Here is a 144,179-nt window from a genome sequence, read left to right as displayed (position 1 = left end):
CTGCGCTGACCTGCAGAGGCAATACAGACAGGAGAACACCATTAGACAAACAGTCCAGCCAGTAACATGAATTGCCCACCATACCCGTTTCCATCACTATTGGCACACACATAACCCAGCACACAATGTGTACCCAGCCAAGAGGACATCCCTCTCCCCTTACACGAGGCCTTCACACACACCTCCATGCATTCATGCCACATGCATCGTGCCCACAGTATACTCACCTGTTGGTCTGGAGGACCATACAGCAGTCCGTACTGGGGTAGGACCCCATCCACTAGTCTCTCCATTCCTCAGAAGTGAAGGCTAGGGCCCTTTCCCCGGTCACACGGGCCATGGTAGGTTCCAGATACAGGTCACAGCAGCACATGCAGTGTAGGTCCTCTCCTATGGAAGGTCAGGAAACAAGGGAGTAATCAGATAGAAAATGGTGGTCACGTCCGCGGCGGTGCATACTGTCACTGCCGGCGTAGATCACCAGTGGCCACTGTACCCCATATGGCCCAATTATAACCAATGAGGAATTGCATGGTGGTTCCTGACCACCTCCAGCCACGGCGCACAACGTCAGAGCTATTACCGCACTTCCACCTGTCCCTCCACACAGGACAAGCGGATGCCATTTCAAGGGGCGGGGGCAGGCCTATGGAATAATGCTGCGTCACAGGAGAAATAGGCACATACTTGACAAATTACACTTTCCCATGACATGTCTTCACATTGTAGACTACTACTGCTGTGGCTCCATTGTTCAATTTGTGACAACCTCCTAACTCTTTTGTTCGTTAGATACCTACCGCTACGAATGAATAGGAGATGGAGACACCCCCGTGTACAGACCCTTGGTGGACTTGGCTACACTGGAGGACAGGCACATTATCCTCACCTATAGACTGGACAGGGCCACAATCACAGAGCTGTGTGCCCAATTGGAGCCTCACCTGATATCTGCTTCTGGGATCCCCCAACTTGTGCAAGTGCTATCAGTGCTCCATTTTCTGGCAACTGGTTCTTTCCAAGTGACAGTGGGCTTGGCAGCAGGAATGTCACAGTCAAGGTTCTCAATAGTGCTGACAAGAGTGTTGTCTGCCCTCATAAAACATATGTGCAGCTACATAGCATTCCCCCAGGTTGAGGATTTGGCCACTGTGAAGGCTGGGTTTTATGCAATGGGACATATCCCCAATATAATTGTGGCGATTGACGGAACCATATTGCATTTGTCGCCCCCCGCCAGAATGAACAGGTGTTCAGGAATCGTAAGAGTCTCCACTCTATGAATGTGCAGATGGTGTGCTTGGCGGACTAGTATATCTCCCACGTCAATGCTAAGTATCCTGGGTCGGTGCATGATGCCTTTGTCCTGAGGAATAGTAGCATACCAAATGTGATGGGCCAACTACAGAGGCACAGGGTGTGGCTAAGAGGTGAGCCATGGTTCCCATTCAGTATATGTTGGTGTATGCTTATGCTGTTGGCCCTATAGGTTAGTGTATGGCTAAATGTTGTCCCTCAATATTTACAGGTGACTCTGGTTACCCAAACCTATCATGGCTGCAGACCCCTGTGAGGAATGCCAGGACAAGGATGGAAGAAAATTATAGTGAGGCACATGGGCGAACCAGAAGGATCATTGAAAGGATCTTTGGCCTCCTGAAGGCCAGGTTCAGGTTCCTCCATCTGACAAGTAGATCCCTGTGCTACTCACCCAAGAAGGTCTGCCAGATAGTGGTGGAGTGCTGTATGTTGCGCCCTCAGACGCCATGTCCCTTTTCTGCACGAGGAGGAGACTGGAGATGCCCCTTTGGCAGCAGTGGACCGTGTGGACAGTGAGGATGAGGATGTGGACAACAGAACATCTGTAATCCGTCAGTACTTCCAATGACACACAGGTGAGACAGGGCAAATTTACATTTCAATGACTTTGGTTGTACTCTCTGTGGCTTTGGCATGCTGGTATTTCCCATTTCTATGCCCACTTACTGTTACCTCTGGCTATTCATTTTGCAGATGTTGGTGATTTGACAAATACTCCTGGTGTGATCACAAAAGCCAGCTACAGGTCATTGATTCTATGCTCATTCTATGTACAGTTCATTTACACTGCTTGTACCTGTTTCAATCAATACATATTTGAAATACATGACATACTCGAAATCGATTTATATCAAAGGGTGTTTATTGTAGTGCTATTATATAGAGGGGGAAGTGCAATGGGATAGGGTGATGATGAAGGAAAAGTCCAGGGTATTGTTCCAGTCTGTTCGTAGCACATGTGCATTATCCAAGGGGACATAGGAAGGGGAGCAATGGCAGTTCAAGGAGGACAGGGTGACTGAGTGGGACACAATGACACAATGGGGACAATCAGGAGAATCTCATTTCCTGGTGGGGGTATTGGCAAGTGTCTCTGGCTTCTGTCTGGATCGCAGGGAACGTTTGCGGGATGGTTCACCTTCTGCAGAGGGAGGGGTGCTGGGGGCCTGTGAGTCCTGTGGCGGGCCCTCCTGGCCACTAGCGGCAGTGGAAGTGGATGGCTGTTCAGATGACAGTCCAGTGGCAGGGGCCTGCTGGTGTGACACTGCCTCCCTCATGATGTTGGCCATGTCTGCCAGCACCCCTGCTACGGAGATCAGGGTGTTGTTGATGGCCTGCAAGTGCTCCCTGATCCCCTGATACTGTCCCTCCTGCAGCCGCCTGTTCTCCTGCACGTTGTCTAGGATCTGGCTCATTGTGTCCTGGAAATGTTGATAGGCTCCCAGGATCTTAGAGAGCACCCCCTGGAGAGTCAGTTCCCTGGTCCTGTCCTCCCCCTGGCACACAGCATTCCTCCCAGTTTCCCTGTTGGCCTGTGCCTCTGTCCCCTGAACCATGTGCCCACTGCCACCGACCCAGGTCCCTGATTGTCTTGGGTGCGATGCGTGGACTGGGGCCCCTGTACAGGTGGGCACACTGCTGATTGACGTGTCCTGGGAACAGAGGTTTGGGTACACTGGGTGGGTGCTGTGGTGTTGTTTCCTGATGGGCGAAGCTCTGTGGTGGTCTGTGGGTAACCGGCTAACCAGGTAGATTGTCCAGATCCTGAAGACCAGAGTTACTTTCATCACTGTGGGCCTCTTCAGTTGGGGACTGGAGAGTGCTGGCACCTCCTCTCCAGTGACATTGACTGGGGTACCTGTGGGGATGTAAATGATATATTATGCTTCATTTGTATGGCATATTGTACATCCCTGGCTTTCCCTCTATGGTTGATGTTGCCCTTCCAGCTTTTACTTGTGTATGTTGGTGTATGGTGGGATTGTCAGTTTCCCTATGCTGTGCATGCTTTAGTGATGAGTGTCCATACAGGGCTGTGAGGGGTGTCCATGCATTGGTATACCATGCAGGGCTTGGCATTGGGATTAATGAGATGTGTTGGGGGAGTGTGCGGAATATAGTGGAGTGATGGGAGTGAGGGTGAGGGTATATGATGGTATACAAGTAGGGGGGTGATAATTGTTGAAAGTTGACTTACCAGAGTCCAATCCTCCTCCGACTCCGGCCAGGCCCTCAGGATGCAGTATTTCCAAGACTTGCTCCCCCCATGCTGTGAGTTGCAGGGGAGGAGGTGGGTGTCCGCCACCAGTCCTCTGGATAGCGAGCTGGTATCTTGTTGCTATAGAACGTACCTTCCCCGGTAGGTAGTTCCACCTCTTCCTTACGTCATCCCTTGTTCTGGAGTGATTTCCCACAATGTTGACACTGTCCACGATGCTCCGCCAAAGCTCCATCTTCCTAGCTATTGATATTTGCTGCACCTATGCTCCAAATAGCTGTGGCTCTACCCTGATGATTTCCTTCACATGACCCTTAACTACTCCTCAGTGAAACGGCGGTGCCTTTGTGGTGCCATGAGTGTTATGTGATGTGTGTTGGTGAGGGTGTGTTTGGTAATGTGTTGGGATGTTTGAAGTGGGGTGCGCGAGGGATGTATGGGTGTATGTGGTGTGTGTATGTAGTTGGGGCAGTGGTCTTGGTGTCAGTCTCGTGCCAATTATTTTTATTTGTAAAGGGTTGTGGGTAATGTGGGTGTGTGTTTTATAGTGGTGTGGGTGTGTATGGGTGTCTGGTGTGTGTTGTTTGAATTGCCCAATGTGGTGTTGTTTTGTATGTGGGTGTCCATTCAGAGCGCAGCAGTATGTACCGCCAATGGTTTACCACCGTTGAATGTCTGCCGCTGTGATTCGTGGGTCATAATGTGGTGGGCGTTGTTTTGTTGGCATAATGGTGTGGGTTTTGATACTGCCACTTTATCACTGACCTTTGGGCTGGCGGATTTGTGTCTGTGGCTGTATTCTGTCAGATTGGTGTGAGTATTTGTCGTAATATGGTGAGCGGATATCTGCCACTGCGTCGGTAAGGTGGCAGCCGTCAGCGTGGCGGTAAATGGGATTTACCGCCAATGTCATAATGAAGGCCATATTGTATCTCATAAAGTGTAGCTTTACGGGTGTTAGTACATCATCAGTAGTATTTTTGTTTCGTCATTTGCACGCCTTAACTTGAGGTATGGCTGCTGTAATCTGGCCTGGGTGGTACTTGGGCCTCACTTAGAGTAGTCCTTGTTATTTAAGGGTTTCCCTGCATCACACACCACAAATTATTTGTACAGATGAGAATTACACAATGCATGCACACACTCCAGACATGCATTGCCTAAATCATGTTGTGAGGGGAGGAAAGCAGCCTTGGGAAAACGTGTGTACAAGCATTTGTATATGTGAAGGACAGCATGGTATTGCTGCAGCTGTGTACCAGAAGCTTTATGTTCGATTTCCACGGAATATGCCTGAGTCTACATTGATGAAATGGACAACAGTATTGTCTTACAGGAGGTAGCTACCCACACTCCATCTATGTTTTGACTCCCTGGCACTGAGTCAGGTGAGACAGCAATGTGTGTTGTCTTGTGTATTTCCAGATGAGTAATGCAATGCAGAGGTGCACTAACTTGACTTGCTCAACTTAACACATTTTACATATGTAAATGAGGAAGTGAAATACCTAGTTGCATGATGCAACACCAAAGTATCAGTATCTGAACCACGTGTCCTGTTCTGTATGGAAACATTACCATGCTTGCGACTAAGTATTAGGAATGATGTGCTTATAAGTACATTTTTGACTACACTTCCATGTCTTATGTCTACTTTGCAAGCACTTGAGTCAGTTTCCCTTGTTTGATTACGAGATATATTTGTACAGAAGATATTGTTCATATCTCTTTCTCAATATAGTCCTGTGCTGGCCTGCCACATGTAATAGTGTGACGATGTAAGCCTATTATTGTAGACATCATGTACATTTCCAACGTTAGCTAATACGTTATTTCCTTCTCTCCTTAGATATCATGACAGATTAAGAAGCCAAACAATTTAAAAACATTTTTGGAGTGCTACCACCACATACGTCATGTCACCAAGGCCTACGAGAAGATGGGGGTCTTGTATGAAGAAAGGATGGCTACAGGAACCTTGGATGCAGGCAGACCGGCACAAGAAGGATGGTGTAAGGTCAAGTTGATAAACCTTTATTGCATAATTAATAAAAATCATTGCAATCAGCAATTCACAGAAATGGTGAAATTGGTAGGCCGGAAACAACCAACGGTATTTCAAGCTCAAAGTGTAAAACAACGTACACTAGCCAAGGGGTAGAAGCCCAATTAAAAGGATGGCTGTTTCATCAGGGGTGATGGTTACTTAAAAACTGCCTCTCGCATTCCGTGCTGACCGTGATGTTCTGTATCTAGGCTGAACGAGAGGGTACAGTGAAGGAGGTTGTTTACTCATGAGATGAATGTCTCCCTCAATTTCTAAAGTTTTTGATGCACGTTTTAAAATGAGTTCTGCTTTTAATATACATTTTGCTGCACATGCCATGTGCTGAGGAGTCAATCGTTTGAAACAAAATAAGATGGCTTGTCTGCATGATCGAATGTTATTTGCGTTAAACATGTTTTTGTGGAACTGTTTGTGCCAGGGTGACAGTGCAGGGCATATGAATAGAAGGTGTAGAAAGTCTTCCTGATTATATGCACATAGCCTGCATCTCCCATTTTGTCAGGGAATACGCCATTTTGGGGCCATGTCTAGCGAGGGGAGAAGACCCAACCTGGGGTCCAGCACCTTTATTTTTAGGAATTTGTTTAGAGTTTCTCCCAGGTATGCCAATGCGGTCGGTGCCTTGTACGTGTTTATAGTCATCCATGAGTGGGACCATGATCTGAACTTGTCTTTGTCCTTGATCCACGATAGATGTTTGATTTGCTTATTTATTAGCTTCTTAAATGTTTTATGTGGTAAGGACTTTTGCCACAGCCAAAACAAAGGCTGGAGGGTACCCAAAAAAAGGCAGGAGGGTACCCAACAGCAGCCAGAAATTCCTCGAGCCATTCCAAGCCCAAGCCCATCAGGTGCCAGCCACACAGGCCATACAACCAACCTTTGCATAGGTTGTTATTTGAAGCCCAGGCCCTGAAAGACCCTCAGGAACTGAAAATCTCGGTTGCAGGCCTTGAGGGTGAGCTGGCAAGCCTCTGTGCCATCATGTTCACGCTACAGAAGGCCATGGAGCACATCAGTGTGCAAATTTGACTCTCCCTTGAACATTTTCCTTTCTTCATTATGTTACAGGTTGAATAATAGCTATAGTTATTTAGGCATAGTGTGGGTTAGTATTTAGTATAGGAATAGTGTTAGTTTTTTACATGTTTAATTAGGTAGTAGTTTTTAAGAGTGTTTTTAGACTGGTAGATTTTTAAGTGGGTGAGAGATGATGTTTAGTGTGTATATATATATATATATATATATATATATATATATATATATATATATAAAATATTAATATGCGTTTGTTTTCTGTATTGTGCTGGTGTATGTGTATTAACGGAGTGGGCTAGATGTTTAGCTTGTCAGTTGTGTATAGAAGGTGAAATAGTTTAGAGTTTAGGGTAAGTTAAGACAGTGTAGGCCAAAGGTAGGTAGGTTAGGCTATGTAGGTGTAGGTAGCTAAGGATAAGTTAGGATAGTGTAAGGTAGTGGTCAGGTTAGTTAGTTTAGGCTAGATAGGTGTAAGTAGGTTAGATAGTTTTCATTAATTAATTATTTTTATACTTCACTACTTCATCATCATTTGAGATTTCTGAGTTGCTAGCATGGTGTAAGTTGAGTTGAGTACATGATGTGGCTCTTGACCTGCAGGCTTTGTGGGTAAATGTTGTTTTGTCAGAGGTCTATGGCGAACTGATAGTCTACCTGACAATTGACTCAAGTGTGGAGCCTTTTTAAAATCTCACAAAGGTAAGTAGGCCTCTTTTGGTAACTTTACTCACAACACAATACGTGCAGTATACTACTGATACACTCTGGGTAACAATGATAGTGCAAGTATAGTTGGTGTAGTTTTGGGAAAACTGATTACAGATTACAGGCAGCACTGGGTTACATTGGTGCCTGCTAGTACCACACACACCATTGTGCAAGTGGATCATTGCTGTTGGCTGGATGCAAATCAAGAATTTATCCACATCCGCTTGAAGTACCTCCATCGTCCATGACATTGACTACTTGCTAAGTGTGACACTTCATGCATGTCACTTTATTTGATTACTTGATAAGTTTCCTTCACAGGAGTCTCCTATATCCTCTTCCCCTGGGGAGGAGGTCCTTTGTTCCTGGTTCTGTGGTCTGGCCACTATGCAGTAATGTGTGTATTTTGCACACTAGATATCATGTGTGCTTACATTCACCCGCAAAACATGTGAGGCCTCTCAGGGGCAGAGGAACACATTTACCCTATGTCTCCCGGTGTGACATTTTACCCATTTATCAGTTTACACAGACCTCCAACAATAATCCCTAGCATTTCTTGCATACCGACATCCAAGGTATAGGACTGCCCTAGAACATCCTAGTGTGCACAGGTATGATGCAAATGTAGGAGTGTGGGCATGAGTATCTACATATTGAGAGCATGAAAATGTATGTACTTTAGGAAATCTTCAGTGTGAGCATTGAGGCTATCATATATGTTTTATCACATTGTCATGTTCACTGAGCTACATATTTGTGGATGAGTGAAACAATGTTATTGGCTCATGTGCCTCACAGCCCCCATTTTCAGCAGGATAGGCGTTTTTATGTTTAGTAAGGGCTATTTCAATGTGTGCCAGTCATGTAACAGCACCTTATTGTTATACCCTGACTTTTCATTGGGAGGCAACACATTCCCCATTATTCCATTGCAGTGTATATACTTGTGGTCAGTGCATATCCAAAGAGAGCAGGTGCTAGTGACTTGCTCAATCTTCTTGAGATGCTTAGAAGTGGGCTCTGAAAATACCCATACACCATGGTATAGTTAGTCCTTCCTGCAACAGACATACAACACTCTGCTTTAAAGGAGTTCTTTTTTTTTTTTACAAATGTTAATGCCTCAACATGAGAGTGTTAAAAGTGTTTGGGGCGACAACACCATCATTGATAGTGAGCAAAGGATGTTTAGAGAGAGTCCATTTTTGAGACATGCCATGTGACATATAGAAGTGAGGAGAATTTCAATGAGGAGGAACACATTGCTATTAGGGAAGGTAGGGCTCTTCGACAGTCCTCAAGTGGATAAGATTAACAGATGCACAAACAAAAAGGTGCAGTACTGGGTGACAAGGGAGGTGGCTTGATAACCACAGGACCATTAGTGAATAGGCCAGGTGGCACAGACAAACGTTATCTGGCAGTTCTCCAATGGAAATTGGAGAAGTCCACATCTTCCTCCTCTGATGGGTGTTGTGGCGCCCCTGCAGTTGGTGGTGTCTGTGAGGCTGGCCTCTGAGGCACACATACATCGGGGACCGAAGATGTGTGTCCCCTGTCCCCGTCAACATTTGTCTGTGCCAGCAAGAAAGGCAGAAAAGCGCTGACAAAGGTCTGGTTGCTGCTCAGCAATGCAACAACATCTCTACAGAGGGCACCCATTATTGCTATGTAGGAGTACAACTTGCGCTCCATAGATGCCATGATGTTAATGATGCTCCCCGCTTGGTGGCAACCTCACTGATGTCAAATGTTGAGGCCTGTTGTTCTTTCCACTGCCTTATGACACCAGCAATGTCAGCTAGGGACTCAATCATATTATAGAGGTAAGTGTAGGTGTCTTTAATTGCCTCAGACGCATCCTTATTGGTATTGAGGCACCTACAGACTCCTTCTAGGGTGCCCGCTATAGTCTCCATCCCCACCAGCACCTCATCAACCATCCGCTGCTAGACTCCTACCACTGGCAATTGGAAGACAACTTGGGGATCCTCGGAGTCCGCAGCTGGGCTTGGACTGGCAGATGGAGCATGTCCTGTGGGTAACGGTTCCTTTGGAGACCCTGCGATGCTATTGTCATTTGGCGTGTTAAAAGAAGGAGATTCGATGGAGCCGGGAGTTGCTGGAAGGTGTCATCGTCCATCGGGGGCAGGCTGTCATCACAACAGGTTGGTCATCAAAGACAGGCTGCGGGACAGGAGGTATTGTTTGGCTCTCTGCATTGAAACTGTAATGTGCTAATGAAGATCTATGATAGATGTTGGGATTGGTAATTTTGGTGACAGGCATTTTTTCATTCACATTATGGTACACATGGATATGTTGAACATGTGTTACTAATAGTAAATGAGAGCAAGTTGCACTGTTGTTGCCTTGCACATGGCAAAATCTGTACATTATTTACATAACCACTGTGTGACAAGGGAGCCATTTTTGTGTCATACCATACATTGCAAGGCAGTTATGCAGCTTGATAGCCTGCTTGGCTTAAAAAGTGAGTGCAGGTAAGGGTCCCACTTACCATGTTGCTTGGCTTATTTTCATATCATGGTTATAATCAGGTAGGGTTCACTTATTGACACTGCTACTGAGAAATTAGACCATGACATCAGGATGCCTGTGTTCCCTCTTGCCACTACTTACCCCACAGCTCCTTAAAAAGTGATGTTAATTTGGTCATGTATTAGTTTTGGCCCAGAACTCTGCCTTTCACACAGCCCGCCACGCTAATTTGACTTGCAGTGCTGTACTGCATGCAATTTGTACATTTGTGTGACAAAGGGCCCATACTTGACACATATCCACATTACTCTACACAGCAAGCAGCCTTGCTACACTGTGGGAATGGGTCATGGCATTTACTTGCCACGATTTCTTTATTTGTGTGTACTCCTGTGATTTCCTCACACACACACAGTCAGTCGGCTCCAGAGTCCAGAAAAGTATGCACTGTGAACCATCTCTGAAGGGGATAAGTACTGTCACACTTGGAAATATGCAACCACTGAAGCTCACCGCATTTTTATTACCCAAGTTGGTCATCTGCAGAGTATCACAAATCTTCTCACTCAGCCGCACTCACTTATACCTGTACTTGACTCCTCATGCAATCATCATGTGAACCCAGAGCTAGAACTTACTCTCACACACTGATGACACCTAGATCATACATTGACTCTCAGTAGACACCTACACCATCCAACGTGTTACAATATACAATTGACCAACATGCATACCTGTGTGTGAGATCTACGGTTCATACTGAACCTCAAAATATAGTACCCTGGTTGCCAACACAACTAGACCCAAACACCTCACCCTTCAACCATCCCCAAAACCTTCTCATCATCCTGGACACCAAGCACATCCTGTCACTTCACAATTCCTAGGTTCACATCCTCCTGCTTTGACATATGGAGCCTGGTCATACTTTTCTTTTTTTTGCCTCCCTACTGACATCTGCTACACCTTCAGCCAGGTCCAAATCTTGTGTTGAGTCTAGTGCACTAATGCTTTTTTTCTACACCATCCCTTCCCAGCTGCTACACAAGAGTGACACTATCAAGCATAGCAGTGCATGACTATCATTCAGGCTACCTTGCAGCACACACAACACCTCCTTGAGAAACAATGGCTCCCTATTCAGACACACTGCCAGTTCAATGTGCTCAGCAACACCTACATGGCACTACACTACCAGGGGCCCACCAAGCTTACACTCCATATATGCTTCCAATAAACACTCATGGACCTTTGGTGTGTATCACTTGCATTCATTCCAACCCCCAATATTCATTTGTACAAGACAGGAGGTAGTGTGGTCTCTAACAAGGCAGGCAACACCTGTGAGATCTCAGGACATCAGGACAGTAGGGTACAATGTGGTTCCATGCTAGTGACTGTGCACGTGGCTGTTCACAGGATCCTACCTAGAGAAACTCCACATAACACCTGGACCTCCTCTCAAGTGAGAAGTTAATTCTCTGGCAACTCCATTCCATTCCATTACTTTACACTACACTTTTGGTTGTGTAGCCCCAAGATAAGCACATTTGTCTCATGGTGCAAGGGGTCTGAATTGTCAGTCAGATTTTATAAGTTTCTAGGTCCATGCATGATGTGCTGCTCCTGCCCAGTTTTTTTGCTTTGTATTGTGGAACTTGTAGTCCTGGTGACCTATGCTAAACATTAGACTACAGGTTACACTATTCAAACGACAACCTGGACTGGGGTAGAACATCACGCATGGACTTGACAAACTTGGCAGGACTGGGCTGGACAAATTGTCACTGGGCAAAAACCTTACAGTTATGTGATCTATGAGTTAACATGCGAGACAATCCTGCCCTTTCCATTGCACATAGTACAGTGCAGCACAGCAAAGTGGCTTGCTGCAATGCACTGCATGACAGTTTTCAATCATATTGTCCCTTGTTTACACTTACCCTGTAGATCTTCCTGGTTCTCTTCTGCAGCACTGTCTTGTCCTTCCACTCCTGCCACCAACTCCATTGGGATTACTGATGCCACCTGCTCCTCCAAGGCGTCCAGCTCCTCCTGGTCCTCAGGTCCTCCTCTGGTCCGCATGGCTGCCCTTAGGTTCTTGGCCAGTTTCTTTTTGGTCCTGCACCAGTAGTCGTGCCACTTCTTCTTCAATTCCAGCACTGTCCTTTTTGTTTGACCTACACTGTTAATCTTATCCACTATGGACTGCCAAGTGGCTTCCTTCTTCCTTTTTTTTTTAATCTGTTTATTGCGGTTATCAAATAATATACAGTGGTTACAGTATGTTATAAAGTCAATTCTCCATGCAGTAGCTCCTGTGAGGAGCATCTATTCAGTCATCACCATGTATTAACAGTTCTTGTGTTTGACTTTTTAGGACAACAGAACAATATTAACTGCCAATGGAAAAATACAGAGAGGACAGGAAGGGAAAAAAAGGAGTGGTTATCGCTCATTGGTAGCTTCGCATCGGAACTGTGGGCGGTAGGGAGAGACGCGAGGGCAGTGAGGGAGGGGCGAGGACGGCGGGCCACGGGGCCCGCCAGTCAGAGGAAGAGTAGCAGAGAAAGGGGGGGAGGGATGGACTCGCCTAGCATGGTGTAGCATGCCATCTTTATCATCCAAACTGTCTTGCGCTTATTGTGCCCTGATAGGTAGGCGTTCTGGCACGGCCGGCGCGACGTCGTCGACGGGCATGGCTTCCTTCTTCCTTAATGACATTTTGGAGGTGTCAAAGAGGTGTTCATTTTTGTCACCTCAGCTATTAATATATGGTTCTCCTCCTCACTGAAATTGCTCTTCCTCTTCCCTTGGACTTCAGTCTTGACATCTTGGCTGGTGCTGGGGTTGTTGCCCTTACTACCTGTGCTTGTTGCCCTTACTACCTGTGCTTGCTCCTCCCTCCGTTTCTTGCTTTTAATTAATTACAAACCATTTTTTGTTTGTAATGCGTTGCGTTTTTTTAGGCTTTCTGATGTTCGGCGCACTCCTATGTGACGCAAATTAGATTTGCGGCAGATACAAATTGCTTTATGTGCCGCAAATCAGCTTTGCGTCACATTTGAAGCAGATGGGTTATGACACTTTGGCCCATCCTTCCCACCGATGTGTCAAAAGGTATGATGCACCTTGAGACTTTACGACCTAGTGCGCAGTACTGTAAATATGGTGCATCCATGTCGATTCAAACTGTCGTCCCTCAGAACATCTTTTTCTGAGGCATTGCTGCAGTGATGCATTAGTTATCATAAATATGGCCCTAAGTGCACTTAAGCAGCTGATTGCAATGAGGAAGCATGCATCACATCCACCCATAACCTTCTCAGTGAGGATGCTTCATCTATGAAACCTAAACCCATAGAATGCATATTATACTCTCGACAAAACACTATGCTACACAAACAACAAGAGTTGCAAAGTCATTGCCCAGCACACTGTACATATTAGGCATGTTAGGTATTGGTCATAAACTATGGCGAATCCCAAGATTTAATACAGCATGATCCTTAGATGAGTCCTTGCAGTGGTCAATGTCTTCAATTTGAGCCCACTGATCCAAACGACTCATTTTGTATTAATTCCAAACGATTCTGAGTTATGCAAAAGGCCACCCACTTATGACTGTGTGCCCAGCCAAATAAGGGCATTGCCCATGCCTTTAGGGAATGAACTGACTCTCTTCAATGCCAGTGCATGAAACACTGTGGCCTGTTTCTCACAAGCAGACTCGAGAATGCTGCTATGCTGAAAAACTCCAGACTGCTTCATTCAAATAGCCTCCCCTTCAAAATAAATCAAATAGGTCAGCTGACTTCGTTCCGCAGATTATGGACGATATGTATCGAAACATTCTTCTTCTTTTGAGTTTTTTTTTTCTTTAATATTATAGCTGAAAGGCTTTTTACCAGCTTGAAAAACACAAGTGTGTGGAAAAATCTGCGTTTGGTCTGTTTGGGCTGCCCTTGAGAACCACTTCCAGAGCGGAGCGTGAATGGGAAAGGGAACCTTTAGGGCCCGCTCTTTTTAACATCGCCCACCGTTGACCAACCTGTAGCAAGCGTCCCATGATCTTACTTGAGGAAACAAATATATGTGTGTTTGGGAGGGGGTATTTTGGACAAGCCTAAAAGTCGCTTTTCCTATCCTGAAAGGAAATCTTCACTCTAGACTCACTAACACTGTGTAAAATGGTTGTTATGGTAGCTACAGTTTATACAACGCAAAACATACGTACTTTGTCTTTTTAAGATCAACAATGTTTTTAACTAAGTAAATAATGCATCATTTCTTGGAATTATGAAATTGCGGGTCAGCCACGCCAGTATTCGAAACTGAGTTTACAGGGAGCATGACAGTGTCTCCGAGGAGCTCCTCCCACTGAGCTGCCTTACTACCGTAGGTGAGCATTAGTGTCTTAATCGGACCCTAGTGACATTGGCTTCTCGGTGCAACTGTCAAGCTGAGAATTTATTTTCCATCATGGGCCGGTCCATGTCTGTAAACTGATTTTTGTTGGCCAAGATGACTTTTTTTAATCCACCTGTGCAGAGTGAGCTATTCAGTTAGGCACCACTCTTCGTGTTTTCTGGTTTGAGGGGAGTGAAATAATTTCCTAAAGGTTTCTGAAGTTTTGGCTTATCTGGGAGCGAGGTCAGCCAGAGAGATAAAATGGACCTACAGGTCAGCGGAGAGCCAATAATTTTAGCTAACACCCTTCCCAGTGTGGAAATCAAGGTGGGAGCTCAGGCTCGGGCAGGTGTGTGCGTGAGAGAGCTTGCACTGCTACAGCTGGCTGGACGTCCTCCAGGCGTGAGATAACCTTTCAGTGCTGCTGTGGGCGCTGCAAGTATTTTCTATGACAGTGGAGCTTGTATTATATTGCAGCTGTGTATAATTAGAGCCACTGGAATTATGTGGCAAAGGAGGACAAAATTATGGGCAGAGTTGAATAAATGATGCAGGAAGAAAATGCAAATTATCTGGTACAAGGCAGCAAGTTCTCTGGCACTGTTGTTTTGCCATTTTGTCACTTTAGCACACATTAATACTGTCTGGCAAAAGAGTCACATCGGCAGTACCAACTGAACACCTGAATACAACAATCAACAATTGAAGGTTGACCAGATAATCCGTGCCAGGGGTCTGCCACTGTGCGGCACATGTGGCATGTTTGTTAGTAACTTTTGTTCTGTGTGAAGTAGTGACACTACTTTTTCAAAACAGTCCGCAACATATATGACAGATAGTGGAGTATCTGCAAGTGTTCACAATATGCAGAAAATGCAGTGACTGCAGAATCACATAATCCAGTGGTCCTGCCTACACCATACCCATTCTCTGTGTGTGTTGGAATGTTGCTCTGGTTCCTCCAGATGGTGATCTGTTGTGTGTGTGTGCGCTCTGGTTCCTCCAGATGGTGATCTGTTGTGTGTGTGTGCGCGCATGTGTGTGTGTGTGTGTACGTAGAACAGTTGCACTGTTGTTGGCTGTGCTGTACCTGTTGTGAAGTGGTGTCATGTCATGCAATGTAGGATGGTCAACAGGTTCACTGATTACATCGTTTATTAGTGCTTTTGAATGGGGTTTGTTTGCAGTTTGTTTGAGTGGGGATTGTTTGCAGTTTTGGGTATGCCCACGTGGCAGGGATCTAATTAGGGAACCCCTGGCCCAATGAATAAGTGTGATGTGTAAGTGTAGTTTTTTTCTGCAAGTGCGGTCAATGGTGGGGGGTCATGTTACCTGCCATCCAAATCTGTGTGGAATTAGTAAATGCTTGGCTGGTCTCTGCGGGTGTTCACAGTTGGGGTGGGTGTCTTCTGACCTTTCTCCTGACCTGAATCAGCTGTAAATGTACCCCACCTCTTGTGGTTTCACAGGACCCCCTAATGAAGGGACTGGTTACTTCCCTTCCAGGTGTTGGGGTGGAGGGCTGTGCTGGGGATGGAGGGCCTGTGCCAGCTGCTGTTAGCCATTATGTGGTTGTTCTTTGGCTTAGTCAAGAACTGGTGTATTCGTAGATCCAACCCTTACCTTCCCTCGAGGTATGGAATTATATGGATCACCAAACTTGGTTGGGGCATGAAATCCTTTTTGGGCTCTGAACAGTATTCCCCCTTACTTTTTGTAGCCCAGTTCTCGTGTTCACCTGTATCCTTGTTACCACCCAGGTTATCACTCACCCATCACTGTTACAGTGTGTTAGGTCCAAACAGGTCTCTCCTTGAAGGTTCTCCCTGGTGCATCTTTTGATATTCGCCTTAATGAGCGCCACCTCCCTCTCAGGAGAAGCCAGTTAGGTCTATTTAGTTCTGCAATGGTTTGAATCATTGCTAGCCGTGGGTGCTGGTTGGGGTTCACTTGTGGTAAGAGGCGGGAGTAATGAGTCATCTAGGAATGAACAAAAATTAACAAGGCACGCACACAGAGTGTAAACTGGCAGTTTTGGAAGACTCATCACCACCCGCCTAGAAGAGACAAAGCAAATGGTTTTGCTCGATTATGAATTAGGAACGACATTGCGTTGTGTAAAGAATACTATTGTACCGAGGCCCCTTGCAAAAAGCATAAGAAGAGGCAATGAGACCCTCCTTCCAAATATACAAAACATTCAACTGTAGGTATTATTTCGATCCTTCTCATCCCACTCATTCCATGTACAATGTCCTGGGAAGGTAGCAGGCAAAGTACAGAGAGGGAAACCTGTACATGGAGTATACATGGGGTCTTATTCCATCCAAAACCTCACAGAGCTAGATAGGAGCACTCTCAGACTTTTACTCACTACTCACAGAGCTCCTCACACCCTCATTCCTGTCAGGTCCATTTCCTTCCACGCTCATTTCCTTCAATGCTCATTCATAGCACCTCATTTCCTTCCACACACATTTTCTTTCACACTCGTTCTTTTCACGCTTGTTAGACCTGACAGCCTTAGGGTAGTCACCCCTAACTTTTTGCCTGCCTCCCTCCACTTTTTGGACACTGTTTTTGCTGGTTTATAGACTCTGCGCACTTTACCCCTGCTAACCAGGGCTAAAGTGCATATGCTCTCTCCCCTAAAACATGGTAACCTGGAATCATACCTGATTGGACTATTAATTTACTTATAAGTCCCTAGTAAGGTGCACTCTATGTGCATAGGGCTGGTAAATTAAATGCTACTAGTGGGCCAGCAGCACTGGTTGTGTCACCCACTTAAGTAGCCCCTTCTCCAGGTCTCAGGCCTGCCATTGCAAGGCCTGTGTGTGCAGTTTCACTGCCACATCGACTTGGCATTTAAAAGTTCTTGCCAAGCCTAGAACTCCCCTTTTTTGACATATAAGTCACCCTTAATATGTGCCCTAGGTAACCCCTAGGGCAGGGTGCTGTGTAGGTAAAAGGCAGGACATGTACATGGGTAGTTACATGTCCTGGTAGTGTAAAACACCTAAATTCGTTTTCACACTACTGTGAGGCCTGCTCCCTTCATAGGCTAACATTGGGGCTGCCCTCCTACACTGTTGAAGTGGCAGCTGCTGATCTGAAAGGAGCAGGAAGGTCATATTTAGTATGGCCAGAATGGTAATACAAAATCCTACTGACTGGTGAAGTCGGATTTAATATTACTATTCTAGAAATGCCACTTTTAGAAAGTGAGCATTTCTTTGCACTTAAATCCTTCTGTGCCTTACAATCCACGTCTGGCTGGGCTTGGTTGACAGCTCCTTGTGCATTCACTCAGACACACCCCAAACACAGGGTACTCAGCCTCACTTGCATACATCTGCATTTTGAATGGGTCTTCCTGGGCTGGGAGGGTGGAGGGCCTGCTCTCACACAAAGGACTGCCACAACCCCTACTGGGACCCTGGCAGACAGGATTGAACTGAAAGGGGACCTGGTGCACTTCTTAGCCACTCTTTGAAGTCTCCCCCACTTCAAAGGCACATTTGGGTATAAAGCAGGGCCTCTGCCCTACCTCATCAGACACTTGCTGGAGAAGAAACCTGAACCAGAAACTACATCCTGCCAAGAAGAACTGCCTGGCTGCTCAAAAGACTCACCTGTCTGCTTTCTACAAAGGACTGCTGCCTTGCTGTTTCCCTGCTGCCTTGCTGAACTCTTGTCTGGCTGTGAAAGTGCTCTCCAAGGGCTTGGATAGAGCTTGCCTCCTGTTCCTTGAAGTCTCAGGACCAAAAAGACTTCTCTCTTTTACTTGGACGCTCCGTGCGCCGAAAATTTCGACGCACAGCTTGTTTCGCGGCGAGAAAAACGCCGCACTCCGACGCTGATCGACGCAACGCTCTTGGGACGATCGAAGATCCGACGCACGGCCTCGCAAGGACAACGCCGCCCGACCTCTAGAGGAGAAATCGACGCAACGCCTGCCGTGAGATCGTAATTTCAACGCGCAGCCCCGCAGATCGAAGTCTAGAGGAGAAATCGTCGCGACGCCTGCCGTGAGATCGTAATTTCGACGCGCAGCCCCGCAGACCCGCAGACCGACGTGCAGCCGGAGAACAAGCAGGAAAATCCACGCACAGACCCGGGACATCTGGTAATCCCCGCGATCCACAGAAAGAGACTGTCCACGCGCCGGAAAACGACGCCGACTTCCCCGCGTGGAAAATAACGACGCAAGTCCGTGTTTGCTGGGGAGAAATCGACGCACACACCCTTTTTCCACGCACCTCTTTTCTTGTGGCCCTGTGGGGAGATTTTTCCACTCCCAACCAGGTAATTGTGCTTGAAAGAGACTTTGTTTATATTCTAAAGACTTAAGACACTTTATATCACTTCTCTGTGATATTCCTACAATTTTCCATTGCAACTTTATTCTTTTTGACCTACAATTATCCTGATAAATATTATATATTTTTCTAAACACTGTGTGGTGTATTTTTGTGGTGCTATATGGTGGTATTGTATGATTTATTGCACAAATACTTTACAGATTGCCTTCTAAGTTAAGCCTGACTGCTCGTGCCAAGCTACCAGAGGGTGGGCACAGGATAATCTTGGATAATGTGTGACTTACCCTGACTAGAGTGAGGGCTTTTGCTTGGACAGAGGGTAACCTGACTGCCAACCAAAAACCCCATTTCTAACAACGCTCAATTCCTTTTACAACCATTTTCTTTCACAATCATTTCCTTTCAGTCATCTGTTCACACTCATTTTCTTTCACACTCTTTCTTTTCACGCTCATTTCCCTCTTCACTCATTTTCAATCACAGTCTTCTATTCACCCTCATTTTTCCTCACGCTCATTCCCTTCACCCTCATTTGCACTTACATTCACTTCCTCTAGCAATCATCTCCTCGGATTAATTTCCTTTGAGCTGCTGCAGCTCTATTGTCCGTCGTGTGTGAATGCGAGAAGCTCGCTCTGCTGCTGTTCCTCATGTAAGTGCTATACCTATCTTGTGGGTAAGGAATCGTGCACTGCAGTCCGTGAGGGACGTTTGCTGCGTGTGCTAGGGATGCTTGCGCTGCTGCTGCCCGTGGTGCCTGTGCCTACAATGCATCTACATTGAATGTACCATAATACTCCACGACTGCTGCACCCAGGGGCTCTTCCTGCTCCTTGTGTAAGAGAGGCTTGCATGGCTGGTCTCCTTTCTATTCAGCAGGATAGCTCACACTCCAAGATCAATGTGAGACTAAAATGTGCTTCCAAGTTCTTTAGCTGATATTCAACTCCCGGGGTCTCTGTCCAGATAAACATAAACATGTAACCAGTGTGAAAAGGAAAAACCCCAACGAGCCGCGCGGATCAACACTGTCCGTATTGCTGGACTGGGTTTGCTCTGGGGTGTAGATATCTACAGTGCAGCAGGTGCACTGGTGCCGCGGCCCATACTTTGTTATGAAACCGTGGCTGGGTGGGGGCATTATACCTGCTTGCACGAGGGCCTATCCCACCCTTGCAATGCCCCTGGTTTTGCAACAGTGCCATCTTTGGCAGGGAAGCATGCACTTCGTGCTGTACCTTTTGTGTCAGGGACGCCTCCACTGTTGCTGCTCGTGCACTGCCTTACCTGTGGGTCAGTAAGGCTTGCATAACTAGTGCCTGACTTAATTGGATGACTTCTAGCACTAAACTTGCAAACTCCCAGCTTCAAGGCACTCTGAAGCACCCGCTCCACTATCCCTAAAGTGAAGAAATGAGGCCCTTGCTAAAAATATACTGCATTTTGTTGATCCTTGGACCACCCATCGCTGGTTTCTCAGTTATTTCTGAAAAATGAGTTTCTGTTTCTCCTTGTGTTCATAAATAAGTGTCTGGGTGGTCTTATGGGATAGCCTGTCCTACTTCAGCACATCCCAGGCCTTGTTTGTAAAAGTTGGAAAAATTGAAGCCCCAGATCTCTGTTCAGAGTCAGACAAAACCATGAAGAGGCTTCCGGCAGACAGACTGGTGCCAGTAAAGGGCAACGGAGCTGGGGCTGTGGCTGTGTCAGTCATGGAGTAAGGAAGAGGTTTTGGGTTAGGCATGTGCACACGAATAGCAGGTAAGAGGGAGGCGGGGTAATCAGGCTCCTGTAACTGTGTAGTACCGTTGAATCCATGAGTCCTCTACTGCAGATTAGTGTAGCGCCACAGGCTGCCTAATGTCATTTTAGACTGCTCGAAGAAAAGGACATAAAAGAAGAAAGTGGAGAGAGGAGTGAAAAGCGGCAAGGGAGTGAGAAAGAACAGCATTAGACAGAATGCTGTCGCAAAAGTGCTGTTCAGGCCAACGAAATGCGACCACTACTGTCCGTCCCAAAAAGGAGTCAAATTCCAATGTTTTGTTTGCATTTAGTGATTTAGGCCCCGCCTTCCTGATATGTAAATGCCAAATTTAGAGGAAGTTGGTTAATAGGCATTTGACAAAAATTGGCGTTTGACCACCTCTTTGTTACCCCACCTCAATCAGTGTGCAGAAGTGTGGTTTTCGCGACATCGGCGCAGCTGTCAGCTTTGCCATCAGAGCACTCTTGTGGCATTGTAAATGGCGGTCCTGATTGCAGTGCTTAATCTGTGAAAGAAAGAGGGCTGGTGCTTGAAGCTCTGCTCCAAAACCGCGGCCAGTGCAATTAAACGTCGGTGCGCCGAATACATATTTGCTGCCACTGTTTTTTCCTATTGAAGTGCTCCATCAAGGGCTACCCAGGCGCGATAAAGGAGCATTCTATAGGATTAAACTGCTTGCAGACAACCAGTGAATAGGGTCTGTATACTTCCTCCATCATCAAGTGGGGATTGGTCCATGGACATGGTCCAGGGGTCGACAGCTCGTCTAAATGCCCTGTGCGGTCCAACTTTCAGCGACAGAAAAGCCAGCACAGCATACTCTGATTAAAGGCAACCTGCATAAATTCCCATTAGCAGTGGTTCTTTACCTTTTGACTTCTGTGGACCGCTGATAAATCATTATCTGAATCCAGGAACCTCCAATAAATAATTAATGGAAATCACAGACTCCCAACTCAGTCATTATTAGAATCAGAGACCCCTACCTAAGCAATTTCAATAATTTGAACGTCAAAACAATAAACAAAAGTACAGAAATAGGCATTCACCCAACAAATACTACAATTATGAACTATTTTATTTAGTTAAAAAATATAAACAAATCAACATTTTGATGGGAAGGTTGGAGCTTTTCTAAATCTAGTTGAGGCCACCCATAGTCCGTACTGCATTCTGTTTGATGCACTTGCACTGCTCCCATGAATCAGTCCGAAGACCACAATTTAATTTTAAGCTTCCAAATTCAAATTCCTACAGAATGTTTTAGCATTTTCAAATTAATATTTTGCTTCTTTATATTTATACACATTATTAATTTGTTAATATTATTTAATATTCCAAGCAGTCACAGACCCTCTGCGCAGCTATTTCATAACTCAAGGGCAAGAGTTTAAGAACTGGTGCCCCACTGTATTCATATAGGAGTAAAACATAGATGCAGGTAATAATATGTGCTGAATACAGGCCGTCACTGTAAATAATCTTTTTTTTTAAATTATATTTTTACTTTTTATCAGATTTATGATAACCAATGTTAATTATAACCATTAATCTAATATTAACAACATAAACCCTATCACTACCCCTCCCATCCCGGCATCTCCACCTGGTTCCTGTTCCCCATTATGGTCCATTGTACAGCTGCGGCTCGCAACAATGAGGGGTGGCACGTGGGCGGGGAGGGACGTAAATAAAAATTAAATAAAAAAAAGAAAAACACTTACCTCCTCTGCCGCACGCTGCTCCTCTGTCTCTCGCCGCTCAAGGCTGCTCAAAGCAGCGTCAGGATTGGCTGGGAACATCCAGCAAGGGCGGTCCCAGGGAGACTGAGATCCTGTGCAGGCTATCTCAAGCCCGGGAACTGTGTTGCCGGGCTTGAGAGAGCCTACTGCGCAAGTGTGTTTGGCCGGCCCGAGACCGCCTGCCAAAAATATATGTGCAGTGAGGGAGAGTGCTGAGCACTCCTCCTCGCTACTCTTCACCCAGTTGCCCCGCCTCTTTAAAAGAAAAGGTTAATAAACAGAGTTTATTATCCTTTTCTTTTAAAGGTTTTGCAGCTGATGCTGCTGGTGGGGGGAGGTGATGCTCCTCCGCCCTTATGGAGGAGCCGCCCCTGCCATTGTATCATCAGGTCTTCCCTTAGCTATAAAGCTCGGGTATTCGTATTGGTAGCCCCATCAGGGGGAAGTGGTTCTTACTTGTAGTTCATATCACTGAGGCCTTCTGCTTATCCATCTATGTTTCCCAGTTGCTCCATATTTTCTCAAATGTGTTCACACACCCATGTTCCTTATAGACCTCCTTTACCAGCACCCTACGGTATTCCATTTCCATTTCCTGCTCTCTGTGGGTGAATGGATTGCCCGACCCCCATCTCTGCGCGATATCTCGTTTCGCTACAATGCACCCCAGGTTAATCAAGTGTTTATGATATTGTGTGTGATCTGTGTTGGCCCACACTCCCAGGAGTGCTAGCTTTGGTGTCAAGTCCAGCGTATTGCCTGTGGCTTCTTCTAGAGATCTTCTCACTCCCTCCCAGAAGGGACAGATGCATGAGCAACTCCACATTGTATGCAGGAAGGTGCTCTCCATGCCACAGCCTCTAAGACAATGTGCGTCCACAATTTTGCCAATATTATAGAACAGGGGATTGGTATAATATACCCTATGTAGAACTTTAAGTTGAATAAATTGGAAGCTAGCCTTAATGGCCACCCCTATAGGGCGCACCAGTGCTTCTTGCCAGTCTTCTTCATCTAATTCCTTCAGGTCCTGCTGTGATTTAGCCTGTAGGGGTAGAAGAGATGTCTGTATGTTCCTCATGAGGGTGCCATATGTCAGTGAGATAAGTTTCTCCTTTACTTTACCATTAAGGAGCCTAGCTTATAGTGGGGATTCTTCCTGTGTTTCAGTGTCTAAGCGCACAATGTAGTGTAGCGTATTGTAACCACTGTGTTTCTGGCATTTCGTAATTTTGTCTTAAATTGTGCGAAAGACATGACTTAATTTGCATCCCACATGTTTGCCAAACTGGATAGACTTATGGCATTCCAGCCTAAAATCCCTGTAATGTCACAACGATGGTGGCTCTCCCGTATTTCTGTACATCCCATAAAACAGTCCATATCAGATACCAGAGTACTTCTTTATTAGGGTGGACTCCCTGCTTTGCACCCTTCTCTGGGTGGGGGGGAAACCCTGTAGCCCGTACATACTTTTGGGTTCTTTATAGGTTAATGAGTAGGTGACTTGCTACTTGCAGGAGGTAATAGAATTAGCAGGGGGTGATGCTGAGGAAGGAAAACAACGAATAGGCTAGGTGCATTTAAGAGGACAACGTTTTTAGAGGTGGATTATGGAAGAGGAAAGCAAAGAAGGATGCTTTTTGGCCTAATTCCTGAATAGGCCTGAAAAGATGACCACTGTAATGTAGGTAAGTGTTAATTCTTTCATTTATTAGAGTATCCTTATAACAGGCCTGGTTGGTACGCAGGCTAACATCAACAGCCTCAGCCTTTTTAAATGCTTACATTTTACTCCTTACATCACAATGCTTCCCACATTCCACAACATCACCCACCAACTCACACTATACAAAGCTAGATCCCAACACATCTCTCTATACAAACATTTGAATATCATAAACACATATACATTTAATTATTTTTCTTAACTTTTATATACAGTCCGAAAAGAGCAAAGATTTTAACAAAAAGACAATTCAAATTGCAAAGATGGAGCCAATTTCCTCATCTCATAGTCCTCATACTTGATGGGGATGGTCCTTATTCTGGACAATTCTTCCTGATTATTTGCTGATACTTCCACTACGTTTTTTATTCCACACAGGATTTTCAGATCTCAAAACAGGCACACTGTACTTATTCCAGCATTTGCCATCTTCTAATGTCAACACTTGTGTTCCCACCTTCCTTACTCCTATGGGACTGGAAAAGCAACTTTTACCCTTTCCACTCACAGGCCTTCTGATTCTCAACATAGCCCCTTCTTTCACCACCACCTCATGCCGTCTCACATTGTAATATTTCTCCTGAACCTCTCTCCTCCTTCCACCTACATCCTTCAACACTTCATCAGATGGCTCCTTCTTTTCCTTCCAGAATCTGTTCTTTTTGGAGCCCAGCACTCTTCCTTTCAACAACACAAAAGGCAACACTTTTGTATACGTATACGTTGTGGTGAGTATGGGCCACAGCAGATTCTTGATCTCCTGCTTCCAATCTAACCAGTTGACAGCAGACAATTGCAAATTTTCCTTTATTTTGCGACTAAACTGTTCCACGAGGCCATTGCTCCTGGGGTGATATAATGAAATAGTAACATGTTTAATCACAAATTCACACATGCACTCTTCAAATTTACAGATCACAAACTGTAGACTATTGTCTGACATAATCTCATCAGGAACTCCTTCCCTAAAAACATATTTTTCAATGTGCTTATAACTGATGATGAAATGCTCCCCACGAACTCCACCTCTGGCCACCGTGAGCAATAAATACTTCATTACCCCAATTCCATGTTTAACTTGCTCACCACATACACTTATGTACAACAGCCAATTTTGACCAAGCTTTTTTTGGAATAAGTACAGCATTTACTAAATATGGCACAGTCATCTGAACTTTATTACTGGTAATACAATACATGCATTGCCTTATCAAACTCTCTGCCTCCCTATCCATGACTGGTCACCATATGCATCTCTTACACTCCTCTTCAGCGCACCATCCCTATGTGGCTCTCAAGCGCTAACTCCACAACCTTCATACTCAGATATGCAGGGACTATTAATACATCAGACCTATAAAGCACACCCTTTAAAACTGATAATTCAGGGCTCACGTAGCTGTATGCATTCAGAATGGCACCGGATAGTTTACCCTTTGGCCATCCTTTTTTAACATTGACCATCACTTCACTTAAGACTACATCACATTCCAATGCCTCCAACCATTCAGATTCTGAAATAGTATTTTTGGTGGCATTTTCAAATTAATTTATCACTACCTCCTCGTCCTCTTTTTCCAACTCCTCGATTGTGATACCATACTTGACAGGCAACCTCAACAAATAATCAGCCACAACATTCTTGATATATTCCAAATTATAGTGATATTCTTGCAACCTGTACTGCATTTTGCTATCTTCGGTGTGACTCTGCTTGCCCCCTTTGTGGTGGACATATTGATCAAGAGTCAGAACCCCACAAATATTGGCAGAACTGATCCACTCCCCTCCAACACACCAAGGCTTCACACTCCACCACGAGATAAGATGCCTCAGCACCTCTTAAGCCATGACTCATAGAATCCACCACTTCATCTTTACCATTCGTTCTTTGCAGGAAGACTGCTCCTAGCCTATACATACTGGTATCCATGATTACAATAGTCTCCAATCTCATCCTTAGTATCAAAAGGTTTAAGGGGAATGGCTTTGGCTACACTCATCTTAACATCCCTGAACTCTCAATCACACACCTCATCCCAGACAAATTTCTCTCCTTTCTTCAGAAGAGAGCGTAACTTGTGCATCCTCTCAGCACATCTGGGAAAAAACCATGAATAAAATTAAATTAGCCCCATGAAATATCACAACTGGTCTTTTCCTAAAGGCACCTGGGCATCTGCTATGGCTCTCAATAGATTCTCCTAGTTCTACACCATGAGCAGATAGCTTGTGCCCCAAATAATCCACACTCTCAACTGCAAATTTACATTTATCAGCCTTCAAGGACACATCTTTGTTCCTCCAGAACAGACAGAACAAAAGCTAGCTTTTTGTCATGACTTGCTTTAACACTTGCATAAAATAGCAAGTCGTCTTTGAAACAAATGATTCCTTCCACATCCTGAAACAGCATGTCCTTCAGCCACTGAAAAATGGCAAATGCAGATGTCAATCAAAATGCCAGTCTTTTTAAATGAAATGCTCCCTCTGGAGTGATAAATGAAGTCAAATGGGGAAAATCACAGTCTAGAGACCTACCTGATGATATGCCGATACCATGTCTAATGAGGATAATATTTTAGCCCCCTTGATTAATAAAAGCACTTGTGTGATGGTTGGCAAGGGGTCCCTATCCACCCAAATCCTGTTATTTAGGTCCCCTAAGTCCACACACATGAGTATGGAACCCTTTGGTTTATGTGCAAGTGCTACTGGGGACAACCATTCTGAACTTTCAATGGGCTTGATGATGTCTTGATCGCACAGTCTCTCTAATTCCTTTCCCAAATCCTACCTGATCATTAACAGAACTCTCCTCATTTTATGCATCACTTGCTCTGCCTCTTCTTTAAGTTGTATTTTATGTTTGAATCCCTTGAGCCTTCCCAAACTAATTGTGAAACCTTATGAATTTTTAATTCCCACTCAGATACATGCATTGCCCAAATACACATGCATTTTTTTCCTTAACAGAAGCTGATCAGACTTGTTGGGATCTAAAATTATTTCCAGGTTTCCCCGCTGCAACCAGCTCAACAATGACAAGCCAGATTTAGCAACAGGTACTGTGGCAGGAGAGAAATTTTCTTTAAAAGATATCATGGTATCAAATTTACGGAAAAACCTCTATAGGCTTTCCCCCATATGCCACAGGTATGACAACCAATTGCTTCAATTCAATGTTTTTGTTTTTGCAACTCATCCAGTTGTTCTCACCAATACGTGTGAATAGAGACCCAAAACCTGCCCTTATGTTCACCACCACATCACTCACACTTAATTTACAGTGTTGTCCTAATTCCTGGCATATCCACCAAGAACACACCATTGTTTAAGTTCTGTGCCTCAAAGATGGAATCTTGAAACATAAACTCTACACTCAAAATACAACTTTCATCGCTCGACTCAGACGGTCTTGCGTTGTCATCATGCTTGTTCACGACACAGACAATTTTTTTCTTCTTTCCTTTTGATCTGCACACTTTGGCAAAATACCCTTTCTTATAACAACATACACGTGCTGTATCTATGGCAGAGCAAAAACGTGAGTTACCCAAATGAACGGTACTCCTGCACCTGTAACATGCTAATCCTTTCTTATTTGATATAATCTGACTAATTTCCTTTACTAGGACCCACTACTGGAACTAACTCTTCAGAACCAAGCAAAATAACAACATTTGGGCCATGTGTGATGCAGTATTTTCAGTGCTTGTTGCTAGCTCCACCACCTTATTCAAAGTTAAATTTAGAGTAATAAGCTAGACCTCCTGCACACTGTTGTTGTTGGTATGTTCGAAAAGCTGATCAGGGATCAACTCATCCTCAAATTCCTTGTATTTGCATGTGGAAGCTAATGTCCCTAATGCTCCACAAGTTCCCCTGATTATTGGTGCCTTCTGTAGAATTTGTGTCTTTACAATATGACGTTTTTATGGGGTTTAAATCTTACATCAAGCATTTTACTTGCTGATTCATACTCATCCTGCACATCACTCTCTCCCATTAAAGTATGTCATATGTGCTTCAAAAATGTCCCTCCTTCTGAACCTAAACAAAGCCTCAACAAGGAATATTTCTTCTTATGTGTAAAATGTTCCCCATCTATGGCATCCATATATGCCTCAAAACCTTTCTTCAATAGTCCCCAATCATTGTTAGGATGATCAAGACTAGGATTGAATGAGTGCGGAGGTGCAATGTCTTGCTACATATTTGTTTGCTCTTATATCTGCTACTGTAAACTATTCTTTAGTAGAGTTATAAGTTATCTTGAAAGTTGTTTACTATTTCCCACACCACTACACAATAATGACACTGTATTTTAAACATGAGCACTCAAAACAACATTAACTGTAATTGTGCGTATACAGTGTCGCTACCACATTTCATGCCATGAAGGACTGGTTTTATGTAAAGTATGGTGTGTGATGAAGCACGTCCATTAACTGTACGGATTGGTGTGTGCGTCACTGATGCCATTATATGCAGTGTGCACACCTCATTTCATGCAAACGAATAGCAAGTTTTATTGAAAGTATGTTGTACGGATCACCAATGAAGCATGCACATTGAAATTGTAGGAATATCTTCAAGTGTGCATGTCACCAATATCATGTTTTACCCATTGCATATTTTGTGTGCATAACCGATGTTAAACGCACCCGAAAAATTTAAACATTACTGACAAATGTGCATGTTACATTCTATTCCTTACATAACAATTTGTCCCACATTCCACAACACCACCTATCCGCTCACACTATGCTAAAGCTGCACACCAGCAATGCCCAAAATGGGAACCTGCCATAGAAAAATACCCTCAACCTCAACAGCCTTTTCCTGGGTGCCTGGGCTGGAGGCCCTGAGATAGGACTTGAACTAGGCAATACGTGTATACACTGATGCAAAGGGAATGGTCTAGCTGGGGTGTTAGACCTGACAGCATTAGGGTGGTCAACCCCCAACTTTTTGCCTGCCTCCTCCACTCTTCTGACACAGTTTTTGCTGGTTTTAGGACCTGTGCACTTTACCACTGCTAACCAGTGCTAAAGTGAATATGCTCTCTCCCATAAACACTGTAACATTGGTTCATCCCCAACTGGCATATTTGATTTACTTGTCCCTAGTAAGTGCACCACATGTGCCTAGGGTCTGTAAACTGAATGCTATTAGTGGGCCTGCAGCATTGGTTCTGCCACCCACATAAGTAGCTCCTTAACCATGTCTTAGGCCTACCATTGCAAGGCCTGTGTGTGCAGTTTCATTGCCGTCTACAGTTCCAACTGGGAGGAACACCTGTTCCACCTCCAAGAGGTGCTCCAGGTGCCGCAACAGTCAGGCCTGACAATCAAGGCCAGTAACTGTCAGATTGGGCATGGGTCCGTGGTGTATTTGGGAAACCTAGTAGGTGGTGGCAAGGTGCAGCCCCTCCAGGCCAAGATTGAGACAATCACGGCCTGACAACCACATAGAACCCAAACAGAAGTGAGAGCCTTTTTAGGCCTCACTGGATACTACCATAGGTTTGTTAAGGGCTATGACACCATAGTGGTTACCTTAACAGAACTTACTTCCAAAAAGCAACCTAGGTTGGTGAATTGGACAGATGCTTGTCAGAAAGCCTTTGACTCTGTAAAGGAAGCCATGTGCACAGCACTCGTGCTCAGGGCCCCTGACTACTCCAAGAAGTTTATCGTGCAGACAGATACTTCAGAGCATGGCATGGGGTGGTTCTAGCACAGCTGAATGAGGAGGGCCTAGACCAACCAGTAGCCTTTATTAGCAGAAGGCTATACCATGGGAACAAAGGTGGAGTGCCATAGAAACAGAAGCATTTGCTGTGGTCTGAGCAGTGAAGAAGCTGAGACACTACCTGTTTGGGACTCACTTCCGGATTCAGACAGACCACAGGCCCCTCGGATGGCTCATGCAGATGAGGGGTGAAAGTCCTAAACTCTTGAGTGGTCCATTTCCCTACAGGGGATGGACTTTACGGTGGAACATCACCCAGGGACTGACCACACCAATGCCGATGGTCTCTCCAGATACTTCCGCCTTAGCGATGAGAGTTCCCAAGGGGTTGGGTAGCTCTCCCCACTTTCAGCTGCGAGGGACACATGTTAGACCTTACAGCCTTAGGGTGGTCATCCCCCAACTTTTTGCCTGTCTCCCTCCACATTTCTGACACTGTTTTTGCTGGTTTTAGGACTCTGCACACTTTACCACTGCTAACCAGTGCTAAAGTGCATATGCTCTCTCCCTTAAACATGGTAACCTTGGTTCATCCCCAACTGGCATATTTGATTTACCTGTAAGTCCCTAGTAAAGTGCACTACATGTGCCCAGGGCCTGTAAATTGAATGCTATTATTGGGCCTGCAGCACTGGTTGTGCCACCCACATAAGTAGCCCCTTAACCATGTCTCAGGCCTGCCATTGCAAGGCCTGTGTGTGCAGTTTCACCGCCAATTCGACTTGGCATTTAAAAGTACTTGCAAGCCTTAAACTCCCCTTTTTCTACATGTAAGTCACCCCTAGGGTAGGCCCTGGGTAACCCATAGGGCAGGGTGCTATGTAGGTAAAAGGCAGGACATGTACATGTGTGTTTTATATGATCTTGAGCACACTACCTGGAAGGAGGTAGAGCTACGGTCTCACTGGCAAATGTTGGGATTGTCTGAGTGGGTCTGCAGGACCACAAAGTCCATGGCTGCCTGGGAGGGGAGTCAAGGGTGTCTGGAGCCTGAAAGAATGCCCTGGACAGCTGCCAAGGAGAGGGGAAAGTGGGGTGGAAAACTGGTCCCAGAAGTTCCTGCAGTGGTTGACAGGGTCCCTGAGGAGGAGGCCCCTGAGCCAACTGGGGAAGACATTGCTGCCCTAGGTAACCTGCCTGAACTTGCTGGCTGGCAAGTTGAGGGTGGGCCTACCAGGGAAGAATTCTGCAAGGCGCAGAAAGAGTGCCCCACTCCTGAGGGTTTGAGACAACAGGCTTCAGCTCAAGCAGCAGGTGAGACCTCTGGTGATCACCTTTTATGTTGGGAGAATGATCTCCTTTAAGTGAGCCTAAGGTACCGGAGGCTGGGGCCGAACGTGTGCTGGTGGTCCACCAGTGTTACCAGGCCTTTCTAGTGGGCCTGGCTCACGACATTCCCCTGGCAGGACATTTAGAGCAAGACAAGACCTTTGCCAGGCTTGTCACCCACTTTTATTGGCCCCGAATGCGTACGGCCTCAGATGCATTCTATAGGTCCTGTCCCACCTGCCAGGCCAGTGGGAAGACAGGGAAAAGGCTCAAGGCCCCCTGATCCCACTCCCTGTCGTTGGCACCCCATTTGAAAGGGTGAGCATCAATGTCATTGGTCCATTCGACCCCAAAATTGCCCTTGGCAACAGGTTTATTCTGGTTTTGGTGGATCATGCTGCCCAGAGGCAATCCCTCTGAGGACAGTGACTGCACCGGTGGTGACCAGAACTCTGATTGGGATATTTACCCGTTTGGCATTCCCAAAGGTGATTGTGTCTGACAGAGGCACAAACTTCATGTCTGCATATATGAAGTCCATGTGGGATGCATGTGGGGTGACCTACAAGTTCACCACCCCCTATCATCTTCAATCAAATGGTCTTGTGGAGAGAATAAACAAGACCTTGAAGGGTATGATCACAGGCCTCCCTGAGGCCATGGGGCATAAGTGGGACATCCTCCTGCCATGCCTTCTCTTTGCTTACAGAGAGGTACCCCAGAAGGGGGTAGGGTTCAGTCCATTTGAGCTTCTCTATGGGTACCCTGTCAGGGGAGCCTTAAGCATTGTAAAAGAGGGGTGGGAAAAAGCTCCCAAGGCACCCCCTCAGGATGTGGTCAGCTACATGCTAGCTTTCCGTAACCAGATGCAATGCTTCTGGGAGAAGGCCAAGAGCAACCTCGAGGCCAGTTAAGAGGTCATGAAATGCTTCGATGACCAGAAGGCCACCCTGGTGGAGTTTCAGAATGGTGACCAAGTTTGGGTAATAGAGCCGGTAGAGCCTAGGACTCTCCAGGACTGCTGGACTGGCCAATTTGAGATCAAGGAGCGCAAAGAGGAGGCCCCTTAGAGGACCTCCAGTCCCCTAGGAACTCCCCCAAGGGTGCTCCTTGTAAACAGACTGAAGCCACATTTTGAGAGGCCTGGGTTAATATGCTTATGGTGACAGATGAGGGTGTAAAGGAGGAGAGTGAACCTCTACCTGACCTCCTCTCTGCCACAGAAGGTGATGGGTCAGTGGAGAGTGTCAATCTCTCTGACTCCCTGACCCTGGCCCAGCGAGGGGACTACTATCAGTTACTGGAGCAGTACTCCTTCCTGTTTTCCCTCACCCCTGGACTCACACACTTGTGTCCATTATATCGACACGGGAGACAGTCCCCCTGTAAAGAACATTTACAGGTTGTCAGACAGGGTGAAGGTCAGCATCAAGGAGGAAGTTGCCAAGATGCTGGCTCTTGGGGTGATTGAGAAGTCCAGCAGTCCCTGGTCCAGCCCTGTGGTGCTGGTTCCCAAGGCTGACACAACCGGTGCTAAGCCAGAACGTAGGTTCTGCGTGTACACCCGGGGTCTCTGTTCTGTCTTAAAGACAATACTTACCCCATTCCCTGAGCTGATGAGCTCATAGACAGGCTAGTCGCTGCCAAATTCCTAAGTACTTTTGATCTCACATCAGGGTACTGGCAGATCGCCTTGACTGAGGGGGCTAAAGAGAGATCTGCTTTTTTGACTCCTGAGGGACATTACCAGTTCAGAGTGATGCCCTTTGGATAAAAAATGCTACCTTCCAACGGTTGTATAACAGGGTCCTAGCTGGTAAGCATGCGTTCTGAGCTGCCTACCTAGATGACATCGCCGTCTACAGTTCCAGCTGGGAGGAACACCTGCTCCACCTTCAAGAGATGCTCCAGGCCCTGCAACAGGCAGGCCTGACAATCAAGGCCAGTAAGTGCCAGATTGGGCAGGGTTCTGTGGTGTACCTGGGACACCTAGTAGGTGGTAGCAAGGTGCAGCCCACCCAGGCCAAGATAGAGACAATCACGGCCTGGCAATCACCTAGAACCCAAACAGAAGTGAGAGCGTTTTTAGGCCTTACTGGATACTACTGTAGGTTTGTTAAGTGTTATGGTACCATAGTGGCCCCCTTAACAGAACTTACTTCCAAAAAAAAACCTAGGTTGCTTAATTAGACAGAGGCTTGTCAGAAAGCCTTTGACTCTTTAAAGAAAGCAATGTGCACGGCACCCTGACTATTCCAGGGAGTAAATTGTGAAGACAGATGCTTCAGAGCATGGCACGGGGCAGTTCTAGCACAGCTGAATGAGGAGGGCCTGGACCAACCAGTAGCCTTTATTAGCAGAAGGCTTTTTACCAAGAGAACAGAGGTGAAGTGCCATAGAAAGAGAAGCATTTGCTGCGGTCTGGGCAGTGAAGAAGCTGAGACCCTACCTGTTTGGGACTCACTTCCGGATTCAGACAGACCACGGGCCCCTCAGATTGGTCATGCAGATGAGGGGTGAAAATCCTAAACTCTTGAGGTAGTCAATTTTCCTAGAGGGGATGGACTTTATGGTGGAGCATCGACCGGGGACTGACTACGCTAATGCTGATGGTCTCTCCAGATACTTCCATCTCCAGATACTTCCACCTTAGCGACGAGAGTTCCCAAGGGGTTGGGTAGCTCTCCCAACTTTCAGCTGGGGGGACACGTGTTAGACCTGACAGCCTTAAGGTGGCCATGCCCCAACATTTTTCCTGCCTCCCTCCACATTTCTGACACTGTTTTTGCTGGTTTTAGGACTCTGCACATTTACCACTGCCAACAGTGCTAACGTGCATATGCTCTCTCCCTTAAAAATGGTACCATAGGTTCATCCCCAACTGGCATATTTGATTTACCTGTAAGTCCCTAGTAAAGTGCACTTCATGTGCCCAGGGCCTGTAAATTGAATGCTACTAGTGGGCCTGCAGTACTGGTTGTGCCACCCACCTAAGTAGCCCCTAAACCATGTCTCAGGCCTGCCATTGCAAGGCCTATGTGTGCAGTTTCATTGCCAATTCGACTTGGCATTTAAAAGTACTTGCCAAGCCTTAAGCTCCCCTTTTCCTACATGTAAGTCACCCCTAGGGAAGGCCCTGGGTAACCCATAGGGCAGGGTGCTATGTAAGTAAAAGGAAGGACATGTACATGTGTGTTTTATATGTCCTGGTAGTAGAAAACTCCTAAATTTGTTTTCCAATACTGTGAGGTCTGCTCCTTTCATAGGATAGCATTAGGGCTTCCCTTACCTACTGTTTGAGTGGTAGCTTCTGATCAGAAAGGGGTAACCAGGTCATGTTTAGTACGGCCAGAATGGTAATTGAAAATCCTGCTTATTGGTGAGGTTGGATTTTATTACTATTTTAAAAATGCCACTGTTGGAAAGTGAGCATTTCTCTGCACTTCTACCATCTGTGCCTTACAGCCTGTTTCCAATCAACGTCTGGGCTGGGCTGGTTGACAGTCTCCTTGTGAATTTCACCCAAACAACCACAAACACAGGACACTCAGTCACACCTGCATTCATCTGCATACTTAATGGGTCTTCCTGGGCTGGACGGGTGGAGAGCCTGATACTTACATTTCAAAGACTAGTGACCTTTCCTCATACAATGGACTGCCAAACCTCCTACTGGGAGCATGGCAGACAGAACTGTGCTCAAAGGAAAACTTGTGCACTTCAAAACCACTCTTTGAATTCTCCCCCACTTCAAAGGCATTTTTTGGGTATATAAACTGGGTCCTGGACCCCACCAACTCAGACACTTCTGGACCTGAACCTGCAACCTGTCAAGAGGAACTGCCTGGCTGCCCAAAGGACTCATCTGGAATGTTTTGCTGAGAAGGACTGCTGCCCTGCTGCCCTTTTACTTTGCTGAGAAGTGTTCTCCAAGGGCCATGGATTGAGCTTGACTCCTGTTTTCTGAAATCTCAGGGCCAAAAAGACTTAGGGCCTGATTACAACTTTGGAGGAAGGTGTTAATCTGTCCCAAATGTGACGGATATACCACCAGCCGTATTACGAGTCCATTATATCCTATGGAACTCGTAATACGGCTGGTGGTATATCCGTCACATTTGGGACGGATTAACACCTCCTCCAAAGTTGTAATCAGGCCCTTAATCTCTTCAGTAAATTCCATGTGCCCGAAAATCGACGCACAGCCTGCCAGAATCAACGCACAGCCATTTTGCGGCTGAGAAATTGCTGCACAGCCTAGCCAGAATGACGCAGCCCGACTTCCAGAGTGAAGAATCGACGCAGCATCTGCCTTGCGACTGGAAATTTGATGCACAGCCTACTGGATCGACGCAGAGCCGAACCGGAAAGACGCAGCCCAACTTCCCATGTGAAGAATTGGAGCAGCACCTGCCATGCTATGGAAAATTAGACACATCACCATACCGGATCCAGGCAATGCCTGTGACCTCTTCCCTCATGCATAGGATTTCCCAGCATCGTCCCTGGGCGTCAAACAGATCCCGGCATTGCAGTGAGGAACCAGGACTGAGCACCGGAAATCCACACAAAGCCCCTTGCAGCATGGAGAGAAACGGCGCATCGTCTGTGCCACGTCGGAAAATCGGACGCACACCCTATTTTTCCACGCATCTCCTCCTCTGCGGTCTCCGTGTGTGTTACTTTTGACGTATACCAGGTACTTTGTGTGAACATGAGACAACTGTTGATATCTAAGATTTAAGACTCTTTAATCTTGCAAAAGTGATATCTCAACTTGTGCTTATTGAATCTATTGTTTTTTTACCTTAATTTAACCAGATAAATATCATATATTTTTCTAAACCTGCATGGTGTATTTTTGTGGTGTTTTCACTGTTACTGTAAGTTTTACTGCACAAATACTTTACACTTTGCCTTCTAAGTTAAGCCTGACTGCTCAGTGCCAAGCTACCAGAGGGCGGGCACAGGATAAATTAGATTGTGTGTGACTTACCCTTACTAGGATTGTGGTCCCTACTTGGACAAGGGTGTTTACCTTGGCCAACTAGAGACCCCATTTCTTACATGGGGTATTCCTAGGAATCGGGGCAACCCTAGGTCATTTTCAGAGTAAGGAACCAGCAGCAATGCTGATAGAAAAGAAATCCAAGAAAAGTGGACAAAACCTAGAATGCACGGAGAAATGAAGGAGAAATGACGTGTGAGTCAGAAAAAGGATCTTCCCACGTCACAAATATGTCCTGTGCACAGTAAACCTTCTATACATTAATTTACATAAAATCATCCCTGCTGGTGTGTCTTTTACTGTACTTTGAGCAACCCTAGGTGCTACTACAAACCTGGCCTGTGGAGTTGGAAACAACAAATTAATTTTCACAAGCACTAAAGTATTCGTAAGCTAGCAAAAAAAATGCATCATGTAGACAAGTAAAGGCACATATTTCAATCTATCGCCAAATGCATTTTTGCTATTAACCCCTTCACTGCCAGGCCTTTTCCCCCTCCTGTGCCAGGCCTTTTTTTTGCCTATTTGGGGCAGTTCGCGCTTAGGCCCTCATAACTTTTTGTTCACATAAGCTAACCAAGCCAAATCTGCGTCCTTTTTTTCCAACATCCTAGGGATTCTAGAGGTACCCAGACTTTGTGGGTTCCCTTGAAGGAGGCCAAGAAAGTGGCCAAAATACAGTGAAATTTTCGTTTTTTTTAAAAAAAATTGAAAAAGTGGCTGCAGAAGAAGGCTTGTGGATTTCCCCCCGAAAATGGCATCAACAAAGGGTTTGTAGTGCTAAACTCAGCAGCTTCCTAGCTTTCAGGAACAGGCAGACTTGAATCAGAAAACCCAATTTTTCAACACAATTTTGGCATTTTACTGGGGCATACCCCATTTTTGCAAATTTTTGTGCTTTCAGCCTCCTTCCAGTCAGTGACAGGAATGGGCCTGAAACCAATGCTGGATCCCAGAAACCTAACCATTTCTAATAAAGTAGACAAAATTCTGAATTCAGCAAGGGGTCATTTGTGTAGATCCTACAAGGGTTTCCTACAGAAAATAACAGCTGAAAAAGAAAAATATTGAAATTGAGGTGAAAAAAACATCAATTTTTCTCTATGTTTTACTCTGTAACTTTTCCCTGCAATGTCAGATTATGGAAAGCAATATACCGTTACGTCTGCTGGACTCCTCTGGTTGCGGGGATATATAGGGCTTGTAGGTTCATCAAGAACCCGAGGAACCCAGAGCCAATAAATGAGCTGCACCCTGCAGTGCGTTTTCATTCTATACCGGGTATACAGCAATTCATTTGCTGAAATATAAAGAGTAAAAAATTGCTATCAAGAAAACCTTTGCATTTCCAAAAAGGGCACAAGATAAGGTGCTGAGGAGCAGTGGTTATTTGCACATCTCTGAATTCCGGGGTGACCATACAAGCATGTGAATTATAGGGAATTTCTCAAATAGATGTCTTTTTTACACACTCTCCTATATTTGGAAGGAAAAAATGTAGAGAAAGACAAGGGGCAATAGCACTTGTTTTGCTAATCTATGTTCCCCCAAGTCTCCCGATAAAAATGATACCTCACTTGCGTGGGTAGGCCTAGCGCCCGCGACAGGAAACGCCCCAAAGCGCAACGTGGACACATCGACAATTTTGGGAGAAAACAGAGGTGTTTTTTGCGAAGTGCCTACCTGTAGATTTTGGCCTCTAGCTCAGCCGGCACCTAGGGAAACCTACCAAACCTGTGCATTTCTGAAAACTAGAGACCTAGGGGAATCCAAGGAGGGGTGACTTGCGGGGCTCGGACCAGGTTCTGTTACCCAGAATCCTTTGCAAACCTCAACATTTGGCTAAAAAAACACATGTCCCTCACATTTCTGTGGCAGAAAGTTCTGGAATCTGAGAGGAGCTACAAATTTCCTTCCACCCAGCGTTCCCCCAAGTCTCCCGATAAAAATGATACCTCACTTGTGTGGGTAGGCCTAGCGCCGGCGACAGGAAACACCCCAAAGCGCAACGTGGACACATCCTAAATTTTGGGAAAAAACAGAGGTGTTTTTTGCGAAGTGCCTACCTGTAGATTTTGGCCTCTAGCTCAGCCGGCACCTAGGGAAACCTACCAAACCTGTGCATTTCTGAAAACTAGAGACCTAGGGGAATCCAAGGAGGGGTGACTTGCGGGGCTCGGACCAGGTTCTGTTACCCAGAATCCTTTGCAAACCTCAACATTTGGCTAAAAAAACACATGTCCCTCACATTTCTGTGGCAGAAAGTTCTGGAATCTGAGAGGAGCTACAAATTTCCTTCCACCCAGCGTTCCCCCAAGTCTCCCGATAAAAATGATACCTCACTTGCATGGGTAGGCCTAGCGCCAGCGACAGGAAACACCCCAAAGCGAAACGTGGACACATCCTAAATTTTGGAAAAAAACAGAGGTGTTTTTTGCGAAGTGCCTACCTGTAGATTTTGGCCTCTAGCTCAGCCGGCACCTAGGGAAACTTACCAAACCTGTGCATTTCTGAAAACTAGAGACCTAGGGGAATCCAAGGAGGGGTGACTTGCGGGGCTCGGACCAGGTTCTGTTACCCAGAATCCTTTGCAAACCTCAAAATTTGGCTAAAAAAACACATGTCCCTCACATTTCTGTGGCAGAAAGTTCTGGAATCTGAGAGGAGCTACAAATTTCCTTCCACCCAGCGTTCCCCCAAGTCTCCCGATAAAAATGATACCTCACTTGCGTGGGTAGGCCTAGCGCCGGCGACAGGAAACACCCCAAAGCGCAACGTGGACACATCCTAAATTTTGGAAAAAAACAGAGGTGTTTTTTGCGAAGTGCCTACCTGTAGATTTTGGCCTCTAGCTCAGCCGGCACCTAGGGAAACCTACCAAACCTGTGCATTTCTGACAACTAGAGACCTAGAGGAATCCAAGGAGGGGTGACTTGCGGGGCTCAGACCAGGTTCTGTTACCCAGAATCCTTTGCAAACCTCAAAATTTGGCTAAAAATACACATGTTACTCACATTTCTGTGGCAGAAAGTTCTGGAATCTGAGAGGAGCCACAAATTTCCTTCTACCCAGCGTTCCCCCAAGTCTCCCGATAAAAATGATACCTCACTTGTGTGGGTAGGACTAGCGCCCACGAAAGGAAAGGGCCCAAAACACAACGTGGACACATCACATTTTTTTATAAAAAGCAGTGCCTACCTGTGGATTTTGGCCTGTAGCTCAGCCGACACCTGAGGAAACCTAGCAAACCAGTGCATTTTTGAAAACTAGAAACCCTGGGGAATCCAAGATGGGGTGACTTGCGGGGCTCTGACCAGGTTATGTTACCCAGAATCCTTTGCAAACATCAAAATTTGGCCCAAAAAACACTTTTTCCTCTCATTTCGGTGACAGAAAGTTCTGGAATCTGAGAGGAGCCACAAATTTCCTTCCACCCAGCGTTCCCCTAAGTCTCTCGATAAAAATGGTACATCACTTCTGTGGGTAGGCCTAGCGCCCACAAAAGGAAATGGCCCAAAACACAACGTGGACACAACATATTTTTTCACAGAAAACAGAGGTGTTTTTTGCAAGGTGCTTACCTGTGGTGTTTGGCCTGTAGCTCAGCCGGCCCCAGCGGGGGGGGCAGAAATGCCCTAAAATAAATTTGCCCCCCCAACCCCCACCCTCCCCCGCCGGGAGCGACCCTTGCCTACGGGGTCGCTCCCCCTGCGTGACATTGGCACCAAAAAACAAATCCCCGGTGCCTAGTGGTTTCTGCCCCCTTGGGGGCAGATTGACCTAAAATTGGCCAATCTGCCCCCAGGGGGGCAGAAATGGTCTACATACAATTTGTCCCCCAGGGGAGCGACTTTTGCCTGATGGGTCGCTCCCCATCTCTAAAAAAAAAAAACAAAGAAAAATTCCCCTGGCGCCTACAGTGTTCTGCCCCCCCCCCGGGGGCAGTTCGGCCTAATAATAGGCCGATCTGTCCCCCGGGGGGGCAGAAATGGTCTAAAATAAATTTGCACCCCCAACCCCCACCCCCCCCCCGGGAGCGACCCTTGCCTACGGGGTCGCTCCCCCTGCGTGACATTGGCGCCAAAAAACAAATCCCCGGTGCCTAGTGGTTTCTGCCCCCTTGGGGGCAGATTGACCTAAAATTGGCCAATCTGCCCCCAGGGGGGCAGAAATGGTCTAAATACAATTTGCCCCCCCAGGGGAGCGACCCTTGCCTGATGGGTCGCTCCCAATCTCTAAAAAAAGAAACAACAAAAAAAAAAAACACAAAAAAAAAATTGCCCTGGCGCCTAGAGTGTTCTGCCCCCCCCCCCCCGGGGGCAGTTCGGCCTAATAATAGGCCGATCTGTCCCCCGGGGGGGCAGAAATGGCCTAAAATAAATTTGCCCCCCCAACCCCCCCCCCCCCCGGGAGCGACCCTTGCCTACGGGGTCGCTCCCCCTGCGTGACATTGGCGCCAAAAAACAAATCCCCGGTGCCTAGTGGTTTCTGCCCCCTTGGGGGCAGATTGACCTAAAATTGGCCAATCTGCCCCCAGGGGGGCAGAAATGGTCGAAATACAATTTGCCCCCCCCAGGGGAGCGACCCTTGCCTAATGGGTCGCTCCCCATCTCTAAAAAAAGAAACAACAAAAAAAAAAAAACACAAAAAAAAAAATTGTCCTGGCGTCTATAGGGTTCTTCCCCCCCTGGGGGCAGTTCGGCCTAATAATAGGCCGATCTGTCCCCCGGGGGGGGGCAGAAATGGCCTAAAATAAATTTGCCCCCCCAACCCCCACCCCCCCCCCCGGGAGCGATCCTTGCCTACGGGGTCGCTCCCCCTGCGTGACATTGGCGCCAAAAAACAAATCCCCGGTGCCTAGTGGTTTCTGCCCCCTTGGGGGCAGATTGACCTAAAATCGGCCAATCTGCCCCCAGGGGGGCAGAAATGGTCTAAATACAATTTGCCCCCCAGGGGAGCGACCCTTGCCTGATGGGTCGCTCTCCATCTCTAAAAAAAAAGAAAGAACAAAAAAAAAAACACAAAAAAAAAAATTGCCCTGGCGCCTAGAGGTTTCTTCCCCCCCTGGCGGCAGATCGGCCTAATAATAGGCCGATCTGCCCCCAGGGGGGGCAGAAATGGCCTAAAATAAATTGCCCTCCCCCCCAGGGAGCGACCCTTGCCTAAGGGGTCGCTCCCTTTGCATGAAATTCACGCAAAGAAAAAACTCCCTGGTGTCTAGTGGTTTCTACCCCCCTTGGGGGCAGATTGGCCTCATCAAAATAGGCCAATCTGCCCCCAAGGGGGGCAGAAATGGGCAAAATATCATTTTCCCCCAAGGGGAGCGACCCTTGCCTAAGGGGTCGCTCCCCACCAAAAAAAAAAAAAATGAACAAAAAAAAAAAAAAGGTCCCTGGTGCCTAGAGGTTTCTGCCCCCCCTGGGGGCAGATCGGCCTAATAGTAGGCCGATCTGCCCCCAGGGGGGGCAGAAAAGGCCTTCCTGAAAATATGCCCCCCCTGGGAGCGACCCTTGCCCAAGGGGTCGCTCCCTTTTGTCAATAACAATAAAAATTAAAAAAATCCCTGGTGTCTAGTGGTTTCTACCCCCCTTGGGGGCAGATTGGCCTCATCAAAATAGGCCAATCTGCCCCCAAGGGGGGCAGAAATGGCCAAAATATAATTTTCCCCCAAGGGGGGGCAGAAAAGGCCTTTTCAAAAAAATGCCCCCCCTGGGAGCGACCCTTGCCCAAGGGGTCGCTCCCTTTTGTCAATTTCAAAGAAAGAAAAAAAAATCCCTGGTGTCTAGTGGGGTTTCAAAAGCCGGATTGCAAGCAATCCGGCTTTTGAAACCCTCGGAGGGACTTCAAAGGGAAGGAAATACTTTTCCTTCCCTTTGAAGCCCCTCCGGGCCTCCCAAGTGATTGAAAAAGAAATGCTTTTGCATTTCTTTTTCAATCGCGCTGGAAGCAGAGCTTCCAGCGCGACGAGGGAGGCCCCTGTGACACATCAGCACGCGCGCGCGCGCTGACGTCACAGGGGGGGTGGGGGGGGTCGGGGGTGGAAGGGGAAGGTCTTCCCCTTCCATCCCCGACTTGGGGGGGAAGGGGGGTGCACGGGGGGGCGCGCTAGCGCGCCCCCAAGTTCCCCTGTGCCATGGACGAGATGATCTCGTCCAAGGCACAGGGGAACTGTAGCCTTGGACGAGATCATCTCGTCCAAGGCACAGAAGCGGTTAAGGTCCTGAGCCTAATCTCTAAGGGTCCAATGTACTAAAAGACAGGGAGCAAAAAGTGGTCACAAATCGTAGACTTGCTTTTTACCTCTGTCTGATTTTTCAATGCTACCTTATGTACGAATTGGTCACATCGTAAAATCTCCAGTTGTAGGTGGCATCAGAATTACTTCCATAAAGAATATTAGTCAGTCGCTATTTGTGACAACATTGATTGCCCCAAAACATAAGGATGGTAGCCTGCAAGAAACCATCATTCCTGAGTTTGCACTTTTCTAAAAAAGCAGCTCATGTTCCCTGAATAGAAAAGCGCTGTTTAAAAAAAGTTTCCTGTTTACAAATATACTGGGGATGACTAGGCAGTGGACCTGCTCTCCTGAGGTCACCTGACATGATTCACAAATGGGAACAAGTTGCAAGAGAACACCTTCCCTTTGCAAATCAGTTACCACTTTCTTTGAGTTGCTGATAAGTGGTTAATGCTTTACAAACTCAATTGCAGTTATTAACTGTAAAGAAATGGCTCCCTGTTGCAGTTACCCCCCACTTTTTGCCTGATACCGATGCTTACGTGACTGAGAAGTGTGCTGGGACCCTGCTAACCAGGCCCCAGCACCAGTGTTCTTTCACCTAAAATGTACCATTGTTTCCACAATTGTCACAACCCTGGCACCTAGGTAAGTCCCTTGTAACTGGTACCCCTGGTACCAAGGGCCCTGATGCCAGGGAAGGTCTCTAAGGGCTGCAGCATGTCTTAAGGCACCCTAGGGACCCCTCACTCAGCACAGACACACTGCTTACCAGCTTGTGTGCTGGTGGGGAGAAAATGACTAAGTCGACATGGCACTCCCCTCACGGTGCCATGCCAACCTCACACTGCCTATGGCATAGGTCAGTCACCCCTCTAACAGGCCTTACAGCCCTAAGGCAGGGTGCACTATACCACAGGTGAGGGCATAGGTGATGAGCACTATGCCCCTACAGTGTCTAAGCAAAACCTTAGACATTGTAAGTGCAGGGTAGCCATAAGAGTATATGGGCTGGGAGTCTGTCAAAAACGAACCCCACAGCTCCATAATGGCTACACTGAATACTGGGAAGTTTGGTATCAAACTTCTCAGAATAATAAACCCACACTGATGCCAGTGTTGGATTTATTAATAAATACACACAGAGGGCATCATAGAGATGCCCCCTGTATTTTACCCAATTGTTCAGTGCAGGACTGACTGGTCTGTGCCAGCCTGCTGCTGAGAGACGAGTTTCTGACCCCATGCGGTGAGAGCCTTTGTGCTCTCTGAGGACAGAAACAAAGCCTGCTCTGGGTGGAGGTGCTTCACACCTCCCCCTGCAGGAACTGTAACACCTAGCAGTGAGCTTCAAAGGCTCAAGCTTTGTGTTACAATGCCCCAGGGCACTCCAGCTAGTGGAGATGCCCGCCCCCTGGACACAGCCCCCACTTTTGGCGGCAAGTCCAGGAGAGATAATGAGAAAAACAAGGAGGAGTCACTGACCAGTCAGGACAGCCCCTGAGGTGTCCTGAGCTGAGGTGACTCTGACTTTTAGAAATCCTTCATCTTGCAGATGGAGGATTCCCCCAATAGGAATAGGGATGTGCCCCCCTCCCCTCAGGAGGAGGCACAAAGAGGGTGTACCCACCCTCAGGGCTAGTAGCCATTGGCTACTAACCCCCCAGACCTAAACACGCCCTTAAATTTAGTATTTAAGGGCTCCCCAGAACCTAGGAAATCAGATTCCTGCAACCTAAGAAGAAGAGGACTGCTGAGCTGAAAAACCCTGCAGAGAAGACGGAGACACCAACTGCTTTGGCCCCAGCCCTACCGGCCTGTCTCCCCCCCTTCTGAAGAAACTGCTCCAGCGACGCTTTCCCCAGGACCAGCGACCTCTGAATCCTCAGAGGACTGCCCTGCTCTAAAAGGACCAAGAAACTCCCGAGAACAGCGGCCCTGTTCACCCAAGACTGCAACTTTGTTTCCAAAGGAGCAACTTAAAGACAAACTGCGTTTCCCGCCAGAAGCGTGAGACTTGCAACTCTGCACCCGACGCCCCCGGCTCGACTTGTGGAGAAACAACACTTCAGGGAGGACTCCCTGGCGACTACGAGACCGTGAGTAGCCAGAGTTGCCCCCCCTGAGCCCCCACAGCGACGCCTGCAGAGGGAATCCCGAGGCTCCCCCTGACCGCGACTGCCTGACTCCCAGATCCCGACGCCTGGAAAAGACCCTGCACCCGCAGCCCCCAGGACCTGAAAGATCGGAACTCCAGTGCAGGAGTGACCCCCAGGAGGCCCTCTCCCTTGCCCAGGTGGTGGCTACCCCGAGGAGCCCCCCCCTTGCTTGCCTGCATCGCTGAAGAGACCCCTTGGTCTCCCATTGATTCCAATTGAAAACCCAACGTGTGTTTGCACACTGCACCCGGCCGCCCCCGTGCTGCTGAGGGTGTACTTTCTGTGCTAACTTGTGTCCCCCCGGTGCCCTACAAAACCCCCCTGGTCTGCCCTCCGAGGACACGGGTACTTACCTGCTGGCAGACTGGAACCGGGGCACCCCCTTCTCCATTGAAGCCTATGCGTTTTGGGCACCACTTTGAACTCTGCACCTGACCGGCCCTGAGCTGCTGGTGTGGTAACTTTGGGGTTGCTCTGAACCCCCAACGGTGGGCTACCTTGGACCCAAACTTGAACCCCGTAGGTGGTTTACATACCTGCAAGAACTAACAATTACTTACCTCCCCTAGGAACTGTGAAAATTGCAGTGTCTAGTTTTAAAATAGCTATATGTGTTTTATTTGAAAAGTATATATGCTATTGTGATTATTCAAAGTTCCTAAAGTACTTACCTGCAATACCTTTCATGCAAAGTATTACATGTAGAATTTGAACCTGTGGTTCTTAAAATAAACTAAGAAAATATATTTTTCTATACAAAAACCTATAGGCCTGGAATTGTCTCTGAGTGTGTGTTCCTCATTTATTGCCTGTGTGTATGTACAACAAATGCTTAACACTACTCCTTTGATAAGCCTACTGCTCGACCACACTACCACAAAATAGAGCATTAGTATTATCTCTTTTTGCCACTATCTTACCTCTAAGGGGAACCCTTGGACTCTGTGCATACTATTCCTTACTTTGAAATAGAGCATACAGAGCCAACTTCCTACATTAACCATTGTTAGTAACCATTGAGACTCACAATTAGAAGGAGACTCCCTTTTCATGGCCCCTCCCAACTGAAATTCGCAATAGATCCCAAGTCCCATTTTACGAGGTGAAAGACTTTTTCCGACTCACAAAATGGGGTTAGTAAATAGGGAAAAGCCATTTTGTGATACCAAACCATGTGATTTTTCTAATCGCAGGGTTTGCAATTTCAAAGCGTCTTTGTACACGTGGCACTAAACGAATTCTGAACTGTTGTAAGTGGGTGCTCTGAACGGCCAAAGTGTAGCCATACAAATCAGATTGCACAAATGTGTATAAGTCAAAAATATTGCACAGGTGCCCTTTGAAAGGCTTGTGCACACAAAAGAGAGATTTTAATAAACCACAAAGTGAATTTTCCATTGGTACCTAAGTTTTAAGTGTTTTTTTGTAAGCTAGATGGTAACCATTTTATTGAACTGAAAAGAAGGAAAGGCTGATTCTACTCTTCTGTGATTCAAACGTGACTTGAAGACGGCCGACATGTATCATGTAGGCGCTAAACTCACTGATCTCACTGTGCAGGAAATGAAATAACTCACTCTATTAAGAGCTTTCGTTCGTATGTATGATTGCCAATATTTATCGTTATATATAAGAAATATGACAACCCCTCAACTGTGTCCCTACTGGTGAGTATATCTTACTTTCAGGGTGTAGCTTGGTTCATGCTGTCGCTGATCTCTTCTGGTGCAGGACAAGGCATTTCTTTGGTGGTGGCTGGGAGGCTTGCTTTGCCCAGAAGAACCTCCCAAAGGCAGGTGCTTAGGTGATATAAATGTGTGATTATCAGATCTGTTCTTCTGCAGACAGGTGGAAAGTGATATAAAAAAGCTGAACTTAAACAGTTAAAGTTACTCAATAAGAATTTGGAGCTAAAACGTGATATGAGTCACTGGGTAACATTTTTAGTTCTGTATCACGATAACCTTTCTGGCATAGGTAGTGATGTTGATTCCAGCACTTTGATGTGTTTTTCTGTTTACTTGCTTCACCTAAGTTTATTTAATCACTCTTCTACAGTTTCGCACAGACAAAGGTTTAACTAAATTTAACACATAGATATGACTTAAAGTGACAGCATGTTAAAGCAAACTATAGTCACATATAAAAACAAGCATTGGCAAAGGCAGTAGGTATGTGTGTGTGTCTGTGTGTGTGTCTGTGTGTGTCAGTGTAAGTAAAACACTCATTTTGGAAAATCTATCTTGGGGTAAAAGTAAATTTAGAGAAAGAAGTGCCCCGGTAGCAAATGACAGCTGCTGAGCCTTCTTAAAAAGAAAAAATGAAAAAGTTAAAATTTAGAAAAAAAACGTGAGGGACAAAGAAACAGAGAGGAGGGAGGGCAGCTGAACGGCAGTTAGCCTGGACACACAGGGGTGGAATGGATGAGTGTTTATAAATTAAAAGCTGTGTGAATTGGGGAGCAGTTGATAGGAAATGGACAAAACTTGCGTGGTTGGGAAAGCAACATGAAGATTGGGTTGGAGATGTAAAGGAGGAAGCAGCACATTTGGGAGCAAGCACCAACATACATGCACTCCCAGGGAGTGCTGAAAGCTAAATAAACAGTAGTTCTCAGAATGTTAGCAGTGTAAGGATGCAAGTTATCCAGTCAAATGTATGGTAAATCAGCTATGTGGTAAGCGAGGGACAAACATAAAAATAGGGAGGTATGCCATTGCTTAAGAAGCAAGGGAATGAGATTGAGAAGAAAGCCAACCAATGATAAACAATGAGCCGACCTAAAAACCAGTGTAAGTATTGTTACTGTACCAAGTCAGTCTTTCGACAACAGATGACTAAATGTGTCTTTCGACAAGTCGAACGTCTATTTTCACTGAGTAAATAAAATAAGTTACGTTATGTTATGTATATTTGTACAGCGGGCTAATCACCCATGAGTGTATCAAGACGATTTGCAGGAGGTTTATTCCGCTGTGTTGTTGGCGAGGTTATTCGAAAGGTAGGTCTTTAGCTTCTTGCAGATTTGAGAAGCAAAGTGAAGGCTCTAATGTGGTGTGATAGGAAATTCCATGTTTTGGTGGAGATGTAAGAGAAGCTATGACCTCTGGCTGTGGCTTTGTGGATGTCAGATGTGTGTGCCTGTGGAAGTCCAGCTGAGCAGAGGTACCTGGGAGGTAGGTGGAAATGTATGGGGCTGTTGAGGTAGGCAGGGCTCATCTTGTGTATATGTATGTGCTTTGTATGTGTGTGAGCTGTTGGAACCTGGCGCATTTGTATATTTAGAGCCAGTGGAGTTCTCTGAGACATAGGGTAATGTTGGTGTGGCGAGGTAGGTTGAGGATGAGCCTTGCTGCAGTGTTTTAGATGGTTTGATGATCTTTCTCAGCACCTTCAGGATGTGGAAGCAGGTGGAGGTCACTGTGTTTACGTGGGTGGTCCTGGCCAGTTTGGCATCCAGAATGATTCCCTAATTTAGGTGTAAGTAGTGGGAGTAAGTGTAAGGCCAAGATCACTTATCCACCAGGTGAAGCCCCAACCAGAGACTTTCCTTCCAAAGATCACCACTTCCATTTTTTATGTGTTGAGTTTGATGTATTTTTTAAGAGATAATAATGTGGTGCTAATTCCTGATTGTGCTTCTAGAGCCAAAACTCAAAGGTGCCTTTCTCAATCCAAGTGAGAAATTCACATCTTGTTAAGCCCTGACTTCAGGTAAATGGTGAATAAAACATTTTTTCTCTGCAGATAAAGAGTTCCAAAGATCATAAGCCCTTTACAGAGATGAAGAGGATGCTCTGAGGGGTGTTATGAACATTACAAGTGTATGCTGAAGTATAAATAAGGAATCTGGCAGTAGGGCACAATAAAGGGGCTTCCATCCTCTTTTCCCTTAACCTTTGGCTGACAGCCAGGCTGATAGGCGCTTGAACTGTTAATGGCAAATTTCACACTTTTTCCCACCAGAATGGGCAGTAGGACAATGTCATCTCCTTTGTCTAGCTGTAACTATAAAATGGTCCTGATAGATGCAAATCTGTGCACCACTACTGTGTGCACTGGGTGAGCTGGGCATGGAAGCTTCTGTTCAGGTAGAATTGTCCAGATTATCATGCATGTAATTTCAAATTAAAACTTGTCCTACATAGGAGTCCAATTAAGCACATAGCCAAATGTTAGCACGGAAGAGATCTTAGGGGGCGCCCACACCTCCAGAGTTGATTCTTTTTGGAAATCCAGAGAAGTATAAGGAGTACACAAGCAGGGGTACTCATTGTGCGCATGGGGCTGCTCTCTGCCCTCCTGAACTTTACATGTTGCCCCTGGTGAACTGCAGCACAGGGCTGCTGTTTATTTAGTTGATCACTTGTATTAACAATGATGTTAAACAAATGGGCACGCATTTATTTAGATGTTAACTGAAGTAAAGGAAAAAAAACATAAGGTCTTGTATCATTTTCCTTTAGGAAGATGTGTGTACAGTGTGTCTTTAATTGATGTATTTTTCACAGCATGCCACTTCTACAGTGAGTGTTTCTATTAATGTTTGTGACCTTTAAGATGTATTACAGCTATGTAAGCTGTAATTACTCTCCAACATAATTCTTCTGCCATAATAACATTTTCATACATTCATTACCTGATCAGCAGAGAGTGTTTCTCTGAATTCTCACTGAGAAGGCAGCGCTAATTCCACATAGTACCTTTGTCAGCCCAATTTCTTTTTGTGTGCTGCTGATTTCTTTTATGGGCAGAATTAAGAAAGTAACATTTTCTAATAAGAGTCACACTATTAAAATTTCCAACTCACGCTTATTCTTGGGAGAACTTTTAATAGGGGGTGGGGAGCAAGTTCCGTGCTGGATATGACTCATTCTGGAAATCCTCATGCTGTGGCCCCACCTGTTACTCCTCTGACTGCATATTCAGCTTCTCCTGCTAGTAACAGATTTAAACAGGACCCTCTTTCTCCAGATAAAACATCTACCTCTATTTCTTTACAAACAGTGTTAGAAGAAATTAAAGCCTTGACATCTTTTATAGAAGAAACAAACACACATATTCAAACCCTTGTCGATAAATGGTCTTCTATGGAGTCTAGATTAACGCCAATGGAACAACATGTTAGTGATCTTCATGACAAAACTACTAAAATTGCAGCTCTTGAGAAGAATGTCCTCACGTTGAAAAAGCACTTAGAAGATCTGGAACATAGAAATAGCCATAACAGTTTACAAATTTATGGTCTCCCTGAAGGTATTGAGGGAGAAGATCCAGTAACCTTCTTTAACTTATTCCTGCCAAAACTCCTTGAATTGACATCTTCCTCATCATTAAATATCCTGTGTGCTCATAGCCTAGGTCCTTGTCTATCTTCCTCAATGGCTCCTGTCATGTCTTGTGGAGTGATTATTCTGTTTTTGGAGTTTACAGATCTTATGAAAGTTCTAAATGCTGCCAAGTGTAAGAAGCACTTATTTCGTCAGGTGCAAAGACTTTTCTCTCACAGTCTGTATCCATGATTACAGCTAACAGACAAAAATAATCTCTCAATCTCTGTCTTGTGTTACACACTGTAGGTGCTCGCTATGGGTTGTTTCATCCTTGCACCTTCAAGGTCACTTATCAAAACAAAACTACTTCATTTGACAATTCGGCCAAACTCAAACCCTTTATTCATTTGCACGTTACAGACTCAATGGACACTGCTGGTCCTTCTTTGCATTGAAACATCATGTTGTGTTCCAGAAATGTTCCTAACTTGATTTCTTTTCCAGAGGTTATGATTAGCTTGTTGTTCATTTAATGCTCACTACTATTCTTTTTCTTTTCTATTCATATTTTCTTTACAGGAAATCAAGAACCCTTCTATTTTTATTTCCCATTACACTCATATATCATCCCAGAGTGGTGCATCACCCCTAGCTGGCTGTGCCGTCTTCATTCATGCATCACCACCCCATTTTTCCCATTCTCCCACAATAAGTTGTCTTCTCAGTTGTCAATTTTTGACATGTACTGTCGTCTGTTGTTACATATCATTTTTCTTGTTTTTCGTGTCTTTTTCTCTGTTCTATTCTCTTTTCTTCCCTCATCTTTTTATTTGTGGTATATATCTACTCTTTTATTTGCATATTTTGTGTACTTCCAGTTGCCATTGTAGATCGTATAGTTATATATTTGTTGATGGTTTATAAAATTCAAGGTTGTTTCTTGGAATGTGAAAAGTTAATCCTATAAAAAAGGCAGTTAATTTTTATCTCATTTACCTTCCTACAAGCCTGATCTAGTTCTCCTTCAAGAGACTCATCCTACAGAATCAGAAGCCTTAAAACTCAAATGGAATGTGGTAGGTTCAGTCTTTGTCTCACCTACATTGAATAAGAAGAATGATGTTGTAAATTTATGTCACAAAAAAACTGAAATGTTCTGCTGCTACTCAAGAAACTGATTCAGAATGTTGTTGGATAATTGTTAAGTTACTCATTAATGGTATTTCTCTGACAGTTTTTAATGTTTATGGCCCTACCCAGCCTGAGTATTTGTTCTGACCTACTGTATCTAAAAATGCCTTCAATCTGCTAATGATATTTTCATTCTGGATGGGGACTGTAATCAGTTTGTTCATCTGTTTCTGGATCATCAGTCTCAAGTTAGATTTATTCCCCATAACGCTTGTCTCAACTTAAATTTATTCCCCATAAAGCTCATAAACAATTTAATTCCACTATTTCGCAATGTCACTTAATGGATGCATGGAGACTATGTAATCCTTCCATAAAAGAGTTCTCATTTTACTCCCCTCTGCATGGCACTCTCACACATTTAGATTACATTTTTGTCAGTGAATCATTATCTCAAAACTTCATTAATTCCACTATTGAACGTATTGTTATTTCTGACCATGCCTCAGTAGTTGCAGATATGGACCTACTCCCAGCACATTGCAAACCCTGCAAATTGAGATTTAATAATTCTCTTTTACTTGATTCAGTTTTCTCTTCCTCCTTCACCTCTTTTGGGAATGAATTCCTTGCACTTAACGTGGGCTCAAATTCATTTCCCCAACTAGTATGGGACACTTTAAAGATGCAGCTCACAGTTATATCATTGATTTTGTCTCAAAAAAGAAGAACATTTTTGCCTTACAACATAAGTCCTTATTATCCAATACTAAGCATTTAGAACACCAAACTTATTCTTTGGCTACAGATACTACCCTTAAAGAACTTGTCTGTGCAAAATTTCATTTCAATAAAATAACCACAAATAATGCATCTTCTATATTACTCTGTAGTTCTACTCGCTATTTTGGTGGTCATAATAAGGTCGGAAAACTTCTAGCTAAATATTTAAAAGTTCATAAACAATGCACTACTTTAGAACATATTCATTCTTCTACTGAGAAACAGTTGTCAAAGGATCATAATTTTCTAAAAGAATTTACTTCATTTTATCATAACGTATATACTCCAGAATCTCCTGCACAATCCTGTCCTATAGAGGGTCATTTACAAGTCATTCCTCATCCAATCCAGGATAATATTAATTTTGCTACCCTTGAAGTGAGCTATCTCTTTCAGAAATTCTCAATTCTCTTACTTCACTCAAAAAAGGTGAATCTCCAGAACCAAATAGTTTCACTGCTGAGTTTTGTTTGCACTTTTCTAACATGCTTCTCCCTAAACTCTTGCAGCATTTTCATATTCTTTTATACCTCTGGTTCAACTGGAGGCACTTTTCAAGAAGCTACAGTATGCCTCATTCATAAAGATGGTTGTAACCCTACCCAGTGCAAGAATTATAGACCTATTTTCCTTGTAAATGTGGACTATAAAATATTTGCTAAATTACTTGCTTTGTGATTAGATCCTATGTTAACCAAATTAATTGGTAAGAAACAGGCTGGACTTGTCAATGGTTACTTGGCCTCAGATAATTCTATGTTATTTTTTTAAATGTTTTGAATAAAGCATTCTCTCTTTCTTATTCCTGCTGTTTCTATTGATGCAGAAAAGACTTTTGACAGAATTGACTGGTGCTTTTTACTTAAATCTCTTACTTGCCGTGGGTTTGGATCCAATATCATCTCACATATATCTCTTCTTTATAAAGCTCCCATGGACTCTCTATTAGTTAATAGTCGAAGTTCTCATTATTGTCCTTACAAAGAGATGTTTGGCAAGGTTGCCCCTCGTCTCCCCTCTTATTTATCTTAGCCCTTGAACCTTTTCTTTCCAAAATATGTAACAATAGCGTCATATCAGGTTTTCAGTATGACGATAAACATTTGACATTTTTGGCTTATGCAGATGGCATTCTGTTTTTTTCTTTCCAACCCGGATAGCATGATCCCTGCCCTACAACATGAGATGTCTCAATTCTCTTTAGTTTCAGGATATAACATCAATTCAGACACAATAGACATCTTGACTATTACTAAAGGTTGTCTAAAGCATTCTTTTCCATCTACTTGTTTCCATTGGAATACTTTTAAGAATAAATACTTGGGCATTTGGTTAATCAATTCTATAAAAGAATTGGTCAACATAAACATGAGAGAAGGAATAAATAAAATTGATAAACTATTTTCTTCCTGGAATCCTTTATTCCTTTCTTGGTGGGGTCATCTTGATTCCATAAAAATGACGATCACTCCTGTTCCATTATATATTTTGTCCATAATCCCAGTTTACATTTAAAAAAGTGAATTCACTTCACTCTAAATTTCTTTGCATAACAAAAAGATCTAGACTATCACTATTACATCTTAAGAAATCCAAGCTGGAAGGTGGAGCTAACTTTCCAGACTTTTGGTCTTATCATAAAGCTTTTTATCTCAGGCAAGCTTTTAAATGGCTTTATACTCGACCTTCTCCTTCACTCCTTTATGACTTGATATTGAGCACTCTTTGTTCAAGCCATTTTCCCCTATAGAGGTTCTCTCATTCACCTCAAAAAATATTATCTTCTCTTCTCCTTTGTTCAAGTACACTTATTCCCTTTTTAAACCTCTTTCTCATCCTCATGCTATTTCTTGCAATTCCCTTTTGCAATTTCCCTTATGGTACGATCATCTTATTACTATAAAAAATAAACCCCTATACTGGAAATCTTGGAGACAAAATGGTATGTTAGGGGTTCAGGATTTATTTGATGGGTCTAATCCTCATTCTTTTCCTCAGTTCTAGGCAGCATTGAAATGCCCTTGCTCATTTTGGAATGCATTTACCATACTTATGGATACCATCTTGGGAATGTTTCACTCCTTACCTTTAATCTCTGAAGTTCCTCCGCCAAAATCACCTTTAATCAAAATATTGCTCTCTATTCCTAAAGCGTATCTTATTTATAAGTCATTTTTACTTCAGATTTATGCTGAGCTAAAACCAAGATAGAACTCAGTTGGGAGGCAGATTCGGGATGTGCTTGGCCAAAAGCTTTTTGGAATACAATTTGGTCCAGACTACACAAGATTCCCAGAACTGCCACCGTGACTCAATGCTTATTCTTTTCATACCATAGATTATATCATACCCCTTCATCTATCGCCAAATTCTCTAACACTAATGACGGTTCCTGTTGGCCTTGTGATCATACCAATGGAGACCCTATGCAGGTTATTTTCCTATGTCCCCCACTGCATCCTTTTGGGTGAAGATCTGGTTGCAACTTTTCAACATTTTTCATTCACACCGCACTATGACCCCCTCATTACTCTTTCTTGGCAGTTTAAATTAGTTTGTTCCCTAATCTGTTCATGAAAAAAGATTGCTTGATCTTGTGTTGGCTTTACCTTTCAACAGTTTACAATTATTTGGAAATGTCCCTCTAAGATTTCATTTAAAGCACGGTAGTATAACGTTTGTCACTATCATAGGTTAGATACTGCTTTTGCCTTTTCCTGATTACCAAATGTGCATAGAGATTTATCCTGGTTACCATTAACAAAGCTTTCAGACCAAATCGCTATGCAAAACACTAACCATACATTTTCAGAGAATTTTAAGCCACCATCAAATATTTCATTCTCGGCTTAATTCCTATTTTTAATTTTTATTTCTATCTTTCAAACTGTATTTCATCTTACTAACCACTCTTCTATATTATTCAATTTCTTTATTGTTATCGGTTTATTGTGATTATTTTATGCTTTACTTACCCTCCTCATTTTTCTTCTCCCTTTTTCTTTGAAACTCAAAAACTCAGAAATCAACTTTGATTTATTTTACTTTGTATAATATTGTTATTGGCTTGGTGATTATTTATCCTGTAATTGTATTACTTGTAAATGCTGTGCTCCTTAATAATGCTGACTAAACACAAAAAAAGAAGTAACCATGAACTTTAAAACATTCATGCCCTTCTCCAACTCAGATCATAAGCCATTAGTAAACCAAGTGGGATGTCAGTTGTCAAGTGCACCACCTGTGTGGCCTAGAATCTTATTGTAGATGTGACAACATCATAGTCTGTTTAATCAAACACAGAATATGTTTGTGTACAGTGCACATCCTGACCGCATTTATTTCAAGGTGCTCTCATAAGTAATAAAGAAGACAAAAGAGGCAATGTGGAATAAAGCAATGCCTCGGATCACACAATTTGGTCATGGGGCAAGCCAGGATGGATTCCAGGTTTTCTTGTTTCACATTGTCCAATTTAACCACTAAATGGGTATCTCTTTCTTTCTCTCGTTTGACATCAAAAGTGTATACTTTATCTTTAATTCTTGGCACAGAAACCACACAAAGGCTCAGCTTATCCTATACTCGAAGATCCAAGAGGACCTCCAGTTGAGCCAGAGACAGGCATCTGAGTTGAGCTTCACTCAAACCTTCAGTGGCTCACCTACCTCTTTCAGATAATGGTGTTTAAGGGGACAAAAGCATAGGAAAGGCATGATCTGACCATGAGCAAACAGTTTGGTGAAGCAGGAGTATCCCTAGTAGGTTCTCAGATGATCATTGCCACTCAGGTAGGACTTGACTGTGTACCTCTTATTTGTTTCCACCCCTAAATAGGTTAGGTGAGATTCCATTAAGACATAGATATGGATCCATAGCCCTGATGAATGTCCCAGACCAACACAGGCTACGAGTGCGGGCAGAAACATGTTGACTGTTTTAATGACGAGCTGAGCCATTACACTCATGCTTACCTTCTACTTTTGTTTTTACCCATACCAGTGGACACCCCTATTAAAGGTAAAATTACCGGTAGAGCACTAGGTATTTTTATTGACATAGATCCCAGCATTATCCAGAAAACTTTATCTAAGAACTCCCTCTGATAGTCCCAAACCATGAGGTTGAGTCTGCCCTGGTGACATTTTCCTACCGGGGTGAGGAGACGTGACTTATGATGAAGCATGACACTGTTAGGTAAGCGAGACCACCATTTTGGAAAAGGAGGAATTTCTGATATTCCTATCAATATAAAATTGCCTGTGGAACTAGTAATAGTGTTTGGGTCAAGTTTCAAGTGAGCGTACCCGCAACGACGTTGTTTTCCCCTGCACATCTTTTGTGTGTATTAGTTATTCTTTGAGAGGACGTGTGGAGGGATCTATACCTCTCACCTCTCTTTGTGTTTAATGAAACAGGAGTACCAACAATATAGTGCAGGCCTCCTTGTTTCAAAATCCAGAACTTTCTCATTACACCACATTTTAGTGAGTAGAGTACGAGACTGGATATTCTTTCCTTTGGTAAAGGCAAATGATTGTTGTGATTACAATCCAGTTTCTTCATCACATACTTACTACCAGTGTTTAGTTTGATTTAAGTTATTTCTTTCTCTGTAAAAGACAGAGCAGAGTGGTATGTTTAAAAAAGATTGGCCAGGAGCACCAAAGTTGTCACAATGACATGCCGGGATTAATAAAAAAGCTTGTCTTCTGGTTTCATAGTTTCAGCTTGCTCGTTACACATCAGCTGGGATATTAGTGGTTTCAATAGTGAGTCTCAGGGACCGCTCCCACTAAAGAAATGCCACTGTGTTGTGGAACATGCCCACACTTTTAATGCAGAGTTCACAGCCAGCATATTTTGGCAATATGGTAAGACAAAGATTAAGCACCAAGGCCCAGATTTAAGAGGTCCTAGTGCCTCCTTGCGCCACATTAGTGTCATTTTCTTTTACGTTAATGTGGCCCAGCGAGGCAAAAATTGCAGCACCAGATTTACAAAATGGCACAATGCATGCTTTGCACCACTTTGTAACCCCTTGTGCTAATTATGCCTGCAGCAGGCATAATTTATGCAGGGGGTGCCTTTCCCCATTAGGGCATCAGATAAAATGACATAAAGAAATCTAAGATTTCTTTGCTCCATTTTTTTCGCCATTTTTAATGCCTGCTCAGAACAGGTGTTAAAAGGGGGCACACCATTGGTGACAATGGGCCCCTATGTACTGTGCAGGGTTAGCACCAAAACTCAATACCGTCAAATATTTTGATGGTATTGCCCTTTACCCTGCGCCATGGTGCACCGTATTTTAAATATGGCACACACATAGTGGTGGTAGGAGGCACTGAGGGGTGCAAGAAAAGTGGGGCTGCACCCAGTGCAGCGCCACTTTTCTTAAATCGGCCCCCAACTCTCGTAGTGCCATGGCTAAACCCTTCCTATTGTAGCACACCAGAGGTGGAAATTGGGTGTTTGTGTCTTCCTACCTCAGTGAATTGCACACCTTATTGGAAGGTCTTAGGCAATAATTTTTGTAGCATTCACTACCTTAACGCAGCATGTTTCTAAGCACTCCAAAAGTTTACAGATAAGATACAAATGTATAAGGAGATTGCAAGGCCTAAGGTTCTATTTATGCAATTAAATAATCAGGATACTTCCTTTATACACGTAGCTTTCCAAAGGTAGTGATAGCAAGCAGAGAATGTTTATTTTAGGGTGTGGTAGAAGGAATATGAATCATATAACATAACAAACGATTGTCAAATCTGTGTCTCTTCTAGAATCTAGGGGCTTAATTTAAAGGACGGCAGTATGAAATGAAAGCCTCAAAACAACCTCATAGCTCACAGTCCATACCATGTTACGTGCTTTGCTTCCCCTATGCCCACATTATGTCCCGCTTCCTCCAGTCCCCATCCTATTGGCATCAGTGCGGCTCTCAGTCAAACCAGAGACCATACTTTTGGCCCCAGGGAAAATGCTAGCAAGCACCAGTAGGAAATGTGCACTTTCTGCAGGGTTACCCCAGATGGTTCACCTTTTACTAGATGTTATATTTTTGCTGGCTGTAGAACTCTGGGCACTTTACCCCAGCTAAAAAGTGATAAAGTGCCCGTGCTTCCCTTTTCAACATGGTGAAAGTGGCTTTCCTCTAATTGCCATATATAATTTCTGTATAAGTCCCTAGTGCATGATACAAAATGTACCCATGGCCAGTAACTGGTGGACTGCAGACCCACTGAGCCACCCAGTACAGTGACAGTGCAAACATGACTGCAGACCTATAATTTTTAACTTGGCTGTTGCAGTTTTCAAATTCGACCTGTCAAAATAACCCCTTTTGGCAGGTCAAAACCTTCCTTTAAAATATTTATTTCACCCTTATGTAGGTGGTATTGCCCATAAAGCTAGGTACATGGTATTTGAAAGTCAGGCATGCAGGAAATTATTGTTCAACATGTCCCCACAGTGAAAAGTCCCAAATGCTATTTTCATGGTAGCATGGTATCATAGGAAAACACTGGGTTACATTATTACATTTAATATTGATAATTTCATTTAGAAAAACAACTGGGAAGATAGGTAAACAAATATTTTGAATAATTAATAAAATACAATTCAACTGTGAAGTTAGATTTTTGATTATTATTAAGGAAAAGGTACTTTTGGAAAGTTATATTTTGACTTCCTATAGGCTCTGGAGGTCAATGCATTTGCATTTGTTGCCCTAATTCTGCCTGCCAGTAATTAGCATTTGAATAGGTGTGAATGGGTGTTAAATGCTTCCCAGGAGCAAATAGTATGCTGGCCTGAACTGGTAGAAATGAGCCCTCTGAACCTGACAGAATATGCAGGGTGGGGCTGCGAGCATCATGTTAGACCTGGCATCCTTGGCGTGGTCTCCCATGTTATTTTGCCTCTGCTTCTCATGTTTTGTTTGTGTGCTGGACTCTGTTTTGCTGTTTTTGGTATTCTGGCCACTTTACCACTGCTGACCAGTGCTAAAGTGGAGGCGCTCCTGTGTAAAATGTATTGGTTATTGGTTTTTCATGATTGGCATATTTGATTTACTAGTAAGTCCCTAGTAAAGTGCACTAGAGGTGCCCTGGGCCTGTAAATCAAATGCTACTAGTGTGCCTGCAGCACTGGTTGTGCCACCCACATTAGAAGCCCTGTAAACATAGTCCATACCTGCCACTGCAGTGTTTTAGAAAGTAGGCATTTTCTTGCTTTAACCATTCTGTGACTCTGCCTGTTTTTGGATTCCCTGTCTGGGTTAGTCTGACAGTTGGGCTGTTTGTGAATCTCCTCTAGGCAATGACACAAGGGGACTGGGGTGTAGCCTGCAAATCCTTATGAGCTATCTGGGCTTGAGTGGAGGGAGGAGTGGTCACTTTCACCTGAATGGGCTGTGACTGCCCTCTCACAATGCAGTCTCCAACCCCCTGGTGTGTGTCTGGGACCTGGCCTGGGCAAGACAGGTTCTGGTAAACAACAGAGACTTTCCTTTGAAGTTTGCCTACTTCAAAGTCAGAAAGGGGTATAAGTATTGGACCCAAAATCCCAGACTTTTAGATCACTTCTGGAACCAAGAGGAACCTTTGCCAAGGAAAAGTGCTGAGGAGAAGTGCTGCCCCTGTCTGTGACTATGCTTTGTTGGGCTATCCTGCAGTTGCTGCTTCTGCATGTGAAAGGGGACAAAGGGGGTTATTACAACTTTGGAGGAGGAGTTAATCCGTCCCAAAAGTGACGGTAAAGTGACGGATATACCACCAGCCGTATTACGAGTCCATTATATCCTATGGAACTCGGAATACGGCTGGTGGTATATCCGTCACATTTGGGACGGATTAACACTTCCTCCAAAGTTGTAATAACCCCCAAAGACTGGACTTTGTTGTGCATTCCTGCTTGAGAGGAATCTCCAGGGGCTTGGACTGAGTTTGCCTCCTGTTTTGAAGTCTCAGGCCCATCAAAGACTTCCTCTGCCAGCACCTGGACTCTCTGCTGAGTCTCCTGCCCTGCCAAGTGGAGCCGTATCGAGTCCCTGGGCCCTTGAAAGGTGAAGTTGGCAGAACAAGGCCTGAAATCCACATATAGAACTCTGTGCGGGAACATTTTTGACGCACCATCTGCAACAAGGCTGATAAACGACGCACTGCCGGCTTTGTGGCTAAAATCAATGCTCCACCTGCATCGGGCCGAGAGATCGGCGCATCGCGGCTGGTGAAACTATGCACAACACCCGCTTACAGCTGCTGATAACGATGCAAACCCCACACAGTGCGGTTTTCTAACACCGTGCGACTGGATTTCTCACACATCGTCCCTGGGTGTCAAAGTCATCCCGACCCTGCGTGGATCCGAGGTGCCCTGTCTGGAAATCGGCACATCGCTCTTTTGCATGGGAGAAAAATGATGCATCGCCGACCCGACCGGAGAAGAAACAACTCATATCCTTCCTTGCGAAGAAGGAATCGATGCAATGCTGCCTTTTCTGACGCATGCTCGCCCATGCGGTTTTATTTTTTATGCTAACCAGGTGCTTTGTGCAAAATCATTGTTTCTGTTGTTTAAGGAATAAGACTCTTATTCTTTTGAAAATTCATATCTTGATCATGTATGTTGGATTTTTGTCGTTTTGGTCTATTTGATTTAGATAAATATTTCCTATTTTTCTAAACTGGTGTGGTGTCCATTTTGTAGGGTTATCACTGTGTTACTGTGTGTGTTGGTACAAATACTTTACACATTGCTTCTGGGATAAGCCTGCCTGCTCGTGCCAAGCTACCAAGGGGGTGGGTGTGTTTCTCCTTTGCCCTGACTAGAGTGAGGGTCCTTGCTTGGACGTGGGTAACCTGACGGCCAACCAAAGACCCCATTTCTAACACATCCTCTTTGGCATTACAGTGTCAAATCCTGCTTGAATGGCAGATCTATTGGAGTGTTACAAATAACACTTTGGATGCACTTCAAAGAGGCCTACACTATCACAGGAAAATGGTAGCTGATACATGGGCAGGGCCCTTTCTATGTCCCCCTCAACCAATCATTTCAAAGAGGCCTCCCCTATCACAGTCAATTGGTAGCTGCCACCTGGGTAGGGCCCTTGCTTTGCCCCCAGCCAATCGCATTGCTGCTCTTTTTGACATTACAGTGTCAGATCCTGCTGCAGTGTCAAATCCTCCTTCACAAGTCTACTTAGGTTTTACATACAACAATTGGGACACACTTCAAGGTGTGGGAACAGGATGCCTAAATAACTCTGTCTAGTTGCTGGAGAGCCCAGATTTTACTACCAGACTTCTGTCAATTGGTTCATTGGGGGTACAGTAACTGCTTCAAACTGGATTTTATTTGTAGATGCAGGAGGACACTAGGATTTCCATAGTACACATCCCACTCACACTCCAACCCTCACAGCCCTACTTTAGAGTGGCTGAAAATGGCTGCTATCTTGTAAATACCCAAAGGGATTAGGGTTTCCCCTAGGAACATTTACCCGTGTGGTTAGGGCATGCCCAGGTGTCATTCCCAACCACTAGCTCGTGTCAGGCATAAATGTGGCATCTCCAGGCACCAACAAAGGACTGAGGGGGTCATTCCGACCCTGGTGGTCCATGACCGCCAGGGCCGGGGACCACGGAAGCACCGCCAACAGGCTGGCGGTGCTTCCAGGGCCATTCTGACCGCGGCGGTAAAGCCGCGGTCAGAAAAGGGGAACCTGCGGTTTCCCGCCGGTTTTCCCCTGGCCCAGGGAATCCTCTGGGGATTCCGACCCCCTTCCCGCCAGCCTGTTTCTGGCGGTTTACACCGCCAGAACCAGGATGGTGGGAACGGGTGTCGTGGGGCCCCTGGGGCCCCCTGCACTGCCCCACCCGTCGCACCCCTGCAACACCGCCGGCTCCATTCGGAGCAGGCTTCTATGTTGCAGGGGCTTTCCCGCTGGGCCGGCGGGCGCCCTTTTGGCGGTCGCCCGCCGGCCCAGCGGGAAAGCCAGAATGGCATCCGCGGTCTCCTGACCGCGGAGCGGCCATTTGGCAGTGACCGCATGGCGGGCGGCGACCGCCGCCCGCCGCGGTCAGAATGACCGCCTGAATCTGCTATCTGAGACCTTAGAAATGCCTAGAAGACTGGGCCTGCTCTCCCTCTTGAATCCAGGACCAAGAAATGGAGCTACCGTAGCACAACAAGCTACAAGATGCCTTTTCCTGCAACTGCCCAGCAGACCAGTGACAGCTTGACCTGAACTGGACTCGGTTGTTAGCCTCTGTCTGACATCCTGTGAGCCTCCAAGTGCCTCCTCTGAGGTCCAGGCTTTAGAAATGTACTTCAGTGGTGGATTGGACTAAAGTCAGAAAATAAAATCTTTGACTATTCTTAATCTGGTTGGTGTATCCGATCCGTGTTCCATCATGGTCAGGGTCAAATTGCACCTAGGTCCTGGACTACCACGACCATTGATTATCCTCTGTACTTTGTTTCTTGGTGGTATTCCTACCTCCGGTTCCCCTATTGCATTTTTGTCATTTGTTTTGTTTTGTTTATTAACTTTAACTCTGTAGTTCTAATTTATTTTGGGAGTTTTATGGGTTTGTATTTTGACTTTGGCCCTATTTTGGTACTGCATAAATTCTTTATATCTCACCATAAATTATGCCTGTCTGATCTGTGCCATAGCTTCTAAGAGAAGGAACTCAGACTAATTTAGTGACTTTGAGAGTTCAACCTGTCAAGAGTTTGATTAATCATTGAGGTGGGTAGTCATCCACCCTAAATCATAATTCAATTTCCAGCAGTACCCATGCACTAAAGCATGTGTTTTCTGAGATGCCTTAAACACTGGAATTCATTGACATTGTCTATTTTGAAAGTATAAGGGAGTACACAGAAAAATCAGGTACCCACCATGTTGACCCGTATCCTGAATGAGACACAGCATGCAAAGTGAGCAAGCCTAATCCTGTCTAAGAAGATTTTAGATGGGAGTACTCTCTCAAGTACATTTTGAAATAAATTGAGCTAAATTGTGCTTTTTACAGGATAATATTTAAAGAATTTAGCACAAAAGTTAGATGCTTATAGGAAGAATTGAATGGATACTCTTAAACAGGATTGTTCCATAAAATAATCCACGAAATCAAAGACTACTTACTAATGTTGACCGGCCTTTGGGCTTGGTGGTGGTTCATTAGGGGGGTCCTTTGTGTTGTTTCAAATAAAATGGGACTAATTAATTTTACAACACAGATTTCAAATACACTGTCACAAAAGCCATGAGATTTATTGTCACTTCAAAAGGGATACTCGTGAAACATTGCAGACTTCATGTCTAATCCTCTTCTGGGTGTGTTGAAGGGTTCCTCTCGCGAAAAAACTAGGTAAACATGCATCAAAACCAGGCACTTTTCATTGCATGGTATCTAAAATCACATACCAAGTGAAAGGATTTAGAGACAATGCGAGAACTCACGGTATGAAATTGTATAGTTTTAAGATGCACCTACCATCTGTCTTTAATTCTACCTTTCGACTCCATAAAATATTCCAACATTTCCTTTCCAACTATATTCACTGACATACTACTACAATTAGAGGAGCAAGAGCTTTTAGTACCGAGAAAATAGCATGAGTAATAACTGCCCACAAAGTCGTCATGAATCATCACTGAAATGTAAATTTTAATTATATTACGAAAGGAGAAGTATTGTTCTCCAAAATATCGGCCCTATGCTTCCTGAAAAACACACATTTTGTTCGTGAAGTCCAGCTTTTCATTATATGTAACTCAACAAAATGCTTTCAGATAAAAGGGTGTACATTTTAAAGCATCTTTCTGCCACACAAATATCGGATTACCGTTTTCAGAAAACCTACAGCTTTGCCCTCCTTGTACCAAATGTTCATTTTTAGCCACTGTTTACAGGCTCTACTGTACCACATCAATAGAGTCCGACTTACATCCCATGTTCTGCATACTCATGCCAGGGATGCACATCATAGGTCTATGTACCCATTGAAGGCAAAGAGTTTGCACCTTATGCAAGGATGCTCAACAGAAACCATGTGGGGACACCCAATATCAGAGTTTGCCATCACTTTGCTCTGGTTGCCACGTCACATTTTATAAGGGATAACTAATACAGTTCGTCTTACTCTGCCTTTTCTTTCTTGTTACTCTTTTATTTACTTAGTCTTAAACACTCGTTCTTCATGCTATTTCATAGTTTTTCTTCAAACTTATTATTCTTCCCTGATTCTCACTTTCATTGTTCTTGCTTGTCACTTGTTCTTACTCTACACGTTTTCATTCTTCTGGTTTAGTTTGTTTGTTTCTTAATTTTATGTTCTCTTGTGTGTCTTTTCTTTATTTCTTTCTTTGAATCTTTCTATTTTATTTCTCCCTGTATGTATTGCAGCGTTTTCATATGATAACAGAGCCTCCAACATGTAAGACAGGGCAGATGACATGAACTTAACTAGGGTTGCCCACAATTCGTGTGGGTTGCTTTTGTATAATTATGTGAAATCTCAGCAAAATTATATGAAATTATGCACAATTGCACAAAATGCCAAACTGCCATTTGGATATGTATTTTAGTGTGAAATGCGAATGGATGTGAATATCCATTCTGGGCTCAAAAATTATGCAGAAAAACAAAGGCACCCCGAATGGCAGAAGCTCACGCTCTGTTTGGTAAATTGTTATCGCGGACAGAGCATACATGATAAATTTTGCACCACAAGCACGTGATTACATGATGTGGCTTCATTGTGTAATTTGGGAAATTTATTGTAAGAAGAGTAATGCGAAATTAACAAAATTATGTTAATTATGCTGCAGTGATACAAATTTCTCTCGTGGGTTCCTTTAAAATCAATGCATATGTGTCTAGGCACAGGCCCCAGAAAAGGCAGACCAGCTCTCTGAATAGTTGTGCTAACGAATGCGTGTTTGTTCGACATGTTTCAGTTTAAAAACCCATGCTTGCTGACACCATTCAAATTAACATGATAAAGAATACTTTCCCTGTTCTAAGGTGCACACTTTGTAATCGTGTCTACCTGGAAGATGACCTCAAAGATCCGTCTTGGAAGAAAGAAGGAAAAGTAGTATCAGCTTTTATATCTTCCATATGCCTCTGTAAATGCCTCTGCAAGGGGGCATTGTTTGCACATTTTTATAGCGAAGCAGGAGCCATTTAGGAGAGATCATAATTCATCATTTGTAATAAAGGTATAAAAAACACTGGAGCAGGGATGGAATTATTCACATGGATGAGTTGCTGAAGGGAGATGTTGAATTCCGACTTCTGAGCCAATGTGAGGAAACTGTACATAGCTTGGCATAATAAATTTATTGAATTATTACAATTGTTTAGGTTGGATTGCTCAAAATACACATCGGGTAGGGAATAGATTGTGATCAAATATGACTGGAACATTATTGTGCTTCAACCTAATTTGCATATTATCTGCTGAACTGTTTGTCATAGTCTTGATTATTCCTAACATTTGTTACATAGACAAGTACTTTATCACTACCTGCAAGTGAGAGATTATCTGACAGGACTGTTGTCTGATTCCTATCATTCGCCACCAAACAAAGCATAATTCAAAAGGCGAGGAGCGAGGGACACCTACCAGGGCACATTTGCCTTTAGGGGCTGAGGGGACTGGTGGGGTGTGACCCCAATATTATTGAATGAACACGGCATCCCCTTCACTCTTTTCTTCTACCCTCATTTGTACTTTTCATTCCCTGCTTTCTTTTGTCTGTTTCTTTTTATCATTTCTTTAATGTTTTTTAAAAACTTTATTTCATTCTTTTGTTGCTTTTGTTCTGTCTTCCCATTCTTCTTTCCATTTTTGTTCTTGCTGCCTTACATCCTGCATGAAATCGAGATAGTCTAGGGCCTTCTTGGGAAGCAGCGGACAGTAAAGTGGTGTAGGGTCTAGCATTGCAACGAAGCAGAATGGGAGCAAAGCGCACCCTGGGGTCAGATGCCCAGTAAACTTCCAGAAGTAGGGATGAGAGCCGCTCGTTTGACACCTAACCTGAGGGAAAAGTGGCTGATTGCAGCAGACCAGGGATGTCGCCTGCCTTTGGATAATTGGATGCCAGTCAATACTTTGTCCTAAACACCGCCCCACTGTCGCTGGGACATTTCCTGCTGCTGTAGAGAGGTGATGAGGGTGCTCCCTCTTTTTTCGAACTTTCCGAGCTTTGTTCTTCTCAAACCTCCCTAAGCTTGAAAAATCAGTAAGTATGATGTCTCGAGTCTAGAGGCTTTGCAGCTTGCCCCGGCAGCCTTAATTTAGGCGCTGCTATTGCTGGTACGGGTCTGAGAGGTGCCATTTCTTTGGAATTCAGGGGTTATTCTATTTCAGGACCGGAAGCTCCGATTATGCTGTCTCCTTCTTTACTTACTCCAAACAGCAGCCAATCATTACACAGAAAAAACAATAACTACAATCCCCATAAGGCACAAGTCCAGCATCACATGGCCCAATCACCACCCACACCCTCTGTCCATAAGTGTCATGACCTACAACATCACTTCCTCTTTCTTTGCTGCTCCGCAGCAGAAAGGTGACTTTTTTCTATACTCTCTTCATAATCGTGTGTTTACATGTTATATGCTGACTTTAATATCTAATTATTGTAGTCGGGTAGCGACGCGATTCCGCTCGCGCTGACCCGTGTGTTTTTACTTTGACAGTTTTTTTTTTTATTGGCTTTATCGCCGACTTTTATTCAGCCCTGTGGAGTGGGAGCGGGAGTGCTACACGGCCGTGTAGTCCTTCTTCTATTGTGACGCTTGCGCTTCACGCATGCGTTTCTAGCCGAGCTCATCACTTTTGATGAGACGGCTCGATTTGCAGACACGCGGAGCGTTCGCCTCTCTAATCTCTTGCCTCATTTAATTTTCTGCTCCCTGACGCCCGGTTCCTGGTAGAACGCGGGTTGTAAAATAAAATAAGGCTTCCGCCTAGAGTGATTTTTCCATTGCAGGCAGCTCCCTCCACGCTGTACTCGGGCTGCTGATTGCCTGTCAGGGGTTCACACTCCCCCTGTTATTAGAAGAACAAACACATATATTTTTTCCATTATGGCACAATGTAGTGAGAATGATACAGGGTATTACCCTGATGATTTGGGCAATCAACTAGAAGTAAACCTAGTTGAAGCCCTGGATAACAGAGTGCAACAATCTGTTAATGACGCCCTGGTAAAAGCTTTGGACCCCTTTTCAGGGCAATTATTTGACTTCGCCAAATCTCAGGGTTGGCATAATGAACATCAATCCTCTTCCCAAGAGAAGAAATCTAAATGCAAAACTAAAACCAAAAACCTGGAAGAAGTTGAAAACACGATCTCTGGTGTTTATGCTGACGTATTTAACAAATTATTTTAAAAACATGCCTCTGAGCATAATTATAGTAACTCTAAGGACCTAGACTCCTCTCAGTCCTCTTCTACTTTCAACTCTGACACCAGCGACTCTGACGCTTCGGACCCTCCCATCCCCAGCAAAAAACCTAGGAAAGAACATACCTCAACTAAAACCCTAGATTTCGACCCCACAAAAATCATGCACCCTAAAGCCTCCAACTGGACCCCATCCCCCGAAGTAGCGTAATACGTACACGACAATGTCAGAAGAAGTTTTGACAAGGAAGTCCGCTCACGCCTTAAGGCCGAATGCCCTAGACCTGATGTAGATGAAAAGGTGACGGACACTCCTGACATTGATGCTACCATGGGCACATTCATGAAAAAATTTGGCAAAGACCCTAAAAAAGGTTTGCTCAGATCATGGCGGATTTGCCAAGACAAACTACTGGACGTCACAGGCCCCTTGACAAAAATCCTAGACATGCCTTCCTTGCCAAACAATCAAATACCCCCGTGGACACCGATGTCCTGATTGGCTGGGCCCAGAGATCGCTTTGCCTTCTGGGCAACGCAAACTGCGCGGTGTCGTTGGAACGTTGCAAGTCCATCCTTATGAGAATCGATCCCAAACTAACAGACTTGGCGACCTCCGAAGCTGGTCCATCAGATGATGGCCTCCTCTTTGGCTCGTCCTTTATCAAGGATTTAGCAATGTTTTGCGCTACCTTCTCCTCCCTCGACAAGGCGTACTTATCGCTTAAGAAGGTCTTCAAACGAAACCTTTTTGCCAGGGCCGGACGTTTTGGAGGGCGTATGCCCGGCCGTGGATCATACCAAAGCTCTCAATATTCCCACCCTAGAGGGAGGAACAGTTGGTACTCCGACCAATCGGATACCACCTTCTACCCCACCCGCAACTGAGGCGGACGCCCCAGATACAGACGAGGACCCCGCAGAGATCAACAGGGTGCAATCCAAGACTCCAGTTATTCAGGTGGGCATTATTCCTCATTCTCAAGTACGTTTTGGGGGCAGAGTGGGCTTATTCCTAAAAAATTGGAAAAGAATTTCAGGAGACCCTTGGATTGTCCAGACAGTTACTGGTTTTCATCTAGAGTTTATAGGAACCCCGATCCAAACCTCTCCCCCAACACAAATGTATTTTTCCCTAACAGATCAGACTTTTATAGATGCAGAGGTACAAGACCTCTTATAACAAAGGAGCGGTAAGCTATGCCTCCCCCATCCAACAGGTTTCTTAAGCCCCATCTTTGTCCTAGACAAAAAGGGAGGAGGTCACCGTCTAGTACTAAATCTCAACAAATTCAACTCCTGGATTTTGTACAGACACTTCAAGATGGAGAGTATCCACTTGTTACGAGACATTCTTCTAGAGGGCCATTGGATGGTGCGTCTCGACCTCAAAGACGCTTACCTGTCAGTGCCCATTTTTCACCCCCACAGGAGATTCCTACAATTCCTTTGGAAAGGACACTGTCTGGAATTCAATGATCTACCCTTCGGTCTCTCATCGGCCCGTGGTGCTTCACAAAATTATTGAGGCTTGTGAAGGAACGACTGAGATCCAAGGAAGTCAGACTCATAGTTTACCTAGACGACATCCTTCTGATGGCTCAGAAACCCCAGACACTCCTGATACATCTGGAATGGACAATCAACCTTCTGCAGGAATTAGGTTTCCTTATCAATGCGCAGAAGTCATTATTGATTCCTTCCCAAGTGATAGACTTTTTGGGATTCAGGATAGATTCCAGCCTTTCCCTTCTTATTCTCCCTCCTCAAAAGATCCGAGGCATCAAGAGAGAACTGAGGGCTGCCTTAGCCAACCAGATGATTTCCCTGAGGAACATTGCCAGAATAGTAGGTCTCCTGGCCTCTTCGATTCAGGCAATCTTCCCAGCCCCTCTCCATTACCGCGCCCTTCAGGGACTCAAAATCAGACACCTCCAACAGGGTCTCAGCTACTCAGAACTGATTCCCCTGACAGACGAAGTGAAAGCAGAACTTCATTGGTGGCTTCAACACATGGAAGCTTGGAACGGCAGGGCAATTTTCGGCTCTCACCCGGAAATGGTGATAGAGTCCGATGCCAGCCGTTGGGGCTGGGGAGCCCGGTGCGGCTCGATAGTAACTGGAGGTTGTTGGACCTGGGAACAGAACCTTCATATCAACTGCTTAGAGCTTCTAGTGGGCTCATTTGCCATCAGGAGTCTTTCCCCTCAAAAGATGGACTGCTGCATTCTGCTACGAATGGACAACATATCTGCAGTGCGGTATGTCAACAAACTGGGAGGCACAAAATCCAGGATACTGGCCAAAATTGCCAAAGACTTCTAGCACTATTGCCTCAGTCACCGCCTGACTATCATGGCAGAATATCACCCAGGTGACCAGAATACAATAGCAGACTGGAACTCCAGATACCTGACAGACTTCAGCGACTGGAGACTGGATCCATTAATATTCCAACAGATCTCCAAACTTTTGGGCCCGTGCGAAGTGGATTTATTTGCATCTCGTCTCAACACTCAGATACCAGCTTTCTTCAGCTGGAGCCCAGACCCTCTGGCTCTAGCGACCAATGCTTTTCTCCAAGATTGGTCGAAGTTTCGGGGATATGCCTTTCCCCCGTTCTTAATGATCCCTAGAGTACTGTCTCCGATAAGACGCCAGAAAGTGGAGATCATATTAGTGACCCCTTGCTGGAGAGCTCAACCTTGGTTCCCACTTGCCCTTCAATTAACCTGCGCTCTACCTCTTCTCATTCCTCCTCGCCCGAATCTCCTTTTGAACCCGGAGAATCATCAAAATCCAATGATTGTTTCACTGAACTAACATTGATGGCTTGGAAGATTTCAGGGCAAGATGGAACTCCCCAGGAATTTCGCAGCAAGCTGCGTCATTCATCAAGCAAGCTTGGTCAGCAGGTACCCACAAGAGATATACATCTGCCTGGCGAAGATGGACTAGTAGGTGTGATAGACGGGATCTCAATCCCGTGGAATCAAATATTGAAATGATTGTTAATTTTCTGGCTGAACTAGCTGGCTCAGGCCTAGCGTATAGAACAGTCAACAACTTTAGATCAGCCATTTCAGCTGGCCATAACCACCTGGATGGGAAACCGGTGGGTGAGCATCCGTTAGTTTGTGAATTTCTTAGGGGTATTCGCTTATCCAATCCTCCCCAAACTAAATATTCTGTCTTGTGGGACGTCAACGTTGTACTGAGGTTCTTGGCATCCTGGCCAGACAATATTTCTTTATCCGGTAAACAGATTTCAGCCAAATTGACAATGTTACTATGCCTCATCTCCTGTAAACATGTATCAGACGTCAAAGCCTTGGACTTAACAGGTAGAGTGTTCTCACCAGAAGGAGTTACTTTTAACATCTCCAAACGGACAAAGACTAATTGCAGGTCGGTATCTTACCCAGCATTCTCAGATAACCCAAAACTTTGTGTGGTTCAATGCTTAAGACAATATGAAATGGCTACAGAGCCTCTTAGACAGGATACCTCTGGTCAGCTACTTATAGCTCTGCAAAAACCATTTAAACCGGTCTCATCTGCTACCTTGTCTCGATGGGTTAAATGGCTAATGAATGAAGCAGGCATAGACATTAACGTATTTGGAGCTCATTCAGTGAGAGGCGCAATGGCGTCCAAGACATTTGCTCTAGGTTCTCGCTTAGAGGACATTATGAAAGCGGCAGACTGGTCGTTGGAATCCACATTTAGAAAATTTTATCAGAAACCTGTTTTCAATTCTATTAAGGACACGGAGGCGAGGATTATCCCTCCCTAAGAAACAATGTTGTTAATATAAAATGTTTGTAATTATGTTTTGATTATATAATAGACATTATTTCTTCCCACCCTGAACTGCTATTGCCATTGAAACATTTTTCTCTGCCTTAGTACGAGATATTACCTTATGTATATTTTTTCCTCAGGTTCTGATCAGAAGAACGTTTGAGATCACATTTTCCTACTCTGAGGGATTTATTCAAGGACCTGTTCATCAATCCTTCAAGAATCTCGGTTCCAGAGGAGTTCGTTTCACACCAAGTTTGGAGTTTTGAGAACTTTTTACTTTAACTGTTTGCGAAGGGACCTAACCAAAGAAAGAGGAAGTGACGTTGTAGGTCATGACCCTTATGGACAGAGGGTGTGGGTGGTGATTGGGCCACGTGATGCTGGACTTGTTCCTTATGGGGATTGTAGTTATTGTTTTTTCTGTGTAATGATTGGCTGCTGTTTGAGTAAGTAAAGAAGGAGACAGCATAATCCTCGCCTCTGTGTCCTCAATAGAAAATTCTTGACGCGTAAGCTAGAATTTTTTTTATTCCCCTTACCTCTGAATCCGCTTCTCATATTGTCTCCAGTTGTTTGGTTTTGGTGCATCTATCGCTCCTCCGCTTAATAGGAGCCGGTAGTTAGGAAGGGAAATAGTTCCTTTTCACCTGTGTCCTAAACCAGCGGTTACTTTGTCAATAAAAACGCTCTTCTCTGAAACACGCGGCTGCTGCATTTAAATGCGCGAGCCCGGAATACTGAGGCAGCGTAATACTGAAGCCATTATCTCGGGCCCCTTTAATCCATTTACAGCCACACCCTGGCCCTTCAGCTCATCCCTGCAGCAATCTGCTTTCTCCCTTTGTGGCGCTTTCTTGTTTTTTCTTCATCTGACTTTCCCAATTGTGTCTTTTGCTCGCAGAAAATATGTAAGGCCCTTAAAAATAAATGCCAGCCCTCAAAAATAAGTGCCGGTGCCCCCGACTGGCAACGACCAGCTCAAATTAAGCACTAGTCCCAACTCTGGGATAGGCAGCCATTCTTGTCCCCTGCAAGGGGTAGATGTTTTCTAAGGACAGCTTGGAACATCCCTAATAACTAAGGACTTTGCCGAGCAAGAAAGAAGAGGTGATAAATACACAATTACTTACTTTATTAATCCAAATCAAAAAGTCCCCTTTATAGTCCTTAGATTTCGTGTGTGAGGTCCTGTTGGCCTCACCCATTAAAAGTACTACTTGGTTGCAGTTCAGGGTTGTTGTGCGATTCTGAAGATTCTTATAGGAACTGAAAGGGGGAGCTCAGTTAAGAATACGCTGAAAGTTTAGATCAGTGAGCTGTCTGCCTGTGGGGTGAGGACTCACTTGAATGAGTAAGGGCTGTGAGGAGGAAGCATTGGACTCAGATTAATGAAGATAATCAGTACACAATCAGATCATTCCTTAGGAGTGAAATGAGTTTTAAATTTTGTGAATCCGCTGACTTCACCGTAGCGATTGCAAAACGTAAACATAACCGTGGACATGTGATGCAGCACAGGGATTACTGACAGCTCTTCTGAGGGACAGCTCCTCAAGAAAGCACCCAGTCGACATGCGACTCATTCCCAAGTCACTGCTGCCTTTCATATGGATGAAGCAAGGGGTATTGGTGAAATGTCAGTGATGTAGATTAGCAGTCTAAATTGAGGGTGTCAACCTTGTAGCACTCTGCTGATTGTTAGGCTACATGCCTTGTAGTGCTTTCTGATTGTCAGGCCATAGGCATTCTAGCGCTTTCTGATAGTCAGGCCATAGGCATTCTAGCGCTTTCTGATTGTCACGCCATAGGCATTCTAGCGCTTTCTGATTGTCAGGCCATAGGCTTCAGCAGTCTTGCACATACAGAATCAATTATAATGATTACCAAATGGGCCGCTTTGGCTGAATACGAAAGAGTATGAACAGGACTGTGCAGACTTGTAGCCTAGGGCTGCGTAAAATGTTTAATTACACAAGCGGAATCTGATGCCAATCCAAATTTCTAGGGTTCTTCCATCTTTTGTGGTTTTGTTTTGCACTTTCGCTGTTAGTATTTTTTGTTCACTGCACAGTTTGCAGTACAGGCCTCACAAGAACTGTGAAAAGAAATGCAAGTGTTGTCTTTCATTTGTTGCCCTTTAGTCTTAGAAGGAATGGGGGTTTGGCAACGATAGTGAATCACAACAGGGCAAGCAGGGTGGTTAGAGGGAGAATTGAACCTCTACCTCCTGGCCACTGAATCTCAAAATGGCCTGGATAATGGGGGTAGTAATGCATTTGTGGCTAATGAGCCCCAGCAGTAATGGGAGGGGTTAGACAGTCTTTCATTCTGGATAATGTGACCCAACGTGACTGTCATGTAGGAGGCGGTGAGTGGGCAAAGCAGAGAACCTTTCACCTGGCACCACAGGTGGGCCATTGGCCGTAGCTTTGCTGATTCCCAACATTAGATGGTCCTTTTTCCTTTGGAGGTAATGAGTCCACGTAAAACTGCCAAGATTGCAGTGGGTGCAGAGGGATGGGGATGAAGGTCTTGTCTTCAGGATAGTGAGCTGCAAAATGGGCTGAGAGGATGGTGGCAGTTTTATCTTAACATGTCTGAACAGGGTTGTTGTGAAGGAGGCGGAGAGGGGGAGGGTAAACCTTTGTTTCCTGCCCAATGAGTCCCACCGCGAAGACTAGCTTGTGACAGGCTTGTTCTTGTTTTTAGTGGGTCCCAACAGGGGTGTTACCAAGCCCCTAAAGCCACTGTGGCGAGGGAGGGGCACCCCTTCAGGAGCCCTCTCAACCCTTCAGTGGGGGCCCCATTCACCCAAGATCAGTGAATATCATGAGATATGGGAGATTTTGCCCCCCTTCTTACATTCTGCAGGGTGTCCCATCATTTTGCGTTAGGCTACTGAGACCCAATAGGACATGGGAGATGCTGCTAGCATTTTCTTAGAGGATAATGAGTCTGAACGGGATTCGTAGACTTGTATCAGGCTTTATTTTATGTGCAATGAATCCCACAAGGATTGACCAGCGAGTATCTGAGTGGGAGGAAGAGCCCTTGCCCCAGGACCAAGTGACTCCATACTGTCCTTGAGGGAGGGAGCAGTCTTTCCCACTGAGATGATGAATTGCGGCAGGAACAGAAAAGTGGTAATTGGTCTTTTATCCATTGCTGATGAATCCGAAACGTTTGCTGCCTCCCAACCCTCTCTACCTTCGACATATCACAATGTCTCCATCTCTGGCTTCTGTTAAAGAAACACAGATATTTGCTAACCAAACATGTTCCCCCCATTTCTTCCCTTTGAGATAATTTCATCATGCACATGTCGACATATTCTGCCTTTCATCCCGTCGCCATCCACTGCCCTTCGACTGAAATTTTAATATTTAATGCAAGACAGGCACGATTTGGGATCATTAAAGCAATCCGTGGGGCTTTTTTCATCTATTAAATGTAAAAAACATGCCATGCAATGTTACTTATGGTCCCGAAAAAATACAATATAATCTAAAGTAAATATTAGTGTTTCACTTAAATAAATACCAACCGCTGCCTCGGCCTATAAAGCAGGGAGACTTACAGCTTGGGGCTGTGCACAGATCCCTTGAAAGGGCAGCAGGGTTCATGGGCTGGGATGTGAGGGATTTGTGTGCCTCTGGGTAACTGGTCTGGCAGGGACCCAAACAAACAGGGAGGAAAGGGAGAGAAGGTAAAAGCGAGGGAAACAATCGAATGAGGCATCAGAGGCAAGCAGCAAAATAGAGAGGAATGAAGGTGAGAGAAGTCCATGGGAAGAGAATGTGTTAGCAAGGCAAAGAAGAGGAAGGGTTAAGAAAAAAAGGAAAGAAGAGGAAAAAGAGACAACCAGAAAATGAAAAGAAAGGGTAGAAATATATAGAAAAAAGTAATAGAGTAGAAAGAAAAATACAATAAAGAAACAAAAAGATTAAAATAATTTATTGGAACAAATAGAAAGGAAGTGCAGGAAAATATATGAAAATGACAACCGAAGAAAAGAAAGATATAACGTTGCGGGGCAACTGCTCTGACCTCATGATCGGCGTCTGCTCGCTCCTCTCTGCGCAGCTCCACCTGTTGCAATTGATCGGCCTGACAGCCTGCCTGACTCTCAGTTCGAGGCCCATTTCCATCCGTAGGCACTCGCCTGCACCTCATCCCTGGTGGCCTAGTGGCCATCTGTACCTGTCGGTGTGTGTCCCTTTGCTTTATGTCATCTATTTTTCTTCCTATCTCTTTTTCTCCTTTTTCCACTTTTTTTGCGCCTTTTTCTCTCCCAGTGCTCCATCCCTGCTGCCCCTGCGGCCCGTCCTTCTCCTGTAAAAGCGCTTTCCCACCCTCTCGCCACCCTGCTGACTGGACCTTCGCACCTCACTCCCCTTTTAATGGCGGCTGCTGTGCAGTGAGGTCCACTCCTCTGACCTCCTGGTCAGCGTCTGCTTGCTCCCCTCTGCACAGCTCCTCCTGTTGCTGCTGAGTGGACTGAGAGCCTACCTGATTCTCAGGTCAAGGCCCACCTCCACCTGCAGGCACCTGCCTGCGCCTCATCCCTGTAGGAATCATCTGTACTTGTCTGTGTGTGTGTTTTTGCTTTCTGTCATCTATTTTTCTACCGGTCTCTTTTTCTCCTTTTTCTCAATTTTCCATGTTTTTGTGCCTTTTTCTCCCCCTGTGCTCCGTCCCTGCCGCTGCTGCCCCTGTGGCCCCACCCCTCCCAGTGAAGTGCTTTCCTGCCCCCGCCTGCCTCCCAGCTGACTGAACCCTCCTACCTCCCTCCCCTGCTTAATGGCAGCCGCTGTGTGGATGCGTAGAAGGAGCGCGTCGCTGGCATGCCAAAGATGCACCAAAGGCAAGCCTGTCTGCACCTGTCCACGCCTCAAGTGCGCCAAGCGCCACGAACCCTGGACCTCCGACAATCCATTGTTACAATGCAAAGATCGTCCACGTACTGAACACCGGACCCTCCAAAGCCTGCCATCACGCACCACTCAGAGACACCCATGGATCTTTCTACTGCTTCAACTGCCACTGCATATTCACCCTAGATCAAACGCCAGACCCTCCCGCCACAGGACCATCGACCACCCACCCCGAGACCTCCATTGCATCCTCCTCAACATAGGCTTTCTCCACAAATACACCATAGAACTCTGGAACCTGCTAGACTCCACCCACCCGGACAACACCTTTCTCACCGAAACATGGACAAACCCAGTGTCAGGCCTGGACATCGCCACCGCCATCCCCAGCAACTACAAACTGCTCCATAAGACAGGCCCTCGCAGCCCGGTAGCAGCCTGGCTATTGCACACAAATTCACCCTCCGCCTGACAACCAACTCAGAAGTACACTCCCCCATCATGGAGCACCTCCATGTTCAGATCCACATCAACCCAAACTTCATCTTCTGTGGTACCCTCATCTACAGGCCACCTGGCCCCCACCCAGCCTTCAGTGACTCCATCTTCGACATAATAGACATCCGCCTCATCACCCAATACAGGAAAGGTAACCAGATCACTGAGAAGCAACTCAACAGCACTCAGCAAGTCACCACCTTCCCCGGCAAGGGCGCAAACATCTCAGCAAAGAACTTCCACCAAAGGAGCTCACAATGCGCCAACACCCTAGCGCCACTCCAAACAACCTCAGGCAAACACAACCCCAAGAAGGCCAGCTGGTTCTCCCCCGCACTCCAAGAGTCTAGGTGCACCTGCAGATATCTAGAAAAAAGATGGAGGAAAAGCAAGACCCCGGAGGACCTCGCGGATTTCAAATCCGCCATCAACTCCCACTACCACCTTATCACATCTACCAGGAAAACCGCCCTGCAGGACCGTATCAACACCACCGCACACAATACCAAAGAGCTCTTCGACATGGTCAACGAGTTTGCCAAATCCCAATCAGAAGCTGCAAACATCCCTCCATCGAAGGACCTCTGTGCAGACTAGCCACCTTCTTCCATCAAAAACTCAAGGACATCTACGACAGCTTTGGACCTCAAAACCCTCCAAACCCACCTACAACCATTGAGCCCGGATTCCCCGAACCTCTGCAGATCCTGCACTGCTGGGCCACCCTCATCATGGACGAGGCCCGCTAGCATCCACTCCTGAGTCCCCACGGATCCCAGTCCCCATCACATTTTCAACATGGGCAACACCTCACTCGTCTCCAAGCTTCGCCACACCCTCAACTGCTCTTTTGAGACGGCTACCTTCCCCGAAGACTGGAAGCACGCCAAAATCATCCTGCTCCTGAAAAAACCCATGGCTGACCCTCTGGTTCTCAAGAACTAACGCCCCCATCTCTCAACTGCCTTTCCCAGCCATGTACATTGAATAGACCATCAATGAACAGCTCTGCAAACACATCGATAACAACAACATCCTGGAATCTCCCAGTCGGGCTTCAGGAACAACCACAGCATGGAGAATGCCCTCCTCGCCACCACAGATGACATCTGCTCGCTCCTCGACCGCGGCCAAACAGCAGCCCTCATCCTACTGGACCTCTCGACTGCTTTTGACACACTCTCCCACCACACCCTCTGCTCCAGACTCCACGCAGCACCCATCTGTGGCAAGGCCGAGTTTCGCCAATGCATTTTCCATACAGTATATGCCAGCAAATCTATATGTAACGCTAGGGGAGTGCCAAAACATGACCAATTTTGGATACCAAAATGAATTAGCCGCACCAGCCACATAATCTTAATAGATGGACATGTTGCAAAGAAATGATTGGTATCGCCCCCCTCAGTAGCACAGTGGAAACAACACGAATCATTTATGTAAGTGGAGAGAAGTGTGATATAGGTCATTAGGGCTTTTGAACTTGTGTACTTTGATATGAGAGACATTAAGAACATTATGCAACAACATATTACTTTTCTGAACGTCATGATATGTGATCACCTGATCTAAATGCTGACTCCATTGATGGACCAGAAAATTAAAGCGCTGATTAATGAGCCCCTAGAATCTCCTTGTGCAACATTAGTGTCATTTTTTTAATGCTAATGTGGCCCCACAAGGCCAAAATTGTTGCACCAAATTTGCAAAGTTACTTTGTAACCCTTTGTGCTACATTATGCCTATGCCAGACATACTATATGCCAGGGGGGAGTTCCCCCATTGGAGAGGGCCAAAAAAAGGTGAAAAGAAATCTAACAGATTTATTTTAGTCATTTTTTTGGCACTTTTAACGCCTGCTCAGAGCAGGCATTAAAAGGAGGCACACCATTATTTTCAATGGGCCTCAATGGGCTTTGAACGATTAGCATCAACATTTTTGACGCTAATCCTGCAAACCTCAGAACTAGCATAAAAAAATGAGAATCTAGTTCCCCTAACTACCACCATGGTGCGCCATATCTTAGATACAGCGCACAAATGGTGGCATTAAGGGGGTGCCAATGGGCGCCACTTTTCCTAAATCAGGGCCTAAATCTTTAGCCTCCCTGGCTGAATACTCTATAGGCCATATGTATATGGAACAAGTCTATTTGTTCCGATGGGATAGTTAGGAGAAAACTCTGAAATTGCAGACATCTGACATTAGGTACTGCAAATTCTTACAGACATTCCTCAAAGTTGGGAAGATGCTCTTCGTTCAACAGATTACCCACATTTCCAAAATTGCAGAACTGCTGTCATGATAAAAAGTTTGAATGTAAAGATTCTGGCAGATGTGCATTAAAGCCATCTAGAGTATATCTATTAAATCTACTAGTCCAAACCAAACGGTAAACATGGATCCCCGCTCCTTGAAGGTCATGAAAAATTCCCCCAAGGGCCACTCTGCATCACCCATGTTGGTTCGAACAGTAGGATTAGCTTAAAATAGAGCCAAAGAGAAGGTAAAGAGACTCCGCCCATTTGGTGTGATAAGTGTAGATTATGTATAGCACAGCGTTGCTTCCTATACACTGTTTTGTATTCACAAACTGCGGGTGTAATTTCACTACTAGTAATGTTACTAGTAGTAAAATTACACTCGCACTTTGTGAATACCAAACAGTAGTAAAGTGTAAAGTGTCAGTTTACCTTTGTGAATTCGGTTAATAATTAGTTGTTTCCCTAACTTAGCGAATAGAAAATGGCCTAAATTATCCACCTGTACATTAACTAAATGCCATTCCCTGCCATGCACCAAAAGGGCACCTCCCTGCTGTGGAGCATCAACCCCAGCAACAACCAGAACCTCATCGACAAACATGCGAAATTTATGACAAATGAGTGTCTTATGGGCATAAGTGTGCAGTTTAAGCAAAAGAAGCTCCTCCTTAACTAGTCCGATATTTTTAGTAGATCTTAGACTGTTGACACTCCAAGTCATAATGAGCAAATCCTGGTTGCCACCATGAAAACTGTTCCTAATCATTAGCATAGCATGCTTAAATTCTGACGCTGTTTGCCTGCAACCAAATACCACCTGACCTTTGACTTCCTTTATTCCCTTTTTTACTGAAAAATCATATCACTCACCCACAACCTAACCACTGCCAAAAAAATTAGATTATAAAAAAAAATAAACCCTGCCCTCTCCAACACCCTTGCCCCACACAAGAGTCAGACCCAAACCAATCCCACCCGCTCGACAAAATGCCACACTCACAATGGTACCAACAACACAACTAGTCGGTATATCTTGCCTCCTATAATACAGACAAACACTAAAGTGGACATTTGAGGGCCCCCTTTCTGCCACTGAATGCAACAAAGAAGACGCATTAAGCTCCAAAACCCTGACCTAAAAAAGAGAAAAAGAAGATATAGAGGGAACACAAAAAGGAGAAGTGTACATAGGCAAATAAAATGGACACAAAAATCATATAAAATCCTGCATGCTTCAAAAACGTCTAATTTGTGAAGGCTTCCCCCACTTATCATTAAGATCACAAGTTATCTGTCACACATATGTTGATCCCAAATAGGCTTGCTGATTGGTCGCCATGTCTGAGGTGGAGGTCAGGGGGAATGCATCAACGAAAGACACTTTGGAAAATCTATGCACGGTTTCTGGAAGTTTCTGATGTTGTTCACTAGTGGAGGTAAATTCATCTCCCTGGAATCCCATAACATCTCGACCTCTCCAGACCAACATGAGTCCAAGACCCCTTCATCAAAGGCCTCTGTCACTAACTCCTCCACAGGTTAGCTGAAAGCGAGATGGGTTCACCAATACCATCTCCCTTAGGATTGCCCTCTCTGAATTTCAGAAGGTCCATTGGCCCCTCCTTCTCCTCCTCATCCTCTAAATCCGATCAAATGCCCTCCTTGGACAATGAAAAAATGCTTCCAGGGCCTCTTGCATGTTGTAGCTGCCCTAAACCGTCACATGTGTCGGCAGCTTATTTTTTTTTCTTTTCCACATCACTTTGGTCTAGATGTAAGAAATGCTGGGCTATTTTACCTGATACCTCTGCAAGGGCTGATTCCTCGAGATTAGCCCAGTGTATGTGAATGGATGAGGCACCCTCATTTTTATCTGCGCCCTTCACCCTACTGTATCAAGTCTCAATAACCCCCCATCTGGCTCTAGAGGGGAGGCTTGATCATCTTATCCACCAGCTCCAACAGGCACAGATGTGCCCGTAAAGTGTCCATCCAGTTGGGGGACAGCTGGAAGGGAGTCCCATTCCTGGATAATGTTGATCGCACCCAGGTGAAGGTCCAACTGAGTCTGGGTTATTGTGATCCTGAAGCCCTCTTTCCATGAAACACCAGCAGTGACAAAGTCTTTAATGGACTTTGGGTAGGATTGACGGTTACGGGCAGCAGCAGTCTTTTTTTAGAGGAAATGGCATCCGTACTTACCTTTCTAAGGGGCATCCTCTTCAGCTTAACTGCAGCATGTTCTGCGCCATTTCAGAATACAGACCTTATGGAATTCCTGCCAGTCCTTCCAAGGTCATTGGCGTTAGAGGCCACGGAGCTCTGCACTGAAGGAGCCACTTTCTGTGAGATGTGACCTCCAGAGAGGCATCTCGTGGCATGGCAACTCCAGTGGGCAACCATCCTCAATGTAAGCCAGCCGAAAAGGACTAAAACACTTCTTTCCCTCAGCCAGTGATACAGCCCAGTCAGCCCATGTGGCCCAAAAAGCCCAAACAGGATAGACAATGCTCCTCACCGCTCCGGCCCTAGTCGCAGGAGCTGGCATACAAATCTCTGGAGTTCCTGACAGGAGCACTGCTACGCCCAAGTCTTCCCTGGCAAGAAAATGCACAGCAAGCAGGCTCCAACCTTTTAGGTGCCCACAGAAGCAATCACACCTGTAACACCTTTCACATACATATTACCTCTTCTCCTTTGCCCTCATGCCTGTCCTGCCTTGAGCTGCTTGAAACACGGCATTGAGTTCCCTCATGCTGTCTTGTTCCTTGGCAGGAGACTCACGAAGGAACCCATTTGTGGCTCACCCAGTGCCACCATATTACTCCCTAGCTTCATTTTCTAGGAACAGTGGGGTCATTTTACAAAATCACATAACTCATGATTATCGTAAGTTACTCTTACATATGACTAACTATGCCAAGGATCTCAATATGTCAGGCGCTCTGACTATGCACAGTTTGTTTATTTCTTTTTTAAGAAACGTCTTCTTTGTTCACCACCATGGTTGTGGTGACTGATGAATGAGATGACAAAAGTTAATTGTAGGTATCTGTCAATACTATGGGGGTCATTCTGACTCCCGCCGGGCGCGGTCACCGCGCGCCCGGCGGGAGCCGCCAAAATACCGTACCGCGGTCAGAAGACCGCGGTGGGTATTTTGAGTTTTCCCCAAGGCTGGCGGGCGGCCTCCAAAAGGCCGCCCGCCAGCCCAGGGGAAAACGTCCTTCCCACGATGAAGCCGGCTCGTAATCGAGCCGGCGGAGTAGGAAGGTGCGACGGGTGCTACTGCACCCGTCGCATATTTCACTGTCTGCTAAGCAGACAGTGAAATACAAGCGGCGCCCTCTTACAGGGGCCCCTGCAGTGCCCATGCCATTGGCATGGGCACTGCAGGGGCCCCCAGGGGCCCCGCGAAACCCCCTACCGCCATCCTGTTCCTGGCGGGCGAACCGCCAGGAACAGGATGGCGGTAGGGGGTGTCAGAATCCCCTCGGCGGCGCAGCAAGCTGCGCCACCTTGGAGGATTCCAACGGGCAGTGGTAAACCGGCGGGAGACCGCCGGTTTACCCTTTCTGACCGCGGCAGAACCGCCGCGGTCAGAATGCCCTCGGGAGCACCGCCAGCCTGTTGGCGGTGCTCCCGTGGTCGGTGGCCCTGGCGGCCACCGGCCGCCAGGGTCAGAATGACCCCCTATGTATTTATTAAGTAATAGCAAAACTTATAAAAATGTTCTTCAAGCATAAGCGACATCATATAAAACATTGCTGAATCTTCTGGCATCTTTGTCCCGGAAACATGTACAACGAAGAGGGGTCTCTGGTTGAATGACTACATATATCCTGGAGAGAGAAATAAAAAGTCAAAACCGAATATGCAGTTTGTAACCCTGCGGCGAAACCCAGTCAACTTCTTTTAATGGTTCTGTTACAATGAGTCTCCTGTTTTTGTTGATATTGTCCTGTTCTTAGTGGACTTCTATTGGCTGTAGTGGATTATTCCTTAGACTTGAAGTTTGTGGCTAATGTACTGATTTGTTTCCCACATAACGTTTTATACCATTTACAATAGTTTTCTGTATAACATATATTTCACCCACAACAGTAAGACCCAGATTGACAAGCGGCCTGCGCCGCCAATGCATCCCTTTTTTTGACACATTGGTGGTGCAGGCTGCTGACCCATAACTACGAGGGCAGGCAAAGCCACTTTGTGTGCTTTACATTGCCATGTAGATATGAAGAAAGTAACGCAGCGCAAGTCACTGCATTGCCTTATTTTGCGTCGGGAGGCGTTTCTTTGGGTGTTGTGTGGGTGTTCCCATGCAACACCCATGGATTTTGACGCATTCCCAGATTCACAAGGCCAGGGGTGGCATAGAAGTGATGCAACGGTGAGAAATATCTTTATTTCCCCCTGTTTTTTCCTCTTTCTATGTGTGCTGCCCTTTGCAGCACACATAGAAAAAAAAAGGAACACTCCTCTTGGGATTGTTTTTGTGCCTTTCCGGCACAAAAACAATCATCCTCGCAACGCATGCACCCTTGCTTCATGGTGCAAGGGTGCCTGCGTTGGCGCACAGCAGCAATTTTGTGCACCAGTGCAGAGGGAAAGGACAGGAATGTGCAGTGTCTCGTAGATACAGCACATTCCTGCCCTTTTGTTTTGACATAGGGCAGCACAGCAAGAACGCTTGCAGCGCTGCCCGGCGCCAAAACATTGTAAATCTGGCCCTACAGGTTTATTTAGTTGTTGATGGGCTGCCAAGTGGTCGCTGACACAGAAACTTGACCTACCAAGCCACCGCAAATCCACCATATTTAGACTTTTCAAAATTGTTGGAGAAATGTTTTTCATTAGAGTTGATCCCATCGACGTGGTAGGAAAACGTTTTATTAAAGAAAGTGATGCCGAACTATCTACTGTGCCATGGCCATGACTTTGCATTGTGAGGCAATGGGATTGCCTTGTTAGTGGTTTGTACTCGGAAACAAAAAATCTGCATCCCTCGCATACTCCTGTTTGGTACTATCGTGCCATGCAAACTTTATGATGGGCTTCCTAACGCCTTGCCAGCTAGCCTTTGTGAATGGGTAACAGTTTTCTTATGGCAGAGCTTTCTTTGATGGCAGAACCACACTGCTTTCACATGTCTAAATGAGGAGCATGAACCAAGAGGTGGTGGAAGCTGCATCTGTCAATTTTTGGAGAAATAATCAATGTCCCTAATATGTGAAGGGGATCCTACCTTTCTTTTTCCTGCACAATGCCATTCTGCTTACAAATATTTGCAAAATGTAAAGTTGGAGAGATGAATTTTGCAGAAAGCCTGGAATGAGGACACCACATGCGGATTTGCATCTGGTAATCCGGGTCTGCATATTAATTCCAATTCTGGTGAAAAAACTTGTATTAGACAGATTTATGCGTGGGGATACAGCTCAGTCACTCAGCATCCCTGCACAACAAACAGACGCCTTATAAGTGATGCCTTAGAGCAGGAGTCTTCAAACTTGGGGGGTGGGACCTGGCAGGTCTTAAGTGATCCAGGGGGGGTGCGCCAGGCTATGGCCAAAAGAAGCATTATACAGATAACAGTGCTTTGTTTTAAGCAGAAAAAAATTTCTGCATTTCTAAATAGGTGACAGTACTTAACTACAATGTTTAAATACGTTTAGACATATTTAAACATTGCCTTCTTCATAAAATAATTGTGAAAAATTCTGAGGGGGGCCAATGACTTTTATTTTTCAGCGGGTGGGGAGGAAACGGCATTAAAAAGTTTGAAGATCACTGCCTTAGGGCCTGACTTAGCATTTGGTTGGTGGGTTACTATGTCACAAGCATGACGGATATTCCGTCTGCCGTAATACGATTCCATTATATACTATGGACAATAATAAAATGGCGGACGGGATATCCGTCACTTTCGTGACAGAGTAACCGTTCGCCAAGCTCCAAATTTTTGTGTGAGTCAAGCTTGAAACTAATGTTCCGCTGACTTATTGAAGCGGTTCACTCTGCGGGTGAGTGCATGAGCATTTGTATGTGTGAGAGAGATAGATAGTGCATGAAATAGTTATAAAGAGAAAGAGAGAGAGGAAGAGAAAGAGATAAGACACAGATGGAGAGAGAGACAGATTGACCAGAGAGCTTGAGCAATAAATTGAAAGGGAGATGGACAGGAAGAAAGAATACGAGATCTAGAGGCAGAGAGAGTGTCACGGAGAGTGAGTTGGAAAGAGAGAGGAGGTGACAGAGAGAGAGAGAAAATCTTGTACGGCTGCCCATGTGGTACACACGTTCTGGATTGTAACAGCTTGGGTTTTTTTAACGGGTAAGGACTGACATTACATGCAGTAAGTGCATTTCTAAGAAAAGGGTATATTTTAAATTGTCTTTCTTTCTTCAGTGTTAACCCTCCCCTGCTATCAGAGTGCGATGCCCGATGAATACTCATTCGCTGAATTAACTGCACATCCATTGTTAGATTGCTAAGTGATAACATGCTGACAACCCATAAACTTAAATACAGTTCAGACTGGGATGTGGAAAAAATTTCAGTGCTTTTTAAAGTGGCCAGATAAAGAGTTTAAATACTTAAAAACATTTCTGCTAACCCCACTATGTCATTGTGTCTGGCTTCTCTTGGAAGAAACTCGTAAATATGAATTACATCTGTGTTTTACATTTTGAAATGTGCTTCAATGTACTAAAGCTCAATTAAAGTTTCTCCTTGTTAATAGATTACTTCCCTTTGTTGGGTACAATACATGCTATGAAGTGACATGTTTAGAAAAGTATGAACTAATGACGGTCAGTCTCTTACATGTTGCCTACATTCAATATAACCACTTTAATTCACCAATGTTTAATTCAGCTTTGGCGAGATGGATTTGATAGGTGATGCCTCTGGTATGTATCAACTTTTCGATATTTTTTATCCTTTCGCCCCATGAAGCTCTAGCTTCCATTTTTTTTTTTTTGACCACAGGTTCCTCTGAGGACATTATAAAGTCTTCTGAATAAGCAAATGTTTCTACTTTCAAAGAGTTTTACCTGCTTCTTAGCCACTTATCAAATTCAATATGCACTCAATATTCAACATTATAACGTCCGTTTTTGGCTTGGAAAGACCAATTTTCATACCCAGCTCTGAAGGAAGGTAGTAATTGTTATCAAGGAGAGGGAAGCATATTTTTTTTTATAAAGAGCTCCACAGTGAAGAATGATGGAAGGTTGAGCATGATTAAATGCAGAGCTCTAGTTGCATCCAAGATGGATAAGAAGAAGCTGCACAGGCGTAGTTATTGGTCACGGTTCGAGATACAAGAAGAAAGTTTTGTACAGTTACTTATTAAAAAGGACGGCGAGGGTGCAACTTTTACGGACAACCATGTTATCTTTGATGTCCTGGGACTACCTTAGTATTGAACGCAGGGCTGGTTTCAGCGCTAGTGGCTCCCAGCGCAACATTCTCTCACTACCACACAGCAAAGGTGCCCCTCATCTCACCATAGTGCCTCTTTCACGTACATTTCATTTGTTTTAAAGTGCAGGTGAAGGCTGGCTTTACTAATCAACTCAGCTATGCACATAAAATATAAATCTGTTCTATGTAGCAGGCATATTAACCCTCTGTGCTACTTTATCGCGAGTCAAAACAGCTATTAGGCGGAAGATCTGTCTCTCTATCAGGAACATTAATCACAAGAGTTATCTTGACATTTTTATTGCTGCGTGAATGCAGTATGCACAAGGAACTCTGCAGCAAGTGTTTTAACATCGAAATTTATTGCTCAATGAAGTAATGCATTGCCCCCTCCTGAAGCCAGTGCCCCCCACCAAGGTCAGCGCCCAGTGTGGCCGCACCAGTTGCACCCCCCTAAAGCTAATCCTGATTGAACGCAAAGCAGTGAAACAAGTACATCCTTTTTTTATCCCTGTACCCTCAGGACAGGAGAGCAGAGTGTTCCAATGCCTTCAAGGGGAGGTGGTGTGGGTTAGAAACTTAGGACTCCGAGCGCATCATCAATTAATAAATAATTGACCAGCCAATGCTCAGTCTTTCACATGAAAAGTCCTTTATTCTAAACACAACTAAAAAGCAGTGATAGGCAATTAATATGAAGAAGAACCACATAAGCAGAGGCAAGCTTTATACCAATACCAGCCCTTTCTCTCTAGGTTTTGACAATCTTTCACATCCTTTATAACCTTATGCTGTCTTCTGTCTTTGGCTGAAACATGGTATTGGGACAGAGCCATATTTTGACTACACAAGAATATCAGGCTTCCTTAAGGCATCAGCCAGAGGCTTCGTTGTATTAGACCAAAATCTTTAATGAATTGACTGAGAAAGGCAACAGCCAGACCCACTTCCATGCTGCTCCTTTCCCTGAAGGCAGTATTTCATTTCAGTTCACAAGCTGCTACTGGACTCGTACTCTTCAGCTCTCAGCAGTGCTGGGCTAGCAGGCACCCAAATGGTTGCCCTTGCATCTAGGCGGTACCTGGCAGGTGCTGTGCTATGATAAGTCAGGAGTACACTGCTGCCAAGCCTCCTAATTGCCTACTTGGCCACACAATATGATAGTAAAGGGGGGAGGGATAGCTCAGAAGAGATGCAAAGAATTATGGGAGCCCTTGTTGAGGAATACCACCTGAGTCTAATGTCTGCACTTTGGGATATCACGGCCCGGCAGTGAAAAAAAGGCAACAGTTTTTAGACCACCAAAAGTGGTATAATTATTTCAATAGCCAACTCATGCCAGGGGCCATTGGACGAAGTCGATTTTTCCTAAATCAAAAACATCCGTAGAGCCGCAAGGCAAAGGGGCAGCCACAAACAACTTTTCATGAGGGAGCTCTTTCGAGCTCAATAAGTATACAACTGTTAGGCATTTTTTGGCATGGTTGTAGGGTCTTAGAAATGTCAATCTTGCTTGCAACCTCGGTGACCACTTCAAGGCCAGAGGAGGACAGAGCATGCTCAAGGGTCTTTTGAGAACAAGCACACTTTTTCAAGCTTGATGGAGTAAAGATGATTTTCGTTTGGGTATGCACAGCTCCCTCAGACAGCAGGGAGCCTTTCTCCTGCAGATTTACAATCCTAGTAGCTGCTTCCACACAGCCCGCTTCCTTGTTTAAGAAATGACCCAGGAAGCACTTGTGGCAGTGTTCAGGAACCCAAGTTCAGCTCTTGACTTGGTGAGGGGAGCTAACAGCCAGAAACTTCAGCCATGGGATTCAGTAGACATCTCAGGCAAACTGTTTGCTGTGGGCCCCCTTTCTTGGAAAAGAGTATCCTGGCATGCTGTTACATCTATGCTGAGAGATTGCCTGAGGTGAAGAGCCTGTAGGATTAGATGGTAAACTTAACTCAAGGCAAGACAGGATATGGCAGGACTCTTTGCTCAGCTCATGGTGGGGTGTCATCAGTGCTAAGACTGCACTAGTGTTTTTGTGGTCTCGGAAGGGAGGGAAGAGTGGCAGAGGGACTACAGAGTACAGCACTGGACAAACAATGCCAGACTTGGTCCTATTCATGTGCATCCTTGACGCCATGTGAGGAAGAAATCAAAGTAGTTAAGCCTTATTATATACAATTACCACACATATATGTAATTTATCACAACTCTCATAAAGAAGGCCATAGTTTACACGCACCCTACCTCATACATAAATATGTTGAAGAACATTTGAGAGGTTCTGTTAGAAATAGGGTCTCTAGTTGACAGTCGGTTTGCACCATGTCCAAGTAGGGACACACACTCTAGTCAGGATAAGGAATATACACCCTCGGATAACCCCTGCTCACCCCCTTGGTTTATGGCATGAGCAGTCAGGCTTATCTCAGAAGCAATGTGCAAAGCATTTGCACATAACACACAGTAGCACAGTGAAAATACTACAAAAAGACCCACACCAGTTTTGGAAAAATAGCCAATATTTATCTGTTTAAAACAGGACCAAATATAATAAAAACCCAACATACAGTAATAAAAATATGAATTCTGCAAGATTTACTCAAAAATACAGTTTCTTGAAGTCAATAGCTCCACCTGGGGCTATCACTGCATCGTGATCAACAAAACCAACAGTTCAGGCCAGCCTCTGCATCGCATGCCAGCTACGGCACAAGCAGGGAGCAGGAATGCACCATATCTTGCTAGATATGGTGCATTCCTACCCTGTTGCTTTTATGCAGCACAGCGCAGCAGGTGTCTTGCTACACTGCGTTGCATGAAATAATGATAGATATGGCCCAAATGGAACAAGTGGGAGTGGAGCAAGGTCAGGAGAGTCCATCTCTTCAGAGCAATCGAGGGGACAGTGAGGTTGGCCTACATTGTACTTAACATATAGACTGCTGTGTTCTGAGTCGATGTGCGCCACCTTGCTTGGCCATGTGTGTCTCGTTAAATCTAGAGTAACACAATGCAGCACAAATCACTGCACTGCGTTACTCTGCCCTAGGAAGGCATTCCATGCATGGAACATGGGTGTTCCTACACATCACCCATGGATTTTGGCGCATTCCCGGATTTACCAATACTGCTGGACTTGGGAATACGTCAAAATGTCACATCTCCCAAGGTGAGGTGTAACAAGAAGAAATAGCTTTAATTATCTTTGTTCCTTCCGCTTTCCACGTGTGCTGCGTTCTGCAGCACACATGGAAACAGGAAAATGCCTCAGAGGATTGTTTTTGTGCAGGCGGGTGTCTTTCTTCATGCACAAAAACAATCTTGCTTATAACACAGAACCCTTGCACCCCAGTGCATGGGTGCCTGCATTGGTGCTAGGCAGCGCATTGTGCACCAGTGCTGGGAAAAGACAGGAATGTGCTGTACTATGTTATGAACAAGGTACATTCCTGCCCTCTCCCTACCACATAGCAGAGCAATACTATGTTATGAACAAGGTACATTCCTGCCCTCTCCCTACCACATACCAGAGTAAGGTGACTTGCTCCGCTGCGTTGCGTGATTTTTTAAAATAAATATGCCCCAAAGTGTGCTTTTCGACAGCTCCTGGTATCTAGCTTTTGGGGGTCATCAATTGACAACACACAGGTGAATAAAGAACTAGAATGGTAAATGAGCTCTCAAGATATGCCTGCACTGGCTGATTACAAGTGGGTTGGATTAAGGTGTTGTGAAAACATAATGAAAAAATAATTATATGCTCCTATTTCTATAATTGATGCTTCTTGGGGACATGTCGCATCATGCACTGCTATATAGTATAACCATGTTAGGATGCCATTTTTATATCAGCCTGATGTCTTGGTTACTTTTAACAAACATGCTAAGTTCTAGGGCTCTTTCTGGGCGTTTTCTTTGTTTTTGTGGATTTGCTCATCTCTCTCTTATTGTAATAGAAGCGAAACCTCATTTTGAAAGTTGGCAAAAAGAAGCATGATTTTAGAAATTTAATGAAGTCAACATTGTAGTCATGAATATTATACCCTTTGTAAGGACTTTTCACATCATCATGTGAACGTCCTAAGCTCCTGCTTCGTTAAACAAGTGTCGTTAAGGTGACACGTTTCTATCAAGTGTTCATATTCAGTCTTGTATTGAGTAAAAGTATAGATAAACTATTGAAAATTGTATTGCATTTAGCATTATGCTCCAACTAACCTAATTTTTACTGAGAACTCTGGTCGGTTGAAATGACAATTGTCTCTTGATTATTTGCCATGCTGCTTGCTGTTTTTTTAATTAAATTCAAGTTAGACTGCAGGGCTTTCAAACGTGTTGTATTTTGTTTTATAAGATAGTGCATTTTCGGCGGGAACAAAGACACCACAGACCAAAGATGGGGGTTCGCTGGACCAGACTCCACATGATGACCTCAGGCACGACTGGAAAGGGACAGGATTTCTCCAATGGTAGTGCCCCAGTCATGGATTTCCTAAATTTGAATGAACCAAAATTGTAGGTAAAAGCTAACTGCGCTTAACATACACTTAATTTGCTTTCTTAGTCTGCAAAGCTCAAATTGTTTTTTGCTTGTAAATATCTGCTCTGAAATGGTGTACATAAATGTCGTTTGGGTAGGAAACAACACGGAAAATAAGTTAGTTTGTCAGGAAGGATTGGGAGGAGACCAGAGAACAGAAGACCTGTACGAATGTGAATCCATGGCTTAGAGCTAGGGGGCTCTAGGAATAGTGTGGCTACTGAAATGATAAGCTGGGGTGTCAGACCCTTGAGGTATGAATATGTGAGAGAAAGAGACCATCTGATCCAGCCACTGTGGCACCTTCTTGAGCCGCAACTGGTGTTGACTATAAACAAAACAATGAACAGAAGGGAATCTTTGGGTGTGGACACGTGATACCGCTTCACTTCAAGAGCTCTGTTAGAAGGCTAACTGGGAGCACTCTATCCCTTTCCCTTTATACATTTCCATCCCTAACTCCCTCCACAGGTTGAGCTGCGGGCACAAGGCCTGCAGAACCCCATCTCAGCTGTGTGTGTGAATGAACAGTATGAACCAGTGATGGGGGCTGTAAAATCTAAAAGTAGTGAGCCTTCACAGAAAGGGACCTTTGCCCATATTATGTACCACCAATAATAAAAAAAGTCATATGCAAATATTTATGAGAGGGCTGTGTCCCAACTAACTAGGCCAGGAAGAAATCAATTCCAAATATGGTAACCTTGGCATATAAAGATTAGCAAATTTGCCAAAGAAACTGAAGGTTCCTAAGAACAAAACAGGATGTTGGACAGTGGAGTAAAGAGGCACATAAAGGGAAGCATGAGTCATGAAAAATACCCAGGAGAAACTTTATTACCAAATTAAACAACTTATGGACAGAGTTAGGGCTCCGGCTCCAACTACTTAGCCTCCTCAGTACCTAACCTATATCCACAGATCATTGAATCACAAAAGATAGAGAAGGAAGGCGAGCAGGATCTGTTGGATATGTTGTCCATACGGGGGCTGGGGGAGCAGTCGCTGATACACCCAAAAACAGAGCAGCACCCGCTGAACCGCCAGGAGCACAAGGAGGTAACGTGCAAGCAAACACTACAGTACGACTGACTGACTGTAACACCTGACAGAGGGGTAATAGTAAATAGACAGGAAGCCGGTTCTGCTATCATGGATGGATCGAGGATGCATGTGAGCTTCATTTCTGGATGTAGGGACCATTGAGAACTCAGACCCACCATTACCTGAGGAAGTTTAAGCCTAACAGCAAGTCAGTTGTCCAGAAAACACTTTCCAGTGATGCTGACAAGGAGGACTCTTTCCCTTCTGCTTTTCTCCCATTGAGGGACTTCTCCGCAGCCGAAGGTAGAATTATGGTAGATGTTCCTTGGACCCCCTTGGACTTATCAGGCATCAGGAAGCAGTTCCCTAACATTAGGGAAAACACAACCCAGTTTTAGGAGGAACTGCTGGAACCCCCATTGAGAATGGACACAATGTTCAAATTCTCTTGAATGGCTTACAATTATCTAAGAAAGTGGCAGTAGTAAAGTGTGGCACACATGCCCTTGCCAATTCAGAATAACATAATATATTGCTATGTTTAAAACTGCTGATGTTGTTACGTATGCTATGAGCCCTGATTTATATCCAGTACCCGTACTAAACGATTAGTCTCAATTACAGAAGGAGGCTTCCAAAAATGAAAAAATAGTTTTGGATCAATCAGAAATGTCAAAGAGGCCCCAAGGGTCATTGTGAGACAGCAATGGTCATGTGGCCACACTAACGTTTTTAATTCTCATCATCACCAGGTTGTATCATGAAGTTGCATGTTGTGTGCCACTGCAACCCACTGGTGGGCGCCCTTCATTTCTTCCATAGCCAAGAATTATTGCCTGATGTGTACTGTTTGCATGTCACATAATGTTGGAAAAGGTACTAAGACTGCCTCTGCTGCTCCCATTCTCTTTTGGAATACCTTTGTTTACCTACAGATTCATTTTATCCAGAAGCAAAGCAGTGCAAACTATCCTTATTTTCTAGATAGGGATCTGTATGTTTTCAGGATTGTCTGATGGACACTTCTGTGCCTCTGCAGATGCCATCACAGTCATCAAACTATTACCCAAGAACTTCATCCTTAAATTCGGGATACCATACCGAATCGCAAGGGATTGTGGGACACATTTTGTGCCAGTAGTGGTCCAGGTGGTTTGCACGGCATTGGACCTAGATCAGCATTTCCACTGTGCATCTAACCGAAAGCCAGCGTGTAAGATAGAAAGGAGTGATGGTATTCTCAAGAACAAGATAGTCATATTTCTCTACAAAACCCAGTTAAAATTGCTAGATGCCCTAACACTAGCATTATAGTCCCTTAGAGCTATCCCATCACGGAAATTGCAATTGAGTCCATATGAGATCATCGACTGACATATGATTATGCCTTAAAATACCCAGGCCTCAGATACTAAATTCGTCCAATAACCAAATGATATTATAGTCTTGCAATATTGCAGAAAACTTTTGCATTGTCTTTTCAATTGACATTCTCAGTTTCAAACACCTTACCTGATTATCTGACCAGGGAGTGCCACTCCTTTCAGCCTGGAGATTGGGTGTATTTTTGCATACACCAGAGGAAGTCTTACCTGCAGCCCCGCTTGTGTGGAATACTCATCACCAACATAGTAGTTAAATGTTGGGATCTGGTGACATGGATAAACTTATCTTACTGTAAACAAGAGTCTCCTTCCTGAGATAACAACACCTCTGCACCTACTTCTGGGAACCTATGAGTGAGCTTCTTCTGCTGCCTCCCTGCTGCTGGGTCAGGCTCCCAGGTGTACTTCCTTTGCCTGCTCCTCCATCACCACCCGATGCTGCCCCTGCAGCCTCTCATCATTACCACCTCCGTCTGAGGTAAGCGGCCCGCTCCTGCACGCCCGGTCCTTCTTTGTGGCTATCCTGCTATCTTTGGTGCTGCCTTGATGTGTTGTTGGTAGTGGGGAGCATTCTTGCTGCTGAATGAAGTTAATCTAAGAGATAAGAGTACTATGCTTATCCTTTGACGGAGATGCTGCTCTGCCCATGGAAACAATTTCGACATTCTGATGCTGGAAAAAAACTCAAATTTGATTAAGATTTCTTCCTGATCGAGTTGCTCACACTTGTCCATTGGTGTAAGAGGTAGTTTTCATTTGATTGAAGTGCCCATAATTTTTATTGATACTTACCTTGACCACTTCTATGACAGACACTGACTACATCAAGGTGCTGGTATATCCCCGGCTTCTTTTCCAGACCTTGAGAAGTTTAATATCCTTTTTAATAAGAACGTGCTAGATGTGACTCATCTTGTACTGGCATCCAGGATTTATCTATAAACAACAAAGCCAACATTTCCAGTGGTTTAATTGCAAACAATAAGTGTGACAATGCTGTGAAGTACATGCCCTTTGAACTGCCCCGCTACGAATAAAGTCTCCCTCTTAGACTGAGGTTTCACAAGCGCCACTAGTGAGGTGCTATGCTTATTTCATTTGTGGATCCCAAGCATACCCATTGCTTACTTTGAACCGGACTAGAACTTGCTTCCCAGGGCATAACATTCCCGATTTGAGACATTTTATTGAGCATCCATTAGGGCAAATGTGGGGTAGGCGAGCCACCTCAACAACTACTAGATTCTTTTTGGCCCTAATTCCGACGTATGCCATGACTGTATCCCTTGTGCTCCTGGATGAAACAAGAAGAAACACAGAAATAATGAAAGATATTGCCTATTCCACCACATTAGTTTTGGATTAGACGCTCATGCTAAAATCCTAGTTCACAATGGGACGACTTTAGATCACCTCCTGACAGCCAAAAAATGGGGGGAGAGGGCCTGTGCCGGTGTGGGTTCAGCATATAGCAGATAGACCACTTCATAGCTAGTGCTAGGAACGTACCCAAGTTACAAAGCAGATTAGATTTAAATTGAGATGGCATCCAGACATGGTTTGGCGGTTTATTCAGGACCTGGGAAATTAAAATATTTGCAATAACTATGCCAGTCCTTTCAATTGTGGTTGACTTATATGTGCTGATGTTTTCATTTATATGTTGTCAGTGTAGAACGTTGTGATAGTCTAGGTTGATGCGAGGAAGATATGAAGAAACTGCACTTTATTGTTAATTTGCACAGTTATTTGAGTACCAGATTAGGAAATTAGTGAGATGTTTCTCTGTGATTATTCTGACCCGACTGTACAATGTTTACATTTTTCGATGTTTTAATGGACTTTTATGTAGAATGATGTGATGGTTTTGTTGTGTTTTTTTATGCATACTTTTATGGTGCTTGGCGATCGAAATAAAGTTATTATTATGATATGTGTTGCTAAAATTAGCAATGTGCATCATCCTACTCTCTTGGGATAATAGAGACACTGATTATGGTTTCCTGCTAGCTACTCTTAAAACTGATGATAATAGTGGAAAAGAAAAAAGCTAAAGTATTGAGATAGTTAGCAATTAAATTGTTGTAAGAATGTTGCCTCCCAGCAAAAAGAGGTCTGTGAAAACATAATTATGTGCTCCTATTGCTTTAACATTGTTTCAGCAAGTGCTTCTTGTGCAGGTCGCACCATGCACTGATATGTTATATAACCACATTTGGACGCCGTTTTTCTATCAGTCTGAAGTCATCGTTAGTCTTAACAAACATGCCACCTTCTGTCACTCCAGTAGGCCCTGCGGCTGCCTTATTTGTTGTTTCATATTTGCACATTTTCTAGTAGAAGAGTAGCCTCGTTTTCAAAGTTGGCAACTAGAAGCGTGATTTTAGAAAAGTAGTAAAGCCTACAGTGTATTCATGAATATTATCTCCTCTCCAAGGGCGTCTCGCGTCTTTTTCGCGTAAACAGTCATCCTACCACCTGCCTCATTAGATAAGTTTCTTAAAATAACAAGTTTTGTGCAGGTGGTAAATGGGAGCGGAGTGGATGTGGTTTGGGGCGGGGTGGTGGGATGCCAGAGGACCGTGCAGACTTTGGGTTTGCAGAGAATTCCATGTTCCCCTCTGCTATGGGAGGGGTCAGGCGGGGGGCAGAGCCGGGCTCGGGCCTGGCTGTGCTGGCAGCATCAGCCTCAAGCCTTAGTATTAGTCGGATCATTCTTCTACTGTTGATGGGTTGTTGAGTTGTTTCACGGTAGCAACTAAAATAATAAAAATTAAAATCAATAAAAAAGTTTGAGTTTCTCCGGTTGGATTTATCTAAATTGCACAAACAAAGTTAGGACAACATACCTGTTAGAATAATAATAATTTATACTTCATTCCTTCCTGGGATTAATTATCCGCTTGATCCCGCATTTTATTAATACTTGAAAGAACCGTTTTAAAATGGAATCTGCTCATTTTTTTTAAACTGGACTACACCAACCTGACCACCTCTCATGGGCCTTTATTCTGAACTGAACCGGCTGACAAAAGTCAGCCAAGGAAATGGAAGTCTAGTGTTTTTCCACTTATACATTCCTTACATGAACCTCAAGTGTAGGCCACTGTGAAACCCAAAACAACACACTTGCTGTTTGCGACGGAAACACTTTTAAATTACCAACTGTCTGGAATGGTATTTGTGTGACTGCCTTCCATGCTGTTGGGCTGACACCCACTGTCTGTTATGACTTTTGCCTGACACTGGCTGCCTTCCATGGTTTTGCTTCCTGCCATTGTTTATTGACTGGCATTTACTGCCTCCCATTGTGATTGGATAACATCCGTTATCTCTCGTTGTACTGGCCGAAACCTCCTGTCAGCAAAGGCATCTGGTCGAGAATTCCCGCCTTACTGACACCTGCTGCTTCCAGGATACCCTGGCTGCCACCCTGCTGCCTGCCACTGGGGGCTTGGGGGGAGCAATGGGCTTGCCCGGTCTCCCCCCGGGCTTATCGGGCTGACGTGGTATGAACCACGATCACGAACGGGGATTGGTTGGCTGGACAGGATGGGGCGGTGGCTTAGGCGGGAGGATAAAGAGCAAGGGCTCGGTGTGGGAGGCCTCTTTGGCCGTTGTCACACCCAGTGGGCGTTTTGTTTTTGTGAAAGTGTTCTAGGTAGGCGTTTATATGCAAGAGAGGGGGTGTGTTTTGAGGAGTTATTGGGTGGAGTTAGGCTAATTTTAATAATTTTATTTGAATTTGTGACAATGGAGCCTAGTAAAGTGGTTATGGCGTTAAAAGTTTTACAAGACGAAGGAAGGGAGGATTTAATAAAAGAGGGTGTATTAGAGGAGGCTTGGGTGGGTTTGAGAAGACCGAAACGTCGTTCGGCAGAGGGTGTGTCAGCCGCAGTGGCTGCTTGTTCTTCCCCTAAATCGGGAAAGAAGTTTTTACGAAAAAGTGTTGAGGGTCGGAAGGTCCGTCACTCACCTGATTTGGGGTCTGTTACCAATACTTCCTTGCTGTCGGTTTCGGCGTCAAGGTCACGAGGGAGACGAGGGGGGTATTTGCCCCGGCGGAGAGGTTCGTCATTTGTGAGGAGAATTTCGTCAGCGGCCGCAGCGCTCTGACTAGGCCTGCGGTAGCAAGTGCGGGCCGCATGGTGGCGCAAGGAACAGGCGCGCAGGTGCAAGTAAGCGCGCGCTTACAAGCCCAATCGCCCGTAGAAAGAGGCGCTGAGCAAGATTCAAGGAAGGACGAGGAAAGGACGTTAGCTGGCTCTCGCAAGATGGCGGCGCCCAGAAAAAAGTTTCAATCGATGCCGGTCATATGTGAAACAGTAGTGGGCAAGCCAGATGTGCCTGTAAATGCTGGTTCACAGTTAATTAATGAGGTGGTAGTCATTATTGACAGCGAAGAAGAATTGCAAGAAGCTGACAGAAGGATTATAGACCCGGTTTTGGGTTGTACGCGGGTTTCTCATGGCTCAATGAAAAACAGGTTGATACATTGGACCCCTAGATTGGTCAGTCCAATGATACATAAGGTTCAGTCATGGGAAATTAATAATCAGGATGCATTTCAATTAGGTGAGCAGGTGGAGCTAGTGGATGACAGTGGGGCAGTGTTTAAAGGTATAGTATGTAGTGAGGCTGGGATTTCGGGCATGCTGGATAAGGTTTATGTGGGTTTAGATAGTCGGCAACTTGTTAATGAGGGTACATCTGGGTGTGACACATCGCATGTTTCGGGCGAGCATGGGGTGCAGGCGATATATCGGCAATCTGGGCGGATTGTTGGTGATAAGAGCTTGCCGGTGAAGGTTCGGGCGCCTTCAAAACATCGGCCTGAAGGGAGGGTGCGATCAGGAGCGGTCCATCCGACTTCGAGGGATGCAGAAGTTTCAGTGGCGGCTCAGCCATCCACTAGCCAGAGCGCTGGTGATGATTGGGCTGGGTTGGATGTAGAATTACTCGATTACGAAGAAGTGGAGGTCCCCGTCATGTCGAAGAAGAGAGTAGTAGTGGCAGATGAAGAGCCGCTTGGGGTTCAGGGCGGCCATGTTCCAGTTCATCGTCAGGAGAGAACAGCGGGCAGCTTACCTAGAGGTGAGGAGGGAGGCGTTCATGGTGGTGGTGATATTTCGGGGAAGTTGAGTCGGGCTAATGTTTCTAATGTTGCAAGGGGCTCCAAGGAGCTGCAAAACAAGGTGGATGCTGCGATTCAAGTGAGTGCGGTCACTGAAACGGAAGGCAAGAAGGATGTAAGTGGGGGTAACGTTGATAAGTCATTAGAAAAGGATGAAGCAGGTGTGGGTGTTAAGTCGGGTGCTATTTCTAGTGGGGACGTGACGGTGAGTGGTAATAAGTTAAAGAAGTTGCCTTACATGGGAGTGTCGATGCCTTTGGGGGCGCATCTCACTCAGCATTTGAAAGACAAGATCTGGAAAGGGGAGTTTATTGATGTTTTCAAATTATTGCATAGGGAGGTTCAGGCAAAAGAAGGGTCAAAAGAAGAAGAATGGGAGCTAGCTAGGAGACCTCGAGTTCCAAATACGATAGAGAATTGGACTTCGGCTTTTTTGATTTATGCAAGTGTTTATTGTGAAAAGCATCAAGATTCTTGTGTAGCGTTATTGAAATACATGGACGTGGTTCGGAGAGCTCAAATGGATTTTGGAGGTTTTGGTTGGTTCAGGTATGATGAAGAATTTAGAGCAAGGAAGGCAATGGATTCATCTAAATTGTGGGGAGAAATTGATAATGAATTATGGATGCAGTGGTTAAGGACTGCAAGAAACGCGCCAACGATGCATACAGCAAGTGGTTTGCCGGTGCAATATAAACCCTTTCAAGGGCGTCCCACCCAAGTTGGGGTGGGTTTCGGGCATAGAGGGCAATTCCAAGCAAATGGGTCCTGTTGGTCTTTTAACAGCGGGTTTTGTAACAGGCAACAATGCAAATTTAGACATGACTGCTCCAATTGTGGGGGGAGACACCCTGTGTCACAATGTTTTGGTGGGATGCAAGGGTCTTGGCACGTGCAATCGTCAAGAGGAGGGGACAGGGGTAGAGGATTTACACAGCAAGTTGCAGGAAAAGGGTCCTACTCCTATTAAATGGGACGTTATGGTTTATTGGTTGCAGTTTTATCCAAGGAGGGACGATGCTAAACTTTTGTTGGATGGCTTTATAGAAGGTTTCAGGTTACGTTACCAGGGTTTGAGGTTGAGGAGATGGGCTAATAATTTGAAGTCAGCAAGAGAGCATCCAGAAGTTGTGAGAACAAAGCTGGGAAAAGAAGTGAATTTAGGCAGAATTGTTGGCCCCTTTTTAGATTGGCCGCTGTCAAATTTGACTATTTCCCCGCTAGGTGTGGTTCCGAAGAAACAGGATGGGGAATTTAGGTTGATACATCATTTGTCTTGGCCGGCGGGGGCCTCTATAAATGATTTCATCGCTGCAGAAGATTCAATGGTGCATTATGCATCTGTGGATGAGGCTATTGCCTTGGTACGAAAATGTGGAAAAGGCGCAGAGATGGCGAAGTCAGATGTGGAGTCAGCATTTCGTTTGTTGCCGGTGCACCCAGATGATTTTTCTTTGTTGGGCATGCAATTTGAGGAGGCCATATATGTGGACAGGATGTTGCCTATGGGTTGTTCAGTTTCTTGTTCTTTGTTCGAGATGTTTAGCTCATTTTTGGAATGGTGTTTTTTATTTTGCAGCCGCGGTTCTTTGGTGACCCATTATTTAGATGATTTCTTTTTTGTTGGCAAGTCTGGGTCTGGCGGCTGTGGCAGAGCATTGCAGGATTTTGAGCAGTTGATGTCCAGATTTGGTGTTCCATTGGCGAGTGACAAGACAGAAGGGCCTGTGTCATGTCTTACCTTTTTGGGTATAGAACTGGATTCGGAAAGAATGGAAGTGAGGTTGCCGGAAAACAAAGTGCAACATTTGATTTCTTTGTTGGAGGAGGCAGTGGCAAAACCAAAGATTGAGTTGCGGCAGGCACAATCATTGCTTGGTCATTTGAATTTTGCCTGCAAGGTGGTTAGGGTTGGCAGGGCATTTTGTCGCAGGCTTGGTTTTTCCATGCGGGGAGCTGTTTTACCACATCACCACATTCGCCTTCGGGCAAGTATTAAGGATGATTTGAAGATGTGGATTGAGTTTTTGAAGGAATTCAACGGTGTGACTATGTTAGTGGAAGATGAAAGTTGGTTTTGGCACGTTCAGATTTTTTCAGATGCCTCTGGTGCTCATGGTTTTGGTCTATTTTGGGACGGTCATTGGGCAGCGGAGGCTTGGCCCGCTAAATGGAAACAGTCGAAGTTTAGCATTGCATTTTTAGAATTTTTTCCTTTAGTGGTTGCGTTGGTGCTTTGGGGCCGGTTTTTAGCCAACAGGAATGTAGTTTTTAATGTAGACAATCAGGCCGTAGTACATTTGGTTAATTCACAGAAGGCAAAAGATGAGAAAGTGCTGAAATTATTGAGGATTTTCTTGCTGAACTGTTTGAAGTTCAATATCTTGTTCAAAGCTAGACACGTGCCTGGTGTTTTTAATAACATCGCTGATGCTTTATCTCGATTTCAGTGGCAGAGATTTCGTGGTTTGGCGCCGGGAGCAGATGTTCGGAAGACAGTTATACCTGGGGAGTTGTGGGATCTAGGAGAGTGAGGATGTTGGAGTTAGTTCAGCAATCAATAGCTCCATCGACGAGGAGGTCTTACTGTCAGGCATGGTTGGATTTTCTGGATTCAGGTGCGGTACGTAGGTGGGGTGAGACTGATGTTATATATAAGAGACAGGACGATGCAGTTCGATTCATTATGCTACAGATTGAGTTAGGTCTGGCTGCAGTGACTATTTCGGGTAAGTTATCAGGGGTTTCTTTTTATGGTAAGTATTTTTGGGGGTACGATCCAGTGGAGGGTGAGTTATGTAAGAGAATTTTAGCTGGTTGGGCCAGGGCGGGTGGGGTGAGGTGTGATAGGAGGCGTCCTATAACTCATGATTTGCTGAGGCCTCTGTTGGGGTGTTTGGGGGAAGTCTGTTCTTCTGAGTGGGAGGTCTCTTTAATTTCTCTTTGCATGTCCTGGTTGTTTCATGGGGCTTTTATGATTTCGGAGCTTTTAGGGTTAAAAGGGAGGCAGGGGCTTATATTGGAGAATGTGCATGTGAGTGTTCAAGGAGTTTGCATATGGTTACCTTTTTCCAAAGGGGACCAGCTGGGCAGGGGCCAGGAGCTGTTATTGAAGGCATCACGATCCAAGGACTGTCCAGTGAGTTGTTGGTTGTCTTTCATGGCATTACGGTTACATTATTACAGGTTTGTATTTATTCATCAGGATGGTTCGCAGCTGTTAGCATCACAATTTTTAGCAGTTTTAAGGATGGCAGTTAGGAGATTGGGTTTAGACCCTAGTAGTTACGGTACACACTCTTTTAGGATCGGGGCTGCGACGGAAGCGAGGAGACAAGGTGAATCAGATCAGTCAATTAAGCAATTAGGCAGGTGGAGGTCTAGATCTTTTCAGAGGTATGTGCGCTCGTTTAAGCAGTAGTTAGGTATTTCTTGGGAGTTTTTATGTATGGGTAGTTTTGTACAAGTGTTGCTGATTTGCTGTACCGCTCTTTTACAAATGCTCTCTGCCAATTTTTTCTGTATGTTTTGGATTGTTATAATTTAAGATGTGTATTAACATATTTCTCTTGTAGGTTGCGTCGGGGGGCCGGACAAGGTTTGTGCCGTTTGGATCGTGGGTCACTCCTTCGTTTGCTGGGCGGAGAAGCAAGCGGCATCGCGGCATTTTGGAAGGCAATTGGGGCTGGATGGGGCCAGAATAAAGCTTAGTTGGGTAGGTAAGAGTGGCATGAGATGGGGGGAGTTGCTGTACGTTTTGGCAAAAAGGTTTGATCGTGGTGTTTGTCCTGATGTATTAGTTTTACACTTGGGTGAAAATGATTTGGTTGCGCTTTCGGGCATTGGTTTGTTGAAGGCGATGAAGTTAGATTTATGTAGGATCAAAGAGCGTTGGTCAGGTACACATATTGTTTGGACGAGTTTTGTACCTAGAAGGGTTTGGAGGGGTGCTTATTCTTTTAAAGGAATTGAGAAGCAACGAAAAAAGGTGAACAGGGAAATTAGGAGTTTTTGTAAGGATCAAGGTTTTTCGGTGCTTACACATGAGAATATTGGGGTTTCTGATGTAGAATTGTTTCGGCAGGATGGGGTTCACTTATCGTTTTTGGGTAATGAGCATTACTTGTTAGAACTTAGGTCGTTGATTGCTAAGTTATTGGGCGAAAACTTATGGGATAAGTAAAAATTTTTGGGTGGGGCAGGAAAACGCCTGTGCGGGTTTTCCTGTGTGGCCTTTTGGGGGGGAAGGGGTAGATCAGAAAGATGAGAGGGCAGGGAGTTTGCACAGACAAGGGGAACTGGAGAAGGTGACTGCAGGACACATGGGTCAATGGTTGGTCGAGTCAAGGTGGGGATGGGACAAGGGGTAGTGCAGTGGGGTCATTTTAGAGGGAGGGGGAGGGGTTAGGTGATGAATTTTGTATTAGTGAGGATTGGGTAGTTTTGTGAGGCTATTATGCCAAGGTTGTAATTTTGCCAGACCTGTTCTATTAAAGCGGCCTTTTACCCCTTTAAGCGAGTGTCGTGGTCATTTCATGTGTCGGCCCGATGGGGGCTTGGGGGGAGCAATGGGCTTGCCCGGTCTCCACCCGGGCTTATCGGGCTGACGTGGTATGAACCACGATCACGAACGGGGATTGGTTGGCTGGACAGGATGGGGCGGTGGCTTAGGCGGGAGGATAAAGAGCAAGGGCTCGGTGTGGGAGGCCTCTTTGGCCGTTGTCACACCCAGTGGGCGTTTTGTTTTTGTGCCCGCCCGCCCTCCCTGTAATTTTTGTTAGATATTAGTGTTGCGTTTAGGTGGTTTTTTGTAGATTTGAACATTACGTTTGTTAAGGAGTTTTTTGTTTTGGGGTTTGAAATTTAACTTTTGCTAGAATGGGATAGGTACCAACTCTGTTTTATTTTGTTTTTCATTATGATGACAACGGCATAGATATGTGAATAAGGGGGGGGTGGTTTTTTATTTTTGCCGCTGATAGGCGGGTCTGGTGGGGTTTTCTATGTTTAATAAGTGGCCTTTTGGGGGGGAAGGGGTAGATCAGAAAGATGAGAGGGCAGGGAGTTTGCACAGACAAGGGGAACTGGAGAAGGTGACTGCAGGACACATGGGTCAATGGTTGGTCGAGTCAAGGTGGGGATGGGACAAGGGGTAGTGCAGTGGGGTCATTTTAGAGGGAGGGGGAGGGGTTAGGTGATGAATTTTGTATTAGTGAGGATTGGGTAGTTTTGTGAGGCTATTATGCCAAGGTTGTAATTTTGCCAGACCTGTTCTATTAAAGCGGCCTTTTACCCCTTTAAGCGAGTGTCGTGGTCATTTCATGTGTCGGCCCGATGTGCTTGCCTGACAGCTCACGGCTGCCACGGTATTTGGCTGACATCACCTGGCGGTAGCAGCTTTTGGCTGACTCTTGCGGCCTTCCACGATCTCCCCTGTCAATTACCAGCGCCCGCTGCAGTCTCCGGTTTTTGGTTTAATCGTGTCTGCTGCCTCGCATGGTACTTTGCTGACACCTGGTCATTCTTGCGGGATTCCCCTGATCCATGCTGCCGTACATGTGTGTTTGCTGAGCAACAGACTGTAGCCCAATTCCAAGTCGATTTGGCAAGGTCTCCATTTGCATCGAGGACCAGTAATTCTTCTAAAAACGTAACATCTGCAGTTTGTGCCTCTGGGCACTTTGTAGCGCATATTCAGTGTGCCCTCAGTTGCACATTCACAGACGTATGTCCTTCACTAATGCTCGACGAATGTGTATCCTGCACGGACTAGTACGTACAGGCGAACTGCTGGAGTAAAATCTAGCATGTGTCCGCATTATACCGTGGGGTGCTGCGGGATCGCCGTCATTTCTCCTTCACAGAACTGCTTCACAGCATTTAAGTTGCAAATTTAAGATGAAAGATATTACTAGAGGGGACCCTCGCTTCTTTTTAGGGCATAGGTGAGTTTTTTGTAGAAATGCTAGAAATGTTCTGTTTTTTTGTAACCGATATTATGATCTTTTGAGACACTAAGGGCCATATTTATGAAAAGTGGAGCATCATGTCATGATGTGCCACTTTTCTTGCGCCTCGTTGTGCCCCTTAACGCCACCATGTAGCTGCCGCATTTATGATACGGTGCACCATGGTGCACGTTAGGGAACTAGCGTCAAAAATTTTGATGCTGGTTTGGCGCTTTGCAGGATTACCGCCAAAAATGTTGATGCTAAGTGAATGAAGGCCCATTGAAAACAACGGGAGCCTCATTTTCACGCCTGCCTTATGCAAGTGTTAAAAATGATGCTAAAAGTGGCACAGTGGAATCTCATAGATTCCACTGCGCTAGTTTTCTGGGCCTCCTACTGCCAGAACTCCCCATTTGCATACATTATGTCTGGCACAGGCATATTGTGGCGTAAGGGTTTAAGAAGTGGCGCTATGCATGCACTACAGCGTTATTGCCAACCTAACGCCACATTAGCATAAAAAAAATGACGCTACTGTGGTGCAAGATGTTCCAGGGGCTCGTAGATATACCCCTAAGAGACAGTTGTTTTTAAGATGCTGTACGAATCACTGAACAGCTAGACCTACCAAGGTGGAAAACAAATGTAGGGTGGAGAGGGTGCCAGCCTGGGATGGGAAGAGATAGCTGGATCTGTGGGGGGAGAATATCCAGGAGGGCAGGTCTGGATTAAGGCCCACTAGCCCTTGCAGTCTCAAAAGTGCTAGAGGCTGCACACGCGCTGACTCTTATCTGGTAGTTTATGCTTTTTGCTGTCATTGCCATTCTGAGAAGGACCCATAAAACGTGTCATCAGTGTCTTTTTACCTTTACACTTACATATTTACCATGGCCCTGCAAGACGGGAACCTTTTTGACCTTTAAGTGGCCCATGGTTTTCAAATGATCCATAGCATCTGTGACACCTTTACCCATTCCTAGCTTGACATCAGTGGCATCTCTAGAAGTGAATTTTAGGGGTGGCACACATAAATAAAACTGCTCGGGCCACTCATAAAGGCTAAGAATGACGGGCCTCAGAAGCTACTTCCTGTATCTCAACTCCTACGGCCATCTTTACACATGTTTCTCAAGCACGTTTATTAACATATATTGAAGTTATTTATTCAATATCTAAATAATTTTCTTATATTTTCTACATTTCACGACTTCATATCAGGGATCTTTTAACATACTGAAAGTTGTAAACAATCTACCACATTTCCACTAAACAACATGATTTATAGTGCATTGTATATTTAGTATCTTTTCCTTTTTCATCCCAGTGGGTGTAGATTTGTGTATTCATTTTCTTTACATCTTAAAATCATGATATTTATTTCACGGACAAATGTTCCATAAACTTTTTTTCTCAAAACATCTGCAACATTTTCATTTTTTATATATGTGTTTTTCTTTTTTATAGATGGATTGGACGAAGACGGGCAGTGAGAAGCAAAGGAGCTACTATATCATGTCGAATTTCTATTGAGAAAAGTAAATTTGGGGTTATAAGGTCATTAGGGAATATTGATTATATTATATATGTTGGAGATGTTTTGAGAAAAAAAGTATATGGGACATTTGTCCATGAAATAAATATCATGATTTTAAGATGTAAAGAAAATGTTGATGCCGCCTCAGATTTATGAGTTTTTGTGAACCTGAGGCACTGCCAAATTAAAACGCCACCCCAGGGGTGGAGTTAGCATGGTGCAATGAGGAGAAATGCTTTAATTTCTCCTCGTTCTTTGCTCTTTCTATGTGTGCTGCATTCTGCAGCACACATAGAAAGAGCAAATCGTCATTTAAGATTGTTTTTGTGCAGGACATTGATCTTTCTGCACAAAAACAATCTTATCCTCAATGCAGCCATCCTTGCACTATGATGCAAGGGTTGCTGCGTTGGTGCACGGCAGCAAAGTTAGCACCGGCGCAGGGGAAAACACAGTGGTGCGCCCTATTCTAGTAAATAAGGTTCATCCCTGCGTTTTGAAAATGACGGTACGCAACAATGCCAAATTTGGCACAGCATCACGCTCCGTCATTTTCTCCTAAATCTGGCCCTAAGTATGATGGCACTGCCCCACTTGTCATTTCATGGATACGTATCTATCAAGCCCTAAAACAAGCACGGACAAAATAGGGATTAATAATACAAAAGAATAGGTCATGGATATAAACTTGATAATTATAAGAACCTGTGAAAAGTGAGAACAAGTATGTGTTATATACAATTTACAATATATCAAGAGAAAGACACTGTATTCCTAGGGCAGGAAATGTATACAGACAACTAAGTTGTGCTATTAATCACGAAAAGAGTACCCCAAGTTTTAGCCAATATGTACAACTAATTAATCATCCTAAAAAACATAGCGGAAGGGACACACCAATAATTTATTATCCAATTAAACATGTGTGTGTGTTTATTCTGCAACAAAAACGAAATAAAAAAGATGCTTTTAACAACAATCTGGATTGATGATATTATTGACTGGATTCATGGTTGGACTTCTTGTTTAATTGGATAACAAATTATTGGTGTGGCCCTTCCGCTATGCATTTATAGTAATTCATATGCAGGTCTTTAGTACGGTTAACCTGGGTTACTGGAGCACCCAATCTTTAGGAACGATTTAGGGTGCCGCAATACATATGTCAACCTGGTATTTGTTGACTTAATTATTCATTCTTATTCAGCCCAATGGGATGTTTAGTTTCAAATTCGAGGATGAGGCTTCCATGAGTGAAAATCTTTTATCTCTGGCCCCACCTCAAAACATCCATTCAATTGTGTTGATACCTAAACATTAGAAATTATTAGATTTACTCCCATGTTTTTCAGAGAAATCACTCGCCACTGGATATGCTGTATCACAATTTCTTACACCACTTAATTGTTCAAGAGTTCATTTGTTTACTGGGAATCTACTACATCCAATATAGCAAAGCACATGTGCATGAGACAACTTTAGCAATTTTCATAGTTCTGCCAGAAGGGATTTGAAACTCATAGCATATTTTTTACTTGATTTGCAGGCTGTACACTTACCATGTTTAACAAATCAATTCGGGTTTTGTGAAAATGTTTCCTGGTTAGGTGCTCAGAATGATGGTGTACTAGTGCATCTTGAATGGATCTTGCTTTCCTAAAAATAAGGGAAGCACGAGTGTTAATTAGAAGTCCAATAATGGTGTCAGATTTAGTATTTTTTAGTGTTTATTCATCAAAGATCTTAAATTGTTAGCTTGGTGATTGTACCCTGTAAAAAAGTCTCACTTGGTTATCACCTTGGGTTCTGCATTTTTCTCTCTCTTTTTGTGTTACATTTTCTGTGTGGCTTGAAGTAAGATAGTCCTCAGATACCCTTGTTCACGTAATCTAGTATGGATTTTTCGTTCTTCCACTAGATATAGGCTTTTGTCTTTACATAACTCACACCAGAAGGGAAAGGCTTGCACACTGTAAGTGGGAATTTGGCAGAAAGACACAGACTCCTACACTGGGAAATGACACACCAATTGGGAAATGCAAACAGACAAAACCGACCCTCTTATAAGTGTGGAAAAGGCTGCTTTATTGAAACAGCTGCTGTTGGACATTGCCCTTTTTGCGGGGGTCATCCCCAAACTTTTTGCCTCCTTACTCCCATTTTATTCTGACCTCTTGCTGTTGGCTCTAGAACTCTGAGCACTTTTTAACTGCTGATCAGTGCTAAAGTGCAGGTGCAGCACTTCTAAAATGTATATGATTGGCTTATACCTAATTGGCACATTTAATTTACCTGTAAGTCCCTTGTAGAGTGGTATCCCTATAGCCAGGGCCTTCAAATTAAATGCTTCTAGTGGGCCTGCAGTGCTGCTTGCACTACCCACAGAAGTGGCCTTTCAAACCTGTCTCGTGCACAGTTTTCTGCCACAGGGACCTGACATCTAAATTTACTAGCCAGGCCCAGAACTCCCTATATGTAAGCCACCCTTAAGGTAGGCCCTAACTGGTCCTATGGGTAGGGTGCCATGTATGTAGAAGGCAGGACATGTGCCTGGTTGCATGGCCTGTCCTGGTAGTGTCAAACAGCCTATTTGGTGCCTCACTGCTGTGACTGCTGCCTTGCTTATAGGATTGCGTTGAAAATGCTCTGCCTTATGACTAGGGGGTATTGTCTAATTTATGAGGGGTAGCGTAGGCATGTTTGGTATGGTTGTAATGGTAGTGAGAAATGCTACTTACTGGTGTAAGTGGATTTTTTATTACCATTATAGAAATGCCACTTCTAGAAAGTGCACACACTTAGGGCCCCTAGGAACTGGGTACAGATAATATCTCACTTGCAAATGGTCCCAGAGGAATTATTTAGATATAGTATGCATGCATGTGATCCAGTCTTCAATTAATGAATAAGACAACTCTGTACTGTAAAAATCCAATATATTACTCAATAGGATTCAGGAAGTTCAAAAAAATGCACAACAATTCCAACAGTGTCCATTTCATAAACAACAACACTGTATATAGCCCCTCTAGATCATAAGATTGAATCCCAACTGCAGATCCAGGAAGGGGTTGTAACCCTCCTCATTTCTTTCATAAATCTGTTTGTTAAGATTTTATTACAACATTACATCATATATATGAATCATCAACATTTTAACACAGTGCGTTGTGTAGCATCAGTAGTACAAAGTAGTATCTCGACTGAGATATAACACAGCATTGCATTATAATTTACAGCATACCCTGCAAACTGCTCATATGCTTGGCCTTTTTTCTTGGGCCATCTACAGACTGTGTCCAGCAGCGCTTACCCGTTTAAGATACTCTACCAGTGCTCTCTTAATATGCCTTTGTGAATTTAGTGGGGGGCACTCTGCATAACATCTATGGGTGCGCCCGTCATTTGGCAACATTAACTTGTGCAACGTTTTTCCCAACTTAGAATTGTGGATTGAGTGTCATTGTTGAGTAGACAGATGTTATTAACTCTGTATGAACTAACCATGTAAACTAATAACAACTACTGGTTGCTGACATCTATACTATTATTTTCCACACATTTGATTCCCGATCAGGCTAAGGGCCAAACTGCATCATTTCAGCATGTCAGCGGAGAGGTTAGGCCAGGTGCCAAGTTCAATAAACTATGCCTTGCTGTCTTCTAGCAGTGCATCACAGCTCGCTAATTGCCACACATAGGGGGTCATTACGACCTTGGCGGGCAGCTACCGCCGTCCGCCAAGCGGTAACCGCCGTGCGGCCGCCAAGCGGTAACCGCCGTGCGGCCGCCAATGCGGCCACACTCCCGCGGACCCCATTACGACATTTGCGACCGCCGGCCCAGCGGGGATGAGGCCGCAACATAGGAGCTGGCGGTGTTGCGGCCGTGCGACGGGTGCAGTAGCACCCGTCGCGCTTTTCACTGTCTGCTAAGCAGACAGTGAATAGCTGGCCGGGGCCCTGTTAGGGGGCCCCTGCACTGCCCATGCCAGTGGCATGGGCAGTGCAGGGGCCCCCATGGGCCCCAGGACACCCCTTACCGCCAGCCTCTTCCTGGCGGTGCAAACCACCAGAAACAGGCTGGCGGTAGGGGTGTCATAATCCCCAGGGAAGCGCTGCATGGAAACCGACGGCCCCGGCGGTGCGACCGCGGCGGTAATAAGGGTCTCCGTACCGCCAGCCTGTTGGCGGTACGGACGCTACATTACCCCTGGCGGTCGTAATGACCCCCTTAGTCTCTCAACGCAGCACAGCATGCCCCTAATGGACACTCATACCAACTAATCCAAACCTCCTTCCTCCGGATCCCCGCCCACGCCCCACAATCTTATCATCAGCTCTTCCCAGCCGGTCGATAGCGGACATTGGCGCAGTCCCAGCACCTCCTCCCTCCTCAGTGCTGCACCCACTGCTCCCGCCCATACCTTGAGGGAGCGTCTCCAGGCCTGCACCGGCGGATGGTTTGGCGACTTCCACCTACGAGTCACCAGCCGCTTCGCCACAATGAGTCCCAGGTCCGTGAAGCGCACATCCACTCTGTGCCGATTACTTCTAGGGAATAACCCCAGTATGCACGCCTCCCAAGTAAAAGGGATCTGTCGAGCCGTGCAAGCAGACAGACTATCAATTACCACCCTCCAATAGGAGCACAAGCTAGGACAGGACCACACCATTTGTAACAAGTCTGCACCAACCTCATGACATCGGGGACAAGCCGCGTCTCGACAGGCAAAGTATTTGTTCACACGGGCTGGTGTAATGTAGGCTCTGTGGACCAAATAGTACTGTATGAGGCGAAATCTGTAATTACAGGGTATGTTAAGGTGTCCCAAAAGGGCTGACCTCCACTGAGCCTCCGCAATTGGATCGCCTACATCTACCTCCCACGCCGCATGAAGCGCCTCATTCTCCAGGGCAGTGTGAATTCGCAGCGCATCTGCAAGCCAACTAATCAAGCGACGACCCCGACCCATCACTTGTAAATATTGAATCATTAAATGAGAGGGAGGAGCTACCGAGATATCTCCCCACCCGATCCTCAGGGCCCGTAACAAGGAGTTGTATAGTAGGACCTGACCGGGAGGCAGCCCCAGGTCCTGAAGCCTAGTGAATGGGAGCAACTGACCCTCCTCATAAAGATCGCACAACGTGCACAGTTGTACTTCGTGCCACGCACGCAATTTGGAGTCCGACGTGACCCTGGGGCCCCGCGGTGTGTCCGACAGTGCCAAGGCTGGCGCAAATGGGACCACCTGTCCCGTCAGCCGAAGGGATCTACGAAAGCATTCATGGGCCACTCTGAGGAACAACTGTTCCGGAGTCGCCCACGTGTAAGCGGATGGAACAGGTGCTGAACCTGTAGCAGTGACCAGGGACCTCTCTCTGATGCTGTGTCAGCCAGCTGTGCATCCGCCAGCCACTTGAATATCTACTGAAGCTGGGCCACCAGGCAGTAGTGCTCCAGGTTAGGGACTGCCAGGCCACCCCTATCGGGCGGCAGGTACAACTTCTTTAGGGCAACTCTGCATCGGCCACCGTCACAGATAAAGGGGGTCATTACAACATTGGCGGTAAAAGCCGCTTACCGACGTGCAGAAGACCGCCAACACACCGCTGCGGCCGCGGAATTCAGCCACAGCTATTATGACCCACATTTCGGAACTTGCCAAAATTGAGACACCCACACAAGTCCGCCACACCTCAGGTCGGTGATAAACTGGCGAAAACAAAACCTCCACCTTCACGCCAACAGGAATACGCCCACTCTATCACGACACACGAATCCACGCGGCGGTCTTTCAACCACGGTATTCCATTGGCGGTACAAACCGCCGCGCTCAATATACACACACACACATACAAAACACTACCACATTGGACAATTCGAAATACACACACCTGATACACATACACACACCACTCCCACACACCCATTACAATATAAAACACACACCCACATCACCCAAAAACCGCCACGACCAAAAATACAGAAAGAAGGCCAGAGAGAGACAGCACCAGCAAGAACAACAGCATCCACAGGCATACAACACCATCACCCACAGAACTTCCACGCACCTCACACAACACACCACTACATATCAGCACACTTATCACCACACACTCCACCCCACACATCACCTACACCACCCCATGGCACGGCAAAGACACCCCAGGATCTCGGAGGAGGAACTCAGGGTCATGGTGGAGGAAATCGTCCGGGTAGAGCCACAGCTATTCGGAGCACAGGTGCAGCACACCTCAATTGCAAGGAAGATGGTGCTATGGCGAAGAATAGTGGACAGGATCAACGCTGTGGGACAGCACCCAAGAAATCGGGAGGACATCAGGAAGAGGTGGAACGAGCTACGGGGGAAGGTTCGTTCCGTGGTCTCAAGACACCACCTGCCGTTTCAGCGGACTGGTGGCGGGCCCCCACCTCCTCCCCCACAACTAACAACATGGGAGGAGCAGGTCTTGCCGATTCTGCATTCTGAGGGCCTCGCAGGAGTAGGTGGAGGAATGGACTCTGGTAAGACAAATCTTAATTATTACATCCCCCACCCTACCTGCGTGCTATCACATACCCCCACCCTCACCACCAGCACCCCAACTCCTCACATATGTCCCAACATCACAAACCACCCATCCCAACACCAAGACCCACATGCAACAACAAAGCATGGACACCCATCATTAAAGCATGGCCAATGCACATACCCATACAACCCCCTAAACCATCATCACACAAGGTCCTACACAGGAATACAAGCACTGGTGTACACAGACACCCACCCATTGCACACCATGACACACACAGATGTAATAACCATCCTTTTATACCCCTGCAGGACCCCTACCCAATGTCACCAGAAAGGAGGGTTCACACATGTCCACACCACCAACAGAAGAGGCCCACAGTAATGACAGCAGCTCTGTCCAACTGGATCTAGATGACCAGCCCGGCCCATCTGGGACCTCGGGACAGTCGGTTCCCCTCACCCAGTCACAGGCCACCACAGACCTTCCCCCCTCTGGAAACACCAGCACAGCACCCACCCAGCAGGCCCATACCTCCATCCCCAGGACACGTCAATCAGCTGTGTGTCCACCACTACAGGGAAGTGGTAGTGGGCACACGGTCCAGGGGACGGATGCACAGGATCACAGGGGAACTGGGAGGGCTGATGTGCGACAGGAGGCGGACAGGCCAAGGGAACCCACTCTCCACGAGGCCCTCTCCTCCATCATGGGAGCCTACCACCACTCCCAGGAGACGATAGCAACGGTACTGGGCAAGTTTCAGGAGACCCAGCGCCTGCAGGAGAAACAGAATATGGGTTTCAGGGAGGAACTCAGAACCATCAGCTCCACCCTGGGCACCATCGTAGGGGTGCTGAAGGAAGTACTCAACACCAGGAGGGACACGGTGGCACTACAAGGGGCCCCTGACACCTGCATGGACGATGAACTGCCCACCACCTCCGCCGGCGCTAGTGGACAGGATGCCCAGCCACAGGACCACCACACCAGCACCCCACCCCCTGCAGAGGGAGAACCACCCGCAAACGGTCCCTGAGATCCAGGACAAAGACAGAGCATGATGCCAAGACCCCCACCAAGAAATGAGACCACCCTGATTGTCATCCTACTGTCCCACTTTGTCACCCTGTCCATAGTTAAACTGCCCCAGCTCCACTTCCTATGCCCACTTGGGCAATGCACCTGTGAGACTAAAAGACTAGACTCTGCCATGGACATTCCTCCGCCATCACCCCTCACTATTTCACTACCCCCTCCAATATTGGGCACTTAAATAAACACACTTAAAGCACAAAACAATCTGGAGTCTGTCTGTGATTTCGAAATATTGTATTAGCAATTACAGTGACAACATGCTCTTTCAATTGTAAGGTCAACATACCTGTGTCACACAGCTCAAGTCCATGAGGAATCTAAGGAGATGTCACACAGTGGGACCCACATCTGTGAAATCGTAAGGAAAAGTGACAACTCAGTGACCATACACTGGGTGAAAACGACACACAGTAGAGAGGTAGTAGTGTTAAAGTACATGTAGTAGGCAGGTCTGTACTCTTACCTGTGTCTCACTGGAAATATTGCTGGATCACTGAGTCCCTGTTGTTCATGTCTTCTTCCTCTGCTTCCTCGTCTTCACTGTCCACAGGCTCCACAGCTTCAACAACACCGCCATCTGGACCATCCTCCTGCAGAAAAGGCACCTGTCGTCCCAAAGCCAAGTTATGAAGCATACAGCAGGCCACGATGATCTGGCACACCGTCTTTGGTGAGTAGAATAGGGATCCACCTCTCATATGGAGGCACCGGAACCTAGCCTTCAGGAGGCCGAAGGTCCGCTCGATCACCCAACTAATTCGCCCATGGGCCTCATTTTAGCGTTCCTCTGCCCTTGTCCTGGGATTCCTCACTGGGGTCAGTAGCAATGACAGATTGGGGTAACCAGAGTCACCTGCAAAAGGTGAGGGGCAACTGTTAGACACGCACTAACCTGTAGGGATATCCCCAGACAACCATTCCCACTGTCTTGCCTCAGGTGCTCACCTAATAGCCACACACAGTGCCTATGGAGTTGACCCATCACATAAGGGATGCTGCTATTCCGCAGGATGTAAGCATCATGCACTGAGCCTGGGAACTTGGCAATCACATGGGAGATGTACTGGTCTGCCAAACATACCATCTGTACATTCATAGAATGATAACTCTTCCAGTTTCTGTACACCTGTTCACTCCTGTGGGGGGGGGGGGACCAAAGCCACATGGGTCCCACCAATGGCACCTATGATATTGGGGATGTGTCCCAGGGCATAGAAATCACCTTTCACTGTAGGCAAATCTTCCACCTGAGGGAAAACGATGTAGCTCCGCATATGTTTCAGCAGGGCAGACAACACTTTGGACAATACGTTGGAAAACATAGGCTGGGAGATCCCTGATGCTATGGCCCCTGTTGTTTGAAATGACCCACTTGCAAGGAAATGGAGCACTGACAGCACCTGCACTTGAGGGGGGATTCCTGTGGGATGGCGGATTGCTGACATCAGGTCTAGCTCCAACTGGGTACACAGTTCCTGGATTGTGGCACGGTCAAGCCTGTATGTGATAATCACATGTCGCTCCTCCATTGTCAACAGGTCCACCAACGGTCGGTACACCGGAGGATGCCGCCATCTCCTCACATGTCCCAGCGGATGGTGCCTATGAAAGACAACAGCGAGCACAGAGTCAAACAACTCAGAGGTACGTATCCACAGTTTACCCAGAACACCAATCATACACAAAAGGTGGCCTGTATGTGTGTTGAGTGTAGGCCTAGGTATGTGTGACGCAGTTGGAAATGAAGCCATTTGGGCCCCTGAAATGGCGGCTGGCTGACCTCCAAAGTGGGACAATAGGATGTGAGGTCACTGCGCTGGCATAGTACACTGTCGCGGTAGGCGGTCGCAGACCGCAGCGCAATGCTGCATTGGTTAACATTGGACCCTATGGGTCCCAGGAGCCAATGATGATGTACGCTGGCAGTGACGGTACGCACCGCCGCGGACGTGGCCGCCATTTTCTATTTGTTCAATCACTCAATACCTGATCTACGACAGGAGAGGACCTACACTGCAAGTGCTGCTGTGACCTCGGTCTCGAAGAGACAATGGCTCGAGTGTCTGGGGAAAGGGCCCCTGCCTTCACATCGGAGGAGTTGGAGAAGCTCGTGGATGGGGTCCTCCCCCAGTACACGCTACTCTACGGTCCTCCAGACAAACAGGTAAGTGCACAGGGAGCATGTTGTATGGGCTATGCCTGTGTGGAGAGGGCTGGATGTAAGAAGGAAGGGGGGAGAGTGGTGTGTGCATGAAAGACGGTGAATGCATGTGCCACATGGCAAGGGTAGGGATGGGGGCCAATCACTTTGACAGTGCAGTTGGTAATAACTTCTATTTTTCCCCTGTACATTTCATGTAGGTCAGCGCCCACCAGAAAAAAGATATTTGGCGTGCCATCGCCAAGGAAGTCTGGACCCTGGGGGTCTACCACAGACGGAGCACCCACTGCCGTAAAAGATGGGAGGACATTTGCCGCTGGAGCAAGAAGACGGCGGAGGCTCTGCTGGGGATGGCCTCCCAACGTGGGAGGGGTGCCCGTCGCACCATGACCCCCCTGATGTTCAGAATCCTGGCGGTGGCCTACCTGGACTTGGATGGGCGCTTGAGGGCATCACAGCAGCCACAAGGGGGTGAGTACACTCTCATTCAGCTGAATTTGCGTGCAGTGGAGGGGTCTGGGTGGGGGAGGTGTGCTGTGGGTTTCCCTAGGCCAGGGCGAGTTCCGTAGCCAAGACCCCTCCGTAAGGCAGGCCATGTGGCACCCTACCCCACCTCTGTAGAGTGCCAACTACACCTAGTCATCTCAAGCACCGCTGAACAGGGCACCGCCATCTCAAGCACTGCTGAACCGGGCACCGCCATCTCAAACACCGCAGAACAGGGCACCGCCGCCTCAAGCACCGCTGAACAGGGCACCGCCATCTCAAGCACCGCTCAACAGGGCACCGCCATCTCAAGCACCGCTGAACAGGGCACCGCCATCTCAAGCACCGCTGGCCATGAGCAGCAAGGGCACTGACGCAACTGAGTCCGTTACGGGGTGAATGATGCACTCTGGGCACCATGCCCCCTCCAGAACCAGTGGAGACTGTCATCCACTCCCTCTGTCCTTAGCAGGATCAAGCACTCTTGGCACAAAGCCCCCTCCAGAACCAGTGGAGACTGTTATCCACTTGGAAGACTGTGGCTTTGCACTCCCCAGGATTGAACGGTGGGCAGCCCACCCACTGTAGAGACTTGAGAGACTGTGGCTTTGCACTCCCCAGGATTGAACAGTGGGCAAACCACCCACTGTAGAGACTTGAGAGACTGTGGCTTTGCACTCCCCAGGATTGAACAGTGGGCAAACCACCCACTTGGGAGACTTGAGAGACTGTGGCTTTGCACTCCCCATGATTGAACAGTGGGCAAACCACCCACTGTAGAGACCTGAGAGACTGTGGCTTTGCACTCCCCAGGATTGAACAGTGGACAACCCACCCACTTGTGAGACTTGAGAGACTGTGGCTTTGCACTCCCCAGGATGTAACAGTGGGCCTGTGGCCCCCTCGTGGATTTGGCGTCATGCACTCAACTGGCTGAGGTGCCCCCCCCTTCCCTCCCCCTGAGGTGCCTGTTTAGTTGCTGTCTGATGCCCCTGCAGTGTTCTCTCTGTCATTGTCGGGATCTTGTGTTGGCCTCGCCCATACCATGTGGTCCCAGTGTTCCACGGACTTTCTTAGAGCACTACCTGGACTACTATGCTTGGTATATATTATGTACATGGTGTATATATATATTTCTGCCTACTTGCTTTTAATATATTACAATGGTTACACTAATTTTCTATTGTCTTTGCATTCTTCCAGGGAGTTTGGGGGGGATGTAACTGTGTTGTATTGATATGCATTAGTGTGTGTGTTGTAGTGGGTGAGGGTGGGGGTGGGGGTGTTGCGTGTGTGTGTCACTGTTTTTTCCCTCCCCTCTCCCCTGTGTCGTAGGTGCAGTACTCACTGTGGTCTTCGCCGCAGGCGCTCGTGCTCCTGGTAAAGGAGCAGGAAGACAATTGCAGGTAGAATTTGGAGTTCCGGGCCCATGGCGTCCTCGTTCCTCGTGGGGTGTGTAGAGATGAGCGTTTTTCCTTCAGGATTCCTGTTTCCGCCGTGTTTTTATCCATGGTGAATCCGCCCCGGAAAAGGTGGCGGACTGGCCTGTCATAATAGTGTGTGCGGTACATTGTCTCCCGCCTGTCTGTTGGCGGTGACCACCAGGCTGTTTGTTTGTACCGCCGTGGCGGTCGGAGTGTTAAAGTGGCTGTCTTTGTTGCCGGTTTCCGCCACAGTCGTAATTGAAATTGTTTTACCGCCGGCCTGTTGGCGGTCTTACCGCCGCTTTAACACAGACCGCCAGGGTTGTAATGACCACCAAAGTCTCTCAGCCCCGTTTCCAGGGCCCTAAAGAAACCAGGAGGAACACAGTGTGGGAGGTTGGAGAAAAAATACATGAGGCGCGCAGGACGACTATCTTCAGGAGTGCTATTCTGCCCACCAACGATAGCGGCAGCATCCTCCAGAACGACATTTGAGACCTAACCGAGGACACCGCTTTTGTGAGGTTGCCCTCAAGCAAATCCTCCTCACGATGGTAGACTCGGATGCCCAGATACCAGAACGTGCATGGCTGCCACAGAACAGGGCTCCCGGCCAGACTAATCCCGGGGTCCGAGAGTCCCAGATCAAAGGGAAAGAGGCACGACTTAGACCAGTTTACCCTGAGGCCGGATAACATCGCAAAGCTTGCAGGAGCAGCCCAACCTCCGGTGGGATCTGCGTGACATCTCTGAAGTACAGAAGGAGGTCGTCAGCATACAACGACACTACGTGCAGAACGTCCTCAAGAGGGATTCCCCAGTCAGTCCCTTTTCCACGCAGGGCTGCAGCCAGAGGCTCCATGGCGAGTGAAAACAATAAAGGTGAAAGAGGACAGCCCTGCCTCGTGCCTCTGCACACACGAATCGGCTCCGATATCACGGACCCCAACTTTACCCGGACCTGCGGTTTGGTGTATAACAGTTTAACCAGGCAAGTAAAGGACGGTCCCATACCAAACCGCCGCAACACTCTGAACAGGAAAGGCCATTCCAGGGAGTCAAAGGCCTTTTCCAAATCTAGGACAAGGCAGCCCGCCCTCGGCCAACCCTGCCCCGTGCACTGCATGACCCGGAACAACCTTCTAATATTGTGCGAGGTGTCTCTCGCTGGGACAAACCCGTTTTGATCAGGGTGGACTAGACCTGGCACACTTGACGCCAGTCGCATCGCCAGCACCTTCGCTAATATTTTGTAATCAGTGTTCAGCATTGCCAGGGGCGGTATGATCCCATCTCCACATGGTCCCTCCCATGTTTAGGAAGGGAAACCAAGAGGCCTCCATTTGAGTGGCTGACAGGCAACCCCACCGTTCAGCTTCCTCATACACACGAAGCAACCTGGGTTCCAACTGCAGCGCGAAGGCTTTGTAAAAGTCAACTGGCAGACCATCCGGACCCAGCGTTTCACCGGATGCAAGTTCACGGATTCTAGACTTTATCTTTTCAAGGTTGAGAGGGGCCTCAAGTGCCTCCACTTGTTCGCCCCCTAAGCGCGGGAGTTCCACTTCGGCGAGAAATGCGGCACTGGAGTCATCCCCAGAAGGGGTCCCCAAGGCATAGAGTGCCTTGTAATGCCTCTCAAACTCAGGTTGTATCTCCCCGGGCACGTGTACCAGTCCCCCGCCTGCGAACGGATCTCCACTATCGGCCCCCTCTCACTATCTCGGTGGATCAACCAAGCTAATAGTTTACCAGCTTTATCGGCCAAAGCATGAGTTATCGCAGTGTGCACAGCATAGTTCAAACATCGCAGGCGCTCGAGGAGCGACAGGTGTTCAGCGCATACCACTGTTAGTGTTGAATTCTCAGTCTGACTGCCAGTTACCTCCCCCTCCGGTCATAGCAGAAGTCACTCCACCCGGGTCAGGTCGCGTTCAACGGAACGAGGCAGATTACATTGGGTCCCCATACAATGCCCCTGGACAAAAACTTTGAATGCGTCCCACTCCACCAAACTCGACGAGGCCATGCCATCATTGAGCTAAAAATATTCTGGGATCGCAGCACTCATTGACGCTCTGAACGCAGTGTCTTCTAACAGTTCCGGCCTCAGCCTCCAGGTAGGCACAGCCGGATGGGAGGTCTCCCAGCGGGTTATGGTCCGAATGCATGCGCCCCAAGTAGTCCGTGCTCCTTATTACGGAGGCTAGGTTAGGAGTGCAGAGCATTCTGTCTAAGCGTACATGAAGGGAGTGTGGGGCAGAGTAGAAGGAATAGACCCTATCCTGCGCATGCCGCTGCCGCCATATGTCTACCAATTGCCATTGCTGTGTCCAGGTCACCAGACCGCGCGAGGCAGTCACCACTGGAGACGTGGGCAACGGGGGAAAGGATCGGTCCAGGTCAACATCAAGCACACTATTGAAATCTCCACCCAGCAGCCATGGGAGGTCGCTCCAGCCCGCCAAATGCTGAGACAGGCCATGTAGAAAGGATGTCTGGTCTATGTTCGGAGCATATATGGAGCCTAGCACAACATCATGACCCACCAACCTCCCCCGAACCAGCACAAATCTACCCTGCGGGTCCGCGATCTGCTCCTCTGCTGCAAAGGGAGTGCCAGCTCTAATCCAAATCAGCACGCCCCTAGCATACGCTGAGTGCCCTGCCGCGTACAGTTGTCCACTCCAGCGTCGACGCAGCCGGGGGATCTCCAGTCCCACCAGGTGTGTCTCTTGCAAAAATGCCAAATGGATTGAGTGCCTTCTAAGATAGGAATGGATAGCGTATCGCCGCTTGGGAGTATGTATGCCTCTCACGTTCCAGGTAATCGCTGTATATGAAGACATATCATATGTGACAAAGCATCCTTCATCTCCCACCTCCCCTGCCCTACGCATTGCACCATCCCAACATTTACCCACACACAGCAATCGATCGGGTATGTAATAGATGCCTTCCAGCAGAACCAAAACATAACTAATACCATTAGAGCAAATAGACAACAGGTCACCGCCCAAACCCAACAATGAAAACAGTAGCGTGCAACCACACAACCACACATAATGTGTCTCCACTAATAGGAGAATGGGGTAGGCCAGCCCCACAGAGGAGCAATTCCAACACAAGCCATACTACCCGGCTATAGCCGATAACAGAACAGTAGAGGGGAGCATAGGGAGAGGTCCACATCTTTCATCTGCAAGGGGGCACAGCGCACGAGGAAGGGCATCATGACACCAGCCGCACATACGACCACACAACGTCAGACACTTTCTCCCATCAACCAGATCTGCCCCCAGTTCATTTCCTTAATCATACTGATGGGGATCTAGTTAACCAACAGAGGAGTTCCAGCAATGTACGATTTCTCCATACAACTCAATAATCTTTTAATAGAGCTCATCTGCTGTGGCCGGTGTCACAGGGGGGCCCCCGGCGAGGCCCAACTCCGATAGGCGATCTGGCATAACAGGTCGGTCACTAGCCAGCTGTAAAAATTCAGTGTCCGATTCTGATGCCAGCGGGGACTCACTTATCGCAAATTGCCTCTCTTCTCTCTTGCATTAATTGTTGAAAATCTGGCGCGCACGTCACAGGACTAGCTCTGGCTTCACCTCTCCTCTGGACATGCCTGGTCCGGCTGCGCTTGCCTCGGGGCACGGTCTGCTTTACAACTCCACTCGTGGCCAGCCCTGATGACTCAAGCCACTCCCATGGTGCCTCAGGTGTGGTAAAGAAGTGTGCCTTGTTCTCCGCCATGACACGCAGCTTGGCAGGGAATAGCAAAGAGTAATTTAAGCAGAGGGATCTGAGCTTGCGCTTCAGAGGCAGGTAGGAGGCCCGGTCTCTCTGCACCGCTAGGGTATAGTCCAGAAACAGCAAGATCTGCGCGCCATCCACCCGGAGGGGTGAGGCAGTCCTCACAGTTCGCAGTATAATGTCTCTGCGTAGTGGAGGAGACGGATGATGAATAGACGAGGAGCACTCCCCGGCGGTCTCGACCGCGTAGGAATCCGGTGGGCGCGCTCCACAGAGAAGAAGGGAGTAAGCCGGCCCGTTGGCACCAGCCCCCTCAGCCAGTTCTCTGAGTAGGCCACTGGGTCCTGGCCCCCTGCACCCTCCGGAAGGCCCACAACTCTAATATTGTTCCTCCTGGAGAGACCTTCTGCATCTTCTACTCGACGCTCCAACTCCGCCACCCGGGCCTGTACATCCTCATCGGCGTCAGTTCATCTACTTTTGCCTCGATCTCGCCAGTTTTGTCTGCCAGCTTGCGATGGTCGGCGTGCAGCAGGACAAGGTCACTCGCTACCCTGTCTATCTTGGCTTCCAGCGACGTACAGGCGCACTCCAGGGAGTCTCCAATGCACTCCACTGCAGTAAGAACTGACTATCTTGTGCCACCGAGTCCTGTGATTTCCCAGCTCTGGCACCAGAGCGCAAACGCCCCGTCCCGGCCATGCTCCAGGTCACATGTAGTCTCCGTCTGCTCCCAAGTCTCCACACCCCACATCGTCGTTCACTGTATCCGCTTCACACCTCTGACCAGTCTCAGTTGAGGCGGAGGCACCAAGTGTACGATCCACCACCCAGGAGGCACCTCCAAACGTCAGCCAGGACTACCAGGGCCCACTTCCAACTCTGCACCGCTGATCCCCAGGTGGAGCTGGTTCCGCAGTAAACAGCACCAGGCGTTTTCCCCCACGTGTAGCCCACTTCGTTGGTGACAGGTAGCTGGCCGCCAAGGTTTCCCTGTATCTTGCTTTCGCACGGAGGTCCAAGGTAATAGGGCAGGCCGGGCCCGCTTGTCGGGGGCATCAGCTCGCCACCATCCGACAGCACGAGCAGCCCGGCCCACTACCTCCTCACTTCCAGTCGTTCGTCACTCTCTCTGGTCTCGCGGGTCTCACCAAGAATTTGCAAGTTTGCAGCAGGCCAGAAAGGCCCCAGATGGATACAGGTGTGCATCGGCTGCTCCTCGGGGGCCCGACCAGACCCCGAACACTCCCCACTAGCAGCTCCTTTATTGCACCTGAACAAAGGGCTTAGTCCTCCGGTGGGCGCCCCCCTCATTGCCCCCTTTGCCACAGTCAGAGTTTCCTCAAATGCCGCCGGGGCCCGTCGGTTCCCAGAAAATCTCCAAAGGTCCAGCCTGGGCTTACCCTCTGCTCCCCGGGGGCCCACGCGTACCGCGCATCCGTTCTGCGTTCCTCGTCCCCCGGGGTGTTCCTTACCTCCGCAGGGGATGGCCACCGCCGAAGGATCGTGCCTCAAGGGTGCTCCAGTCCAGGAGTGCGGTCTTCCCGCTCGTGCCACTCCCCTCCACGCGGCAGCCCTGCAGGCCCAGGTTACGCGGATGCGGCTCAGCTCCACCGCACATACGCAGAGGGTCCGTTCTCAGCCCCAACAGGTTGCGGGGCCGTCGGGGCTCTGATTCAGTCACCCGCAGTTCCCCAGCCCCCTCACCCATGGATAACCCGGCGCGACACGGAGCTCTAGTAGCTCGCATCCGCCATGTTAGACGGCTTGGCAACGCCCCTGGGTTATAACCCTCCTCATGACAGTTCTGCACAACAATTGCCTGGTTTTCAGTCCCAGTTCAAGCAATATCATGGACTTTCAATACAGCTTGTCAAATGAGAAGGTAATGTTGACGTTTCGGCCTGTAGTGTCAATCAGTGGTCATCATCAGGACTCAGTGTTGTTAAATAATACCCACACATAAGAAACATTTATTAACAACCAGTACATGCAATCTATTAAATCACACCATGTGTACCGCCTTTTGAACCCAAAAAAACACCATAACACAGGTGTGGATACTAGTATAAGCCACCACCTATATGGCAAGGAAAGTTCAAATAATACTTTAAAAACATAGCAAACGTGCCCCATAAAGTACACTGTGTCATTCTCCCAACCAGAATAGCTGTATTCTGCTACTTACAACAGGTTGCAAAATAGACTCTGTAGCAACACACCAGGGGACTTCAACCTACAAGCCCAAATAAACAAATCTACAAAGATTAAGATATTAGAATTGCTTAACCGTCTTACAACATAAACTCTAGAAAAACTCTGCCTCCACTGCAGCGTATGCATACCTTTTAAATATGAGACGGCTAGCATCTGTCTCCATCCACATCCGCTCAGCATGGTAAGTATACTGTTGTGGACATCAGTAAGTTAATAAATAAAATATCCATCTGGGCCATCAGCTCAGTCTATGTTAGTAAGATACACACGCTGGGTGTCTCCCTATTACAGAGCATTCAGGTAGACACATGTCACATGACCAATGCAGTAACTGCGGGGGCCATCTTTAAATGTAATAATGGCCAATCTAAATACTCTCCAATAATAAATCTACTTTCACAACCCTGCTGTAGGTAGCCCCAGAGTCTAGCTTATCCATAGAACAGATAGAAAAGACCCAACCAATTATTCTCAGGGCATCACAGCCCACATACCAACCATACAAAAGAAAAGGACACAATAGAAACCCTGAAAGGGACCATGCCCTCTCTAGTAGAGATACTAGATATCGATTCAGTGTCCGCACCTGCAGGCACAGAACCATGAAAGGCGGTTAAGATCCATAACCGTCTATGTGGAATACATCACAATAACTGTTACGTTCAAGATAGTCTATCTACGACGTTGCTAGTATCTGCCAATCCACCTGTGGATTCAGACCCTTTTTAACTGTATCTGCAAGCCAACTCTATCGGTTCTCTTTAATGGTCAACAGGCGATCCACATTTACAAGTCTTTTTGAGGGTTTTATAACATCAAGTACAAATAAATAAGTGCATATCGTTGGGGGCATGTTTCATAAGATTTTAATGTTCAACCAGAGGAGTGTGATTGATGTTGAATAATCCGTTTTCTGACCCCTTGAGTGTTTTACCAATGTAAAACAAAGAACATGGGCATTGAATACAGTAAATAAAATGTTTAGAGCCACAATTAGAAAAATGTTTCAGCTGCCAAGTTCTCTCATTTAGACAACATGTTTTTACAATTTTAGTGGAAGCACATGCAGTGCAATTCCCAAAGGATAATGTCCAACCCTTGGTGTTAGCCCCCAGATGTTACTCTAGAAAGTGAGCATTTCTCTGTGCTTATGACTGTGGTGTTTTGCAGCTTGACTCTAATCCACATCTGGGGTAGAGTGACAGTTAGGCTTTGTGCCTACTTTTCATACAGCCTGTACACAGGGAGGGTGGAGGTGTCACTGAGGTGCAGCTACATTTTGAATGGTCTTCCTGGACTTAGAGAAGGGGAGGCGGGGAACACCTGTTTTTACTGGAAGCACATGCAGTGCAATTCCCAAAGGATAATGTCCAACCCTTGCTGTTAGCCCCCAGATGTTACTCTAGAAAGTGAGCATTTCTCTGTGCTTATGACTGTGGTGTTTTGCAGCTTGACTCTAATCCACATCTGGAGTAGAGTGACAGTTAGGCTTTGTGCCTACTTTTCATACAGCCTGTACACAGGGAGGGTGGAGGTGTCACTGAGGTGCAGCTACATTTTGAATGGTCTTCCTGGACTTAGAGAAGGGGAGGCGGGGAACACCTGTATTTGTAGAGGCTGATCCCTAGCTTCACAAAGAGGGTTGTTTACCCCCAACTGATGTCTGGAGGCTGTGCTGGAGGAGAGAGGGGACACTCCTGGAACCAGTTGTAAGCGGTTGGAACCTCTTCTCCCCCTCTTTGAAAATGCTTTGCAAAACTGAGTATAAGTACAGGGGATTTTCCCCATGTTGGGAGGCACACTGGTGCACAAGAAACATCTCAAAGAAATGTACACAGAATGCTGCTGAAGGGACTCGCCAGGAACCGCCTTGGATTGCTGCTGCTGTGACCTGTGACCTGCTGGGTCACGAGGAGAAACTGCCACTGACTACACACCCCTTGTGCTGGCCTGCTTTGTGGGCCCTACTGCCCTGTGCTCCACTTGTGTCCCCCAGGGGCTGGCTACTGTGGCCCCTGTCCGCTGCAGCTCTTTGCTTTTCCGCGTGACAATAGAGCTGTGTTTGAGGCTCCTGTGCTGGAAGAGAAACGCCTGGACAGTGCTCTGTCCTTTATTTGTTTAGCACATGTAGAGCAATTTTCTCTTGTGCCTGAGTGAGCTATAAGCAGGAGTAAAGCGATTTTATTTGTTTAAAGTTTACGGCACAATGAGAGCTCGATCGGGTGTAATGATCCCTGAGTGCAGAAATCACGGTCACAACCCGGGCAGCTCGTATCTGAGAAGCGTGTCCGAAGCACGCTGTGTTTAGGGCCCCAGGGCACGAGAAAACAGAGATTAGGGTGTAGAGCACTCAGCAGAGTGACCCCGGGGCACCAGTAGGCACCTTTTATGGTGTGATGATCGCCGTGGCCCGCCGCCCCCTGACTGTGTCAGCAGGATGCTGCTGAGCACTTGCGTGGCCTGCGAAGGGCAGAAGAGGACCCTGGCTCCAGAGCTGGCCCGTGAGTGAGGCCTGGAGGCCCAGACATTAGCCGGGCCTGGTGGGAAAGCCGGGTGATGTGACTCTGAGCCTAGGAGGGCTCTAGACACCTGGCAGTGTTATGTTGAGCTGCCCCTCCCCCTTATTTGTCTTAGGACCCCTCAGGCCCTGATTGACATGGCTGCTGTTTTCTAGGGGCAGCCCTGATTAGAGAGGGCATTGTTTTTTGGGACAGGTGGAGGCCTCAACTGAGGCACCGCCCCAGGTAGGGCCAGTCTGTTCCCCATGATGTTCGGAATGCGAGGAGCTCCCGGATCGGGACACCGATGTCCCTGGTGTCATCTAGGGCATGGCAGCCCTAGCTATTAGGCTGCCCTAAGCCCCCTGGGAACCATGGTATTTTCTTATGTGTGCAATGGGGCAATATGCTGATGATCCATGTCTCCGATGCATGTATAATGATATGTCTTCATGTCTGGCCCTGTATTCTCTGATGTTCCTTGTATGGGCATTTATGAGGGTATATTTACTAGGACATGTGCATCCTTTGGTAAAGTGTTTACCGTTGCCCAGACATTTATGGTGATATGTTTTTCATGACTTGCCATGTGTTTTCTGATGTTTTATGGGTATCAATTATGTTTTTATGACATTACATGTGCTTTATTTTAGTAATGTTTTCCTGACCTCTGCTTATGTTGCAGAATAACCAGTAACCTATGTGTTCTATATGACTACTGCTGGCTTTCACAGAGTAATAGTATTGTGTAATGTTCTGACAACTGCTTGGGTAGCAGGGTATTACTGACATGTTGTGTTTGGTCTAATAATGTTGTGTACAATACAGTTTATTTTTATATAACTTAATGTTGTGTTTCCTTTGTGGTGGGGATAGTGTGTCACGTGTGATGTGATGTTTGTTGTGCAAACGCTTTACACACCTTTGAGATAGGCCTGACTGCTCGTGCCAAGCTACCAAGGGGGTGAGCAGGGGTTATCTTGGGTGTGTAACTCCCTCACCCTGACTAGAGTGGATGGGTTCTGCCTGGCTTAGGTGCATACCATAGCCACCCAAAAACCCCATTTCTAACAGCTGCACATTAACAAACTCAAACCTAGGCCAACAGCCTAAAAAAACGACCTCCTCACTAACAAATATTTTGCTGATCAAACCTACCCCCCTGCGGCCCCTACTGTGCCCCGCAAAAGATCCCTCCCCGATAAGCATCTCCTTGTTATACGAGCACCTCCAAGTTTTAATTTATCCCTCCATCCTAAAACTGTAAATCTTACTTTAAACAACTAGTCTCTAATCAACTACTTCTTAACCTTAATCTTCCTACCTAACTCCTGCATTCCCCATGTTTTACCAATGGAAACTCAACAATACGTTCTGTAACTTTCTGTACAAACTTTTCATACCACCGCTAAGCACCTGTCTCAAGTGACAAACCAACAACAAAACCCCTTTATGTGCACCTGTCCAAATGAATCGTACCAAAATCTCCAATGCAAGAAACCTAAGGAAACCCAAAACCTAAAACCTGTGGGATGGGAGGGCAGGGAAAAAGCTATTGGAGTGTTATTATTGCGCCACCAGGTCACCAAACCCTAAAATGGTGGCCTGAAAGCCTAAAGTAGCCCCATTCAACAAACATTTGACTGCACTACTTTCCAAAATTCCCCTGGGTTGGGTGGGGGCAGATCTCACTATGTTTGGCTGTCCCCTAAAAGCCCAATGGTAAATATGATACAGACAAAAACTGACCCTCTTGAAACAGGTGCACATTAACAAACACAAACCTATGCCAAGAGCCTTACAAAGCGACCTCCTCACTAACAAATATTTTGCTGACCAGACCTACTGCCCTGCCACCCCTATTGCCCAAACCATCCCTCCCCGATAAGCATCTCCTTGTTATACAAGCCCATCCATCCTAAACCTGTAAAATTTTATTTAAACGACTAGCCTCTAATTAACTACTTCTTAACCTTACTCTTCCTGGCTACCCCCACATTCCCCGAGTTTTACCAATGGAAACTCAACATCGCATTCTGTAATCTTCCGTACAAACTTTTCATGCTGCCGCTACCCAGAAAAGGGCAGTTCCTGACTTTTTCTGCCCGCCCCACCTGATTGCTTTTGGCTCCTCCTCACCTCCATAAGTTCAATGCCCTTGGTATCACTTCCTTCAATTCCAAAAAATACAGCTCCATTCACAACCTGGATAGATGTACACCTTTGCCGCACAAAATTCAACATTATCATACTGAATGTCAATGTGGCACACTCAGCCAAAACCCATATCTCTGCAAAAATGACTCAATTCCATATGATTCTTCCTATGTGTCACTGCAACCCTTCACTGCCTATGCGGCATGAACTCGGTCCATAACACAAAGCAACCGGACAATTGTACCTTTAATTGTCTCAGATCCAGTTTCATAGCTCTAATCAGCACCATACACTTCTAATTAACCAAATAATTTTCAAACAAATGCAGGATCAACATGTCAGGGCATCGTCCCCTCACCAGCATACTATTGAAACAACTGATAAGTTGACACCATCTCATGCATCTCTTCTTCCTCCAAGTCACCAAAATCTTGTGCTGCTGGAAACCCAAGTTGGGCCCAATTCTACTCTGTGTCGCCTGCCATTCTACCCTCTTGACCAAGGAATGTCCTACCACTCAAACGGAAATCTCCTCAACACCTGGCCCCGTGACAGAACCTGTAACATAAAATTAAGTAAATATCACACAGAAGTGGAAAGAGGTGAGCCACCCCCCTCCAACGTGCACATATCTAAGAAAACAATCTGAAGACCATTGACACGGGCTCATGATGTCCTCCCACTCTCCTCCGTGCATGCTTGCCTCAGTAGCGTCGCTAATACTAATATAATGCATTCCACAAGCCTGAAATCACAAGGGCTTTGCACAATATAGAAAGGAGCTGGAAAGCTGTGATCCTGTGCCCAGCCTGCCACTGAAAAAACACTCCTTTGTGCTCCCTGCATATCGCTGCTCAGTTTGCACCCCAAGCTACTGGACAAATCTCCTGTACTTCGTTCTTCCATTGTGCGCTCTCTGATCCATTTTTTAACTACACAGCCGCACAACCACCCGTCCACAGTTGTGGCCATGTCTTCCCACAAGACCCCTCCCCTATGCTTGTTACCTAAGAATTCAGACACTCTAAAGGCCGCAAAAACATCAACAACATGAGCACGGAAAAAATGCACTTCTTCACCTCTCCTGTGCATATCCGAGGCAATTGCTGCAGAATGCGTCTGAACACATCCAACGAAGGAGGTCTGCAAAGTCTCCCTGAGTGACCTTGCTCTCTTGCCCACCCTTTCAGCATTCTTTGTCCCAGCTCCCCAGCTGAGGAAGCATATCCCCACAGCAGTTTCCCCATGAAGGAGAGACCTGCTGATTTCCCTGCAATGGTTACCTAGACATACTTTCGTCCATCAAATCCAAAATAAACTGAATCATATCTTCGGCCCGTCTCCAAACCCCCCTCCAATATTGAGCCCAAGATGCTAAAAACTCTGCGCATGCTGGCCTATATGCTCTCCTAGTTGACTCTGCGATGGACCCTACCACCAACTGTACCACCTTCTGTTGCCTACTGACCACAGCTCCACTGGAATGGGGGTCTTCAATATTTCTGTCTCCTTGGCCAGACCAAAGAATCTCTCCCACTGAAAATGATGCAAAACATCCGTAACATAATTTTTGGCACCGGGAACATGCAGTGCCCGGAGAGAAATAACGTGTAGCAAGCAACCTAGTACAAAAACCCTCAAGAACTTCAGCACCTGCTCATCTGTGGCTGACTGCCTGTTCACCTTCTGTACCATGGCCATGTTGTCAACTCTGAAAAGCATTGTGTGGTGAGCCAATTCTGCACATCACAGTGTCACAGCCACTACCAGAGGAAAAACTTCCAAGAATGCAATGCTTCGACCTCCTGTCTTCCATTAAGCAGGCCACTCCTCTGCACACCACTGACCTTGCAAAAACAGACCAAAGCCCAGTTCTCCCGACAAGTCAGAAAAAATCTGAACATCCCAGTCCACTTCATCCTGCCTGGCCAGTGGTATACCACTGGAAGACCCAAAAAAGAAAGACCAGATCCTGAGATTCTCCTTAACCCTGGCTGACAACCTCATGTTGTGGTGCGGCAGGGAACTCCCTGCTAGAGCCAAGCCTAGCCGCCTACAGAAGGTCCTACCTGCCCTGACTACTCTACAAGCTCAATTGAGATGACCCAGCAGGACCTCCATCACCCTCATTCTCACCTTTTCTTTAGCCAGAATTGCTGTCACTAATGTTAGCATTGCCTACTTTTTGTCTTGGGGGAGCCTCACCTCCATGGGACCAGTATCCAACTCTATCCTGAGGAAAAACAAGACCATACTGGAGACTTCCATTTTTTTGGGTGCTAGAGGGACCCATAAGTCATCCATGAGCTCCTGGAATCTTGCCAATGCAAGCTTGCAGTCTGCCAAGCCAGGCAACCCCATAAAAAGTAAATCATCCAGGTAATGTGTCACCAGCTGATGACCTGTGTGTCATGTGAAAAGGCACTGTAGAAATGAACTAAAGCACTGAAAGAGCGCACATGAGACAGAACATCTCATTTTTAGTGCTTTGTCCACATACCATTTACCATCAAAGTGTATACCCAGCAGTTAAAAATCATCCAGGTGCACTGGAAGCAACCGAAACGTTGACTTCACACCACTTTTTGTCATCAACGCTCCTTGTCATGCCTCCACCACCAAGGACATGGCCATATCTACTGAAGAATATGATACTGAGACCAATTCCCCAGGAATTAAATCGTTCACCAATGGTTATATGACAGCACAATGCATGCCTTTACAACGCAGTCTGAACCATAACCGCATAATCTCCACGCATGCCTGTACAACGCATGCCTTTACAAAGAATTTTGTTGTAAAAGCATGCCTAGTAAAGGGCTATGTGGAAATGGCATCATGGTTCTGTCATACAACCATCATCACCCGCCCTGAGGCCCCAAACTACCACCAGCCCTAATAGCTAAACTACCCGCCCTAAGCCCTGAAAAAAAAAACTACCACAACACCCCACCCACCCTGAGTCCTAAAACATTCCCCCACCCCAATAACTAAACTACCCCAACGCCCACTGACCCTAGGCCCTAAAAAATAAACTACCCGACCCCCTCACCCTGCCCCTAAAAACTAAACTATCCTGACAACCCCCACCCACCCTGAGCCCTAAAAACGACCCCAGTCCTAGTAGCTGAACTACCCTGACTCCCCCACTCACCCTAAGCCCTAAAAGCTGAAACTAACCCGGCCCCTCACCCTACCCCTAAAAAATAAACTACCCCACCCTAAGCCCTAAATAAAAAACTATCCCGACCCCCCTAACCCCCACCCTTAAAACTAAACTACCCTGCCTCACCCGAAGCCCTAACAACAAAAAAACTACCTACACACCCCCACTCCTGCTTCTGTAAAAAAATAGCCCGAACCCTCCACCCACCCACCCCAAGCCCTTAATCCACCCCGCCCCTGAAAACTACCCCCAAACCTGCCCCAGCCCCACTTACCTCACCCCGTCCTCTCCTGCTCTCTGCCCTTTTCTGTACGTTAACCACGCATATGCGTAGTTTCGCACATGCGTGGTTAAGGCACAGAAAAAGGCAGTTGTTGTTCCTGCAAGCGTGATTACGCTTGCGTGGTAAACATCTGCGTTGTTTACAATGCATGGTTGTGACGTTTCTGTTCACCGACCCACCTTCAGGCTACGACAACTGCTGAATTAAGCAGAACTGTCCTTTTTGCTCCTTGGGCACCACACCTATTAGTGACACAATCAGGATTGCCAAAGGCCAGTCCTCAAAAGTGCCTGTCATTCTGCCCTCTGAAATTTCTTTGTCCAGCTTTTCTTGTAGTGCCTACTTATGTTCTTTTGCACAGCGCAAATTATCTGCCCACCTTTGAACCTGCGGAAACTCATACCCCAAGCGAAGACCTAATTTGAAACCTTCTCTCAAAATACCTGCCTTAAGTGAGTGATCATAAAATCCAACCAAAACTCCAGTCTATTTAACTTATCCGGTGTATGAGCTTGTACCCGGAGGTCCTTGTGTCCCTCTACCCCTTCTATATGAGCTTTGCTACGGAAGCAGGTGCAATCCATGCCACCCCGTAGAGCTGTCACTGTCCCAAGGGCTGTCCTTGCAAACCCCCTGTGTTACAAAAGCAATGTATGAGGGCATGTTTGCTAGCACACCTGGAGCAATGGTGCTGAAATGTACAGTATATCAGAGATCACAAACTCTTCCTGTAGTCCCAGCTTCCACACCTCTGAATGTCTGCCCATATTCCTCCTCCTTCGACAGCTCCTTCGAACGCACTTCTCTATATAGGAGTTTAAACATCTCTAGATAGTATCCTTTGCACATCTTTTCTTTTGTCGCTAGTTTTAAGTGTGCCCCCAAAGGCTTCTTCATTCTAATGTAGGGAAGAGATCATATTTTCAGCTCCTTGCTTTCTGGCCTTTCCTTCGTATCCCCCTCAACTTCTGTGCTCTGTGCCTTATCACCCTCTTCACACACAGTATTTTCTGTCCTGTTCTCTTCTTCCTTCGTCTTTTCCTTCTCTGCTCCCTTAGCAGTCCCTGCGTCCACCAAGTCCTTTTCCACTCCCATGTCCACCAACACCAAACAGTCATTCCCTCTGCCCCTTAACTCTATACCCTGCACCCACACCTGTGGATACCAAATCTGGGCCCTGCCTGCCACAGGGCCCTTACCTTGCTTCAAGGATGGTGTCCATGCAGGTGCTTGCCACTTTGCCAGTCCCTCCCAGAGTCCGTGGTTGCCCAGTGTAGTACCTGCAATGAGCTAGATAACAACACATTAGCTGCACACCCCACCCCTGGCCCTGCCTGCGCTTCAGCTGTACCCTCATCCTCACACACCTCGCCTTCCTTGAGGCTCTCTGACCCGTAACCCAACATTTACACCCCCAGTGTGGCCTTTGGCCTTGTCCAGGCCAGACCCTTCTGCTCGTAATGCCCGGACATAGTGTAACTCCTTTGATGTGTGTGCCCACACCCGGTGTCCAGGAGGACCGTATTAACCCCAACATACAGGTCTAGATGGACCCGTCCTTCTACTGCTCAAATAGTGCAGGAGGTCACCCCAGACCTACCCGCTGTTGGAACCAACAAGGTCATGCTGGACCTACTTCTGTTGGCTGTGGCAGAATCCCATGCAGTTGTCTCTTCCCCTCGGTACACGTGAGATGCGGCAAGCTCTCCCGAGTCTGGATAGTAGCCCAACGGCCCAGGATCAAGCTTAAAGGGGCAGTCACTTTTGACTGCACATCTTTGCCAAATTCCCCCTGGGGCAGACCTCACTACATTCAGCTGCCTTGCAAGAACCCATTCTGAAACAGAGACGCACAAACACTGTCACTGAGACTGGAACCGAGGATACTCGGACTTGCTGTCACTAGCACATTTTGACAATGGGACAGTAACACACTGACAATGAGAACTGGAAACACTAACACTTATATTGTGATACACTGAGAGAGGGATTAGGTGATATTGATACTCTGATACAACCACCATCAACCCTGGTGCCAGGGACGCACTGATTGAAGCAAATACACCACACTATCCTAGTACAGAAACACAACAACAATAAGACAGTGAGGCACTAACATTGGGAAAGCATGACTGTGAAACTATGATAGAAAGACGCTGATCTTTATCCTCAAACAGGGAGACTAGTATCAAAACAGGGAGATATTAATGCTTTGGCAGAGTAATATTGACTGTAGAACTAGAAGACACTGGTGTCAGGACTGGGAGACACTGGTCCCTGGATGAAAGACACTGATGCAGAGACTGAAGAAACAAAAAGACAGGCAGACAGGAGCACTGGCACTGGAGGTGCTACTAGGACAGGGAACAATATGCATTGGATCAAGGAGACATGAAGAGTAGGACGGGGAGATGTGTAAACTAGGAGAAGCCAAAAGGAACACTGGTATCAGGAGACAGGAACAATAGAACAAGGAGACAGGAACACTAGGAGAAGGGGGTATGAACACCAGGAGAAGGAAACATAACAACTATGACAAGGAGACATTAACACTAGGGCAAAGAGACACAAACACTAGGAGAAAAAGACATGAAAACTAGTAAAAGGAGAGAATCATTGGGGAGGCATGGACACCAGGACAAAGAAGCAAGAATACTAGGACAAGGAGACCTGAACATTAGGACAAGCACATACACAATCTAGGAGAAGCCAATATGAACACTCATACAAGGAGACACAAACTCTAGAACAAAGAGACAGGAACACCAGAAGAAGGCATGAATACCAGGAGAAGGAAACACAAAAACTAGGACAAGGAGACACCAACACTAGAACAAGGAGACAGGAACACTGGAACAAAGAGGCATGGACACCAGTGTGGGAAACCCTACACAAATGGGCACCAGGTAAGACAGACAACAGAATCAAACTAGGGACTCAGATACAAGAGTTAAACAATGATATCCCTTGGTCACAAATATTGCATTAATATTCCCTAGTGATAGCCACACCATAGAGGGGACATGCATCAATCCCCTTTTTTCACATTTATCACCGTTTTTCCACCCATAGTACTTCCTTCTACCATGGTTGTGAGTATAATTTAGATTTAACCCCACTTTGATACCATTACCACAGCCAGTTAAATCATTTACATACTTTTTGCAGGTATTACTATGCATAAACATGTCGACCTATATGAGCGACCTCTACATAAAATTATTTTTGTGCTCAGTCCATCGACTATTTTCTTTACGGAGAGTTCTAGCATTTTTTCCACCAGGACACTGACTACAGACAAGACTCTACCTATATTTATTGTGATTTACTCACCCCGAGTTCTTTCCTCTTAGTGTTTAGAGACAATAATATGATTATTAACCTCTTAGTCTACACCAGACCTTCTTTTTAGTGACGTCTCTGTACTTAACCCCTTCGCTGCCAGGCCTTTTCCCCCTCCTGTGCCAGGCCTTTTTTTGCCTATTTAGGGCAGTTCGCACTTAGGCCCTGATAACTTTTTGTCCACATAAGTTAACCAAGCCAAATTTGCGTCCTTTTTTTCCAACATCCTAGGGATTCTAGAGGTACCCAGACTTTGTGGGTTCCCCTGAAGGAGGCCAAGAAATTAGCCAAAATACAGTGAAAATTTAGTTTTTTTCAAATAAATTGGAAAAAGTGGCTGCAGAAGAAGGCTTGTGGTTTTCCCCCTGAATATGGCATCAACAAAGGGTTTGCGGTGCTAAACTCAGCAGCTTCCCAGCTTTCAGGAACAGGCAAACTTGAATCAGAAAACCCAATTTTTTAACACAATTTTGGCATTTTATTGGGACATACCCCATTTTTGCAATTTTTTTGTGCTTTCAGCCTCCTTCCAGTCAGTGACAGAAATGGGCATGAAACCAATGCTGGATCCCAGACACCTAAACATTTCTGAAAAGTAGACAAAATTCTGAATTCAGCAAGGGGTCATTTGTGTAGATCCTACAAGGGTTTCCTACAGAAAATAACAACTGAAAAAGAAAAATATTGAAATTGAGGTGAAAAAAACATAAATTTTTCTCTACGTTTTACTCTGTAACTTTTCCATGCAATGTCAGATTATCGAAAGCAATATACCATTACGTCTGCTGGACTCCTCTGGTTGCGGGGATATATAGGGCTTGTAGGTTCATCAAGAACCCTAGGTACCCAGAGCCAATAAATGAGCTGCACCTTGCAATGGGTTTTCATTCTATACCGGGTATACAACAATTCTTTTGCTGAAATATAAAAAGTGAAAAATTGGTATCAAGAAAACGTTTGTATTTCTAAAATGGCCACAAGATAAGGTATTGAGGAGCAGTGGTTATTTGCACATCTCTGAATTACGGGGTGATCATACTAGCATGTGAATTACAGGGCATTTCTCAAATAGATGTCTTTTTTACACACTCTCCTATATTTGGAAGGGAAAAATGTACAGAAAGACAAGGGGCAATAACACTTGTTTTGCTAATCTACGTTCCCCCAAGTCTCCCGATAAAAATGATACCTCACTTGTGTGGGTAGGCCTAGCGCCCGCGACAGGAAACGCCCCAAAACGCTACGTGGGCACATCCCATTTTTTTTTAAAGAAAACAGAGGTGTTTTTTGCAAAGTGCCTACCTGTAGATTTTGGCCTCTAGCTCAGCCGGCACCTAGGGAAACCTACCAAACCTGTGCATTTTTGAGAACTAGAGGCCTAGGGAAATCCAAGATGGGGTGACTTGTGGGGCTCTGACCAGGTTCTGTTACCCAGAATCCTTTGCAAACCTCAAAATTTGGCTAAAAAAACACATGTTCCTCACATTTCTGTGGCAGAAAGTTCTGGAATCTGAGAGAAGCCACAAATTTCCTTCCACGCAGCATTCCCCCAAGTCTCCCATAAAAATGATACCTCACTTGTGTGGGTAGGCCTAGCGCCCGCAACAGGAAATGCCCCAAAGCGCAACGTGGACACATCCAATTTTTTGAAAGAAAACAGAGGTGTTTTTTGCAAAGTGCCTACCTGTAGATTTTGGCCTCTAGCTCAGCCGGCACCTAGGGAAACCTACCAAACCTGTGCATTTCTGAAAACTAGAGACCTAGGGGAATCCAAGATGGGGTGACTTGTGGGGCTCAGACCAGGTTCTGTTACCCAGAATCCTTTGCAAACCTCAAAATTTGGCTAAAAAAACACATGTTCCTCACATTTCTGTGGCAGAAAGTTCTGGAATCTGAGAGGAGCCACAAATTTCCTTCCACCCAGCGTTCCCCCAAGTCTCCCGATAAAAATGATACCTCACTTGTGTGGGTAAGCCTAGCGCCCGTGACAGGAAATGCCCCAAAGCGCAACGTGGACACATCCAATTTTTTTAAAGAAAACAGAGGTGTTTTTTGCAAAGTGCCTACCAGTAGATTTTGGCCTCTAGCTCAGCCGGCACCTAGGGAAACCTACCAAACCTGTGCATTTTTTAAAACTAGAGACCTAGGGCAATCCAGGATCGGGTGACTTGTGTGGCTCCGACCAGGTTCTGTTACCCAGAATCCTTTGCAAACCTCAAAATTTGGCTAACAAAACACATGTTCCTCACATTTCTGTGGCAGAAAGTTCTGGAATCTGAGAGGAGCCACAAATTTCCTTCCACCCAGCGTTCCCCCAAGTCTCCCGATAAAAATGATACCTCACTTGTGTGGGTAAGCCTAGCGCCCGTGACAGGAAATGCCCCAAAGCCCAACGTGGACACATCCAATTTTTTGAAAGAAAACAGAGGTGTTTTTTGCAAAGTGCCTACCTGTAGATTTTGGCCTCTAGCTCAGCCGGCACCTAGGGAAACCTACCAAACCTGTGCATTTTCTAAAACTAGAGACCTAGGGGAATCCAGGATGGGGTGACTTGTGGGGCTCTGACCAGGTTCTGTTACCCAGAATCCTTTGCAAACCTCAAAATTTGGCTAAAAAAACACATGTTCCTCACATTTCTGTAGCAGAAAGTTCTGGAATCTGAGAGGAGGCACAAATTTCCTTCCACCGAGCGTTCCCCCAAGTCTCCCGATAAAAATGATACCTCACTTGTGTGGGTAGGCCTAACGCCCGCGACAGGAAATGCCCCAAAGCACAACGTGGACACATCCCATTTTTTGCCAGAAAACAGAGCTGTTTTTTGCAAAGTGCCTACCTGTAGATTTTGGCCTCTAGCTCAGCCAGCACCTAGGGAAACCTACCAAACCTGTGCATTTCTGAAAACTAGAGACCTAGGGGAATCCAAGATGGGGTGACTTGTGGGGCTCTGACCAGGTTTTGTTACCCAGAATCCTTTGCAAACCTCATAATTTGGCTAAAAAAAACACATTTTCCTCGCATTTTGGTGACAGAAAGTTCTGGAATCAGAGAGGAGCCACAAATTTCCTTCCACCCAGCGTTCCCCCAAGTCTCCCGATAAAAATGATACCTCACTTGTGTGGGTAGGACTAGCGCCCACGAAAGGAAATGGCCCAAAACACAACGTGGACACATCACATTTTTTCATAGAAAACAGTGCCTACCTGTGGATTTTGGCCTGTAGCTCAGCCGGCACCTGGGGAAACCTAGCAAACCAGCGCATTTTTAAAAACTAGAAACCCAGGGGAATCCAAGATGGGGTGACTTGCGGGGCTCTGACCAGGTTATGTTACCCAGAATCCTTTGCAAACATCAACATTTGGCCAAAAAAACACTTTTTTCCCTCATTTCGGTGACAGAAAGTTCTGGAATCTGAGAGGAGCCACAAATTTCCTTACACCCAGCGTTCCCCTAAGTCTCTCGATAAAAATGGTACCTCACTTCTGTGGGTAGGCCTAGCGCCCACGAAAGGAAATGGCCCAAAACACAACATGGATACAACATATTTTTTCACAGAAAACAGAGGTGTTTTTTGCAAAGTGCCTACCTATGGATTTTGGCCTCTAGCTCAGCCGGCCCCGGGGGGGGGGCAGAAATGCCCTAAAATAATTCCCCGGTGCCTAGTGGTTTCTGCCCCCTTGGGGGCAGATTGACCTAAAATCGACCAATCTGCCCCCAAGGGGGCAGAAATGGTCTAAATACAATTTGCCCCCCAGGGCAGCGACCCTTGCCTGATGGGTCGCTACCCATCTCTAAAAAAACAAACAAACAAAAAAAGAACACAAAAAAAATTTGCCCTGGCGCCTAGAGGTTTCTGCCCCCCCGGGGGCAGATCGGCCTAATAATAGGCCGATCTGCCCCCGGGGGGGGGCAGAAACGGCCTAAAATAAATTTGCCTACGGGGTCGCTCCCCCTGCGTGACATTGGTGCCAAAAAACAAATCCCCGGTGCCTAGTGGTTTCTTCCCCCTTGGGGGCAGTTTGACCTAAAATCGGAAATGGTCTAAATACAATTTGCACCCCAGGGGAGCGACCCTTGCCTGATGGGTCGCTCCCCATCTCTAAAAAAACAACAACAAAAAAAAACACAAAGAAAAATTTGCCCTAGCGCCTAGAGGTTTCTGCCCCCCCTGGGGGCAGAAATGGCCTAAAATAAATTTGCCCCCCGATTCCCCACCCCCCGGGAGCGACCCTTGCCTACGGGGTCGCTCCCCCTGCGTGACATTGGCACCAAAAAACAAATCCCCGGTGCCTAGTGGTTCCTGCCCCCTTGGGGGCAGATTGACCTAAAATCGGCCAATCTGCACCCAAGGGGGGCATAAATGGTCTAAATACAATTTGCCCCCCAGGGGAGCGACCCTTGCCTAATGGGTCGCTCCCCACCTCTAAAAAAAACAAACAAACAAACAAAAAAAACACAAAAACAAAAATTGCCCTGCCGACTAGAGGTTGCTGCCCCCAGGGGGGGCAGAAATGGCCTAAAATAATACCCCCCCCCCCCCCAGGGAGCTCCCCTTGCCTAAGGGGTCGCTCCCGTTGCGTGAAATTCAAAAAGAAAAAAAACTCCCTGGTGTCTAGTGGTTTCTGCCCCCCTTGGGGGCAGATTGGCCTCCTCAAAATTGGCCAATCTGCCCCCAAGGGAGGCAGAAATGGCCTAAATATAATTTGCCCCCTAGGGCAGCGACCCTTGTCTAAGGGGTCGCTCCCCACCTAAAAAAAAAAAAAAAACATAACAAAAAGAAGAAAAAAAAAATGATCCCTGGTGCCTAGAAGTTTCTGCCCCCAGGGTGTCCGAAAAGGCCTTCCCGAAAAATGCCCCCCCCTGGGAGCGACCCTTGCCCAAGGGGTCACTTTCCTAAAAAAAAAAAAAATCCCTGGTGTCTAGTGGGGTTTCAAAAGCCGGATTGCAAGCAATCTGGCTTTTGAAACCCTGGGAGAGACTTCAAAGGGAAGGAAATACATTTACTTCCCTTTGAAGCCCCTCCGGGCCTCCCCCACGTGATTGAAAGAGAAATGCTGAGCATTTCTCTTTCAATCGCGCTGGAAGCAGAGCTGGGGGAGGCCCCTGTGACAAATCAGCGTGCGCTCGCGCGCTGACATCACAGGGGGGGTGCGGGGTGTCGGGGTTGGAAGGGGAAGGTCTTCCATCCCCGCCTTGGGGGGGAGGGGGGTGCACAGGGGAGCGCTAGCGCTCCCCCAAGTTCCCGTGCCTTGGACGAGGTCACCTCGTCCAAGGCACATGGGAACTGTAGCCTTGGACGAGGTCACCTCGTCCAAGGCACAGAACGGGTTAATATAACGACTCAGTGTTTAGAGAACAATAATATGATTATTAACCTCTTAGTCTACACCAGACCCTTTTTTCCAGTGACGTCTCTGTGCTCAATATAATGGTTGATGGGTCTCCCAGCCAGTAAACCGATCACACACTTGGGTCTTGATGAGTCCTGCCTTGCTTTCCATGACTTTAGGAAAAGGTAGTTTGCCTTTTTTCTATTTCCACAACCCCCTACTATTTGACCCGTGATACCCATTTGCCGACAGCTTTCTGAAGTTCCATTCAGGAAATGCTGCCTCACGTGCAGGTTTTCAGTGAAGGACCGGCTGCTCAGCAGTAAGTACACATGTGTGAATATTTGTTCACTGCCGGGTCCCCACGGATTCTTTATTTATTTTATTCTTTACGCACCTCTGATAGCCCTTACACCTCACGTTTTCCAAGGACTTCTGTAATGTTCACGAATGTTCCAATTTATAGCGATAACATGATTTTGTGCTTTAGAACATACACTTTGACTGCAGACTATTCCTCTACCGCAAACCGGATGCTATTTATATATTGTATGCAGCATGTTTAACTGAGCCACGCTTAAATGATAAGTGGCTTGGACACAGACAGATCATTATTATTATTATTATAATTTTTACATGACTACCTGTATACACCATTTTGTTATTGTGGTTCTTTTAATGTTACCAGCATTGCTGGATCACATAGAAATGATATCCTGAGTTACCCTATTGCTGTTGACTCAATTTTTTCGAGGGCTCTTCAATTGTTCCCTTGCTTTCCCTTTCCCCCGCCGACAGATTAGGCGGGATTGGGTAATTTTAGGTGACGAGGTCGTAAATAACCAGACTTCTATATGGGTGTTGGACCTACTGTTTGGACACATTAGTTTTTAGGTCCATTGAGTACTTTACATTAGGCAGTGGATGTACCTCCCGTTTTTAGTATTCGCAATAATATTCTTTTGAATATGTTTTATGTTGTCTTGGCTAGTGCAACAGTCCTATGGCAAGTGATTCCTAGGGAGCCGTTTACATAATCTGGGACAGTAAGCAATTTCGTCAACTTCTTGCCACACTACCACTTACTACTTTTTACAGTTGTTTGCTCACTGTACATCACCCACAGTTGTGCGTGCATGAACAGTTGGGTCATTATTAATGTGACGCTTATTGATGTGTACTTTTTCCATTCGCAGGGCGACAACTACATACTAGATTAGTCAACTATACATTGTCAAGAAAGTAAGCGACTGTAGCCGAGTTGACTGATGTTCACAGACACATGTAGGTCTTTACGCTCTTTTTTTAGGAGAAGTAATTTGTTTTGGTCCAGAAGAAGCGTCGTTGGATCCTTATGGACCAGTGAGACGTGAAACATGTTGACCCACTAGAGAGGGAGTTACATAATGGTTTTTCTCCTCCGTGTTTTTGATTGAGTGAGTGGTTGAACATTATCTCAATACTCTCCGTTTGTGCTCTTTTAAGCATGCCTCAACCTTTGTCTGATCCAATAAATTTTTGATGAATAGAAGAATTCTGAGGCAATTTGAACCTTATTTTTCTGTTCTGCTTTTTGACTTTGCTAGGCGGCAGTGTCCGGCTTTCTATCTCCCAAGGCACATTGACATCATAAAAGACCTCTGGCAAAGAGCCCCCTTTATGGGGAGCCCGTCAGACACTGCAGCGCCGGTCTGACGTGGAGCATGCCCTATGATGAAGCATGACATCCAACTGAATGTGTGAGGGTTTGTGCTTCTGACAGTAGGGTCACGCTGTGTCTTCTTCCTGCTTTCTCTTGGAACAGTGTACTTTACACTTGTATAGACACAGAACCTAATCCTGATGGACAGAGCATGGTGGCAATTAGACTGAGCCACTGAGGCGCGTAGCCTTGTACATTGTGCAGCAAGCTACGACGTAGACCATCCTGCTGGGAAAATAAAGTAACACTTATGTTTTAGCACCCTGTCATAGCACACTCCAAGCAGACCAGGTCATAAGGTAAGTGATCCCAGCACACTGTTACAACTAATGATTGAACACTTGACCCACTCAGCACTTTTACCCACCCTCTCTGCAGAGACACACCTTAGGGGACACCTCAAAGCGGCAGACCTGAGTCTACGCACAGATACACTCATCTGCACCAAAAGGCCATGTAAATGGAAAACGTTGTGCTACATAAAACAGTGTATGTCGACAATACTGTGACGATCTCGAGCAGTGGTGTGCTCTGAGCAGCTAATCAATATTTTTCTATTCTGTGCAGCTACAAAATGCTTCCTCTTTTATAGAAATATCTGCATTGCACCATCTCTGTGCATCCACTGAACGCTGCACCTGGTATGCAGTGACACTGTGTACTGCAACTTTATTATAGAGAGAGAATGTAGAGTTATGTCCAAAATGGCCGCCTTTGGCGTACGGGCACCACATTCTAGTCTCGGCATCGGCTCAACATCCTGTGATTCTGGGCAAATAACTCAATCTCCTCGTGCCTTAACAAAACATGAATATGAGGCTGTGGCATGTAACTGATGCTGCTCATGTAAACCAGCCAATACCTCGGAGTTAAGCTTGGGCTATATAAAACTGCAAAAAAAGACAACAGGTTGTAGAGGGCATTGGAAGACGCTCACAGCATTATCTTCTTTGCGTAGAAATCCTCTGGGCCTAGAACAGAGAAGTACCTAACAGGCACTTTTGCCCGCACGCCTTTACCAAGCCCTCTCATCAAAAACACAAATAAAAGCTTGCAGCGGGTGGTGCTGATGTTCTGGGTGTTTTCACAACCCTAATGGAATTCAGATGTTCAAAGCGTGGAAAGACCAGCTGGAAATCCACTCTTTGCTTTCGTTCTCAGCTATTTTTCCCTGCCACTGTGCAATATCGGCTCCTCACTGGATGACCCTGTGAAAGGAGCCTATATTGTGTGAAGCACAGTAGCAAAGTGTGAGAGTTGGCAGGTCTTCCACTTATCGTTGCACTTTATGTGAGCTCCCACTAGGCTCAGTGGACACTGAGCCTCCATTTAGTGCCTGTTTTAGGATTTTTGGAATCCTTGCAGAAAGAAAAAGTTTGAGGCCCCTCTAATTTGCAAACGATGTGACATGACAGGACGTTATATCACAGAAAGTACAATCAATTGACTATTAATCCTCTGCCATTCCTGAAGCGACTTTCAGTTCAGGTCATGTATTATTTGTGTGTCCAGCACTCTTATTGTATTGTAGCAAGTGGTTGAGGCCCATCTTTCTGCAACTGTATATGCAATCGACCTCTGATGCACTACAGTCACCTTACACGCCACCCCATGAACAATTCTGTTTTAGAATTTTTAACTTTTCTAAGTGTTTCTTAAACTTGTATTGACTATTTTTGTATGACTGTAAATTTGATCATGGACTGAGATTTTTATGTATGCGCTGCTTTTATGAAATTATAAGTGTATGGCTAGCTTTGTTATCATGCTTTTATGTGGACCTCTTTCGGAGTTCCATAACATAAGTAAAATAAGCTGAACTGAAATGAACTGAAGCGACTTTTCAAGAAGCAACTTTCTTGGTGCGGATATCAATGAAACCCTAAAATATAAAAATAACCCTAATAACATAAGTACAAATATTTTAAATCTCTGATAAGTGGAAATACATTGTATTGGTCTCCCTGAGTGGAAAAACTTGTCAGAGGTTTCTCCAAAACTCACATCTTTACTCCAATGTTAAAAGGTTTTTTTTCCAGATTATTGTTATTATGTAGATATGAGGTATTAATATAGTACAAATGTAACCAACGCGCATCAGAGAGCTGTAACTGAGCAAAGGCAAAGACATGGCCAACATGCCTTACGGGGTATAGCTGGTTACTGCACCATGATACAGTGTTCTTTTTTTCTTTTTTTTTTAAACTTATTTGTATTGTTGTATAGGTTCTCATTAGGGTAATGAGGCTACTGGATTTGGGGCGGTAGGATCACCTAGGTAGTGGGTACTGAGTACAATTCCACTCCTGGTGACACCTGTCGACCTAATCCAGGGTTTCCGGCTAACTAGCAGCGCCCCCATCTCTGACCAAGATGATTGTGGCAACCAAGCTCATGGTAAGATAGACTCCCCAGGGAATCGTGGTACATCAGATTGCATCCCGTACTCTTAGTTACCAGGAGCTCACTCAGGCAGACAACAGAGGCAGAATATATTTAAATAAGCATTTATTAAAATATCTGCATCTTAGATAAAAGCAGGTGCATAGCAATAACGAGGATAATGAAAGACAATAGGAGCAGGCATGTGACTTAAAATGTAAAACACAAGAACAGCCCTACCATGCTGTCTGAACAGGGGAGTGGATCTATAACCCCTCACCTATG

This window comes from Pleurodeles waltl, chromosome 6 (genome assembly GCF_031143425.1).
Source record: "Pleurodeles waltl isolate 20211129_DDA chromosome 6, aPleWal1.hap1.20221129, whole genome shotgun sequence".
NCBI classification, from domain to species: Eukaryota; Metazoa; Chordata; class Amphibia; order Caudata; family Salamandridae; genus Pleurodeles; species Pleurodeles waltl.
Note: the sequence above shows the minus strand (reverse complement) of the source record.